The 107,571-nt window shown below is 42.6% G+C and overlaps 6 protein-coding genes and 1 long non-coding RNA gene across 11 annotated transcripts; 3 read left to right on the top strand and 4 right to left on the bottom strand.

Annotated features, from left to right (window-relative positions):
- Positions 1 to 11,372: 11,372 nt before the first annotated feature.
- On the bottom strand, positions 11,373 to 18,686 carry rhoub (ras homolog family member Ub). Its single transcript, XM_037075228.1, has 3 exons — positions 18,163 to 18,686; positions 16,365 to 16,423; positions 11,373 to 13,916 (listed from the first exon to the last, which is right to left on the bottom strand). Exons 1-3 carry the CDS (start codon positions 18,377 to 18,379, stop codon positions 13,461 to 13,463), a joined length of 732 nt encoding a protein of 243 aa, XP_036931123.1. The 5' UTR covers positions 18,380 to 18,686; the 3' UTR covers positions 11,373 to 13,460.
- Positions 18,687 to 21,987: 3,301 nt separating this feature from the next.
- Positions 21,988 to 38,212, bottom strand: rtn2a (reticulon 2a). 5 transcript variants are annotated; one of them, XM_037081369.1, is made up of 11 exons: positions 38,090 to 38,212; positions 36,237 to 36,419; positions 34,619 to 34,672; positions 33,419 to 33,982; positions 31,707 to 31,898; positions 27,139 to 27,346; positions 25,921 to 26,059; positions 23,570 to 23,639; positions 23,427 to 23,473; positions 23,278 to 23,336; positions 21,988 to 22,824 (listed from the first exon to the last, which is right to left on the bottom strand). In XM_037081369.1, the coding sequence occupies exons 2-11, from the start codon at positions 36,385 to 36,387 to the stop codon at positions 22,749 to 22,751; spliced, it is 1,560 nt and encodes a 519-aa protein (XP_036937264.1). In that variant the 5' UTR covers positions 36,388 to 36,419; positions 38,090 to 38,212; the 3' UTR covers positions 21,988 to 22,748. The 5 variants fall into 5 exon arrangements, with proteins under 5 accessions (XP_036937264.1, XP_036937273.1, XP_036937283.1 ...); XM_037081378.1 differs by having other exon boundaries at positions 31,707 to 31,895; XM_037081388.1 differs by lacking the exons at positions 36,237 to 36,419; positions 38,090 to 38,212 and adding an exon at positions 35,946 to 36,160.
- Positions 38,213 to 39,710: 1,498 nt separating this feature from the next.
- ppm1na (protein phosphatase, Mg2+/Mn2+ dependent, 1Na (putative)) lies at positions 39,711 to 45,916 on the top strand. Its single transcript, XM_037081432.1, has 6 exons — positions 39,711 to 40,755; positions 41,797 to 42,368; positions 45,183 to 45,300; positions 45,386 to 45,500; positions 45,594 to 45,657; positions 45,737 to 45,916. Exons 1-6 carry the CDS (start codon positions 40,350 to 40,352, stop codon positions 45,767 to 45,769), a joined length of 1,308 nt encoding a protein of 435 aa, XP_036937327.1. The 5' UTR covers positions 39,711 to 40,349; the 3' UTR covers positions 45,770 to 45,916.
- A 2,625-nt stretch (positions 45,917 to 48,541) lies between these two features.
- On the top strand, positions 48,542 to 53,445 carry LOC119009805 (4F2 cell-surface antigen heavy chain). The gene is made up of 10 exons (XM_037081418.1): positions 48,542 to 48,702; positions 48,794 to 49,166; positions 50,511 to 50,669; positions 50,743 to 50,813; positions 50,895 to 50,972; positions 51,041 to 51,099; positions 51,184 to 51,364; positions 51,817 to 51,924; positions 52,009 to 52,068; positions 52,187 to 53,445. The coding sequence occupies exons 1-10, from the start codon at positions 48,673 to 48,675 to the stop codon at positions 52,592 to 52,594; spliced, it is 1,527 nt and encodes a 508-aa protein (XP_036937313.1). The 5' UTR covers positions 48,542 to 48,672; the 3' UTR covers positions 52,595 to 53,445.
- A 2,264-nt stretch (positions 53,446 to 55,709) lies between these two features.
- On the bottom strand, positions 55,710 to 84,190 carry ptgir (prostaglandin I2 receptor). The gene is made up of 3 exons (XM_037117570.1): positions 83,794 to 84,190; positions 82,556 to 83,611; positions 55,710 to 58,533 (listed from the first exon to the last, which is right to left on the bottom strand). Exons 2-3 carry the CDS (start codon positions 83,399 to 83,401, stop codon positions 58,246 to 58,248), a joined length of 1,134 nt encoding a protein of 377 aa, XP_036973465.1. The 5' UTR covers positions 83,402 to 83,611; positions 83,794 to 84,190; the 3' UTR covers positions 55,710 to 58,245.
- Positions 84,191 to 93,797: 9,607 nt separating this feature from the next.
- LOC119011866 lies at positions 93,798 to 97,325 on the top strand. Its single transcript, XR_005072289.1, has 3 exons — positions 93,798 to 93,883; positions 96,628 to 96,690; positions 97,224 to 97,325. It is a non-coding gene; the product is annotated as an uncharacterized LOC119011866 (long non-coding RNA).
- Positions 97,326 to 98,200: 875 nt separating this feature from the next.
- calm3a (calmodulin 3a (phosphorylase kinase, delta)) lies at positions 98,201 to 107,179 on the bottom strand. Its single transcript, XM_037077057.1, has 6 exons — positions 106,963 to 107,179; positions 102,068 to 102,098; positions 101,431 to 101,574; positions 100,919 to 101,025; positions 100,175 to 100,310; positions 98,201 to 99,966 (listed from the first exon to the last, which is right to left on the bottom strand). The coding sequence occupies exons 1-6, from the start codon at positions 106,963 to 106,965 to the stop codon at positions 99,938 to 99,940; spliced, it is 450 nt and encodes a 149-aa protein (XP_036932952.1). The 5' UTR covers positions 106,966 to 107,179; the 3' UTR covers positions 98,201 to 99,937.
- Between the last annotated feature and the right edge of the window lie 392 nt (positions 107,180 to 107,571).

Below are 107,571 nucleotides of genomic sequence, written 5' to 3'. Positions count from 1 at the left end.
CTTTAGCGGCAGTGACTGGATACATTTATTATGTCGAGAGGTGAATGGGAAAGGATGGCTCGAGGAGGACACGGAAAAGATGAATGTGACTTTATGTTTTAGTACACAAAGAGGATGATGTGGGGGGAAAAAAGCCAAACTTAATCAATGCTGGATTAAGGGGAATAAAGTATGATTAAAACCACTTTTCCACATGACACAGTGTTTTAAATGGGTGCAGGGCAGTTAGTCATTAGTTTCCATTCATGTCAGTAAGTCGGGAAAATCAAGTTGCAGTTGCCCGAGCTTTGCTCGAGATCAACAATCCATCTTAGTTAACATCACGTCTGTCTGTTGTCAAAGATATGTTATCATTGCCTGGTAATACAGTGCAGCAGAGACCTCACATCCATCACCGTCAACCACTGAACTAATGATGACAGAACTACTAAATAAACGGACATATGAGGTTTCTTTGGGATAGGTTACCTAACCAACCTCACTCCAGCGATGTAATGTAACTAAGTACATTCATTCAAATACTGTATTTATGTAAAACAACAAGGGATTTGTACTTTACCTTAGTATTTCCATGTTCTTCCATTGCACTGCATTTTTGCACTTTAGAGGCACATATTGTACTTTTTACTTTTATTTGAAAACTTTAGCTATTTGTTACTTTGCAGACTGAATGTTGCATGAGACCCAGAGTAGCATGTTTTTAGCAGTCAATCAGATTAAAAATGAATAAATAAATAAAACAAAAAACACAATATCAACAAATGCTGAATATTGGCTCCAATAATCGGCCATGCCAATAATAGTACACAGAGTATGCACAGTATATACATATACTTTATATAGCTTACTTTTATCTGTACTTTGGATACTTAAAAATGCTTTTAACTTTCCTTAACATTGAGTGATAGGGAGTTTTCTGTTTTACTTTTTAATTGATGTGAGAGTAATGCATAGATATTGATAAATAAAAAAACAATCAGCTGTATTAATGTTGCTAAAATCAGTAACTGTAACAGGGCTATCAAGTTTGATTTTGGATAAGGTTTGATGAAGGGGAATGCTGGGCCTGAGTGGAGGTATGTGCTCTGCTGAGTGCCATACGAGTTAAACCTGATACCTTCACTTCTACTCAAGTATGATGTTTTACCCATGTGCTACTTGAGTTTTGTCTCACTCGAGTACCATAATGGAAATGAACTGTAACAAGTGGTTGCCTGAAAGATCAGAGAAACATGTTCAAAAAAAGCTTAGACACGACAAACTAAATATAACTATATAGTAAGTACAACAGGGCATGAACACAGATTGTTCCTTTAACACTTATCTTAACCTTTTGCATCTTGTTGTCAGGTCTTGCCAGCCTCAGATCAGTTTGGTCCAGACACTTAGTCTGGACAGTGTCTGGGGTCAAGGCCCTCCTACAGGGCTCCTCTCATAGGTCACATCCTGTCCGAAGGGGGAGAAATCGGGGGCTCTTCTTACCGTGGGAGGTGAGAGGCTGGAGGTCAGAGGTCAGGGCTGCTTTCTCAGGTTTCAAAGCTTGCTGGGGGCCGAGGTCGCCGGGTCGCAGCTCTAGTTAGGGCCGCTGTGTCTTTGTGAGATCGCAGTAATGGCTTCCGCAATTAAACACTAAAAATGGAAGCGTTTATATCCTCTGGTGAATGAAGGGGGACAGCGATGATCGTCAGGCTGTTTCGGCCAATCGTGTGATCCGTCTCTGGGTGCTCGTTACCTGCTGTGTGGCGGAGCTGCAACTGTGATTTTAGTGCGTGTTGTTACTGTGGGATTACTGAGCAATCAATCACTGGGGGCAGCTTTGCTTTTGACTTCAGTGGACAAACATAGCCTCAGTGTGAGCTCACTGTCGGGAATAAGACTGCCTTGTGCGTTGGTGGATTGGTAAATAATGTTGTAGTTTATAGAGGAGTTCGACTGGGAAGTGTAGGACAACAAAAAAAAAGAGTGGAAAAGAGTTGAAGAAACTTTGCAATGGAGAGGGAAAAAAGAGAAATAAAAGAAAGGGACTGGGAGGGCGGAGAGAGGGGAAGGTAAAGGTCATTCTGCTGGCTGGGGCCCGAAGAATAAGTCATTGTTTTTTTCTCATTTGATCGGGGAAAGTGAATGCTGATATTCAGAAGTGGGATAAAGGGCAACTCTAGAATGAGAGCAGAGTGGGGGTTGGAAAAATGGGAGTGAGTGTGGGTGTGGAGGAGACAAAAGAAGACAAGAGAAAGACTGCCAAGAGTGAGGAAGATGAAGAGGGTGAGAGAGAGTGCACAAGAGAGCACAAATCAAGGAACCTGTAACAAAATGTGCCGAATAAAAGGGCAGGGAAGAGCTACACTGACGTCAGAGGTACAAGTTGAACCCTGCTGTTTTCCACTGAGCTGTATAATCGCTCCGATGTACGGGGACGGGGAAGTGGAGCGCTTCTGCAGGTGTTATCTCAGTTACTGATAAAGAGCTTCATGTGCAGCGTGGCGTGAGGCAAAGTGCCGGGCTTCACAGGGAGAGAGGGACGCGCTTACATAACTGGCCCCCGTAACTGCCAACAGCTGGCTCTGTCCCGGCTTCCAGCACTAAAGCCTCTACGGGTCCAGATCCAGATTTCATGCGTTCATCAGTAAGCACATAAGAGCCAAGAGGAGAGCAGAGAGTCCCCTGGACACGAGAGGTTCTGTTTCCTGTCAAGATGCATCTCCTCAGTCCGAGCGCGAGAGCATATGTGTTGATCAAGTGCCATGAACCATAGACACTTCAATACGCTGACCCACTTGTTCATTTCAAACGGTTTGAGATGAACGATGAGGCACTGTAACACACCCCAGCTTCAGGCACTGACCGGTTATTAAAGCGTATCACCATGAGGTAAACTGTATATCTGCGATGAATCGCTGTGAGATGACGAAATGAGGATATGGGGAGGACTGGAACATTAAACCTGCCAGATTTACGGCAATAAGTGTTTGCACTTGATCTACAGTCTCTACTACAAACATTTCCAAAAAGTCCTCGAAATTAAATAACAAGATATGAGATTTATAGTTGTGTCCCGGAGGCATTTTATGACCTGATGTCTCCGATCATCTGCCTTCCAAAAGTGCAACAAATCACTGTTGCACATACAAGAGTGTTTTCTGATCTGCCTCTGCTGTGGTTAAAATGACTACTTACTGAAAAGGTAACAGAAGTTTTATCATCATGGTCAGAACAAGAATCGACAGCCTTGGGAGAGAATCTGTGAGGATGATGACATGCCTCAGTGACAATGCTAACATGCCAATGTGTTGTAATCAATTTGAACTGTCAAGTCGGAACTTCCCAGTCAGTAGTTTCAACTGGAATGTCCCCTGAAAGGCGAGGATCCAAATGCAGACACAACAGCAGGTAGCTTATAAAACAAAAGCGAGCTTTAATAACATTAGCCAAAACTGATGAATAAGGAAGCAGGAAGCAATAGCAATTCCCTATATGTTTAAAGGATCTGCAACGTGGAACATGGCAGTACACATCTGAGCCGCTCTGCTGGCGCTGGAGGAAATGTCATGGGATCGCTAAAGTCACTGGGCCTCATCCTCTGGGGACCATCAGTGTCACGACCACAGTTGTTGAGATATTTCAGTCTGGACCAAAGACACACAGAATGACCAACACGCTGACATCGCCCACTCATTGTCTAGAGCAGACAGCGTGGCTAAAAATACCTGCGTGCTTGAGGAACAATGGTGGCCACCATCAAAAACAAACAATGTTGATTGTCCTCCCATGTTAAATACAGACGTTTTGTTGACCCATCCCTCGACCTGACCTCCACCCTCTGCGGACTTCATGTGTCGATAATAATGTCACACTATTTCCTCTATTTTCTTAGACTTAGAGTCTTATTCCTACAGCCATGAGCTGACTTTATCACTTTCACATTTGCTGAAATGACAACGCTTTCCTTCTCGGAAGGGCAGCCTCAGCATTTCCTTGGAACTGATGACCAAAAACTAATTTCATCGAGCCTGTGTGCAGCAAAGTTATCTGTGTTTACTTTTGCGGCGAGGAACACTTTGGTCCATCGGTCGTGTTGAGCTGGTCAGGCCCCTAATGAGTCACAGGGCTGGGTAAATAATCAGCTTCCACCTCTGGCATTATCAGTGGCCACGAAAAAAAACCTGTGGACTGACTTCATGGGCATTTGTTTACTCTGGGAATAAAATCGCACTCTTGTTGATGATGTCAAATCTGCACGGATGTTTGGAAACACAGTGTCAGGGCATGAGATCAATATTAAAACCGGTGAGTCACCCGTACGTTATCTGAGGTGTCTTTGTCCCCATGTCATTCAGTCAAACCGAAGGCTGTTGGATATGCAGTCCAAACAGTGGTAAACCACAGAGGGACATCAAGGCCGGGGGGAGAACAGGGCATAAATGTGTGTGTACGCATATAGACACACACACACACACACACACACACACACACACACACACCCTGTATCCTTATCCGTCCCATATGAGGGATCAAAGCGCCACAAGCTGACAGTGATAAAACAGGGAATGAGGGAACGCCAACAAAACAAACTGATAAAGAGGGAGAGCAAGTGATAGGAGACACAGGGTGAGGAGACATAAACAAGTGCAGAGGAGAAAGAGACGGGGGAGAGAGAAGACATTCACATGTGTCCCAGAGTAAATGAGGTCACTACACCCATGAGCCATTTCAACACAGAGAACAACGTATGTCCCCGGAGGCCAATCAGATAACATCAGGCTGCAGCTGTGAGCCAATCGCAACCGCTGTCCGTGACATCAGACGTACAGTTGGATTCAAACCAGGGAATATGATCTACTGCGGAAACGTTACAAAGGTCTCTTGGAAATCAAGACCTTATTGAATTAAACCCTGAAGTCTTTGCTCATGTGCTCCAGTTTCTTCTGCAATATCACTTTCCGGAGTCAGGGAAGGACTACTTTTCATGCCCCAGATACAATTTGGCTCTGAACACCGAAACCAAGTACAGTGCAGGCAACTTGAGACGCTCTGCAAACAGCAGATGTTCTCCTTATCAAGAGGCACACAGCATCTGGCTAGTGTCTGAACTCTGCAGAATATAGATCCCAAACGTTTACAGCTGAGCCTCGGAGAGACAATGGGTGAAATTCTGACACAATTCAAGTCAATTATTAACTGCAATCCTCCGTGGAGAGGAATTTCCATTGTGTAGCAGAACTGCAGATAAGGAACAGATATGGAGTCGCTTCTGTCATCTCATTGTATCTGAAACAGCTTAATTACCTTTTCAGCTGTGTGCTCAGCCATAAACAAAGAAATCGAAAACAATCTTCCTGTGTGTTTATCTCTCTGAAAACAACATGCTGTAAAGGCAAACAAGACAAGGCCATGTGTGTGTGTGTGTGTGTGTGTGTGTGTTCGTGAATAAAGCAAGAAATTAATGCATCAAGCATATGATGTTTGTTTAATGCCCAACATTCACAAATGGAGGCATCATCGATCCATTTCAAACTAAAACGTACCTCAGATGTAAGACAGACGTGTCAGACAGGTGTCATGGCTTTACTGATTAACCTATCCCAGATGTCCAGTGGAACATACTGTACTGTATGAATAAGATATAGGACATGAAGAGCTCTGGCTAACTTGGATTAACCCTGGTGAGGAAGCTCTCCTGCTTACCTGAAATGTAATATCACACTTTTGAACAAGTGTATTTTTTTTCATTCATTCCAGACCATAAGCACTGCTTGGTCAAAACATGACAAACTATAAGATTTATCCTCTGAGATCATAAATATCTCAGAATAAAAAGAAACTTCCACTCAGTTGTTGAGATATTTCAGTGTGGAGGGCAGTGCTGCTAGCATGGCTAAAGATAACAATGGGAATTAACCATAAAAGCATGCAGACAGACCACAAAGCTGTCTTTATGCTTAGCCTACAAAGGCTCAATAGGACCAGTCACAGACTGGAGTGAAACAAGGACAGAGCACTACGTCAGGTTGAAAAATGGCTTAATTGCTTTGCAGAGAATATGCCTGAGCAGCGGGGTATCGTACTGAAAAAAACAAAAATAAAATGTGAACGAACCTGTAGGCTACAGTAACGACAACTATACATGAGCACACTGTATATGTGCAAGTGCAAACATACAAAAATGTGCAGGTCCAAAACTGTTTGCCTGAAGAAAAGACACATGCTCCCCAAACCACAGGACAGATGTTCTGGAGGCAGAGATGGGCCTCTTTAAAGCAAAACACTGAGCTGTTCAAAGAGGACCCGATGACCCCGAGACAGAGCGACTCAATTAGCTTCCCATAATGAGACCACGCTGTGGGGGGTGTTTATATAAGCTTATTAAAACATAATCCTGCTAGCAACGCCATACTGTAGCATGCCAGACCGGCCACTCCTGCAACCACAGTGTTAGTTAACAGCAGGCTGGTGGCTGTAGAGAGCTCAGACAAACTATTGTGATTCATACATATATAAACTTCAATACCAGCAGATTCAGCCTTTTTTTGGGACTAAACTATGATTTATATTCTCTTACCTTTCACGACTGTTTGACTTTTTCTGCTTTGCCTCTTACTGCGCATTGTTTAACACTACAGAAGTAGTGTTAAACAATCTCTATGTTAAATTCAGTCTTTTTGGCTTTTTGTAGCTCCGTCGTGTCTCTTTGTGTTAACAACAAAAGATAAAGAGTGACCTGCTGTTTCAGCCCCAACAGTGAATCTACAAAAAATATTGATGTCTCAGATTCAGAATCTCAGAACTTGAGAGGAAAACTCAATAAGATGTGTCCAGATATGTGAATGCAGCTCAGTCTGTAATATCCACTAAACTGTCTCAGACACCCAGTAGTACCTCTCTTCAATGTGCTCAATGAGTGGCGACAAGCCAAAAAGTGAGAAAAATGTAATAATATAGATAACGGCTAGTTTGGTTGTTTAAAAGAATTATTTTTCTATTTCTAATCTGCTACATAACGTGTCTAATCTTGTTGTGTCTTTAACTCTTGGACACATTGTTCATGTAAAACGTCAATGAGCGCAGCAGCTTCACTGAAGCTGTTCCACCACATAGGCCTCTGACTCTCTTCTACTGAAGGGGTTATTGTCCGGCTCTGATTTCCATGTGTTTCAAAATCTACAGCGGTGGGCAGACAAAAATGTGCGTCTGAGTGAACTCTTGACTTTAAAACCTCAGTGAACTGGCACTGCACTACCTACACTATGTGGAGCATTCGAGTCCCTCAGCAGCAACGTTTACTGGAGAGACTGATGCCGAGCCCAGCAGGAAGCTATCAGACAGATGATACAAATGTTTTCATCATATGTTTTTTGAGTCTGACAGTGTGGGTCACCCTTCAGAAATAATCAAGACAGCTGATTTTTTCAGTCTATATTTCTTTACATTAACATTTACAATGACACCATTAAAAGAATGCCAAATTAGCTATTAGCAGTTCCAGTTTGACCATTTCGGAGGATTCATACACGCACACTGAACCCTTCCCACCATCTTACCTCGCAGTATATTGACCCAGCACTTAACACAGTCCTGTGAACATATGACAACATGAGAATGAGTCACTAAAGTAACTTACAAGAGCGAGTCTGAGGTCTCTAACACACTTTTAAAGCAAATTTCTGTCAAGAATAATGAACTGTACTCAGTCGGTGGGAAAGTCTATGTGTGGGTGTCTTTTAATCGGTGCCCCAGACATATTGCATCGCATTACAAGAGCTTGGGCAACAGTTAATCCTAAAGACAATGTACAAAGTGGACCACAGTCTACGGGTTGGATCCCTTCCCACCTCTCAGACCTGATCGACATTGTTAATGTCCCTCAGTAATCCTGCCCCATGAGCTGAGCTCCAGTCATTACACTGGCAATTATCTGAGGGGTGCCGGAGAAATCCCTCGCCAACTTTAAGACATCAAAACTGATTACAGAGCTGCTCTTTCATGTGGAGTCAGAGTTCAGTTGTTACCTAAATGATTCCCAGAGGTTATGTAAGAAAGTGGGTTTATCAGGACTGAAAAGTTCAATGACCGTCGGTTTTTACAACTGAGGAAGTCTATAGCTGACTGGGCCACCCAGTTCACACATTTATCTCACCAAACATTAATTAAGAGATATGTAATAGTTTCCATCCAAGGCCGTAGATAACCGTTACACTTCAGAGATGTGACGGCTTTGATGACATGAACACGAGTTTACATTTTTCACACAAAAATATGCCTTTATTCAGGCTGATTCCAACATAGCTATATTATATCTTAAAGAAAGACACATTTCAGGGAATAGGTTTGTGGCATTTCTTCTTTTTAGCATAAAAGCTGGAAACAGGGGTAAACAGCTACCTTGGCTCTCCCCAAAAGTACCTAAATCCACAGACCATTGCCCTTAAAGATGGCCACTTGACATGACATGTATTTTTTGATCCACGCAAAATGTGTAAAAATGAGAATTGGCAGTTAACAGGGATTATGTGCTGTATAGAGTCGGGCTAGCTGCTCCCCCCCAGTTTGCAGTCTTTATGCTAAGCTAAGCTGACCGGCTGCTAGCTCATGTTGACGATAAGAATCTAAAACTGGTATCAATCTTCCTAACTTATTCAGGGAAGATGGGAAGCTCAAATGATGTAGGTAGATGCTGCGTTTTTAATTTCCCAACTTCCTGATTGATAGACAGCTAAGATTACAATGGAGAGATGGAAGATCTGGAGGAACATTAGGCAATGTTACCTTTAATGTTACACTATCAAATGGTGATGTTAGCTACAAACTGGTCAAATGCTAATGTTTGCTGTTGTCTAACAGAAGCTAATGGGATTGTTTTACTTGAACTATGTCCCGATATCCCTCACAGACTTTCACAATCCATTATTGGGAACTGGTGACTTGATAACATTATGTCAGCTTCTCTGTGTTTATGTGACTTGCAACCTGGAACACAGCAGCAAAATATTATCACAGAATTTGAGATTCCAACCTTGAGTGTGATGTCAGAGAAAAATGTCGGTCGTGTAAATACTGTATTTAGGGTACTTACCCAAGTGCTGAATTATTCAAACCCAGTAGTATTTCAGTACCCCTATTCGTCACCACAGTGATGTATATTTGGACAATATGTACAGAACATACATGGTTGAATAAATTATATGTTATTAAATACTCAGAAAATTCTTCAGAGTTTGGAGGGTGCAAGTTAAAGAATTTCTTAGGTTGGTTGGACTGTGGCAAAGGAATTTGGACTCATGACCTCATGTACTGGCAATTTGCGCCCCTCATCAGCTGTAGTTATCCTCTTTAAACCAACAATACTAGATACTGGACCTCCAGCTCTGTTTGGAGAGAAATTGAGCCGCTCTATTGAACCTATTGTCTCTCACAGTGGAAAATACAAAGGCCATTCAAGTGTTGCTTTTGCCTCCCTGAACCTGTGACCATGAAATGCTCCAGTGCATACATTAGACTACCACTGGATGATAATATTTGTACAGTTCCACAAGTGCCCTCGGTCTTGATGTTGGCACAGTGACGTGTTTTAAGTTTACATATGGTCACTCAAATACCCCCACGCATGTTTGCTTAACAATGAGCTCTGTGGAGTCTTTATTCACTCTTCCTCCCTCGGGTACAGTTTCTGTATTTGGATTCAGCAGAGCAGACTAAATTAGTGGAGCTCTTGCACATAGATACACAGTCTTACGATCTCACCGTGAAACTTTAGAGACATGTAGACCTCGACCCTGATGTGTTTCCTGTCTGATGGTCTCATGATTGACAGCTGAAGATTCCCCCCACAGACGATAACCTTTACTTCTAGCAGACAGGTAGGTATTACAGTCAAGCACGCAAGCCGCAAGGCTAAATCACAACACGTTTCGCAAGATGGCTGCCTCGTTGGGGCACAACAATGGGGTTTCCTGCTAAACTATTGGTGGAAAGTGGAGCCATCTTGACGATCATAATTAGACCACTAGGCACGACTCTTACCTTAGTTTCACCCACTCTGAGGCCGGACAACGTACTCATCTGCAGTCTGCCAGACGACACAAACTCACTTTTAGCTGCCTACCCTATCATTAGTGCTTCTAAACAAGTACGAGATACCTTGCTAACTGTCACTCTCTGCCTATTGTTGTATACTGTGGTGCAGACGTGCAGCTATGAATAAGAGGAAAAGTCTATTTCAGGCAATTATAATCATCTGATCCCGCATAGTTAGAAGTCTTGGTGCCGACAAAACCTCTGAGGCTAAATCTTTGAAGTCGTACTTAACCCTTTCACAACTGTGTAAAAATAAAGTGTTTGGTTTATTCTAGAGACTGCTTGTTCACAAATCACTGTGTGGGGGAATATGTTATGAAAAGTTATAAAACTATTTAGATTTCATTTAATTTCATAGAGCAGTTGTCTATATTTAGCTTAATGTAAACAAAACTAAGCTCAACAGTGAATTATTTTGGACAGTCAGTGTTTTTTATATTTAATAATGTAAGTTTTCAGGCCTCTAGAATAAAGGTGCAATGTGTAAGAATTGGCTTCCTGTCGAATTCATCCTCAAAACTAATAGGGGGGCAGCAGATCAGCAGAGAAACTGTTAACTGCTGCTATATGTAGATGTTAGCTAGTTAGCTCATTTAGCCATGCAGCTAGCAGGAGTGTTGGTGTATCCACTTCTAGAACAGGAGCATTTGACCTTTAGCATGCTAACTTCAGGTGATAGCTCTGCAACACAATATAGATATCCAAACTGTCATTTCTCCACAATATGTCGATGATTTTAGTAATTTTTGTTTTTGTTTTATGTTTTCAGATCCATTTCAAACATTGCACCTTTCAACACCACTCTCAATCTACTACTAGTGTAGTTTATTCACAAAGGTCAGTGTGTTTTTCCAGTTAAGGCATGTTAAAGTTTTGTAAGACAGCATGTTCACCTTTGGCAATAGACGACTAACCTACATTTTGGTTGAAACTTTATATTTAGACCAGGTGCCTCTTTTGTTCCTTTTTAATCCACTATAGTAAAGTCTTTTTAATATTTCCTCTCGTTTGACTCAGTTTCTCATATTTGGAGTGCCTGGATTATCTTCTGGTGAATGAAATATTTTTTTCCCTGATTTCCAAGAGCACCCAACTCAATTTTAGTCCAGGTGTGTCCGTCTTTTTGGCATATCTCCTTACTGTAGAACATACACGACATGTCAAATCTGTCAAGACACCTGTTCTTGACATCAGAGAGCGAGCTTGTAACAAACACTCCTCCACTCTTATCATCACATAATTGTCTCTACAGTGTGACAGTGGAGATAACGTATCTCCATGGAAGAGTCAACAGCAAAAACAAGTTAAATATTTCACATTTTATTGTGGTTCGCGCACACAGCTCAACAAACTGCTCTCAGACACCATCTGAAACACTCACACTGTTAAGTACCATTTAGAGTTGGACAGCCAATGACTGGAGTCACTTACATATGTACACAGAGATTTATCCTGATGACATTACAAACATCATAAATGATTACTATGTAACATACATAATGACACACAACAATTCATACATCTGCTCTATGTTGCTTTGCTGTTGATCAGTTATTGGCCCAGAAGGAACAGATAAATAGAGACAGAGCTGAAAGACAGGGCTTCTGAAAAATAAGAAGCAAACGTAGAATCAGTCTCTTCATTGATTTCACCTCATTTACGGTCATCGTTTCAGATGAGGAGAGAGCTCCAACGCACGGACAGACAAAGACGGACAATAATCTGTTCAAGGCCCTGACGACGATGACAAGGAAAGACTCAGGGATCATCTGAACCAGAGGGGAGTGCAGGGAACATGCAGATCGACCACTACATCTCACACCACTGGTCCAAAGGCCATTGCATGGCAAGACCTCGGTGATGAGTTTAGACTGTGTGTGATAAGTGCAATGTACAGTGGCACCACCCAACTTATTGCTGCAACCTTGTAACAGTATAAAAAACTAACAAACTGACTTAAGGTCACACTTTTCGGTCAACTGAAGCTTGGTCGGGTAACCATCAGCACCAAGAGGCATTCGGTGTACTCTGTAAATGATTTGTGGCATCAGTCTGATGTGGTAGGTGGGTAACACACAGAACCCTGACAGTGTGACAGCTGTGTCAGCGCTACAGAAAGTAGTACAGACACAAGCCGGCGTAGAGAAATCCCAACACGATCTCACAGAAGTGAACGGCTGGATTACAACATGTTCAAACCACAGCGTCACATCCCCAAAGAGCTCAGAGATTATTTAAAGAATACTTTCCCAGAGCTGCAATGATTAGTTGATTAATCGATTAGTCGATTTAAAGAAAAATTAACAGCCAACTATGTTGGTGATCGATTCATTGTTTCAGTCATTTTCCAAGCAAAACATTTACAAAAAGTCACAGGATTTTTTTGGTTTTCTTTGTCATTCATGATAGTAAATGAAAGTGTTTGGATTTTGGACTGTTGGCTGGACATAAGAAGTAATCTGAAGACAAAACCTCTCTCACAAATGTTTGACTTATGGCCTAAACGATTCATCGTCAAAAAAATGAATATAATTTTTAGTTGCAGCCCTAATTTATACTCATTTACATGTGATTGTAATCCAAAAGAGCATGAGTTAGTTCTGAGACAAGGTGCATGTCTGGCCTCGATTTTCAACAGCACAAATATTGCATTTTTAAAATTTGGGATTTAAGCTGAGCAGCTTGCATTAAAGTTCCTTAAACTTCCTGTTTCTAAGAAAATTGATTGCTGAGAGTCATTCCCAACGCAATGTACCAGATCTTGGTAGACCACCAACCCAACTCGTCACTATTCAACGAGAATGAGATTCAAAAATCAAGTATCTTACAAACTGGACCTTTAACTTCATGTTCTGATTTCAGTGAAATAAAAAAGGATCTATCAGAAGTGTTGAGGGACTGAATTACAGTGTATAACACATAAAATAATATACTTTGTAAAAGAAGGGAATCAGATTAGAGACACAGGAGGAGTATACTTTCAGTACATAACACCATCTGAACAACTCAGCTCACACTTCCTTTGGACGTGTCCAGCATGATACGCAGTCCATGTGCCATAAAACTTTATTAGCTCCATTACTTTTGGTTGAACGCTGGTCACAGTCTCGTTTAGGAGTTCAGAGGAGCACACGGAAGTTACAGTCTTATTACGCTCTCTGTCTTTTAGGCATCACCAAAGGTATCTTTTCTGGTCAAAAACATCCAAGCTCAGCCAGACACACTCCGCCTCTGTTGAGCTGCTGCTCCACTGAATCAAAGTCATTCTGGCCGCCATGTCTGGAGCCGTCCAGGTGAACGTAAAAACAGTCCTTACATCCAACTCAGTCCCCACCAATAAGTCAGCAGTTCCAGTTTATTTGTCGGTCACAGGACAATCCTCTCCTCCCTCTCTACTGGACACACACATACTTCTTCCACCAGGACTTGGAGAGCATCTTCATCTTATCAGCTGTGCTGCGGACCTTCCTCTCCCGCCTCACTCTCCTGTCAGAGTGACGCAGCCCCACGGCGATGGCTGCGTCAAACACCTCCTTCAGATTCTTTTGTGTCAGCGCCGAGCACTCGATGTACGTCACAGCCCCGATTTTTTCCGACAGCGCTCTGGCATCCTCCTCCGGCACGGGCCTCTCCCGCCGCCTCGCCAGCTCGATGAGCACTTTGACGTCCTGCCGCAGGTCGCACTGCGTGCCCACCAGGAGGACGGGCGTGAGAGGGCAGCGGCGGCGGATTTCCGGGACCCACTTCTCCCAGACGTTTTGAAAGGAGGCTGGGCTGACCACACTGAAGCAGAGCAGCAAGGCGTCGGTGCGGCTGTAGCAGAAGTGGCGGAGTTTGTCAAACTCATCCTGGTGATGTAGACAGAAACAGATGGTTAGCAGTGTGGTGATGACCATGATGTACAAATCTCAAGCGGACCTGTTACGCTTTTTTCTTTTTCTTCCTTTTCTTTAGCGTTTTATATTGGATCTTGCACATGTTAAGCATCTTGAAGGCTAAGAAAGTCGATAGCACCGACAGGAGTTCCTCTCTCGCACAGAAAACACAATCGCCTTTTCAGGAGTCCCGCCTTTAATCATGTGACTTTGTGACATCACACTATTTTATGCATGGCTGCTAGTTTGGCATATATCAATTAATTTAACAAAGCTGCTCTCTCGGTAGCCGTGCTGGCTCAGACGTGTGTGAGCTGACCAATCAGGAGACCAGTTGTTTGGGGGGAGGGGCCTTAAAGAGACAGGAGCTAAAATAGACAGAGTGGGAATAAAGAGCTGCAGCACTGGACAGTATGAGAAGTCTGATGTGGTTTTCGAGCATTAAAAGCACGTAAACCTATTCTAGTGCTAAGTTATGCACCTGAAAATGACCAAAACTTGTCTCGTTATCTTTACTTTTTGATTAATCATCACCCTCCACCTTTTACTCAGGACGACCACAGACTAATGCACTTTCAGTTACCTCTTCAGTGGTCAACACACTCGCAGGAAAGGAAATTGTGCGAAGTCTAAACAGTGTTTATATTCTGTTGATGTACAGTATACACAAGCCCTGCCCACTCACTTATATCACCTACAGTTAATCTTTTAAATTAACACTTTGGAGCCACGCAGCTGACTAACAAGGGCCTCCCACACCCTTGTGTACACAGATTAAGGTTGAAGCCAAACGCAAACCTCTCCGTCTTCCTCTTAACCGTCTCCTTTCCAGCACATACGGTATCTCCTAATCCGCGTCGGCTCCTTCAGACTTTAAAAGCTGCAGAAACCATCATACAGCAGTGGACACTTATCAAACTTTTCCCAGCACAAGCTTTGGCTGTGCTTTGCGATCTCATGACGTAGGTCCATCTGCAAAGTACACAGACATCAACATCTTGGCCTAAGGAGCAAACTCTGTTTATCGGCTCTGGCGGCAGCTGTTATCATTTTTTTTCTCCAGACCTTTTCTTTCTGTCTGTCTCGACTCTCTCCACCTCACTCACTCTCCCCCTCATCCCTATTTATTGGCACACCCCAACCTGCTTCTAGCACAAGCTCCCCTGTTATGAAATTGCATGAGTACAGTAAGTGTGTCCTGACTTTCATCTGCCCACATTTGCCCGAGCTTGTCTGCGTGTGTGTATAGTTTGAACGAATGTATGCCGCTTGCAACACGCTGTGGGGTGTAACACGTATTATGGGCTTGTTGAAATGCCTCGCTCCACTTTACAGCCAAGTTCTCTTTGATTCTGTGCAGAACTGGCAGTGCCCTCGCAGCGTTTGTGAATTTCAAATATGCTGCTCCCAGGGCAGGGTTCTATTGAGCGGGATTATGAAACAACCACACACGCTCCGGGGGAAAATAAAAACACTCTTTCACAACATGTTCCTTCTAAGATTGCCCTGCGGTGCCAACAGAATAATGAGTCAATAACTTTTGCAAGCTCCCTGTCTTTCTCCGTCTCTGTGCCAGGACCCATGTCCTTAAAAGCGGAGAGACAGGGAGGAGGAATTTAAGGCTTTGCACGATCACCTCCAGTTCACGTGTTTTCCCCTCTCCTTCAGCACCCTGTCACTGTTGCCCATCGTGTGAAGCAACACTATTATCATTGCAGATGGAGACTGACAGCTGAGCTCAGGAATTTTGCCATTTCTATACAAGTGAGCTACCTGTAATAGCAGATAAGGGGCCCGCAAAAAAACAGCATGGTTGTAACCAATTTTTTGGCAAGCAAAGAACTTTTGAGTTAAAAGCTAACACCAGAATGCTATCGTTCTCAGAAGGACAATGCTGACATGCTGATGTTTAGGGCTCACAATCATATATTAGCATGTTAACTTAAGTATATGTAGTACATTTCAAGTATCAACATATATGGCGGTCCTCTTAAACTAGTTTTTTTGAAGGGCCAAATTTGAGAAGAGTAAATAATAATGCCATAGATAAGCAAGTTGTGATAAATCATCAAATTTCATATTACGGTGAACCTTGAAAATTGCTGCCACTTGAATCGAATCACATGACAATCTGTCCAACAACCATAAACGTGAGCCTTGCATTGTCACTCTGTGAAAACTCAGAGCATCAGCAAAGTCAGTAGGCTTCAACCTCTGGGGATCATGAATGTCCGACATGAAATTCCCTGCCATTCCTTTCAACAGTTGTGGAGAAAGCTCAGTTTGCACAAAAAATCGGAGCGACTGACCAAGTGGCGTCGGCATCCACGGAGCCACGCCACTGACACGGCTATACGTATGTAGTGGAATGTTTCGGCTGAACGGTCGTGCAACATGCGTCTGAGAGCGAACACGACTCACCTGTCCCGCAGTGTCGCACAACTGTAGTCTGACCGGGCTTCCGTCCACCTGAACCACGGCTGCGGACACAGAAAAACAGACACACACAGAGAATAAGTCACAGCTGTCAACATTACTTTAAAGACTGCGTGCAATATACAGCCCACACCTCACGCTTCAGAGGTTAACACACACACACAGAATAAAGTGTGGCATAAACAAAAGCCTGCCAGTTGAAAACACAAAGACCCCCTGCTCTGCTCTCCCGGATCACAGACGGCCTGCTCCGTCTCGCCCACCCACTCTGCCAGTTACTGTTGAGACCACAACACTTTACTGTTGCTCCGACCACTCTGTGAGCTTTGTTCTCTCCCTTGTGTTTTGACAGAGGCCGTTCCAAGGTTGTCTAATAGGGGGCCGGGGTGGAGTGGGGTGGGGGGGTTAAAAACAGAGCAGATTTTGTTTGTTCAGTGACTCTCTTCCAATAGGCCTCACTTCAAGTATTGGGAAAAAAAAGTGGATGAGTCATCTTACAGCGAGCTACATTACAGGGCCATTTATTCTTTTCGGGAGAAGCGGACACAATGCAGAGCAGCAGGCACATGGAAACATTTACAATACGCCTGGAGTGTGTGTACCACCTGATCAAAGAGTTTGCCGGGACTATTCAAGTAGCGGGGCAAGGCATCGCAGCACCAGGCCCCGAGAAGAAAGAGCGGGACCAGAGAAAGAGCGGAGAGTGAATAAGAGAGCCGCCATTGTGTGATAATTTCCTAATCCCTGACATATGATACGCCTTTGATTTTCTGGCCCAAAACTCCCTCTTATCGTCCCTTCTCCCCCTGCGTCCTCTGCCACCTGTGGCATTGCGTAACTGCTCAGAAGTCAGCTCTTCAAACTCTGGGCACCGAGAAATGACATCACCATCGAGGGCCCCCTCGACTGCACAATCAGTCTCTGTCAGGACCGGGGCGAAAGACAATCTCTGCCTCTGAGCCACTTGCAACAGATGTGCCCATTCCACTATAGAGGAGAGGGCTCGTGGGTCAAGGCTGACAACAATAGGCAGAGTTGTGCAATCCAAAACCCCCTGAACCAGAGACGCTCTGTGCTCTGTGGCAACGTCCCCAGGGCGGGTGTGTGTTCTTCACTGCGAGCGTTTTATGGGTTTGTGTTGGCCCCGGGTTATTGACTGTGCTGCTCATGAGCGTAAGGCACGAAAATGCAAAAATGCAAGTCAGGTCAATGTTCTGCAGTCAGAATGAGGATACAAATGTTTTCATGTTCGATTACTCATTTATTTTTTATCAAGGAGAGCTAACAGGGGACTTGATCAACAGGTCACAGGTGCATTTTTTTTTCTGATCAGTCTAGTAAAAGTTCCCCCTTCTTTTGGGATTTCGTTTGTCTATGCTGATTTTCCAGGACACGAAGCTTGCTGGGACAAGCGAGACAGTTTGGAGAGTGGAACTGTGCCAAGTGGAAACATCAGGGAGGATAACTGGTGTGCATCAACACTGATGGGGCACAGATAAATAGGAAACACAAACTCATCCATCACAGCAGTGGGACAAGAAGACAGGGGGCTGCTTTGCAAACAAGCAAACTTGAAGAGGAGTTCAGAGAAATTGGAGAGATTAATTCATTTACACCCATTTAATCACACGCTCCACAATCTACACACTCATTTACACTGCATTTGTGCTGTTATACTATTATATCATCATCACTGCAAATGCAGAAGAGTCTGTGAGAAGCACTGATCTATAAAAATGAGGGGAAGTAACAAGTATAAGATCAATATTTGTCCTCTGCTCACCTGAGAAGTCGTCGAACGCAGTGGGAACATATTTGGTTGGGTAGCCGTTCGTTGTGTAGCTGACCACCAGGCTGGTCTTGCCCACCGCTCCGTCTCCGAGCAGGATGCACTTCAGCAGCCGCTCCTGCGCCTCGCCTGGCCGGGCGGGTTTGGGATTGTGTGGGGGCACCGGAGGGGCCATGGTCCGTCCGTAATCCATGGTGACTGGAGGTGACATTCAATCGGTCAGCACTTCACCGCGCTCTCCTCGACGGGCAGCTGAGGAAAGGACCCACCATGAGAACACAGGTTGCTCCTCTCTCTCGTCCAAACGCTCATAGACGCGAGCGGGGTGTGTTGGAGGGGAGGCCGTGCGTAAAGCGTCTCCTCCTGCCCTGCGCGCTGCCAGAATCCAACTGTGGCACGTTACCACGGGCGCTCCAGACTGGGAGCCTGCAGTTTCCAACGAGGGGGCGGGTCTAAGGCGTTATATCCTCGGATTGATTTGCTTGATCCCACCCACTCCCACCTCCCAGCAGCGCTGGGCTGAGCGCACACAGGTGGATGGAAAATGTTTCATCTGTGAGAAAATCAAAAGATTTCTTCTTTCTGGCCTCTCTAGGGTCATGAAATAGAACAGAAGAGTCCCCTGAATAAATTCTCCTCATTTATTTTTCATACATCTGTAATTAGAAGCACAGTGCGCCCAACTCTGTTATTATCTCCTGCGAAGGTGCAGACAAGTCCGGGCTTGTCCTCCTCGCCAGTAGCGAGGGGACAACCTTGATGTCCATTTTGAAACATGACGCATAAAGAGCTGAAATTTCAAACCCACTACTCAGACCCCCCTGACCTACTTTAAGAAGGAGCAGCCAGTGGCCACAGACGGTCTGTAGCTGCTGGAGAATGCACAGCTCCGACCAAAGGAGACAGTCAGTGGTCCAGATGTTTGTGCGAGGAAAACGCACAGAAATTCAAAAACCAACTTTGCTTCTGATTGGGTGTTTTTTTCAAACTGCCCAGTGGTTGAGGTGAGAAGTCTCCCCTCGTCTTATCACACAATGCTTGGGGGAAAATAGAAAGGAAGCGATGTCTGGACTGTTGTCGCCTCCTTGTGGTCGACACCGGAACACTCACAGGGCATGAAAGTATGAGCTGAAGGAGGTACAGTGTGTAGAGACAATCATTATAAACATTAATTTATCCCCAAATCAGTTAAACTTCTTAAAGGGAAACTTCCTTTAATCCAACACATGTTCCTGCCACGGGAGACATCAAGTAGCGTGAACGTGAAGAGATGCTTACCGAAGACCCAATTTACATGTTGGAGGGAATATTCAGACGCTTCAGACTGTAGAAATACTGAACGTGTTAATCTATATAGAAGTTTGCAAGTGGTGAGGAAAGAGAAATGTACTTAAGGTATTTAAAGTAAAAGAACTCAATAAAAAAAGTCCTGTTTTATATCATCAAATCATTCTGCTATTCTTACTCGTGCATTAATGCAAAAGCAAGTTTCTCAAGTAATCCATTCAGCTGATTGTTTTGTTTGCAAAATCTCAGAAATTAGTGACACTTTCACAGTGTTTGTTTTGTTTAACCTGCAAGTCCAAACATTATCAGAAAAAAAATTAAATGATTAAAATGAATGCAGGTAAAAGCAGCAAATCATCAAATCTGAAAAGCTTGAACCATGGAAATGTTTTTTACTTCAATGTCTGTGGCACAGGGGCAGAGAGTCAGGTCGCTTGTTCGATTCCCCTGGTCTGCATGTCGAAGTGTCCTTTGGCAAGATACTGAACCCCAAACTGCTCCTGATGTGCCGGTCGGCACCTTGCGTGGCAGCCACCACCATCAGTGTATGAATGTATGCATGAATTACTCTAACTTGCTTTGGACAAAAGCACCTGCTCAATGCACCTAAATGCAAATGTAAAGAAATTAATCAACTCATTATAAAATGAATCGTCTTGCTGCACTATCTGCAAAGTAGTGATATCATAAATGTAGTTAAGTATAAAGTTCAATATTTCCTTCTGATGTGTGTGCATGAAAATAAAACACCCAAGTAAGTTGCAAGAACCTAAAACTTGTGTACTTGAGTAAATATAAGTTACAGAAACACACTTAACCTGGAACACAACCTTAATTTCTGCAGAATATCCTTAAATCTAATGTAGACTATCAGTCTCCATCAACTTCAGACATCTCTGAGGGTCAAGGTTGAAGATCCGCTGTGTACAATTTGTATAAATTTGTATTTCATTCCCTTCAACAACACAAAAATCAGTCTGTGTCACGTCTGTCCAGACTCTAACACACTGTACATCCGTCTGAGAAAGCCACACTACGCTCGTTTTTATCTTTTCAGTGTGTTTTATTTTTCCAAGATTAAAACTCTAGTTATTTTCAAGAATACAAAATGATCAGTGTACTACTGTAATGCATGTAACGATCTAAACTAAAAGTTAACTTTCCTGTTTGGGATTTCATGTAGCTGTCATCCACGCAGCGAGTATATAAAAACCTAAGCATGTGGGGAGGCTAGACTTAGTGAGACAGTTCTACGAAAATGAACAGTTCGACTACAGATACAGTTCGACGGGACAGATCTCAGAGAATGAAACGTTTTCGTAGATGCCATGCCGTGTGGATGGGTAAGAAAATTAGCGCCTTTAATTTCACTGTCATCGCCATTTAGTCGTTACCCTCGGAAGAATCCCAGGACGAAAGAAAGAAAACTGCTACAGGAGGCCGGCGTGCGTCCGAGGCGAAGCGGCACATGATGTCTAAGGCTAACAGGTGTCATGGATGGTGTCTGTCAACATAACAAACCTCTCAGTGCAACACACACACACACACACTCGCACAGGTACATAATGCGGCGGTAAGGCATAGAAACAGACACGTTTTGGTGAGAGCTTTAAGAGCGAGCGCTAAAGGGAGCTGTGGACTTGCGAGCTGCAGAGAGCATCCTGAATGATTTTTATTATTCCTAAAGTTGTTCTACTTACAATTCTGTATAAGATACCTTGATCATGGCACACACGTACGATCACACGAGTACTGTACACGTACAAAAACTCTCCAACTCTCAGGAAGGCGATGGTCGTGGGGGGGAAATGACACGTGGTTTGTCAAGAGAGGAGAAGTGAGCTGTCGTCAGCATATGTGAGTACTGTGAATCAGATCATGCACTGTAACCTGCAGTTAGAAAAGGCACCTGCTGTATTTCACTCTCGCGTCCCCTCACATCACACTGAGAGGTGACGTCAGTCCGAAAGCGTCTTTTCGTATCATCAGTCCACCCAAAGCTGAAGCGAACACGGACACCTCCCGTCAGCTTCCTGTTGAGTGATTTCATTCGTTTTATGATACCTCGTAATTACTGAACTCCCAGCAGAAGAATCTATCGTAATCGTTCTCATTATGATGCTTCGCACTTGCATCAATGAATGACACCTAGTGGTGAAAGTACAGAGGACGATTAGGGCCACTGTCGAAAATAAAAACAAAAAGACAAAAATGTAAGTTTTGCCTTTCTCAAAGTCAGAACTGTGAATAAAAAAAAAAGTCGGAACCCAATCAATTCCCTTCTGAGTGTAAACAATTAAGTGATGTGAGAAAATATCTCTCAGGATTTTGACTTTTTTCTCAAAAATCAGAATCTTGACAAAAAAAGGCATAATTCTTTTTCTTCTGACTTTAATTAAAACCTTTTTTCCCCCAGTGGCCATAATCCTCGACCGCATGTAAGCGATGAAGTGGAATGAAAAAATGTGACCAGAAATGTAAAAATCAAATGAACGATCTGTGTGAATGAAAGTGTGCAGCCGGGTGGATGAGAAAAGAAACAGAACGTTGTAGAAAATAAAGAAGAAACGTGACTTTAATTGCTTTTAGTTTTTCGTTCCAGTGAGATGTATGTCAGCAATTACACACACACGCACACACACACACACACACACACACACACACACAAGCACACACACTCAGTCTCACACACTTGCATACACACAGATAAACCGTCATGAGAATGAATATGCATTCAGAGAAGAGCATGTGCTGACACATGCATCCTTAATTGCCAGTATTATGCTGCCATGAATCGATGATCAGCCCTGTTTTTTTGTCTCCTCACTTCAGTCACCTTAACACCTCGCTCCCCTGTCGGTGTGGGAACTTCTCCTGGCTGCAGCATCTCATCTCATTTGGACTACAGCTCTCAACCGCCAAAGACACTTCTTGAGTCATTTTTTACACAATAAAAACAGTGATTACTTCCAAAAATGGTCACACACGTGACGCCGCGTCGTCGAATCTTCCCATCCGTGACGTGAGCAGCGAGAGTCTCATCTGCGATTCATAAACCTCGATTACATTTGAACCCAAACCCCAACCTCCAACCCCGTAACCTAGATACAGTTAGAGTATAAAGTACCATGCGTGATCCTCGTCATTGTCCGTTTAAATAATCTCCCCTTCCCTTCCCCAGTCTCTGGGGCTCAACTTCTCTGGAGTTTTCGAGCACAGACTGCTGGGGTAAGACATCTGAGTGACAGCCTGTGACTCCGGGAGCTTCTCTACAAGTCCTTGTCCATCAGTGTTTACTGGTTTTTGGGTTTGGCGCCGCCGGGAGTTGGGTCAGGGGGAGGGCCACCACCCTGGGCAAGTCTTTTAAAGCTGTGGAGAGAGAAACAGAAGAATAGTTGATACCAGGAAGATGACATTTTAGATGATGATTAACTGTCAAAGAAACTTAAGATGAACAAATGCTCATTTAAAGTCTGATATGAGCCGGAAAACAAAAGCAGCTGTCCAACAGCACTAAGGACTAGAAATCCAAGCTCTTTTTTCCCACATTTTTTGCTCAGATAGATGTTTATTTTCCACAACTGGCACCTATTTGTTGCATCATCATCAATTTCACCAGTATATATGGTTTGTCTGCAAAATAATCACTATGATAAGGCAAATCTTAACTCTCCTTACTCTGCCTGTCTTTATTTCCGTGTGTTTTCTTCGGTTGCTGTACATTCAACTCGCAGGGCCGCCATACTTAACTGCGTCAGTAACAAAATACCAGTAAACCTGTGCCGATTGCAACATTATGCCAGAAGATGGCGCCATACTCACATGTCCTTGATGTTGTCAATTTTGGCCTGGATTTTCTCAACAAAGCTGTCCACCTCCTCCTGCAAAATGACAGGAATACAGGAAGAGTTACAGGATAAATGGAAGTGTTGAAGGCAGTGGCAGTACAAAGAACACATTTGGAGACTTACCTGGCGCCGTTGGTATAAAAGAGGCAGAGAAAAGACAGCGATCACACCTGGAGGAGAAAGAAACAAGGGAAGGCAGTTAACATGACAGCCGTACAGCATTTTAATAGATTTCCAACAGGAAACAGGAAATGTGTGTTTCTTACTTATGATGAGCAGAGTAAGGCCATTGCACAGTTGTCCCAGGTACGTCACAAGGTACATCAGAACCAGGAGCTAAGAGGAACAGCAGCAGAGAGAGAGTCAGTTTACCACCCGTCAATGATTTGTGCAGATGTCAAGCAAAATCCATCAGCAGTGCTCCGCGTGGTTTGAATTTCATTCTTGTACAAAGCAGTAGATCCCGCTGCAGTGCTGCACAATACCCTGCATGGATATCAATCACGTGACTCCATGAAACGACCCACACTGACGTCACTTCCTCCTCCAAGAGAAAAAGAAATAGCTCCAAGCGTGAGACTCCCAATATGGCCGTCGCCGCTTCCTCTTATATCTCACAGTGTCACATCCACAGCTGCCCTGATATGGGACACCCCTGTCTCGTACTGGAAAGAGAATCTCGGGGCGTCTCTGCGTACATACCTCCTCCTGTGTGTCATGTCACATACCGGCCAGGTCAGGGTTGAACCTTTGGAGGTCTCCGGGGCTCAGCTCACACTGACTCAACATTTACTGTAAACGTGTTAACTCTGTCTGCTCACAAACGGCTGCTGTTAATTAGTGAAATGCCAAAATTACATTAGGGATGAACCGCACGGAGTCCTGCCGGGGTCTGATCCACAACAGTTTACACTGACATCTGAGAGGATTACGTACCGCGCTGAAAAAGTGATGGTTGGTACCGACGCGTGGTCAGTGCTGCATCAGTACCACCTGTCCTAATATAGTAATGATCACACGGAGCAAGTATCTGTAGTCGCTGACAGAAATGTGCACGATTATTGATTAATTCAACTGAATTCTACAGTATCATGTCATATTTAGTAGTTTGTCATATTTATTTTTCATTTGTCATGGAATATGTATTGATTTTGCAGGTTTTCTGGCTCAAGTTAACTTGTAGGATCTTTTTTTATCACTTGTGTCGTCAGCTGAAAACTAGTTTTTATAATTAACAGAAAAAAAAAAGTTTTTTAAACACCTCCAAAGATTTTTTCTTTTTTTTTTTATAAAAAAGTTGTCAGTAATTGCTGCATTTACATTGATCACATTGTTAACAGGATATCTGACATGATGTAACAAAGAATGTAAAGTACACTGGTCATTTGATACTGGTCCTTACTTTTTTTGGTGACTACTGTTCGATATATTCTTTCTTTGGATGCTGGTATTGATAAGATGATATGACATTTCCATACACTTTGTATGAGGTTTGTTCATTTTTTGACCGTGCTTAACTTAATTGTATAAGCATCGCTTTGACCATTCATATTTCTGTGTAGTATATTAAAATGTGTTCAAAGTCCTATAATACTCCTTCTGTTCACTTTGTGTACTTAAACATGAGGAGTCAGAGACTGAACAACCAATCCTGTGATGGCACATGGATTTGTTTAGAAGCGATGAAAAAGAAAGACTCATATTTTTAACACTGTTTTCCTTTTTTAAGCACAGCTGTTTGTGGGATGCACGGTGATGAGGTGATGTATCTGTTTGTGGCTATGCATGATTAATAACTGTAATGTGATGATGGTGAAACAAATAAAACTTTGTCGCAGTCCTGTATCACCAAACTACAGAGCAGCGTCAGAGACCCCTCATTTAATCCTCAGCGCTCTGGAAACAGTTTTTTATGGCTTGCCCGACACAGTTAAGGATGCAGAATCTGACCCTGGGACAGGCATTAAGAATAACTATAATAACAATAATAAAAATAGCCAATCTTCTTACTGATGGTCTCATTTGGTCACACAGAGGTTTCAGTATTAAATCCAGACTGTTTCATAACAAGTCTGGGTTAAAAACTTCTGCATGTTAGCACCGTTTAAGTGAAAAGTGTGGGATGTCTATATGTCTGTATCACAGATAACATGATGCTCTGGATGTGTTAGCAAGCAAGGCGTACGCAGAGGCCGGATAAAAAGCATACATAAGAGGAGCGAGGCAGATTGCCTCATTTTTATGCTGTTAGTTTCAATTCAATTTATTTTTTTTTCCAAAGGGACTGATTCATCCCCACATTATTACCAAAAATATGTCACTGGGGCTGACAGTCGCCATCTGTGAGATTGCCTCTAATTTAGGGAGAAGGGACTTCAGCTCTGAGTTAGCATAATGAGATGAGATGGTTGGCATGGCGATGTCATCTCCAATGATGGATGGAGCGAGATGACGAATGACAAATGATGGAGCAAAATGTAAGAATGTAGGGAAAAGCAAAACCTTTCAGATAAGGTCATTAAGGGGATGAGAGACTGAAGACCACACACACACACACACACACACACACACACACACACACACACACTGTAAGACTTCATTAGCTAGCTTAGCTCACCTTAAGTGACTCGACAACGTTTTTGACAAAAAGGAGTTCCTTCAGTGTGTCAACAGCAGACAGAAACATGACGATGGCTCTCCGCATGTAGCGGTCGACCTCCTCTCCACTGAGACTGATATCCAGGTCCATGTACGACCTGAGAGGGAGTGACACAACAAACAGAGGACATGAGGTGCAGAGAATAGGAGGCTGAAACAGAAAGAAAAGATGGAGCCATTTAATCTCAATACTGCGTGGTGTTTCCGTGTTTAGTTCAATACAGAACATTTCAAAAGTCAAACCCTTATTATTAGCTTTGTATTTAGAAGTCAAACTTTAGTCAAGTTACAGGACTCAAATACGTCATTCAGTCAGTTTGGTCAATCTGCCATTGCACGACTTCTTGTCCAAAATGCAGCAGTGAGGCTGAGCACAGATCTCATGTCAGTCTTAATTTAGCCCCGCTGCATCTGCTGCCAGTGAACTTCAGGACTGATTTTAAGATTCTTTTAATCACCGTAAGAGCGCTACATGGCTTAGCACCTGCCTGTATTTCTGTACTCCCAAAGCCCGACGCTGCTGGACACCACCCAGACTTCGAAACGACCTCCATCCTCATTAGCTGAGTCCGTTGAGTGTTTGGAAAAACAAGTAGGCTTTTCTATGATTTCAAGGACTGCTCTGGGTGATGTATGTTTTCTGTGTTCATGTGCATTTGTTTGGACTTCTGATTTATTTAGTTTTCACATGCATCTTCCACTCAGTATTTGAATTTTCTTCTTCTGTATGGATGTTGATGTGATGCACTTGGTGACCAGTGTTCAAAAAAGATGCTGAATGAATCAAGTTTTATTTAGTTACTTACTTACTCTGTAGATCCACATTTTGATTTGATTTTTTAACTTTAAGGTCTTTGATTTAAACACTTTTTAAATCACTGTCATTTACATTTTACATCAGTGTCCAGAGGCTTACCATGACTCTTTTAATGTAACTGTCAACAGCATGTTAATGTTTCGACAGTCTACCTGCCTGAACCTCAATTTGACCCCCATTATGTTAACAGAGACAAATATTCTTGATGAAACAGAGAAAATTGAAATAGGACTGAAAAAGCCTCCGGCTGAATTCACTGCAGGTGTTTATACACTGTGACAGAATGGGGCGAATCGTCATCTCCCTGTTGTGGCCTTTCGCCTTTTTTCCCCCTGTCTCGCCCGCTGTCCTCGCTCTTACTTGAAGGGGTGCTCTCCGTCGCCCCAGCTGAGGACGTAGAGGAGTTGGTAGTAGATGCGCACTGAGATGGTGAAGCACATGACGGCGAGGGAGACCGTGGAGATCACGGTGATGATGCTGAGCTGGAACAGGGACAGCAGGCCGACCACTAACCCCGTCAGCACCATGCCCGTCCGCTCCGTCTCCTTCCAGTAGATCAGGTCCATCACTGAAATGCAAGGAGAAGAAAGTAGAAAGGATGGAGAAATAACAAGGTGCAGAATAGGAAACCAGCTGGAGAAATGTGCAGGGGACGGTTGAGACAATATAGACTGATTATCAGACATTTGAAATGGGATATGATTGAGGATTTAGAGACCTGAACTTATCTAGAGAATTATTTATGTACGGACAGTACCATATAAATCCCCAAATGCATATACAAGTATCAGAAACGCTGGCTGCAAGCTGGTTTATCATTTTCAGCTGACATCATTATGAGTTGCTGCGTCCCTCTGCTTTTCACACAGCAGCTGCAGCATCCTCACTCCACCTCCAGCCCCTCCAAAAGCCCTTTCAATTTTTCAAAGGGAACTGGAGAGAGGAAGAGTGGCAGGAAGAGACAGCAGTTCCGACATGGCGATAGGGAAAGGGAAGGGAGCCCAGAGGAGTGGAAAGGGGGCGACATGAGGCAGAGAAGAAGGACCTCCAGCCTCCAGCATGAGCGAGCACACATGCAGCAGCGACGAGGACACGTCAGACTCCGGCTCGGGCTAAATTTAGCCCCTCAGATGAAAGAGGGAGGCGAGCGGTCGGGCAGAATTTAAACGCAGCCCTTTCGCAACACCTGCCGGCACACGTCAGGCCGTCAGCAGCCCTTCGTCCACGCCCCGGTGGTGTCTCTCTCTGTCACCCAGCAACAGCTGCTGTGGAGACTGAGGCGTCCAAAGAGTCACAAGAGTGGACGACTTCCAATGTACAGTTTAATGTAAAACCTGTGGACAACCACATATCTAAAAACTACAGCAGACAGTCCATAGTGCTGTGTAATTACAGGGTTATGTTGTGCGGTGAGAGCACTGTCAGACGGGCTTTGTGCTTGTCATTCAGTGCTAAGCCGCAGCGTTAGAATAATGGAAAATCCTCTTTGAATAGAGTGCACTCACAGCAGGTGGGTTATTTATAAGCATTACTGCAAACAATTAATACCCATGATGCCCCTGGAACACACCTGTGCAAGGTGTTTGTTTGTGTTGCTGTCATCCTGGGACATGGTGTCAGGGTAAAAGGCTCATTTCACAGAACAACAGAAAGAAACCAACACTAGAGTATGGAAGGCATTTAATCTGGGAATACCCGTTTAGGATTTTCCAAACAGACTGAGGAGGAGCAAATATGCAGCAGCACCAAGCACTGCACTCTCTTATTATTAATGTGGAAGTTAGTTAGCTTAGCTTAGGTTAGCTTAGCTTACATACTTTAGAAGTGGGAACCAGCTAGCCTAGCGCTCTCCTTTAGGTAGTCAAATCTGTCAGCCGGCAGCTTTTAAGCTCATAAATTGAGACATTCTATCGCATTGAGGAATGTTTCTTGGCCGGGTGCAGTGACTTCCTGGAGTGCCCACTGGTTGTCAGGCATTTCTTGACATATTTACGGTGACATCAAATAAACATGATGAGAAAATAATGAGTGAGCTTCATCAGTGCTAGTAGGAGGACTTTGGTCACCGGCAGACAGAGCCAGGCAAGTAGTTTGCCCCTGTTTCCAGTCTTTATGCTAAGCTAAGCTAACTGGCAGCTCACTCCAGTTTTGCATTAAATGGAGACACATGAGTGTACGGTTGTAATAAGGCATTTGTTTAACTAACTAAACTAAACCCAACATATACGTATCATAAACTTCCGCTACCTGCAAAATGAGGGAGAAAACATGCTGTATGTTCTAACACTTTACACACTAACATTTTTTTATTGGATGTGGTAAATATTTCAGCCTTTAGGAGCCCTTGGGGGGAGGCTCTGATATTTATCTTTTAATTGCCATCAACTGTATTGACATAAACATACTTCAACAGCAATCAGTGAGTAATAATTGCCCTGAATTAGGAGGCAATCATTACTCAGTAGCATTTACTCTCCGCCATATGTTCGACTACAGCCAGTTACCTTTTTTATAAATTAGCAGCGAGTGAGCGATTGTATGAAGGTGACCATGATCCAATCAAGCAACCCGGCCAGTCAACCGATAAGAACATATATCACATGACTCATTCATGCTTTGGCTCAACGTCATCTCGTTTTACCATCAACATCCATTTCATGTGACTCGGGTCCTGTAAGCTTAATCACATGTGTCCAGGAAATCTCATCGCACTAAGTGTGAAATGTCTCTGCTGTTGGCAGCTGCGAAGAGGAAACCGTCAGAGGTAAGTGAAACCAACCGACAGAATTATTATCTGCAAAAAGCATCCCGCAACAGGACAGTAAATACTCATTTGAATGGCTGTCTCTAATTCAAACACAGACCACGGATACGGAGGCTACCCTGCTACATCTGAACAGCTCATCAGTTCAAAGACAGACACACCTCTAGCTGACAGGAGCTGCCGCCTCCGGAGGCTCCTCTTTTAAAATGATCAAAGAAAAATATTAGCAGAAAAATCTGCTAAATTCCCACCTTCAGTCCCTCGATAGTCCGCCTCTCTCACCAACACAACGAAGTCACAAAGCTCGTCAGTCAACTACTAGAGGCTACAAATGGTCTCCACCCATTCAGACTTGAATCTACAGCGTCTCTCCTCTCAGTGAAATCAAACATGACTCTATACATTCAGGTCACAGCTGTAAACGAATACCTAAACATTGTCTGCATAGATGGGCTGCCTGAATCATCCCCTTTTCTCTCTAAGCCGATGGTCTCACCTTTGCTGGCCATTTTGGTGTCTGCTCCAGTATTTGCCCTCACACCCTCTGTCACCCTGTCTCTGTCCCGCTGTGCTCCCCCTCGCCCCTCTGAGCTGTTTTTGGCCTCCCCCCTGCTCGCTCAGCAGTCCAAAGGCCTGACAGCCCAAAATAATCTCGTTCACAGCACCGCCCACCGCTCTTCAAGACTCCCGAGAGCTTCACACGTAAAGGGATGATTCACAAAACAATCACACAAAACTCTTAAAACGTCTTGATTTAAGCAACAGTTCATTGTGGCACATAATGAATTCATGGGATTCCTTGGTAAAGGTCAGGAAGAGTTTGCATTCGTGTGCAATCCAGCACCTGAAACAGGAGAGTCAGGGTTTGATTTCTGTTATGTAACCACGCCAAACCTTTCTGTGCAACCACGACTAATAATGAAGGGGTTAGGGCTTGATTTTCTCACTTTTTCGAGTGAAGCGGCGGAAAATAAATAGTATTTTATTGTAAAATCTTCAAAAAAGGGGTGTGTGTATGCTTGATAATAAAGCAATACAATGATAATCTGACAGAATGTTTGAAATGCCGCAAAACTTACGCGGGTAGTGATTGAAACGTCTGGAGTCCGGTTAAATAAAGTTTTTCATGTGCAGATTTGGACAAGACTCACTCGATCAGTTTACCTAAACAAGTTGCAATATGTGTGCATGTGTTAATCCCCTAAAAACACATAATCTAAAAAAAAATTTAAATCCTTTGCATGTCCAACAAATTAGTTTTGTTATCATGGTGCAGATATGATATATGAGTTACATTACCAATGGAAATAATACACTTCAGGATATCTTACATGTTGTTTTGCCAAACATTTGCATCACACTGGAAGGGTTTCAAATGTTAAATGCTGCTGAAACACAACCGGCTGTACAACACCTTGAAATATCCAGAAACAGTTTGATCAAAGTGTAAAATATAACCACAAATTTAATACAATTACATTTTTTTTTAATAGTTTTCGAGAGACACATTTCAGTTGCCAAAAAAAAAGGAATGGGGTTCGATGTGCGGCCCCTAAAACATGTAATAAAACCAGGAGAAACATGAAGCTCCAATTCATGCATGTGTGCTATTTATTCAGGACACCCTAAACTCTGTCATCAGCCCGACCAACCATTAATCAGTGGTTTCAGCACCCCCCCCCCGCCTACCACTAAAATAAGACTGAGCTCTACTCTGACTGGAGGTCCACTTAAAATGCCATCAAGTTGGAAGACAGGATGTTATCTTGTGCTCACTCTTTCTCTCTTTCGCTCCTTAAGTGCTAACAAACCGGCTTATAAAATAAACGGCACTCACACACGTGCACCTGTCTTTGCCTGTCTGTGTGTGTGTCAAACGGTGACACGTTCTGACATCAGCTGGTGATGGTGTCCAAAATCTGAGCGACTGCCAGGAATGCTCTCCCCACAATTAGCCAATCATTCCTGAAATCCCCAAGAGAGGGTAACAATGGGAGGGGGGGGGGGACTATCTTTGTCCGCCTGCTCGCGGACGTTCATGCTGAAATCTGATATTTTCTTCATTCAAAGCATCGATTAACGAGCTCATGGAAAGAATCTGGCTGAGCAGTGAGACAAAGACATAGAGACATGAGGGAGGCAGAAGGAGACTCGAGTCCTGTACCTGCGATGTGGGTGCAAACTGCCGGGTCCTCTGACAGGTTGAGTGCCGAAAACCAGTGATCGCTGACCAGCTGTTCCTGAGAGTTTAGACCGATGGCAGCCGGGCCTCTAGGTCGCACAGATGTGAGCAGCTTGACTGAAATGGTTTCCATGGCGACGGGAGACTCTGGCTCAGGGGTCGGTGAAGTTGCTGCTGGGAAAGAGAAGATGATGTCACTACCAAGGTGACATCACCGCTGACTTTGCTGGACAGACAGCAGAGAACATGTTTTAGCATGTTTAGCACTTCTCTTACAGAAACTCTCCAGGATGAAGCATCCTGGGAAATACAGCTATATATTGTAATGCTCTGTTTTTTTTTACTTTTCATTATTTTCATGAGTTGGATGTTGGTGTGGAGGAAATTGGTCGGGGAAGATATTAGGAGTATGTCAGCATTTTTGGCTGCATCATATTGGAGTATAATAATCTGTCAAAATTAAGTCTTCCACTCTGACGAGGCTGATAATTAGTAGGCTGGGCTCCTTCCATTATTCTAACGATGCAGCTGTAACTGCTCTAAAATTAGCAGACAGCATTATTTATCATATCTTTTCATAAGTATGGACTGTAGGAAAAGGCGGACTGCTTTTTATTTTCATGTTTCCAAAAAAAATCACACGTCTAGTTCAAATATGAACATTTGTTTAGGATTTAACAGCTCAATATTTATTACGTTGCTACACAGAAAGATCATAAACTGCCTCTGGGCCATTTTCAGAATAGAGGACCACTTACTTTTGGCCACCGATATGAAGTAATTTCTTGTCAAATCTGGTGAATGTTCTTTTTGAAACCACGGCAGAGAGGTCGTAACTCAAGCTGCCCTACTTCTCCTTCTGGAGCCACATTCCTCACATACATCTTAAACTTTACATGTATCAGAAATGTCATAGTAATCTGTATATTCTGCAGTTTTGTTGGCCTGTTGGATGCCGGATGACTCTACTGTTCCTGAGGTTTCTTCCTTTTTTGCAGGGGGCTTTTTCCTAATGTGATGGTTGAAGGACAGAGGGTGTGGTGAGATTCCAAAGACCCCTGAGGCATTGTGATACAAAAGATAACTGACCTTGGTTGACTCTGCCTCAAGAAAAAGACATTTCAGATCGTCATGAGTCAGACTAATTAACCAGCTGCTGGCACATCGCAGACAGGGAGGTGGAATGAGGAAGAGGTACAAGCGGTAAGAAGAAGGGCGGACACACGTTTTATAGTGATCAATCTTTAAGTATCGCCTGACTTAACTGAGCACAACCACACACCTCGGTGAACTATCAAATGTGTTCAAATGTGTAAACCTCACAGTAACAATGAAGACTGCAAACAGCCATGTGAGCACATAAGATGAAGGACAATCCTACAAGTACACAGCCTATTATTTCAAATTTAAGCAGGTGACAGCCGACAGCCAGAATCGATGGCAGCTCAGCTAAGAGGTTCATCCAAGTAGTTAATAGTAAGAAAGGTTCATGCTGATGTCTGAGGGAAGTACAGAGCTGTAAATCATCTACTGAACTTTGTAGCCTTCTTGAGATTTGCGTGCCTCTTGAGCAAATGGCCAAGTGAGATTTAATTTGCTGTGAGCTATCACTAGGTCAATAAGTAGTCTTTGTGTTGGGGCATCTTTCTCTATGAAATAAATCAATCTCTTCACACATTCCTCCAGTTTCTCACCCTGAAGTATCTGTGAGGGGCTCTGATGCTGGGAAGATGGGGACGGAGAGGGAGGCTGGACAGCCAGACTGCTCGGCGTCTCCTCTCTTTGGGTTCCTGCGTCGCTCTCCTGAGTGTCCGGGTCCAGATTTTGGGGAGAGGGCTGGATCGTGATAGTCTCAGTTTGTCTGTGCTGCTCCCTCCTCACCGCTGCACTCGCCATCCTCTCCTGCTCACTCCTCTCCGATTCCTCCTCTCGACTGAGAAAGGCTTGAGGGTCCCAGTCCACATCGGGGGAGTCCAACAGTGTCTCCAGGGTGTCCGTGCGGATCAGAGGAGTGCGGCTTCCCCGAGAGCCGGCCCTGCGTCGGTCACGGAGGTGACGCGAGGCTCCCACCGCCTCGGGCTCGGCGATGGCGATGTAAGAGAAAGTCAGCTCAAAGGAGTTCTGACGCGGCGTGCCCCAGATGGACGGGGACGACGCCAGTCCCTCGTCATCATCTGGATCCCCGTCTCCCCCCTCCTCGTCGTCAGACCATTCCCTGGCGGTTTGCAGCTCGCACATCTCGGACTCCTCGTTTCCGCCTGAATGGAGGCAAAAACAAACAAGTGTGGTCACCAGAACGCAGAGAGCGACGTGCAGACATCAGACAAAGATAGAAAATAGCAGAGGAGCAATTTTTACAAAACTCATCAGTTTATTCATCTATAGAGCAGCTAACAGTGTGTTTATTAGCTCAGTGTCAAACAGGGACAGTGATTTTGTCGTATGCAAGCAGCCAGGTGTGTCACTTGATGTCTGGGAGAAAAAAAGGTGTGACTTCTAAAAAGAATGAAATCCTCTTTGATAAATACATAAATGTCTCTGCTTCCAAAACGTGGCTGTGATCAAAATCAAAACCTTCCGGTGTGTTTGCCCGTGGATCCTCAGCGCTTGTGTTTTTTTAGGTGAGGGAGGCGCACAGCTGTATTCTTCTAATGTTGGGTTCAAAAGAAAGGCTGACAGGAAGCAGGAATCTCTGTAACTATTATATAATCTCTATCATTGCTTATCCTTTGGAGGGTTGTAGGCCATTCATCAACCATTCAGGTTAATATTCAAATGCAATCTAAAGCCCACAGTTAACCTAACTCATCTGTCTCCGGACATACAAGTAATGCTAATTGTGTGACAGAATCTCTCAGTGGATGGATTTCAAGTGGAAGTGTCGGCTTCGTTACCATCGGTGCATGGAGGCGTTGAGTCTGGAGTGGACGCCACAGAGCCATATTCCTCTGGAAGAAAACAGTCACAAGTTTAGTTTATTCTACCAGTGAACATGCGGTTAGAATTTATTGTTATTGTTGCTTTAAAACCATGCAGTAGCAAAACATGTTCAGAGACATAAACATGTAGTTTTTACATGCTGTTGAAGGGGCCCTATGTAGTTTTGTAAAAGAAATTCAAACTCAGGTTTTTAATAATAATCACCAAGGTCACCAGAACACTGTTTGAAGATAGAAAGGTGGCAGGGTCCGCCACATATAAACAAGGTAAAACAGCAGGAAGTTCTGTCGTCCTGCAAGTTCAGTTTGTTTATTACATTTATTCAGGCACAGAAAATCAGTCAGCAAAGATCTTTTCTCTTCTGATTCAAATGTCTTCCCCTAAAACTACATACTGCACGTTTAAACCATCTCTTCCACCATTTCACATGTGCATCTCCAAACACTGAATGCCAGTGTACCGATGTGAAATGACTAAGAGCATGAAAAGCCCCACACAAATACCCTGCAGTACCTTGTTATGATTCATTCTTAAAGCAGCAACAGCCACACACTCCTCCATTATATCTCACACTGAAGTATTTGTCGCGAAAGCTAATCAATACATACCGACTGCTACGCAAAAGGACACAAGACTAGGTTTACATCAATTCCAGATCGAGGAGCGTGACAGTTTTAGTTGCGTTCTATAGGTCAGTGAATACAGACTCATCTCCCCACAGAGCTAAACTGGTAGCAGTGAAAGGCCTTCACTACATTAGATAGCCAGCATGACATTAGCCAATAAATCAACCCCCAGGCTGAGCACAGAACGCATCATATCATCCCTCCTGTGCCGGTATGAACGCATGCAAATCACCACAAACCACTTTAATTTAACTGCAGAGGATATCTTGTGAGAGAGACGTGACATCACAACAGAAGCTTTTCAGGGAGAAATAACTTGTATCCCTGCCTGCAGAGCCCTCCTCGCACACAACCACATAAACACCCACAAATCAAAGGGAGGCAACAACAACAACAACAACAACAACAACAATAACACAAACGGCTCTCCCTCTGCATCCGGCCGTTCGGCCATGTGTTTATAGAGGGTGTGCACAGCAGAGAGGAATGGAGAGTGAGGGGAGGAAGAGGAGTGGAGCCGATGCATATGATGCTCACAGCAGTTAGCAGGGAGGAGAAAAAGATGCTGAGCTGGAATACGTGACGATGGTATAGTGAGAGGAACACATGCACGCCTCCCACACAGACGGAAAGAGCAGAACAAAAGCAGACTCACGGCAGTGGGAGAATCCTAAAACCTGGCCCATACTCCATCAAGGCATTGCTGGGCCCATCCAGTCTGGAAGCCCCCCTCCTCCTCCTCCTCAGCTGCCGGCACTCACGTCCTGTGGATACACTCCCTCTCTTCCTCCTCCTCCTCCCTCTGTTTCTTGGTCGTCTGTTGAGCAGCCTCCTTTCGCCCTCTCTCTCTCTCTCTCTCTCTCTCTTGCTCAGCCCCGCCCTGCCTGCCTCACACCACCATCCTCCCTCCTCCTCTTCCTCCTCCTCCTCGTCCTCCTCCCCTCACCTCCTCTCGCATCGTTATGACCGCAGCGGGAGCAACGCACACTACAGCAGAGGGAGAGAAGCACGAGTGTGTCCCTGCGTCTGTCTGAGCTCGCTCTCATCTCCCATTCATTGATGATGATCTGACGCTCCCTCTCTCTCTCCCTCGCCATGTGATTTCATCTGAGGATCTCATAGGAGCAGCCTGTAAGAGAAGGAGTAATGAGTGATTAATAATGCACAACATGAGCCTATACGGCACATGCACATAGAAGGATGCATTTGAGGATGTGCAGGACGGTCAGGAGCGTAGCTTAACAGCATGAACTGTAAGGTTTGTCAGCTTTGCTGCGTCTTGATAATATATATCACATCCCTGTTTCACATTTAAGATGTGTGACTGTTTTAAAAATCATACCCGTAAAAACAAACCACACCTAAATCGTCCTTAAAGCTGGAGTATAAATAATGTACAGGCTCAACTAAAAGCTTTTTTCTATAAAGGGAATTGAGGCCTGTGCAGCTGTGAAAAGCAGGGGGCAGCATTGTGTAGCTGATGCCTCGGCACACTGGCCTCTTTGCTTTGATTTATACTATACTGTGAAACACACTTCATCTTCAACAAGGCCTTAAAGGCATCAGTAACAAATACAGCATAAGACATTTAAAGCGATAAGCGATAAAGCGATGTAACTTTTGATAGATGGGATAAAAAAGATATTTCTTTTATAAAGAGAGAGAGTGGGATATAACTGAATGCTGAGCGATGGTGTAAGTCAGTTGTATGCATGAAGTTTTCAGTTTTAATTTTAGATGAAAAACATCTAGCTAAATAATGTGGTTTGGCCTATTTAACCAGAGAAGAGTATCAGTGTTTACATTCAAATATAAAGTGGATTCACGAGAGAACTCGCACAAATCACCACAACTGCAACAACAACTTTTTTCTCAAACTAATGTGAGGCTATGCGAGTGTAAATACACGCACATCATTGAAATAATTACACTAATTTGGCTGTTCTAGATGCAAACTTAACTCAAATAAAACCGTTGTCCTTACAAACATGCAGTTTTTCACAACAACTATTTTTTTTTAGCTTTGATATTTGTACATGATAAAAGCCCAGATGAGAGGATGAGAATGAGGCATCACAACCATATCCTGACATTATTCTCGTATTGGAAATATGTCCAGATAGTGGTTGCTCTTGCAGATTTTTGCACATCACATGGGTGGACTATTGGCCTTGAAGGAGGTGGGTGTTGTTCCAACTCTTAACTAAAACAACACAATGTTTCTCTGTTTACAATATTAAAGTTTAAAACTTGATTCAAAGGTCGCTGGCGTTGGAGTGAGTTAGATACGTTGAAGACATATGTTGTCCCAGTTTATCATAATAACTCAACTCGTACCTCGACATGTTTAATTTGGGAATAACATACATGAGACTGGAGCGGCTAGTTCAAATCCCGGCTCAGACAAGGCTGAGCTGCATGTCGAAGTGTCTTTGAGCAAGATACTGAACCCCACATTGCTCATCAGTGAGGGCCCTGCGATGAGCTGGCGACTTATCCAGGGAGTACCCTGCCCTTGCCCTGAGACAAGGCTGGGATTGGCTCCAGCAGCAACACCCCGTGACCCCATGGAAAGGGATAAGCAGTGACATGACATGACATGACATACATGAGACTGACAAATGACTTGACAGGCTGACAGGTAAATGATAAATGGTGTTGTGGTCCTGAACCTTTAAGAAATGGCATCATCAGCATCATCAATTGATGCCAAATTGAGAGGATTTGAAAATAACAGCCACAGGAGGATAAACTTCCCGAATTATCTTTTCTGGATAGTAAAGGTGGACACACGCTTACCTGAAACACTGCCATCACAGACCAACATCAGCTGACAGCGAGGTTTAGCTGGATAATCACACATATAGAGTCTTTAACGTCACTGAACGTCAGAGGGTCAAACATGGAAAACGGGGTCAGGATCTGTAAATACAGCGCAGGTAATGAGATTAAGGCACACAGCAGTCATGCAGGGACAACAAGGAATCAGCAAGTCACACACAGAGCAGGTGTGTCATCATACATTTTACCTTGTTTCAGTCCTCTAGTTTATTTAATTTGTTACATGTTTATTACAGAGTGCTTCTTAATTAAAAAAACAAAAAACAAAAAAAAACATTGGAAAACGACAGAAACTCAAATAAGTTGAGGTGCTATTTGACCCTCCAACAGAGAGCACACGGTGGAAGAAAACCTGACAAACAAATAAACTGTGACACGTTGGCGAACTTTTGTCTCTTTAACAAACTATATGAATATGAATTCATTTTATAATCACAATCGTAGGTGCTGTTTCTTTAGGTTGATCAGTTTAGGCAGGTTAAAGTGAAGATGCAATGCTAACCCTTGTTTACATGGTTACTCATCACGTTTCACACTTTTGTGAGCAGGCTCTGGGTGTCTGGACGTACAGATGAGATTAGCCTTGAAGTCTCCAGACAACCTTAATAATACTGAGCCGGAGACGACACGGACCTTCCTGTCGGGTGACGCGATGGCACAAGAATCTGCATGACGTAGGACAGAGTGTGTAACGCTAATTGAGCGTAATGTTACTTTAAGCTTTCAGAGAGACAATATCCACGTATAAATGACGTACTATGATTTTCTTTGGTGACAGATCTGTGTTTGAATTAAACTCATAAATCCCTGTAAGAACAACTGAGACTCATCAAGTTTATTCTGTATACTCATCGAGGAAAAATTCACTTCAGGTTTTTCCCACATCAGTTTGGCGGTTTCTCCCATAAATGATCGCCATTGCTTTTGATTAGCTCTCAATTTATTGTAAACTGTCTCCATGTCAGGAACTTTCAGTCTCCAGAGCTGCGTAGCAACACAGCATGAGTAATCATGGTGATGCAATGCCAAGCTTTCAGTGAAATTGGGTCTTCAACAGTGGTGTGCGCAGACTTTTTGAAGGGCAGGGGCAAAAAGAAGGGCACTTTAGTGCACGTTTTGGCTCCCAAGAGGGCACTTTAGCGTGTGTTTTGGCTCCCAAGAGGGCACTTTAGTGCACATTTTTCAACAATTGGGCCACAAGGGGGGGCTTCAATGATCTTCAAACTTTAACTTAAGGATTCTCATCCACACTGACTTAAAAGCTGTTGCTCAAAATTGCTCATCGAGAAGAAAACTGACACAAAGTTCAAGCTTTAAACATCAATTTGGTTTCTACTTTCTTTATTGCTCATTAAAATTTCTCAGTTCATGTGAGCTCTGAGTCCATGTCTGGATCCTTTAGGCTCTGGAGCAGATTACCATGGTGATAGTAATACAGAGGTTATACAAAGCTTTACGATAGCGTAAAAGCCATGTAAAGTGTGCTCATGAAGACCGTGTGATATGATGGAGAGCTTCAGAACAGACATTATACTGACAGAGGTGTGCAGTGTTTTTGACTTCACTACTGTGATCACCCCAAACTAAAAAGCTCAATTAAACATTTGGATTTCACAACAATTTGGATTCACAATTCCTTGTTTCAGACATAAAATCCTGACTGATTATGAGAGCACTCCGTGTTGTGTAAAGTGTTTGTACTTGTAAATCCACGCATGTGCGCAGACACAGGCCAGGTGATTATCCCACAGTGTAACACGGACAGAGGAAGAGAGGCAGTAGGTGGGGTCAGAGCAGAGGGATAAATCAACAGAATTAAAATAGACTGGCCAATCGAGGCGCAGCGCTGATACAGGACGGGTAAACAGGAGGAGGAGGGTGATGTAGAAACAGAAAACAGAGAGGCGTGGGGAGGAAAACATCCTGTGGTCTTATTGTCAAAGTAAAAAGGACAGAAGAAGGATTTACAGACTCAACCTGCAGGCTGAAGAATGCAAAAATGGCCCTAAATTTTTTCAACAGAAAAACAATTTTGTTTTCCATTTAAAGGGATCATTCTTTTATCTAACGTCACTTTTTGTTTACCTGCTTGGTCTGCCACGACTTAACTGTTGCGCTGGACCTGTTGCGGAAAACACAGGGTCGGAGGAGGGCCACCAGGAGGAGACGAGCCGCTGCCAGGTCGAGCAAGAAGCTTGAGCGCAGGCTCCGCGGGGTCATGAGGACGGCCAGGCGGGCCAGTAATGTGGAGGTGCCCTCTTTTCTCCGGCAGCTTGTCAGAGAGACAGAGAAGATGGTCACCTTCTTTTTCAAAGGGGGGACCAGGGAAGCAGGGCCCGACGAGGATGACAGTTTGGACGAGGACGACTCGATGCCGAGCCCGTACCTGGACCGTCCCATCCTGGAGAAGCAGGTGTCGGAGGGGAGTTCTGATTTGGGGTTGAACTATGCTGTGGCGAGCATGCAGGGCTGGAGGGCTCAGATGGAGGACGCCCACACCTGCATGCCCCAGCTGAAAGGAGAGCTGAGAGAGTGGGGATACTTTGCAGTGTTTGATGGACACGCAGGGACCACGGTGGCACAGTACTGCTCCAAAAACCTGCTGGATCATATCCTGGCAACAGGTACAGAACAAGCAGAGGCTAATACGATTAATCTAGGAATCCAGGATGGTTAAAAATAAAGGCCGATCCGTGTCTCTAAGCACTTGCACTATGGCATCGAACACACTTTCAGTTGATAATTGGATCATTGGATGTCTATGCAATTATATATAAGGACATCTAGCTCTTCAAACAGAGTTTAAATACACTCACTGTAAATTAGGTTGTAATATTTTAACAATTCCTTGTCAAACTTAATGTTTCAGGTATATTTTAAATAGGTAAAGATATTGTGAACAAAGAATTTCATTGCAGTTCTAATTTGTTTATCTCCGCATGTGACAATAAAGCCTTTGGATGTTGCTAAATCAGAATATTCTAACAATCGGTTAAAGGGTGAGATTGCCTTGGAAATATAACATACTACGGATTAGAACAGTCATGAAAGTTTATGAAACGCACTTGATAGACATTTTTCAAAACATGAATTCTGGATATTGTGGAGTTTTTCTTCACTGGTCTGAAATACATTTTGGTGATCAAAACAAAACATAGCTGCTGACATTCATGCAGATATAAATTTTTATACTTAACATTATGATTGATAATTACACGTTACATAGTTAGTCTGTTAGTCTTTAGTCTGTAACTCTGCGACCTATCAAGGCCAGATTGCTCTTCAACAAAACAGGTGTTATAAGCATACCAGTGCCTTGGTCTGCATTACACTCCTGTAACAGTGTTGGACCTAGTATGGTTCCCATAGCCTTTATTATTTCACTTATTCTTCTTCCTTTTCAAAACTTGGTGCCTACATTACCCACAATGCAACTTGCCCGCAGCGATGACATCAATTGATGCAATCTATCAGATTACATGCAGCTTCCCCTGGAGCCATTGAACACTTTTTACTACTGATTTTCACATATGCTTCAATGTTACCCTTCAGTATGGCATCAAGTTTCATGTGTGTTGGCCTCTGAACAAATATGGCAGCGTCAGAAAATAAACAGTATGGTTTACGTCTTAAAAATCACAATGTTTCCCCCTCATTTCGCACAGGTGGAGTTAAAGCAAACGAGGACCCCGAGCAGGTAAAGGAAGGCATACGTAAAGGCTTCCTGGACATTGATACCCACATGCACAAACTGACTCGCCAGCACAACTGGGACCGTAGTGGCTCCACCGCGGCAGCTGTCATGATCTCACCTCGCTACATTTACTTTATTAACTGTGGGGACTCCCGCACCCTGCTCTGCCACAAAGGCCAGGTGGTCTTCTACACGGAGGACCACAAGCCGTTCAACCCTAGAGAAAAAGAGCGCATCCAGAACGCTGGAGGCTCGGTGACCCTGCAGAGGGTCAATGGCTCGCTGGCCGTTTCCAGAGCTCTGGGGGACTTTGACTTCAAGGAGGTGGACTGGAGGCCGCAGACGGAGCAGCTAGTGTCGCCAGAGCCCGAGGTGTACGAGCTGGAGAGGACGCCCGAAGATGAGTTCCTGATTCTAGCGTGTGATGGTGTGTGGGACGCCATCGGTAACGAGGAACTGTGTGCCTTTGTGCGCAGTCGGCTGCAGGTGTGCGATGACCTGAGAGAGATTTGCGCCCAGGTCATAGACCTCTGTCTCTATAAGGTGAGAAATCAACAGCACAATAATACAGTTTGACTTTAATAAAAGATTCTGACACCCACAGACGCATTTTTCAACCCTTGCAAGGTTGATCTTTTAGATTTGGCATTCAAATATTACACCAGGGAGCAACGGCAAGCAGACTGGAATACTACAGCTTACTCACTATTACTCCCTATATAGTGCACTACGTAGTGACTACGCCATGTTGTGGTGCTGTCCGAATGTCTAGTGGGAATTATTATACCCTATATAGTGGACACAAAGTATCCCACAATGCATCGCAAGAGTAGTGTACAACCGATGGTCACTGACCAAGCAATATTTACCATGACGCACTGCACTGCGGACGAACGCATGGAGGTCAAGGAGAGGGGGCTAATCTCTGGGATTTAACGTTTCAACTGACCAACGACAGTAATGAGTAGTGTCTGAAAGTGCAAAGTTGTGGTGAGATTGTTTTCTCCTGTGTACAAGGTCAAGAATGACATTTTAAATCTCAGTTTTTAACGGATGAGAATTAACGCTTTCAAAATAATGCTCCAAAAATTGAAAATACAAACATCTGAAAATGTCACCAAACTGCACGAAACTCTACCTGCAGAGGAAGATCACACTGTAAAATGAGAGGCTTCAAGAAAAGTTCTCAATGTTAAAACACAAACAGGAACTTTGTAAATATTGGCCACCTGTCAAAGTCATTCTCAAAAAAGAAAATACCGGGCAGAGTAACAGCTAACTGCTGCTAGCTGTAGCTGCCCTTAGCTAGATTATCTTAGTTAGCCATGCAGCAAGCGGTCCAGGCTGGCAGCTCGGAGCCCCATGGCAGTGTTGGTGTTAACACATCTAGCGTGGGAGCTTTACAACCAGATGGGCTGGGGCTAGCTGGTTAGCATGCTAACCTCAGTGGATATCTCTCCAACACAATAAGTAGCAGTCATAATGTCAAAACTGTTATTTCTTCAGATTATTTAGAAAATTCTTGTTAGTTTTTTTTTAAACTAAATTCCTTACATATTGCACCTTGTAAATTCCAGCATACGGTTGAGGTTCACTATTTGGCAGTGAGGGCAATAAAGTCAAAACATACAACTTGTGTTTTATTAATTATTCGTCAGAGCAGTCATTCCATATTTTCAAGAATTGTTCTAATCTCCGTGATCACTAAAACCACAGATTAGAGTGCGGCAAGTAAAATAAAATGTATGGAAAAAAGTAATTAATCTACTTTAGTAGCAGTGAACCTCTATGCATTTCTGCAAAATCAATTCACTGTTTTTGACTTCGACACGCGGCGTCGCAGCGGGGGGGGTTTATGAATGGGAAGCTTTACATTATAAGATCCTGACAGGTGTTCCATCCTGACAGTGGGGAGGGTCTCTGCGAGGACGAATTACATAAGGGGATTTCTCCTGCAGGTCTTCTTAGCGCTTGTTAGTAGCTGCCAGTCTGAACACTGACGAGTCCTCAGCTCGCCCTATAAATAGCTGTATTAGAGCATCCCGGGGACACGGGATAGGAGGGGAGGAATGCTACACACGGCTCAGATTAAGACTGAATGTGCATCTGTCAGGCTCAGAGTCTTTATCCTGGCTGGACGGGCTGCTATTTATTTCACCTGAAAAGGCTTATTACTGTCCTGCACTGTTGTAGACTACTATGTTCTGGGACGCACTGAGTCTCGCACCTCTGACGTCATAACCAGCGCAGCTGATGGTTGGAAAAAAACTGCAGTGACTTCACAGTATAGCCCAGCCAACAGCGGATATTAAAAATAATCTGATAACTATTCATTAGCTGTTTTTAAGATGAATACACAACATAAACAAGCAGTCATGTTACAGATTGTCTGTAATGACCTCAAACTTTCAAGAAGTTTGGCATTTCTGCAATTTTGTGTCAGTTATGAGCCAACACTAACACTGATATCAATATATTTGTAACAGCTGATATCAGCTGATTTTTCTGTCAAGCTCTAATCATCAGGTGCATTTCTCCAAAGCCTACACTAAAGTAATGATAAAAAAATCAACTTCTTTAGGCACTTAACTGTGACATAATAAGGGGATTAATATTATGTACAAACCAAAATATATCTCCATCCAACCTGACCCAGACCTCAGTGTTATTTTCCTAGTAGACGGGTCTATTTCAAGGGTCTGAAGAGGTTTAAGTTCCTTAATTTAAGTTAAAGTACTGGTACTGACTACTCAGAGCTGCAATGATTAAACAGTTGTCAACTATTAAATCGGTCACCAACTATTATAATAATCAATGAATTGGTTTGAGCAATGTTGTAAGGAAAGAAAAATCTAAATTATCTGATTCCAGCTTCTTAAATGTGATTGTTTTCTGGTTTCTTTCTCCATGATAATAAACTGAATATGTTTGGGCTTGGACAAAAGAGGACATTTGTGGATTCATCTTGGGAAACACTGACATTTGATAAACCAAATAACTAAGTGATAATCCAGAAAACAATTTTTAAAAAAAAGTATTAGCAAAAATGTACTCAAAGTATCTAAAGTAAAAGCAGTTTTAATGCAGGCAAATGTAGCTAAATGTACTGTATAACATTTCATTACAGATCACTTACTGTGTGTGTTCAGTGGTTTACCAAATATTAATCTTCAAAGTAACTAATCAGTTACTATATATGTCAAATAAATTAATTAAAAGCAAGAAATAATGAAATAAACATAATTACAATACATGATACATAAGTACATAATTTCCCTCTGAAATGTAATAGAGTAAAAGTCAGTTTGAGTAAATACGTCAAACTCTGACCTGTCTGTGCTCTGTCTCCCTCTGCAGGGCAGCCTGGATAACATCAGCATCATCATCGTCTGCTTCCCCGGCGCCCCCCAGGTGACTCCAGAGGCCCTGCAGAAGGAGGCAGAGCTGGAACAACTGATCGATACGAAAGTGGAAGGTAAAGAGTCGCTCCAGACAACACTCTCCACTCTTGTCTCCTGTTTACTTCTTCATTTACAACCATTTTGATTCTCACCTCACAGAAATCATCCAGATGATGAGGTCCAGAGAGGAGGACCCCGATCTTTTGTACGTCATCAAATTCCTGGCTGCGGAGGAGATGCCAGGACTTCCACCAGGAGGAGGCATCACCAGCAAGTGAGTCCAAGCACAAGCAAACAAACAAAAAAGCAAGAAAGAAAACATTTTCAACTCCTTTTGACAATGCCACTGTTTTTTCTCTCTTTTCAGACGAGACTGTATCATTTCTGCATACCAGAAACACGTCTCCACTATCAAATCTCAGGAGCCAATGGTAAGACATATGAGTCACGTGACGTCACGTCAGGTGTGGCTGTCAACACATCAAGGAAATAATCACATTTGCATTTCAGGACATCGAAGGATCGGAGGAGGACTCAAACTAAAAGAGAGGGGGACTCATCACCGGCTCCACTGAGACCAGCTCAAAGGGAAACTTTACATTTTAGATGAGCACCAAGCGAAGGAAGAGTTTGTGTGACATATTCTCCATGTTTGTTTTCAGGTGCATTAAAGCGACATTTCAAATCAAACACCCGCTGTGTCATTTCTTTTGCAATACTGATGCTACAGTGCATTCTCTGTTTACGTTACTTGTTATCGACAGACTGGAGTATTTAATAACACTTAACAGTAAAGTGTCTGAAAGATGAATTATCTGCACATGCTGGAGGCTTCTGTGTAGGGCTGCTCATTTTTCTTCACTGTGTAGCCGATACTATATACAAACTGTACGTGTGGAAACAAATGATCTGACATTCTTTATTATAAAGCAATTAATCACACAAACCCCCCCCAAAAAATAGCACTGCGCTGGACAAAAAAAACAACAGCTTCGGCTTCTTCTATGTGCTCCACACGTGAGCTGCATGTGTGTCCGGGCGTCTCGTGAGGATACGCAGCGACTCTCACTAAATAAGCAGTTTGCACAATGCTGTCAGGTAGCAGAGGTGACATTGGATAGCGAGATGGGGGGACACACAAAGGGATAAGGAAACACCGGGGAGAGACGGAGGGAGGGTGGAGGGCCAATACGAGGGTAAGAGGATGAGATGTTCCCAGGAATTAGCACACATACCTCATTAAACATGGACGCCTGCAGCACTTTAGAGGGGACGTGTCATGTGTTTCGTCACAGTGTGATTCAAAAGTCGTCCTGTTGTTCTCCAGGAAGCAGATTGAGCAGAAAAAGACTGAGCTGACTGATAGTATAGTGTGTTGTTATTCTACAAAGATACTATAAAATCATGAGTTTAGTTACAGTCTACAGTGAAAATAAGTTATTAGACCATATCAAATAAGACAAGCAATACATTTTCAAGTTTTTGGGAGCTGAAATACTCGCAAAATGGTTACTGAAATAGGGCATTTTATTTCACGTAAAACCACCATGTCTGAACTGCTTTATCTGTGTAGGAAAACAGGAAATCTACTGAACAACAACCAACTAATTATTGACAGAAAAAGTGTCAAGTGTAAGTGGAAATTAATCTGATAAAAGATGAATCATCTGAGTCTATTTTCAAGTGAAAAATGTCAAACATTTGTTTGTTTTAGCTTCCAAAAACTTGAAAATTTACATCAAGTTTCCCTTTTTCACTATATTTGACATCTTTAATCGACAATGCTATTAACAGAGAAATTCATCATGCAACTAATTGATAACTGTGTTGTTAGAGCCCTAAGTTACTGTAAATCTCAATGACATCAGAAGATCTAGATGTCAAAAACACAAGTGCAAGCATAGTAGTGACTGTATGACAATGTCTCCCAACCAAAATAAAGGTATGTAAGACGTTCAGCGCACAGACTAAGAAGTTATAAAAAGAACTGTCCTGACTCTGACAAGAGGGTCTTCAGGGGGCTCTCCCTCTCCCTCGCTCTCTCCCTGGCAGTCATGGGTTCTCCAGAATGTGTTGAGAGGGTGTGGTGAGGCTCAGCACCTCTGTATTAATTGACGGAGCAGCGCTTATATTGGACAGAGCGTCCTTCTCACCTCCTCACTCCTGACAAGTCTGATCACTCCAGTATTCCACTCAGGTCGGTGCTGCTCAGCTGGGAAACACTTGTCGACACAAAGATAAAGAGGAGAGAGGAGAATAGAAGGACAAGAAGAAACAACCTGGGAAGAAAGGCAAGAAACCTCAGCGAGAAAATGTGAGTAGTCATTGTGTTTGGATATGTAGCGCGATGGCAAAGCGGCCTCACAGCAGGATGGTCCTGGGTTTGAACCTGACCTGGGCAGCTTGAGTCTCAGTATGATCCGGGCCTACTGGTGAACTAAGCAGCGCTTTAGATCCTAATGGCCACCAGAGGGCCCCTGAACCAGCCACTGCTGTCAGGTGAAGCTTGTATCATCTTCAATGAATATTTGTCATTATTGTCTAAAGGGTTTTTCTGGGTTTTATGGTCCTTAGCGATCTGAAAATATCTCAATCCAGACTTTAACTTTATTTGACCAGGACTGAATGATTATCACACGAGTGTCCAGGCCAAGATATCTGCAGCCTTTAGCACACAGAGGTTACAATCATAGATGCTAACCGTAAAATGTATTAAATAAAGAGATCATAGGGGCTGAACGATGTAGTGAAAAAAATCATAAATAGTATAGATATTGTTATAAAAGTCACAGGTTTGGAAGCGAGTGGTATCTTATTTTGTCTGTACCAAACAGGCAGGTTCTTTTATGTCTGAAAAAAAAAATATGATTTACAGGCGGGAGCATTTCTGTAGCACCACAAGGCTTTATTCATAACGGCATGTTGTGACACACTTTTCCACTTTGCCAAATGCCAAATTGTTTTCCACTGTTAAAAGTTTTTCGCCAGTCAAAGTGGGGGTCTAAGGCAAGAGGATGTCAGACACTGTACAGATAGTAAAGCCCGATATAAATATAAATGGATCTGCTTTGAACTTTAAAACATTGTTATATTACATTTTACTTTACATTATAGTTGGTTTATGGAGGGATCGCAGGAGAAACGTGGGATCGTTAATTCTTCCAGTGTGCACATGAACATGCAGATCTAGAGCTCATATTCTCATATATTAGATAACACAACAGGTCATTAAGGCCCTCTCAGGTTTTAGAGACTCACAGTAACTTGTATTACTCCTCCTCTTCTTCGGTGTTAAACACCAATCAGATGCCAGAGATGGCCTGCAGTAGATGAAATGAGTTAAAACACCTGTGTGAGACAGGAAGTAGCAGGGGTCAGGTGGGTGCTGCAGGTCATGGTGGAGCTGCACGCTGAGTGTGAACACCTGTAGCGTCCCTGTGGTTTACATGGAACGAACTGAGGAGAGAGGCAGCACGGTATGAAGACCGAGCGGACAAACACACAAACAAAAACCTTTTTCTATGTTTATCTTAATGAAAGCTGTTCTCTGTGCCCCCACACCTGCAGCCGGGCAGGATGCCTCTGAACGCGGGAGACACCGGGTACGGCAGCGTGCGAGGCTCAGTGCTGTCGAGCAGCGTGGCGGCCTCCGAGTCCTCCCCGCTGCTCATCCCGGAGGGGGAGCCGGAGCCCGGGGCGGTCCACCGCTGGAAGCCCCTGTCCAGGGAGCAGCTGGAGGCCGCCGCGGGGGGTCCGGGGTGGAGGAAGGTGCGCTGCTACCTGGTGCTGCTCTTCTGGCTGGCCTGGCTGGCCATGCTCGCCATCTCCATCGCCATCGTGGTGATGAGCCCCCGGCCGGACGTGACCCCGCTCCGGTGGTGGCAGAAGACGCAGTTCTACCAGCTGCAGCCCGACAGTGAGGGGCCAGGAGGGGTCCAAGGTGAGGACACACTGCCGTCATTAAAGAAAAGACGACGTTTTTATATGAGAGCTGTGTCTAGGTCTCTTATAAAACCATCTCTTTTAGTTGAAGTTCATGTGCAACTGCATTTCTTTAGAAGTGTGTCTGTCTGCCTCCTGGTGGTCCGAGCACACCTGTTCAACAGGTGGTCAGGGGGCCAGATGTGGCCCTCTGACAAGCTCATCCCGGCCCTCTGATCATTTCCTTTGTAGGCAAATAAGCACATTTATTAGTTATGTCTGTTGCTGAACCAAAAACAATACCATAATGATTTATGGTCCACAGATCATTTCCGGAGCTTCACAGCTAAAACAGCATTGTTGCTGTTCTCCCAAACAACTGAAGTAGATGGAGACTTTGTGTTAAAACATTAAACAACTGAGTAAAAAAAAAAAAAAAGTAAAATGGATCCATACAGCGTGTCCTGCCTGCTACAAGTCTACAAGCCCTGGGATCCTGAAGTGATTTGGAAAGATGTTATTTACACTTCTGAAGTGGGTGCACAAGCTCGAAATAACAAGCTGTAAATAACATTTCTTCAAATGAATTTCCGATCTTGGAGCTTCCAGAGACTTGGATTATGCTGGATGAGTTTTATGGAGCCATTTTAGTTTTGTCCCCATTTACTTCAGATGTTGAGGAGAATGCTACAAAGCTGAAATGTTTTGTGGACTTTGAAACTTCACCAGACTTCCATCAACAAGAGGGGGAGTAGACTGTGACTGAATTTTCATTGTTTAGTGAATCTGTTCTGTAACGCAGAGTCTTTATTTCTCTAAAAAATTCCAGTTAAACCCGCACAAACATGTCGACGTACAGTGACCTTTTGTCAGTCTTGTCTCTGTTTATTGCCTGGTTGGTAGCGAAGCCCCGCTCAGAGGCTGTTCATTGCAGGTTTTTTTTTTTTTTTTTTTTTTTTTGAGCTGCAAAACCACACGGCTGATGTAAAAACTGATTAGTCGTGTTCACAATGTATGGGAACGTTTCATTCGACCACAACCTTTGACGATGCTCAATTAGGCTCTTTGATGACCATGAGAATATCAATCTGAGGTTAATATTTTTTTTTTAATTTTTTTTGTACTCTCACGAAAGAGCTGCACATGGCAGGGCGGAAAAATACTTCATATCTCATCACAATGCCTCTGTGTCAGCAGCACACGGATCGTGTTGCGGGCTGCCACATGATTGCAACAAACTATGAAGAACGCTGCCCAAGAAAATAAACTGTTCCTTGATGTCATGCATGAAAAATTGAGTCACTACAGGAAAAAAAAAAATGAGTCATGTTACTGGCCTAGTCTAATGTTTTAATCTCTGCAGCTCTGTGTGAGCAGCTTCCATACTTCAGGTCTCTGGGTTTCGGGGCCCTAATCCTGGCGGGTCTGTTTGACAAAGAGGCGTCTCCTTTAAACGTCACTGGCGAAAGGTTGAAGACTGTGGCTGAGATCCAGCATCTGCTAGCAGAGAGCAACAGAGCAGGTGAGTGAAGGCCTGAGTAAACTCTTTCTGCTGCGTGATCTGATGATTAATGAGTGCTCCGTTGGTCCTGCAGGTCTCAAAGTGGTGTTGGACTTCTGTGAACAGGAAGTCGCAGGAAACCGGCGTTCGAACCTCTCAGCCACAGTACGCATATAAACCTGCTTCTCTGCTCGTGCTACTGAACCTGAGCTCTCAGTGACGCTGGATTTCTGATTTCTTCCACAGCATACACTGCGGTTCTGGTTGGAGCAGGGGGTGGCAGGGTTTGCCATCTGTGACACAGACGCAGCGTATTCAGAAAAGGTAAAATGATACCCAACAATGCAAGCCGCTTCCACAGACCCATGTCTAAAGATGTATTTATATTTCAGACTCTGGTGGAGTGGAGAGGTGTCTTCAAAGAATTCAGCACTGAGGAGGACAAGGAAAGGTACCGTAGGCAATTGTGGACAGACATTTCTGTTCATTTTGAAATGAAGTTCAGAGGTGGTTGTGAATCTGTGTGTGTCTGCAGGATACTGGTGGTGAAACAGACAAGAGAAGTTCTGCGTCCTCTGAACAACATCACGCTGGTGGATGTGGTCATGAGGTCGATTCTGCCGTCTTCACGACACCTCCTGTCTGCCAACGAAGTCGCAGATGCCATAGAGACGCACCTGCAAACAAGAGAAGACGTCATATGGCCCAGCTGGACAGTAAGACCCTGAACACCATGAACTTGGTCTGATGATTAAAGTGCGTCTGATTAATTCCTCATTGGCATACCCAAATAAAAAACAGCTTGTAACAGACGGGGCCAAAATAAAAGTGCCATGACTCATTGGAAACACAATATGCTCTTGTTTGTCAGAATGTGGAATGGAAAGGCAAAGTGTTTCCTCATCCGATTAGTTTTGTGACATTTTGCACCCATTAGTTGAATAATAATGAATGTGGGTAACAAGTAACAACTTATTCTGAGGATGGGATGAACAGTTGGGGACAAATGGTGACTATTGAGATATCTAGTTGACTAACGGACCACATGACGGTTTACAGTGATGTGACCTCACGCTGGAGGAACCTGAATCGGAAAACGGTTGCAGTTTTATCGCGCTTTGTTTTAGACGAGTTTGTCCTCATCCAACTGCAACATGCTCTTTTACAGGTTGGAGGACAAGTATCACGCGACTTGAAGAAATTACTCCTTGTGCTGATGATGACGCTGCCAGGATCACCTGCAGTCCGATATGACGAAGACCTCGACCAAACACAGGTGAAGTCCTGCCTGAGGCCTTGGAGTTTATTAGCCGCCTGTTTCAATTGACATGTTGCCAAATGAAACCTGTCTTCCACACAGAACGTGTCTATGAAGGTCGGCTGGTCACATGGAGAGGCCACAGAACCAGACACTAGTACAGTGAGTAATGGATGCCCTACAGATAAGATGAATGACTATTCTCTATTCATGTAAATCTACAAAAAAAGTAAAAGTACATGAGTCTGGTCTGACACTTGTCCCACCATCCCTCCCTCAGGACAGGGAGAAGACGAAGCGTTTAGCTGTCGCCCTCTTCACCTCCCTCAGTCGCTCCAGAGGCAGAGAAGAAGCTCTCCTGTACGGCAGCTTCACTTTCCTCCCCTTCAACTCCTCCACCAACTCCTCTTCCTCGTCCTCCTCGAACTCCACTCTGGCCTCTCCTTCATCCCCGCCGATCCTGGCCTTCCTGCGCTCCTGGGGTTGCGTCCACTTCCTCATCCTTCTCAACGTTGGCCCAGAGATGAACAGACTGGACCCTGCCTGGGCCCCGAGCCTGCCCGTGGCTGGAGTGTTTGTCACCAGCACAGAGATGGACCGACTGGGGTCCATGACTCTGGACAAACTGGAGCTACGGCCCCACGAAGCCATCGTCATCAAACTGTTTAAGGCGGGAAGCTACTCGTAGAGCTTCTTCTGTTAGCGGTTGTGTGGACATTAAGATTAAGATAACATTGAGATTTGAGTTTTCCTCTCACAGGTTGACAAATGTCTAAAACTTTTTTTTTTAAAGTTGTGATTGGTATGTGCTCAGAGGTCACAGAAAATAAAATGATGGTAATGTCTGGCATCATTTGTTGTCACTAAGCATGTTTTAGTTGGAGTGACATAACTTCAGATATGTAGAATTTTGAAAGAAACGCAAATGAATCCGCTGTGATTGTTGTCATTTGAGATAACTGTCAGCAATCCCCTCCATCTGCTCTACATCACCACACTTGAATGACTTCTCTCTTTTTTTCTTCATACATAATACTGAGAGTTTATTTAAAGGTGCACAATGTTACTTTTTCTGGGCCTCTAAACAGATGGTTTTGCAAACTGTCTCTAACATCAGTTTTTATTTTCTTAAATATTTTGAGTTTGCAAACAATTGAGTAAAACAGTCTTGTATTTGATTTATGGCAGGGTGAGAACAAAGAGGGCATCGCTGAGTTACTAGAACTGTTAAGAAAGCTCCACAGTGCACCTTTTTAATATTTTTGGTGATTTACAGGAATGCATAAATCTTCAGAGAAAAGCTGGAATAATAGATGACAGACATTGCATTGCACTTTTATAGCTGAAATTTCTCTGCAGTACTTGTATATCACCTTGCGGGGCAGCTGGATTCACTAGAAAATGTTTGATTATTACCGACCTCTCTTCAATGATGTCAAAGCGGTCATATAACAAAAGAAGCATTCGAAATGTCACGGTTCTTTTCCAGTAATTCTTCCAAACATGTGGCCTCTGTTATGAACAAAATGAAGCCTCTCTGCAGTGGTGTTGCAATTAATCAGGTTGTCTGAGCATGTGAAATAACAAACCACACTGTGAGCCACATCCTAATTGGTCTTGTATGAGTAATCATGCACTCTCAAAGCCTTTTGTTGAGCAACTGATGTCTGGAAAGCACATTCAAGTTTGCGACTGCTTTGATTTATAGCATATTGCCGTAATCCCTTTTGCCACTATGCTGTCGCTGAAGAGTGGCGGCCTGATGAGAAACTGTGACAGCTCTGGAAGCTTACGTTTGTTAACCACATGGTGGTGCCGCAGTGCCATCACTGCTTTGCTGCTCTTCAGAATGTAAATCCAGGATTCTCAAAGTGCAAGGTGGTGTTAATTGTTTCAAAAGATAGTTAAGCAGGTTTGTAACATTTATACAACTTGTTCCCACATTTCCATAGTCAGAAACTAATAAATGCCTGAGAACAGACCCTTTTTAAATGTATTTTTTGTAGTCTAAATATCTCTCAAATTGCAACATTAGACTATTTATCTATTACTATTTATTTATATTTAGAGTATTTATCCATCAGATAACATGCAGTAAAGACCCTGAATGTATCTGGGAATCAAGAAAAACTAAGAAAGTGAACTGGTGGGTGTGGGGGCTCCTCCTTCACGCTTTGGCAAATCCTGTACCTCATGTTTTTAGATGTTTTCCTGCTCCAACGCGCCTGATGCAAATGAACGAGACGTCATCAGGCTTCAGCAGATCTTCGTGAGGAGCTGTTCATTTGAATCGTGTGTTGGCGGGGGGAGACCCACGACCTCAGGCTTTGGCAACTCCAATATAAGAGACGGGAAACTGATATCAATACACATAAATGAGATTGTTTACAAGCTTCCATCATTCACCTCTTGAATTCAGTGTTGTTTATGTTAAATGTCATTGTGGTTTGCTTGAGCCTCTTTTGTGCCCAAATACGCCAGCACGTTCAGCTGTAAATATTTATCTGTCAGTAGGAACACGTTGGCTTTCAATCACTCTGAATCACACATCTGTGACACATCTTTGAAGCGATCACAAGTTAGAAATAGTTAGAAATATCTCTCTCTCTCTTTCTCACACATGCGATTTACAGTTTTGTGCTGTCAGGTCAAAGTCTGCATCATTACTTCTAATTGTGAGGTTGCAAATGGATAGTTAATTCATTGCAAAAAAAAAAAAAAAAGGCTATAGAACATATTCACATGGCGGCCATTTTCACGGACGTCACGGTCAAATACTGCTCTGCTGTGTTCCTGGTTGTAAGTCCATTATCATACTTGTATCGTTGATTGATCAGCAGCTCAAGTGACAATTGGTAGTGAAATTCTGGAGGGAGATCAGGCCAAATTTCAAGGAAAAACAAAAAAAAAATGACAACCATAAGCTACCCTAACAACAACTAACGCTACCATTGAGAACTTCTGATATAACACTACTGTTTCATCACACCCAGCGAGATTTTCACTGTCAGGCTTAAATAAATGTTAATATCAATATAATGTGGATGAAATCATGCTGGATAGTGAAGTTCTGGAGGGACATTACTTACAATACAATACAATTACAATACTTCATTCCTAGCTGACCTTACTGTTTGATAAAGCTACATGACATGTTAAAAGTGTAGATGAATTCTGAAATATGAACATTTATTTTCAGCTCGTAAGTAATGTTAGCTAGGAAGCGTTTGAATGCTAACGTTAGTTGTTGTTTGACAGTCGCTAATGGTTTCCAAATGTGTTGCGTAACCTTGAAGTATGGCCTGATGTCCCTCCAGAACTTCCCCATCCACCATGGCAGAATAGCATTTTCCCAACTTCCCACCCTGAGCATGACATCAGAGGAAAATGGCTGCTGTGTGAATGTGGCCTAAGCCCTCTTAAATGACATGCAACACAGAGTTTGAGCTCTAAATCTCAATGTTGCTGTTCCTCTTTTTCCTCCAACGTAACTGAAAATACCAGAACATATTTTATAATTTGTAACTTGATGACGTTTTCCAGCATCTCTAAGGGGGCTACAGTAATACTGCATGTGAAGCAGATGTTCCGCCTGCAGTCAGCACTGACATTATGGCTGTAACAAGACAAAAACACATGATTATCTAACTTAAACACAATCGTCTTCTGTTTATCTTGTCTCTGCTTCCAGTGCATACACTGTAAATGTACACCGGGTCTCATGGCACTCAAGAACCTCACATAGGCTGAGATGGAGCGCAGAGTTTTTAAACATCATACACAGACACACATCGTGAGAGATCGTTGCATTTATTAATACTTTAACTCACATGAACAAAATGTGTGCCATATAATGAATACCATCTTTTTAGTCTAAAAATGTACTCTTTCATTCATTTTACTGAACAACTCAAATACTTTGAACACCAAAAAAAAGACCAAATGTGCGAGTCGTAATGTGACTTACCTCGGGTCACGCATGACTGAGCGTTTAAGGACAGTAAAGCGAATCAACGTGAATGTGCAAAACAAGAAAAACTGAACTCAAATCCCCGTCTCTGTTAAAACCCTTTAACATCGGCACGACACAGCATGAACCAAACTAACTCGAGTGTAAGGATACACAACATTACAGTGCAGTTTAAAAGGCATAAATACACTATATTTAAAACGCAGTTACAGCATTAAAAAGTCACAGCAACAACAGCAAAAGACTATTTCTCACAGTGCATTATGCAGCAGCAGAGTTTTTTCGAATAGAAAGACACATTCACAGACAATCATCATCATAGGTAGCTTAGAAATCAGTGAGAAGGAGAAGGAGGGGAGGGGAACACATTCATGCAATACATTGAGAGTTTTAATTTTACAACAGGTCGTTCCTGCTTGAACACCCAGAAAGATGAGATTCTAATCGATTAGTGTCTATACAATATGTTCATATTCATATTTCATTCTACCAGCAGTCTGTGCTGCAGGTAAACCGTGCTGTGTGCAGGGAACACGCCTCAAATATTTGAGCTATGTCAACATACAGCACTGCAGTATGAGTCCGATGATTATCACAGGTACAATGTAAATACAATGCATCCGGACACCAGACTTGCACTTTATAATAGAGAAGTAAATAATAAATTCAAGACTTGTCTTTAAAAAAAAAAAAAAAACAAAAAAAAAAACATTGTTTCAATAACGCTACTGGTGCTGTTCTAGAGAAGCCAATTCTGGTCTGTCAGTCCACCACTCTGGTCCCGACTGAAATGTCTCAACATGAACTGGATGGACCAAAAAACGAATATTCAAGCAAGTTTTATGACCAACATTAAAAACAGCAGTGGAGGAGTGGAGGAGTGGAGGAGCGCAGTACATGTTGCGTAAGGTAATCCCAATGAAGCAACATGCCAAACATGTAGATCCACTTATACAACTTAAGTGTCCATAAAATACTGTCAATAATGTGCGTGATAGAATATTAATTCTCTGGTCCTCACAGGATATCTTCAATTGTTTAAGAGCAGGAGAGGATAGATTTCCACGTGTCATAGTTATCTATGGTGCCAAGAGGGATGATTAGTATCAACTTTCACTTTTTTCTTTCATCGACATCCCGAAGTCAACATTTGAATCGGTCCAAAACTTTAATTCATGACTAAACATCCGCAAAACCGATGACATTCACCTCAGCTGTACTTTGTGTTTTATCTGATGGTGAATATGGTAAACATTGTATCTGCTTAATATCCTCATGTCAGCATTGGCATTAGAGCTGCAACTAATGATGATGTCATTGTTGATCACGCTATATATTATGCTCTCAATTAATCAACTCGTTGTTTGGTCTATAAAATGTCAAATAATTTATGCAAAATGAAAAAATGCTGATCATTGTTTCCTAAAACAAAAGAGGACGTACTCAAGTGTCTTGTTTTGTTTCCCCAACCCAAAGATATTCAGTTATCGAGAAGTAAAGAAACCAGAAAATATTCACATTTAAGAAGCTGGAATCAAAGAAATCAAATCAAATACACAGAATCATTATATGATTAGCAAAATGTTTGGTTGAGTAAACAGTGGACAACTGATCTACTAATCTTTGGTGCTGCTTGTCATTGTGAGCACATGACTTTGGCCTGTAGCTCAAAGCACCTCTGTGCCAGAGTTAAGCCTTAGAAGGAAGGTTAGCGTGACATCGTGTTCAGACGTGATCGACTATTCTAAATCGTGACCTGCGAGTGGTTTATATTTAGATTCATGCTGCACCTTGTTACCTTATTCAAGTGACAACCTGTCCCTGAATAAAATGTGTCTCAGATGTATTATTATCATGGACAAGGGAAATAGTTTAACAACGAAATAAACCGTCATCTTCATGTTGAACGTGAACTTCATCGCTGTAGCTGTGGACAATCTATAAATCAACAGATACCTGGCAGTGTCTTAGAGAAACAGACAGTATACATTGATGCGTATAGCTTTACCCGAGTGCATATATTCTGATTTGACAGGATATGAATCATAGGCATGATATGGTTTGATGCGTTTCTTAGTGCTACGTTACAGTGCTGTTTGCTTTATGGCACAACTCTCCTGGTAACTTTGAAACAGTTTCCATCAGTCGATGAAGTTTAAAGACTTAGTGCAATCATTTTCCCCCCAAAGCGAGCTCATAGGGAAACTGTAACGGCAACGATTTCCACTGTGACACTTTGTTGTCAAAGTCTTGGTGAGTGGAGAGATCCGGTATGCAAATGTTCAAGTTTCATTTGACAGCTTTCCTCCACCGTTTTATCCGACGCGAAAGTCTCCCAGCTCTCTGCACAGCTGAGGGTGTCTGCTGGGTCACAGAGGTAAACTGGCGTACATGCTGCTCTGCTGAACCGTCACAACCGGGGGGTTGCGCTGTATGTGATTGTCAAGCGGTAAAGACAGAGCACAGTGTGCCGTCGTCTTCACCGCTCCTCGGCTGAAGCGGCAGCTCAGCAGGGAGCAGAGGTGGCGAAACACGGACTTGCGGCAGATGATGAAGACCCAAGGATCCACGATGGGGTTGAGGGCGTAGAAGCGGAAGGCTGTCAGGTTCTCTTTGTCGCCACAAAACGGGTGGATGGCGTTGATGAAACCTGCAATCTAAAGAAACAGAAGTGAAGGTTAGACACAAGGTCCTTGGTTATGAATGTAAAGAAGCCTATAAATGGTTAAGGGCTGTGTCTTCTGCAGGCAGGACAGTCTGACGATCATGTTGCAGACACATTCGTGGCCTTCATTGACCTCTTCTTAGCCAGAGCAGGTCTGGTAACATAAATTACCTGCTTCACACGCACACATCCTGTGAAGCTTTGTCTCAACATCCATCCTCTCTCGTCACCATCTGACCTCAGCCTTTGCGACTCATCTAGAATAATGCCGTCATGTCTTCAACTTCTCTACCCACCTTGTTTTTCCACATTTCTTTCTTTCCTCAGCTTAAGCTTTGCTGGAGTGTTGTCGTAAAGTATGGTACCTTTAGAGTGCAGTGTAGTAAACGTTTTGTGCTATATGCTATCTGACTCTCGTCTGACACCGATACATATGGAAAGCCTCTCAGCATAATGTTATTCAACACATTAAAGCCCATAGGGAATCTGATTATTTACTTTACAGCACTTAAAGTCAAAGCTATTAGGCAAAGCAAGGCATTGTACACCCACAGGGAACCCAAAGTGTTGCAGCCGAAAGCACAAGGAAGACATTATTAAAAAATCATAACATGCATATAGGACCAAACAATGAAACCAAACAGCAGAAGCAGGCAGAGTAACACGGCTAGGCGGCAGGTTTTAGCTCTTCTGGCAATTTGTTTAATGTTTGAGTAGCAATGAAGCCAAAAGCAGCTTCACTTTGTTTAATGTTGACTCTGAAATGTCAAAGTTTGAGGTTGCTGTTCACATGTTGCAACATCCTTGGTTAGTTACATGACATTAAAGGAACTATGTGTGTTTTTGGGGATCGATAACAAAATGAGTAACCCCATGTGACTCACACCCAAACAGATAAATGGACACAGATTGAAATGTTACGTGGACTTAAATGAAACGGCCAGTCATCAGCTCATCAGCTCCAAAATAAGAAACACTTATAGATGACATTTGACTTTTCAGACAACTGGCAGTCTCTGGTAAATGGTAAATGATTCTTGATATTATTTTTGTCCTTTTATAGACAAAATGATCAATGAAAGAATCAATGTATTAATCAAATCTTCAAAAGGTAGCTTGTTTACTGGACAGGGTTTTGGTAACCGGTCGTCCGACAAGATGAAACATCTCATCTGCTGGACAGAGTCACATCAAACCCGATTCAAGCCTCTGAAACATCGTGATGGAGTTGTCGGCACTTTGGTGTTAAAACCAGATGAGAACACATGACTGTGTGTTTAGTATCAGTGTCAGTTGAGACTGTGGTTCATCATGTTATGCTTGGCTCTAACGAGAGTCAACATCCGTCTCTTTGTACCAGTAAGACACGCTCTGGGGGAAGCACGCCTTTGATATTGCAGAAGAATCCTGAATACAGATGCAGACGAAGCTACGCGACAAAACCACAGCCTTCTCCTGCATCGACCTATAAGGTATGACAGGCCGCAGACAGGCGGTCGAGACAGCCACAGCTGGCGACTCATCCGTCCTGTGCAGAGAGAGAGAGCGAGAGAGAGGCAGCAGCTGGCCCAGGAAGCCTCTCTGTCACCTCGCTCCTCTTCTCTATCAACAATTCTCCATTTCCTCCATGAAATATCCAACAAACAGTGGACTAATTAATGGCTCGTGCTGATTGAAAGCTTTAGTGCATTGGTGTAAATGTTTCCTTGTTGCTAGGGTCTGGACTGAAAACTAATAAGCAGGAGAAGGAGCGAGCTGTGGCCAGAGGGAGCGCGACCAGAGCCAGGCCAAACTAGACTGCCGCTGGGGAGCAGACACGGGGCTGGCTACGTCCGCTCCACGCTCATTAACGGGCTACACTCACACGGATGTGGTCGCTCACGTATTGATCTGCAGATACGCCCACGAGGGAGACAGAGACAATCCCAAAATGACAACTACAACAACTTGTTCCTAGGACACATTGAGCTCACTGGCACAGTAACAGTGAAACCCCGGAACAGTGTTGTCATCTGTGATGTGTCACAAACTGTCAGAGAGCTCGAACATAACTCTGCCCAGATGTTCTTGGCTTTTTAGGGAAGTAATCACGTTATTTGAGGCTGTGTGAAATGTCTTGGATTACACAACCGATGTCAGAATGAAACATGACTAATTCTCGCTGCTTCCAGAGGCTTGATCCGCAAAGTATTTATGCATCGTAAAAAATGTTTTCTCACACACAAACACACGCAGGGACACTCATAATGAACACGTACCCAGATCGGGACAGCGTGGCCTCAGTTTCCCCCAAACACACTGTCCCCCAAGAAACTGTTGACTGCGATGAGAAACCAATGACACGTTTCACAATCTGACTGGACCCACTTCTTTGTCAAACTGTCAGTCAACCTTCTCCATCATCAGTTATTATGTGTATCTGTATGACTGGCACTGAACTAAAAATATCTCAGGGTTAGGGTTATGGTTATGGTGAGTCTTAAAGGAATGACTCATTAGATCCAGTTAAGACTTAAAGGTCCTGTGTGTAGAAGTTGGAAAGGATCCATGAGCAGAAACAGAATAAAATATTCATAATTAAGTTTTTATTCATGTATATAATTAGATCAAGCAGGTCCTCCTCTTACGAGCTTGTCATGTTTCTACAGAAGCCCAGAGCGGTCCAACCAAACGCTGGCACTAGAGAGGACCTTTCAAGTTTTCGGTGGCCATTGTGGCCTTACCAAAATGTTGTACACAATGTATGGTACATTACCACACAGCCTGAGGTACAATCACTGCGGTAAACACCCCAAAATACCGTACAAGCCTCTTATTACCACAGGAATTCACTAAATGTAGTACAGTACAACAGGAACATGAAGTACAAGTACTGCAGACATTTGATGGTATTTTTCACCATAGGAAATATTTGGAAGAGGCATTTGCAGCTTTAAGAAGTGACCAAGCTTTTTTGTTAGCAACGTGCTGATAATCTGTAAATTTGTGGCACTGTCCAATAAAAACTTAACCATCTATATAAACAGGAAGTCACTGTAGCATCAGGCTAGCGGGCTGTAACATAACATCTGAAAATGACAGTTTTTAGGCTGTCAATCTACTAATCTTTTGTAAATATGTATTACTTTGTATTATTTATATATGCACACATGGGGGGAAAGTGTCAGTTGGAAGTGTTGATGCAGTTTAGAAAGTGTAGGAAAAATCACATCATGCTAACCTAGCCTTTGCCAAACTCAGTTGGTGTGATGTTTGTTACTGCAGGTAAATCATGTTGAAATGCAACTAAAATCTTCCCAATTTACCTCATGCAAGATGCTTATCATCAAATGTACCTTTTTCATACCACCTCTGCTATGCCTCGATCTAAGCGGCTCAGTCTAGGATACAATATTAGCTAACATTAGCTTTGTCAGAAGCTTCTGGTGGCTGTGCAGCAGCTGCATCTGGTAAATACTGGGTGTAGGGCTGCACGGTTATACAGTTATATTATCAAAATTGCAATGTGGTTGAAGATAACATCCAAACCACAGAAGGTGATAAAGGTAAAGATGCCCTGACCTAAAAAATATTTTTCTCATGATGTAAGAAAACATGTTTGTTTGGTTCAGACCCCAACGAATGTCAAAATTTTATAGCTTTTTCAGTGAAAATGAAAGCTGTTATGCAAATAAATGATCATTCCTCAATGGATTGCAGCCTGTTTTACTTAAGTGATGCATAAATCTTCACTTTAATTATGACAGGACTAAGTTCCAACTAAAATGAAATTGGAGTTTTTGCCAGATATTTGCACACTGATGTTAAAAGCCTCAAAAACAACGACAGATGTCCTTTTTTGACCGCAGCCTCTCTCACGACAAGACTTCACGGCACTATCAACTGTCTCGGCTTCTGACCAAGAAAAAGAACTTAGCCTGGCACAAATCTGTTATTTGAATTAATACTCGAGTCAGAAATTAAACTGAGGCCTACTGGCATTAAAAGCACTTACAAGCACGGCAACAAATGTCTCCTGTGCTCGGCCTGCCGCGATCTTACACTTTATTCATCTTGCGGTGTTGCCAGAAACATTTCAAACAGACGCACATCCTCAGACACACTGCCATCACCCGCATTCTCTTTGTCCTGCTCCACATTACCACCCCTCGCCCTTGCTTCTGTTCCTGCATGCCACCCTGCCTCTTATGGTCCTCTCAGCAGACCTCGAGCCCCGCAGAGAGGGACACTAATCACAGGCTGTCGTCCACAAGCACCGCAGGCTGTGGGGCCAAAACTGATGGGATGTCAGGCTCTCCTTAAACAGGAGCATATTAATGTATCAGCGTGTGGATGAAGAGCAGGCCAGAAAGGGTTCACAGCAGGCGAGGATCGGCGCAATCGTTTAGGAGGACAGAGATATTACTCCGTTGCGGAAAGCTCTGAAAGAACATATCGTGAGATTGCTTGTAGAACGAAGAGAGCAGAGGCCGATCTGTTCACACCTGCACAGTATAAACAGATGCACACAGTGCGCTCACAGACAGATGGATACACTGCTGCGTCTCATGCAAACACATTCATCCATCGCTGTCTACTCCTCCGTCTGTACCCGCCTCGCATCTGAAACTGAATGTCAAACGGAACTGTGTTTTAGTTGCGGAGACATTTCGCCTTTCATCATTTATCACTCATCACAAAACATCTACAAAAAAGCAAAATGTGCCGTCTGATTTGCTCTAAAAATGCTAGGAAATCGCGAAAAATAGATATTCAGTTTGTTATCACACAACTCTCTAATCTTGTTTCACATCTCAAAGCATTTTCGCTTCATATTTAACATCACGTCCTGGTGCCTGACTCTCCTCATGTACCTGGACTCAGCTGGTGTAAATGGGTACATCCTGGCAGAGACACATAAGATGCTATTTAGGGCTGATGACTGCCGTGTCTTTCAGGAAACAGACCACATAATGGATGTCTACACTCTACCAGCCATTATTTTCCATCTTGTTGGTCCTTAAGGACTCTCCCAACTTCCCTTCTTCCTGATCCTGTTTCACTTTGGGATCATTACACGGGGATGAGAGGAGGCAGCGCAAAGGACTGCCGACAGCCGTGAGTAACAAGGGAGAGAGAGAGAAATGCTGCAGTGTTGCGCGAGTGTGTAAAAGGAGTAGTTCAAAGTTTTACGCTTAAGTGCAATTCCTCCACGAGTAACACTAGGAAGACTGATATCTACATCTTGTGTGTTAAACCTGTGATAATGGATTTATTGTCAATTTGTTCACAAACGGTTCCTTATTTACACACGCTGCATTTGTTTAGAGTCCAGTGTTCAACCCTTCAGCTGTCCTGTCAAATTAAGTCTGAAAAAAAGCTGAGCCGAGGAGAAAGGAAGTGCAGCATGAGGCGGTAATTCTGTGTGGGATAGTAAGAGCAAACACCACATTACACATTAATATGATGTATTACTAACACAAAAATTGGTTATGTCAGCTTTAAGTCAGGGGATGGTGTCAGGAGGTTTTTTTTTTCGCAATAAACTCTGGTTTTAGAGGGAGTTGCTGGTTCTTGAGGGACAAAATTCTTCATCCATCCTTGATTCCACCCGATACTCCTGTCACTGCTAACAGCTCGGGTTTCCAGACACTGTTGGTTGGTAAAGGGTTTGGTTTTGTTCTCCGTAAAGCCAGGATGATATCAAACCTGGCATCTGCACTGTGATGCAATGTCGCAGTTTCCGCCGTGGGTGAAGAATCGTGAATTTGGCCCCCCACAACCCACCCCACCCATTTTTACTGTTTCACGATGATTCATTGACCAAAAAACCTTCACCATTCAGTGTGGTCTAATGGTTCAGATGATAAAAATGTTAATTTACTCTGGCTTCAATATGTCATAATGTGCTCACAGCTATTAAGTTTTACAAGCAATAGCACCTCATTTTGCAATTTGTGTTGCCTGTTGTGCTCCCTCCCAGGCAACCCATGAGACCTGCTGACACTAATCAGGGATAAAAAGTCCTTTACCGCCTCTGCATAGTGTATTTGTTTTAGTTTACAGGTAATCCTCATGAGGAAACACTTGAAAGAGAGAACAGTGCTCTTTGTAGTATATGGGGAAATTATCCATTGAACTTAATGGTTCTCTGTTTATGTTGGATTAGTTTTATGATATCATGTATTACAGCCAAATATCAGGGATAAGGGCATTAATAATGCAGGAATTTACTTTGGAATTTTTTTGTTTGACTTCATTGTGGACCTCCCTTAACCAAATCTACGCCCTTCTTCAACAGGACTGCAGGAGGTGTCTTACAGTACATTCAGAGGCTGTTCAGTTTGGTTTTACCATCCGGCCTGAGTGCTCCGATCTCAGGTGGACAGCCCCGGGCCCGTCAGTTCACCCCTGGCATTATAAACGTCTCCAGTGACCGCTTGTGATCAGATCTTGCTTCCCAAGATACAACATTTTCTACGCGAAGAAAGACACATCTTCATGTTTAACACTGTGCCGAATTAACAAGAAGGCCCAAACAGTTAAGAATTTGTTGTAGACAGCGTTTCACAATGTTTTAAATTTTTCTCCACGACAAAATCTCAAAAGCCATTTTCCTCTCCTCATTTTTTGCAACTCAGTCTGAAGGTACAGTTCAGAGAAAGTGAAGCCTCTTTACATTCACTTCATGTCTGTGCAGCATTGTTGCTGCTTGTGACAAGGAGCTGTCCAATTTAGCACATTGATCCAGAATTCACTGAAATTGACTGGATTTGTGAGAAATGAACAATTTGAACCTTTTCTCCCACAAGCTCCATCAACGGGTGCAGCATTGGGTGCCGAGTGGAAGCACAAAATCAGATACGTTTGTCCTCGGGCGGTCTGACCACGCTAACCTCCACCCCACGCTCAGTCCTCGACGGACCGATAGAAACGCTTGCGGTGAGTCATACCGTGCAGACATTAATGTAAAGGTCAGAGCGTTTCTAAGCTGGGGGAAAATTTTACTGATCCATAATCTGCAGTTTGAAAAGTTGATGAGGAGGAGGTTTGTTTCATCTGAGATACAGAACAAGATACAGAAAGGAAGAATGAGTGGGTGTCAAGAGCGTTTACATGCATCTGGTGCATTTGATCAATTTGTTCATTTATGGTAATTCCTCCTCAGGAATCTAATGTATCCTGAAGACATTTAAGTCAACCACTGTTAAGCTGTTGATCTAGAAAGCGTCGCAGACCTCATATAAATGTAAATGTGTTCTGTTTCAGGAGCAAGAAAGCATCAAATGTTGATGAGGGAGTAAAGACGATCTGTCTGTCTAAAGACAAGTTCCATCAGGGGAGTTACCCTGTCTGGACGTCCATTAGTGACTTTCCTTTTTAAGAAGTTCCCCCCGAGGCTGCGGGTGAGTTACCTGGAGCTATTAGAGCTTTATCAGCAGTGTGCACAATGGACTGTGAGAAAAGCAGAGAACAGTCATTATTCCTCCAATCTGGGAGGAAACATGACCACAGAGCACGCAGAGAACAAATTGTTTCACATGCACACAAACAAACACACACGCACACACACACACACACACACACACACACACACACACACACACACACACACACACACACACACACAAACACAATTCATTCCATTCTGCTATAAATCAAGCATGTTGTTTTGCACTTAATTTCTCATGGTTTTGGGTTTAGTTGATTTATCCTGCATTCCAGATAACTTGGAACTTGAAAATGTTCGATCACCTCCTTAAAAAAGCTTCAGCGGAGCGGCACTTGAAGTTGTAATTCCTACTTGCAAACTTAGGGCAGATCCGTCTACCTCGACTTCATGGGGAAGCAGCTGTCTGACTGGCGGCAGTATTTGCATTAGGCTGATGAAATAGAATATTTACATACGTTTACAATGTTGTAATGATTTTCCTCCTCTGTTTTGCTGCGCACACAGGCTGCACTGCTAAGGGTTCAATTGCGTGTGTGAGACATTATTTTGTTACAGTCGTCCATGTTTTTTGTTAACTTTTGCTGTCATGCACCTGGAACGCTTGGAGCAGTAGGAAGTTGGAAATTTCAACAAGGAAATTCCGACCTCTGACGTTACCTGAACTCATCATTAATCCACGTGTGTTCCTTCATGTGTTGTCAGTTTGTTCCCGATCCTGTTTTGCTCTTTTCTTCACTGTCTTTGCTGCTTCTGTTCCTCGTCTAATCCTGGTTTGTGCTGAATTTTATTATTTTCCTTTGGTTTCTTGCTTTTGTTGCCCGCCTTTTGTTTGCTTTTTTTGGATTCAGTTTGTTATTGGGGCTCACATCGTCAGTTTGTGAAAAAAATAACATAATACAGTACAGCACGTACAGATACAGTCTTTATTTTTACGCAATTTTTCTCACAAGTAGTGTGAATCTACAGCTGTCACTGCACTTTTGCATGACAGTGCATGCATGACAGTAAAGAAGAAGTGGAAATCAACTGTGAAAACTTGCCATCTTAGAAATAGGGCAAAATACACGCGGTGGGCTGATATGTGTCAGTATAAGATAAGAATAGCTTTACTTAGTCTGTGCTGCAAAACCGTGTAGCTCTTGCAACAGACACTCCAGAGGCGTTAACCACAGTTCCTCCTCAACAGAGATAAACATGCCCGAGCCCTGTGCTGTACTGTACCTACTCAATGTTGCTGATGTCTGGTGATGCATGGCAGCGTCAGCGCTTTGAGATCAGTGGCAGGACCAATGAACGCGAGGACCAACGAAAATCATCGGGCGAAGTCACGTCCTTTGCCCTGTTCCTTCGCGGGAAAAGGAAGTCGCAATCTCAAATTGAACCCAACAGCTTGAATTTATGTGATTATTGTTGACTCACACTTGTGTTTAATTTCACTCTTGGAGCCGATCAGTTATCTTAATGTCAAGTTTGCGGTGCACTTCCTGACACGGAGAGCCACCTGGACGGCAGCCACGTCCCTTTTTTTTTTTTTGAATTCCTGTGCACACTTCATCATCTCATTTGCCAAGAGTTGAGCAAAACTCAGCATTATAGCGTTTATTTTATTTTTTATTTTTTTTTTTGTTGGCAGTGAGCGACATCCGCTTGAAAGCTTTCTGTTGTTTTGAAATCTGGGTTCTATTTCTGTGGGTTTATTCATCATTTTTATCCGTTAGGACAACAACTTCATTACGGAGGTCTTGAGTTGTGATAACATCTGCAATAACATTATTGCGAGGGCAAAGGCATCAGACAACTATTGCTTTAAACCACTTTTTTTGGAGGTGAAAACAAAAGTGGATGTACACAAAATGTCCATCATCCCTGTCCACTGCATAGGAATACCAAGGTTTTCTTTTCAACTCTAGAAAGATAGTTTGTGTACAGGGCTGAACTGGTGATCCAGCCATACTAAATGGTCTAGCTTAATGTCTGACTGCTAGTATTTGTCATCCAGGACTGTATGGATATGATCATAACACACAGCTGAGGTTTTCAAAGCCGGCCTCCCCGAGGGGGCTCCGAACAGTTTCAGTGGAGGTTTGGTGAATGGAAGTGGAAAAAATTACTTAAAAAAAAACCAAAACAAAACAACATCCCAGAGAGATCACGAGTTCAGAGACATTGAAGTTTTGGGGACTTGTAGTATTCTTCTGACTGATCTTTTCTGGATTTGGTTTCATCTGAAGTTATGCCAAACTGCAGTATTTGCCTATCTCAATTTCTGCTCTTCCTTCAATCAAATAACGTATTCCGATCAAAGAGGCATTTGGGAATTGTGTGAAACTAAGAAAGCAAACCATGCTCGGATGAGGGGGCGCCTTTTCCCAAGCTTTGCCGGAGGGGGGTCCACATCTCGGACTTTGAAAATCGTGGACACAAAGTGATTATAGCCAAAAACAACAAGCAACGTAAATACGAGCTGAGTTTTTTTGTTTTTTTTTTACTCTTTTCCTGTCATTCTCCTTCCAGTCACTATTCAGGGTACATAATCTGTGAGCTTAGATTTCTGTTTTGGCTGCTTAGAGCTAAAGATATCCTAACAATAGTGTAGTGTTGTAACAAGATAAGACTGGGACTTTTACTGTGGCTCTACCTGCTGTCTATGTGCTGCTATTCAGTGTTACTGCTCTGGTTAGCGGCTCGCTGCTTTACTGAGTAACACTGTAACAGGACAGGACAGTCAGCATCAGACACAAAGAGGAATCGCTGGTTTCGGCCTGCAGATTTATGACTTACTCAGACTGAATCTGACAGTGGTGCTGTCAGAGTCGTTTCAACACGCAGTCTATCCGTGTTTTTGTTTCGGGGCTTGAACACCAAACATCACATAATGCACTTCATTGAACTCAAATGCACTAATATAATGGAAAAGAAATCACACTGTTGTTTTTGGTTAAACAAAAGAAGATTGATTCATAATCCACCTGGCAGGCACTTCGGTTAGACCACCTGTTGCGTCATGGGTTTAAATGTTAGAACACGATGAAAAGAAACAAATTCATCCTGCAGTCACTGTGCAGCTCAGCAGAATTCAGAAAGTGCTCGTCAAACGTCCTCTTGATCGTCCGGGTAAGTGATGCGGACAAATAAACACACGTGCAGCTGTGCTTCCATGTTTATTCTGATCTTCAGTTGTCCTGGGAAAGTTGGCAAGCTCATTTCTCTCGTAAAAACGATCTCTCTGTCAGAACAGCATCCAGAATTCCTTTCTGTCAACATCAAGTTTTTTTTATTTTTCCTTCTGGGCTTCTGGGAGCATTAATCTGTGTGCCGGGGGCCGCTGGTCTGGGGAGGGTGTCGGCTGGGCAGCAGCACTGAAAAGGGCATCTGAGGCAAACTCTTAAACAGTAGATAATCACAAGGAGAGGCTGTGTGAAGACTTCCTCAGCACCCTGATATACAATTACACCTGACACAGATTGAAGCCATCTGGGGCAAATGTGTGGCCCTGGGCTTTAATTAAAAATCTTGTTTGAGTTCAGCCCATTCAGACACCACAGCACTGTCAGGCAAACAACCTTTAAACAAAAAAAACACCTGACAGTGACATTGTGACAGTGAGCTAGTGTGAAACCGAAAGAATAAAACATGAAAGGTAACATAACGCATGCTTCTATATACTTTCGATTACCGCATGGTATGTGCATGAATCGTGCCCTGGATAGCACAGGAAATGCAACAACCCTGAAGTTTATCTTGATTAAGCAACTGGCTTAAAGGAAAAAAAAAAACTTAAAGGGACAGCTAAAGGTTTTGAGAAATGGGCTCATTTGCCTTTCTGGTCCGCTCGTAGATTGATTCCACTATCATGTGTATGATTTAGCTTCGCTTAGCAGAAAAAGCAGGGGGGAAAACAACAAGCCTGGCTCTGTAAAAAAAGGACTGTGAGTGAACTTAATGTCAAACTGTTTTCTTCTCAGTGTTTTGTATGAGAGTTAGGGCTACAACTGCTGATTACTGCCGTAGTCGAATAACAAGTTTGATTTCTTTTCTCGATAAATCAATAATTTGATTGGTCAATATCATACCAGAATCTTCCCAAGCAAAGTAAAACAGAAAAGAAGGATGATAAGAACTCAAGCGAAACCAGCAAATCTGCATTTCACAGATGATCTGTCCAGTTGCAACACTGACTGTTTTATAGAAGAGCTCTTCACATAAACATTCTTTGTCTTTATAAATAGGGATCTTTTCTGAGCTGCACATTTCAAACAATATAAAGCGTCTCAAAACTGATCCGAGGATCAACCGTTTGTCAGCATCATAGTACAAAGCCCGTCGCGGAGTAATTGTTCTGTGACATTGACAGTGTTTTACTGAATGTATTTTTAGGACTGGGAGGAAGTCTCTGGGAGCAGCAGAGAGTGAGGGGGAACTTATTCCCATCACATATTTTTTCAGGTTCTGTGCACCAGTAAACATCAGCGAGGGATCAGTGGGCCCTAAAATCCCAAACCACAGAATCTGCACTGGCTGCCTGGTTGCAATTATCTTGTTGAATTTGTTTAGTCCCTGTTGTCTGCATAGTCTGGCTCAGACACTCCTTGAAGGCAGAACTTGTTCCGTATGCAGCAGAAAAAAAAAAAAAAAAAATGTTTGGAAAGTTCACAAAGACAAACGTAATGAGGCCTGCTCCCAAAAATTAAAAAAGAAATGTATTCAACTGGGAAACTCATTGTTTTCTGCTGTTTTGACACGCATGAATAATCAGTTATTGAAATCAGAGTGATTCATGCACACGCAGGCATCATAATCAGTTTTTGATCACCGACTGGTTGTGAGAGAAAAGGGAACACCCAGGCCAGGCAACAGCACAGCGTGGATCTGTTTTTGGAGGTGAATGCTGTGAATCACAGCCGATCTGATGCCAGCTGATGTCAAGGACAGAAAACAAAACCACAATAACATCAATACTTCCCTTCCTCAGCGATTCCGTCAGGCCAAAAGAATTATTTTCTGAATGGAATCACGCAGCTGAATTGTTATTTGACTTTGTCTTCTTCTGATGAAGGACCTGGGATGAACTGGAACGTGTCCATCTCATCTCATCTCATTGTGTGTAAAGTAATATCAGGCTTTTGTTTAATTATGTGCGCGGTTTCCCTTTTTCACACCTCCCTCCGCACGACAACAGATGATCGCCACATGGGTTTGTTTGATGTGAGGGTGTTTTATTTCACCGCAGTGTGTTTTAATAGATCATATGTCCCCTGAGAATGCTGCCGATGTGGAGAGTGAAACAAGAATCCCATTGTTCTCTGTGCAAATACATTTCCGTGATGATTTAATTATTAAGTTAGCACCTGGGATGGGTTTGGATGGCAGCACCATTTTGGATCCGGTTGCCTGTCAGGCCTGCCCATCATTGATTGCACATTAAATCATTAACGCCATTGCTTTGCTAATAGTAACTGAGTGTATTTGTTGTTTTTTTCACACTGACAGTAATCATTACAGAGCCTACCTCCGGCTCCCTACACTTGTATTTTTAGGGAAATGTATTTGCTACACAGTAAACAAAGTTAGTTGCTAACTTTTTTTTTTTTTTTTCAAATTTCAACAGATATCTCAATAATTGTGTTGTTTTGTTGTAAATCATTTTTCACAGCCCTGCCAGTGGACATAGGGGAGCACGTAGCAGCTGAAGAGGCAGAGACCAAAGATAGATCAAAAAGAGAACAAATATTCAAAGAAGACAGAATTAAGGCTCCACATTACTGATAATGTTGTTCATAACGACTACATGTGTAAATAAGCAACTGCTTGTAAACGAGTTTGCGATAAATGTTTTTTTCGGCAATGGCAAAAAGTTATCGCTGATTTAAAAATCTCCACAGGCGATGTTAACGCTAATCTCTGTTAATCCACTCCATAGTTTTGAATGTGGAATAGGTAGCTCATGAAGTACATGAGGATACATCTTTTATATTGTCTGATTTAATTCACATGATGCTACTCATCTAGGTTTCAGGTTGCGATTACCTGTTTGTGAACATTAATTATGTGCCAAATAAAAAACATTGTGTTTCTGCTCTCTCAGCTTACAAAAGGTCATGAGACAACAACAACCTGTTGATATCTTTGTTTTTGGTCACTTGCTAATGTTGATAGTTAAACACAGTAGGATAAATAAGTGGATTTTGTCATTTGAATGTGAAATACACACAGAAAAAAAGGTATCAAACTCCTCCCCTTGTTAACATCAACATACAAGTCATTGATAATTCTTCAGAATAAAAGTTATCAAGCCATTAAAAGTGTCTAATAAAAGTGTCTCTTCATCCTGAAATATATATGAGGAGTTGTCACGTTCCGCTTTAATTTGATATAGTTTTTAAAGTAAGTTTACAGAAACAAGGAATGGAGCTTAAAATAGCTAGATACACAAAACTGAGATAAAAATGCTGAATAAATACGCCGGCAACATGAATATCAATATATCAGCCTGCGGCATATCAAGTGTTCCCGCGAGGTGTCCCGCCCCTGAGGCTGAGACACTCTACACTTGGGCGTGGAGCACATTTCACACAATAATTGTGAACAATAGAGGAGCTGATGGATAGATAAATAACTGTGCACACACCACAAGAGGCCAAACAGACACTCATGGAGATATGAATAATGTGTGTACCCTTAATGACTGTGTGAGAAAGATTTACTGATATTTTTGTGTGTCTTGGCATCAGCTGGGAAGTCTTTCAAACAACCTCTCTGACAACACATGAACACAACCTGCAACCACAACCAATGACCTTGCACGCCAACGTATCAGCGGGACATCTTTGTCCTTTTCGCTTCAGAGCGCAGATCAGCGGGAAAACATGTTTACAGCTCGGGTGGTCTTCCTCAGCGCATACGAGCGGAAAAAAGAAGGAAGAGCCAAAATTTCAGAAAACACAATGTGGAAAACATAAGAGCAGATCCCCTGGTGGGAGGCAAATGCAATGATGCGAGAGGAATCGAAAAGCGGTGTTTATGGGTGATGAAGAAGCCTAACCGATCAGATAACAAAATCAAATTGCAGAAACATGAGATGAAACTCATTGTTGGTGGATTCACTACCCAGAACTAAAGTCTGTTGATCTCTTCTCACTATTTGTAGTTGTGATCATTTGTAACGCTGAGCTTGATTCTAATATACACTGTGCGTTACTGCTTAATCCATTATCCATTAATTCATGTTCCAGGATGTGGTTTTCAAGTGAAGGTGAAGAACTTCCCCTGTTGATGCCCCTCTACTTTTGACACAAGTAACAAGCATCCTCAGTGTTCGTGTTTGTTTTCACCTCCTACAATAAAGCTTCTTTCATTCATCATTACTGTCTGTAGCTTGTCTCGCTGTTCTTTACGCTGCGATATTGATGGCAATCATCAAACCACGTCTATCACTTCATCAGCCGGGTGATGTTTTCTGAAAAGAGATACTCAAAGTGAAAGTGTGTGTCACTTCACACACAGCTGAACACACTGGAGGTAGATCAGCTCAGGTTACATTCTTCCTTCTGATTGATTAGAAAAATACAGGATGATGGGTTAAGAATTTTCAGTAGTTTGCCTGGAACAAAAAGCTCAGTCAAGATATCTGTATTTTTAGAATAGCAGCAACTTGCAGGAGGACAACATACACGTCTCTGAAATAACACCGACAAACGACGGCTGCTGTCAGGAGGCCCTCTGCTCAATTAGAGCGTGAGCAACTAAACAAATGAGTCTGGAGGCAGCGATCGATAAGAGGAGACTGCTTTAATCTGGGCTGACGCCTCTGCAGCTCCTGAAGACGTCAGCTAGGCCCACAACTAATACCATTCACCCAGATCAATAACCTCTTTATTATTTAGTCAATGTCATAAACTGTAAGACATGCGTGGGCCTTGTGGCGATTCTACAGGGAGAGGTAGAATGTGAGCATGGATATCACACTCCAGTGTAAACTTTAATTATCTGTTGAAATGACATGTGAGCCACAAAACCACCGCAAAGCAAACCTCATTAAAAAAACGCGAAAAACAACTGTAATTAATGACACGTTTCCACAGGCGTTTCCTACTACTAATTGTAACAATGACGCACCTCAGCCAGTGTGCAGAATCTCCTTTTGTCTTATCCAGATGTGTTTACCTCTGTACTCTTCAATTTCCTCTCAGCGAAAATGTGACACTGATGTTTTACAGTGTTGTTTTTACTACAGCGACATCTTTCCGTTTTAAAGGGTTACGCCCAGTTTGACACATTAAAAGTGTGTTTACTGATCTTACATAGTTCTAATGCATATGTGAAAAAAGTAGATGCATGCATTCAGTGGCTAAGGAATATTTTTATTCCACGCATACTTCTTCTTTTTCCAAACCTGGCGCCTACATTACCCACAATGCACCATAGCCACACATAGCTTCCTCTGGGGCCACAAAAGGCTTCTAACGACTTTTTCCACAGGACCTCTGAACACACTTTAATGTGTAAAAATGGTGGTTTAACGGTTTAATGGTTTAACTTTAACTTTAAGTCTATCCCAGTTGACACCATAACAGTACAACATGGGAATTCAAATGACAAACCACTCACTTAAACATTTAAATGTCAGCCCATTGTTAAAAAGTCTACTAATGACACGGTCATGACTGGTGGAAAATGGGTACTTACTAATATACACTAAGATATGTGTTTACATGCGTCACCACATTAATCAAAACCCTAAATGCAGAACATGTGAACACTTCTAACATCTCACAAATAATAACACATTTTGACACATCCTCTGTTGCAAACTACACGTGTTGCCAACACTCAATTGCTCAAAATGTCTTTGTCAAGGAACACGTCATACTTTTCAACCTGACATATTATCGCTGAGAGTTCAGCAGTACGGGGGAGCAACTGTATCTGATGGTATTGATTCAGACCAGATTTACCAACGTAGTTATGTCTTCAATATGCCTGCAGAGAAAAGTGTGTGGTAACCAGTCTGTCTGGAAGTAGATGGAGATCGTTCAAGGGATAAATAACAAGAACACATGAAACACATGAACACCCAAACAGGACATTGTTCATTGTTGCTGTTTCACCATTCGAATTAACATTGTACTGACTTCAAATCCACAACGGTTTCACCGCAGGCTGAATGCTTTGATGCTGTGACACATTCTGACTAATCCAAAAAAAGGCAAGTTTGACCATTTCCACTTCCACAGAAAAATGTGGCAACTCAAGCATTTACAAAAACATGAAAAAATGGGCCACTGTAGTATACTGTAGTGATGAACTCACAGAGGATTATCACCCTCAGCTACTGAGATGTTTTAGCATTTTTAAGCTGTTTTTTTCAGCCCACAAGTTCATTGTTTTTAAATCACTCTTACAGCTCTCATCAGCTTACAGTATGTCTTCATATTTTGAAATCTTCTCAAAGACACTTCAGGACTAGGTAACAAAACCAAATACCTCAATATTGATATTGTGACAATACTGCACAGATGACTAAGTGAGATAATATAAGATGTTCTTTTAGTGATCCCCCCCTGGGAGAAATTCTCAGGGTAACACAACAGCGGAGAGGGAAATAAGCGTGGGTATAATGACTAAGTAGTCTTAAGTAGATAAACGCAAGCATTAGAACAAGTAGTAACAACTGTCTGGTAAGTTTACTTTACTGTAATGCAGCCGTTAAAACCAGGAGGAGACGACACTTGAGCCATGAGACATTATATAACGACACCCAAAATCTGAGACGATGTTTTTTTTTGTTGTCCTTGTGTCATCACAAATGCACCAGAGAAACAGGGAACAGTAGAAAATCAGCAAATCATGAACCCCACTGAACTACATCCAGAAGTCTTAATCAATAACATTTTTTCTGGACCGACCTGGTAAAAGAAGCTGCTAAGGAGTGAGACATCTCACTTCTTTTCTCATCTCAGTTGAGAGATGCGCATGCGCAAGCTTTGCCACTAACAGTGGTTCCATTTTTTAAAATATCTTTAACTTCTGATTCTGTTTCAAACTCAACACCCACTGTTTGAATGCCTCTTAAACAGAGAAGGATACAAAAAGTATTAAAGTAAGAAAGCCAGCGTTCTTAACTTCAACATGCATCACAGCATTGTGTCTAAAAAAGGGGTGAAAATGGGCGTGTCCCCCCAGTGAGGCGTTTCCATCACAGCCCATCAGCGCTTGAGCTGATAAACACCTGTGACTACCGCAGACTACTGTCATTTACTGTACACATTCAGGTTGAAGATAAAAGCCAGATGTAACTGGGTAAAATGGTAAAAGCTCAGAGACAACAGAAGACGATCTGTTTGGCTTATAAAAATTCATGCAAACTGCTTGAAGGCTCAGGTTAACATATAACATCACTGGGCCACTGACTCATGAATATTTTATTCATTCCCACAAGTGAAAACACACCGTGAAATAGCACGCCATGCAATAACCATGACTTCCACTGTTCCTTTTTATCTCACATCTGCTCTCCACATCTGTCTTTAGCCTCTGTTCGTCATTCTGTGCCTCAACCCTTTAAAATGTCTGGCACCTGCTCACCTCTTATTGCACTGTGACTGAAGCCCGAGGCCATAGTTTCGATCATCCAGGCACTTTAATGACACATTAAAGGGGCTCAATATCTACGCCTTACAGCCTTGAGGATCGACATCGCTATCATTCGTTGTACCAGATTTTTCCAAACATGACGGAAACATGACGGCGTGCAACAAACCAGGGAAGGACTAGCAAGCCTGCGGCCCTCTGGTAACTGTAATAGAGTATATTTGTGCTATATATGTCAATGTCCCAGTGTGTGTGTGTGTTCTGTATATGTTGAACGTGGGATTAAGCGTCCATCCACCAAGGAAAAGAACTCCCATTGTTTATTTTACTGAGCCTGCTGCTGATTGCAGAGCATCATCTTTCCTTTATAGAAACCCGGACGAAGCCCACAATGGCATTATCTCCCAGCAGCACCTCGAGCCTCTCGAGCATAATAACAGGTCGGGAGACAAAGCTGTCTGTGTTCTTAACTCTGTCACAGCACGTATGCCTTTACACGCCCAGCGCCATGTGCATGCATCCGACACCTCAAACATCATGCTATACCACACTGTCGTCACAGAGACTTCCAGCATTTTTTCCCGTTTTGTGCTGTTGCAAAACTAGACTAATCCGATACCACCTCTGGGACAGGAGGACATTTCAGCTTTGAGTCATCTTGGAATCGTCTGGATTCTGGGACTTCCCGTCTTCCTCCACGCTGATTAACTCAATCATATCCAGTTGGAGGAGGAGGAGGAGAGTGTCTGGCAATAACTACGATCCTGTCATTCCGCATATTTCTGATGGCATACGAGTCCGGCCTTTGACTGGGCATGTTGAGGGATGTAAGAGCTGCTGGCTGTTGATTTAGTTGAATGCTTAAGGTTAAAGTCCTACGGGTGGGAGTACAATTTCTCATTTATCCAAAGTTTTTGTTGTTTTAAAGCAGCATCTCATCTGTAATTGGCCTTCAGTTGGCCCTTTTAGCTGGTTACTCAATCTTTCTCAAGAGTCGGAGCTCCTGAACAGGTGAACAATGAAGCTTTTGCATCTTAACACAAAAGAGTCTTTTGCTCCACACCGTCACAAACTTTACTCCACACGTGCTTTTGTTTCAGAGCGCTTCTCTTTTGGCTTACTGTGAGATGCAGCCCCGGATTTATGAGGTGCTGTACTGATTCCCGGAGGCACGATGCCCTGTGACCGTAAATGTGTGAGAGCAGTTGTTTATCTTCTTCCTGACACATCGCTTAGAGTTATTGGAAAGAGTTTGGTATTTCCATTTTTCTTTTGTTTTCTTTCCAAATCACATGATGTTCTGTGCTCATGTGAACCACTGAGACTTTTTTTTTTTTTTTCAAATTTGCATGAAACGTTTTATTTGGTAGCCACAGGGGGCGAGACGGAGGGATTGCCTATGCTTGTGCACATCGTGACACAACACACAGTCACGCCAATGTTTTCAGGCTATTCGAGCGAGCTACAGGTGAGGGTAATGCGCTGAGAAATGTAGAGGTGTGCCAACGGCAGAAATGAGGCAGAAAGGCTCCTGGCAAGCAGATATGGATGTGCACCTGGCAGGTTTTAAATTATTACAAAACTCTGCAAGGAAGGAAATGCATTCAGGCTTTCACAGTGTGCTCTGGTTAGCAACTCTGAACGTAAACAAAACTCTCTGTTAGGAAAATGCAATTCTTCACTTCTTTCCCAACTTCCTGACCTCTACTCTATCATTTAGGACTTTAATGAGCACAGCAGTGAGGCATAATTCAGTTTCTGGACCTTTGTCGCACTCCCCGTCGTCTAACGTGGACAATATTAGTCTGCTGACAAAGACTCAGAACACAAATGGAAACTCTCATCAGAGATTCAAACAGCGAGTTGCACCTCAAAACGAAAGCTAACATTTTTTGTTCCAAACCATTGATTGCTATGATAAAAGGTGACATTTAGAGCTGAAAGCACTTAGAGTCGTGCGTACAGCTTGTGATATGAGTGCGCCACTTTATTGATCCGGATATTGACTGGAAACACATAACTCACCTGGCAGCCTCTGTGGTTCCCATGGGAATATTAAGGACGGGGTCACAGCGGTCACGACAAGGCTATCAGTCTGTACCTGTCGCTTCCAGCAGGAGACAGCTACTGTCATTTATAAACTGAAGATGCCTGGACAAAGACAGGTCAAAGTGCTGATTTCCCTTTCAGAGGGAAGCCCTTCTGTCAATACTCCTGAAATACTGACTTTAAATACTCGCAGGAGAATGATGACATCGTACGGACTGAGAGGGAAGTAATGAGGCCGCAATTGAGGGTGATCAGCTTTAACGCACCATTAACATTTTGATCTTTGATCGTGAGCCAGTGATCTTGAAAAAAAAAATGTGACTACAGTGATTACTTTAACTTTCTCAACTATATTATTATTACTAAGCAACATTACAGTTGCAGCTGCAGACTAAATGTAACCTGACCGAGGTGTTTGAATGGCACTAAAACAAAAAGTTCATCACGTTACAGTTATTAGTCTTACAATTCCATGAATTTCTATGTTCAAGATCTTTATTACAGCCGGAGGTGGTGCTTGTACCGTGTTTTTCCACAGGAGCCGCCGGAATCAACATGAGAGTTCCTAAGCTCCTTTAACATATGTTAGCTCTAGTGTAAACTTACACAATGCAGCACTACCCGTGTTTTATGTGTTTTATTATCCTGGGAGGGGAGACTTTGCATCAATGGCATTTTGTAGCTGTATTTAAACATGTTTAACAAGCAGTGACCATGTACTCCATATGGCGGAACGTCTGACGATATGTCAACAGTCTCTCCTAGAACAAACCGAGAAGAGCTCGTGTTTCACGCTTCATCAAACAAATCCAACGTGCTTTCACACAGCAGCTGCAGTGATAACACTCAGCACATCAAGTTCAGCTGGTTAATGACACCTTATCTTTTTTGCGGAGCTGCCTGCTGTAATTGGACAGTATGTTCTGTAGGTTTAAATGCGTGGGAGGTGATATATATCATCCAGGGTCAGGGCTGTGGAGTGACAAGCCTGGGAAGCCTGTGTGATTCAGGTAAACGCGAACAAGACAAACATTCAGAGACAATGGGTTAGCTTTAGAGCATCTCTGACAGCTCACCGCACACCCCCCGTACTTCCAAAGAGACTGCGCTTTTCTGAGAAATTCCCATGCACCTTTTATCACTTCCCTGATCACCGCACCAAAATCATGTAAACCTCTGCCGTCTGAAAGTGAACAACCTTGCTGGGGTGAAGAGACAATCACAGCTCCGAAATATGCAGAGCGATTGCCACCTCGTTTGTTTTTGTCCAAAGTGACAGGATGACGCAATTCTTACCAGCTGGTCTGCAACATTATTCATGCATGTGACGCAATGGACACTAGTAATAATAAAATCTTTCTGAACCTATAATCTTTCATCTCTTCTGCTTAACTTGTATTTAAAAAAAGGAAGCATTCATTCTTCCAGCACCTGATTTCCATCTCAGCCACCAGCGTGCAGTCGCTGCTTATGAAGTCCAGCTGCAGACGGAGATTGAGAGCAATCGTCCTCCAAGGTATAGTCAGTTCCATCAAAATGCTTGGAGTCAAGAAATACTGACTGGAAACACATGCCGGAGCAGGAACACATGGTTTGTGTTGGCATGTTGTTGTTTCGATGCAAGACTAATGACTGAATGCAGCTTGTGTAGGTGGAGGAGCACACTTGTACTGGACCGTGTCAGTCTGAGGTGAGTCATATAAAAACATGTGCTTTACAATATTTTCATTGCAGTAAACGGAGTCAAAGAGTTTCTCGCCAACATCTGTTGCGCTTCGGGCAAAATAACTGGTATTAATCATGAGGACGCAGAGGTCTGGAAGCACACTTCATCACCGCCGTCTCACTTCTTTCGGTTACAACCACAAGGATGCATACACACACACACACACACACACACACACACGAGCAAACAGGCCAAAATAAATATACACACACGTCTGCGCAGATGACGCGGACAGTCCTGAATTGTTCGGAATGATGTACTGCTGATCAGTCTTTGTTAGTCTAGATTGTTTGACATGTTAAAATCTAAATTTAGAGCTGTAATGTAATCAAATCAATTATGTATTTGGGCAAAGCAAAGCTGCCGTTCCATTTACAGTTAATCTTACTGAACCGCGGAGGCAACACAGATCTTGATGAATGAGCAAGTTCTCCGATGTTGTTTGACAACTGAAACAAACACGACCCAATTACTCTACGGAACAGAAGGCGAGCTTTGCCAGTGGTGAAGCTGGGGGTTTCAGTTTCCTGAAGTCTCAGTCACAAGGTCTTGACAAGCGTTCACCGCCATCGTCACGGTTCACTCCTCAGCCACAGCTCTGGGTAAATACTTCTGGAAGCCTGCGGGTTCGTTAAACATTTGTGCCAACCGTGACCACAAACCCTTCGAATGCAGACGATGAGTAGACGGCACTTCTTACCGCTTCCTGTACACCACTCAATCATCACACCGGTGCTGTTACAAAAGAAAATGCGGACATATAAAAAGATGCCTTTTATATCACGACTCACATCCTCCAGCTGTTTTTATTTTACACCCCAGCCTTGACTTTCCTCAGGACCTCTTGCCTATATCAAAGAGGCTGCTCCACCACAGACTCCTGCCAGGAGGAGCTTTGCCCCGTGGGAAAGGCAGGGCCCGGACCAGTCCTCCAGGGTTGTCAGGTTTGGCGCTCTCGAACAGGGGCCGATATGGGGCCGTGTAGACAAAATGCACCAGCACACGAACACGCACAGTGCTTTGTGTGGCGAGGGCTGCGCTCTCAGGCACACCTTTTTTATGAGTGGAGCCAGCCGAGCTAGGCGCAACCGTGAAGGAGACAAACACATACCACAGCAACAAAAACATCAACGGTCGCCATGCCAGCTGAGCTTTCAATGTACACGATGATCACAGAGAGAGTGGAAGGAATTATTTTATTAAGACGGACGCATAGGAGGCCGGGAAGTCTATACTGCTAATGTAAACCTACTCCATGCTGGAGAACCCCCTCTGTTGTCAGTGTGCAGACATACATCCAGCTGGACACATGGTCCAGGAGCTTGATGTAGTTATGGGGACGAAATTTCAATCAGAAGACGGCTGAAAAACGGAGTAAACCTTCAAACAGTTTTCTGGACCATATTTTCCTCTGATAATAAGCTCCTTTACTCAGTTATGGTAGACAAATTATCAGCATGTTTCTGTTATTACCTCATATATATTGTAAAAGCTAAAATGAGTTTCACTTTCCCGACCACAGTTAATAAATAAAACAGCAACAGCCTGTGCAAGACTCACTGTTCTGCTCCCTTTTCAGTGCAAAACTTCTTTGAACCTCTTTTAATTCCGATGGAGCGGTTTGGTTCATGTCTCGACAACTGAACAAATGACACATGAGAGCATCAGCAGCTCTCTCCTCCTTTTTTCCAGTCCAATAAATCCATCAGATTCAGATTTACGATTCAGAGGCCGAAAACCTGAACAAAATGATCATGACGCTGAAACCACAACATGTGTCACCGAAGTCACACAGAGGGGAAATTTAAAGGGGCACTATGTTATTTTGGAGGGGAAATTAAAACTCTGATTTTCTTTGGGCAATCACACTTTTTTTTTTTTTATAACTGACTAAACCAGCTGCTCTCAAGAGGAAAATAAAGTCCCCAGAACACTGTTTAAAGCTGGAAAAGTGGCAGGGTCTGCCACAGAATAAACAAACTTAAACAGTTTGAAACTGTGTTGGTTTGTTTATTCAGTTTATTGTTTATTTAAAAAAAAAAAAAATCAGTCAATGAAGATCTTCCTCTTGTGATTAGAAATTGAAGGGAAAAAACGACATAGTGCACCTTTAATAGACCTGCTATCAATCTGTGGTTCACACACACACACACACACACACACACACACACACACACACACACACACACACTGATGGAAGGTCAGAGGTGAACTCACAGTGAGCGGCAGGGAGCAGACCACGAAGATGACAGTGATGAGCGCCAGCAGCACCAGGTGGTCCATCTCCTCCTCCCCCTGTCCGAACCAGGCCAGGCTCAGCTTCTTCCTCCTCCCCGTCGACCCGACCGAGCCGCGCCGCATCATCTGGCTCCGGTGCATCTTGCACAGGCTGACGATGACCGAGCCGTTGCACACGAACACCGCCAAGATGAGCAGCGCCATGAGGGACGAGTAGGACAGAGAGAAGGCCCGCACCAGGCTGGGGTGGTCGTCATGTGTGGCGTCCATGTCGATGAAGCACCACGTCCCGGGGCAGTACTGCCTGAACTTGCCGTAGCCGGTGTACGGCAGGAGGCAGAAGACCAGAGAAAAGAGGTAAATGAAGAAAAGGGTGAATTTGGCGAAGCTGCGGCGGATGTTGACGGAGTAAAAGTACGGGTGGCTGATGGCCAGGCAGCGCTCCACGGCCATGGCGCACAGGATGAGCGTGGGCGCCAGGCCGAAGAAACTCATGGCGAAGCCGAAGAGGTTGCACAGGCCGTCACCGCCCAGACTGATCAGGGACATGTTGCGGGCGTAGCAGATGAACACGGACGGGCTGAGGAGGCAGGTGCCCAGCAGGTCGGTGAGCGCCAGGCCGGTCACCAGGATGCAGAAGACGGACGACCTGGAGCGATGCTCCTTCTGGTGCACCCCGAGGATGAAGAGGGCCAGCAGGTTCCCCACCACGCCGGCCAGGAACATGACGATGCTCGTTACCGGCTTGCCTTCCCAGTTGACGGTGGGAGTTTCGTTGCAGGAGACGTTGAAGCACGACTGACGCGAGAACTCGCTGTCGTTCATGGTGAAGCTGCCGAGGAGAGGTGTGCCTGCTCAGAGGGGGGTTGGTGAGGAGCTCCCGGACAGCAGACACAGACCCTGACCTCTTGACACCATCGCCTGGAAGCAGAGACGGCGGGGATGTACGGAGAGACCCATCAGCCCCGAGCTGACTCAGAGCGCCACTCGTCGACTTTCCCCTTCCTCCGTCTTGCGCAGAGTTTAGAAATCTCTCTGTGGAAGAAGAGATGACACAATCACAAACTGAGTGCTGAAACTTCACACTGCAACATCAACAACTCTCCATCCGCTGAAGCGTTTTCCTCTCACACACTTTGTTAAAGTCTCCCTGCTGCTGCCGCTGCTGTGATCTCACTCTGAACCTCCTCTGATCGTGGTGATTAATGATCACTCACCTTTCACTGACTCAGCCGGGAAACAGCAACACTTGAGCGACTGTTAAATACTTCCTTCTTCTGTTTCTTCTGCTTTCTCCGCGATATCAGACTCCAGGTTTTCGTTAAATATTTATGAGGCGTCTCTTGAGCCGGCGCGCAGTTCAAAAGTGGCGCTGTGTGGTGAGACGGAGAGAGACAGAGACAGACTGCACCAGCTCCGACTCTCCTCCGCTTTTTTCTCTCTGTGACTCTCTCTGTACCTCCCAGTCTCTCGGTCGGATCTATGAAGTCCCTCCCACTGTGCTGGTGCAGCACTGTGCTGCTGGTACTGACGCTGACAGGTCATTCTCTGGAGCACAAGTAAAGGAGCAATATGTAGTTTTAGGAAGCAGAAGAGAAAGCTCTCCACTGATTTTTTTTTTTTTTTTAAACAAACCAAATAAACAATCTCTCTTTGCTTTCATAACTTGATAAACAAACTAACATTAAAGGACAGCACAAGCTCATATTGTTTTACTTTGTATATATGTGGCGGACCCTGCCACCTTTCTGTTGCTTCAAACAGTGTTCTGGGGACCCTGTTTTCCTCTGAGAGCAGCGTGTTTATTCAGTTATGGAAATAACTTTTGTATACATTTGTATTATCACATCATTAATACTGTAAATGTTAAAGTTCAGAGTTTGAATTTCTTCCCCCAACACTACACAGCGCCCCTTCAAAGCATCTACAAGGAACTTTCGGTTTTCGCTGAAAAAAAAAAAAAGCATTTTTTTTTTCCCGTGAGCGGGTGACAGAGGGACCGCAGGATGGATGACCGTGAGCTAATGTGTTTATATGTGATTTTGCACGTGAGAAATGTGATCATGGAACCGCTTGAGTCTGTGCTTCTTGATGAACGAGGCTTTTTGAGAGTGTCAGAGACAAGAAAGTTACGCATGTTTGGGGTTTCCGCAGTGCTTGTTGTCTATTAACCACACATCAAGTTTACAAAGCCTGGTTGCACGTCTACTGTGTTGCCATAGGCGGGCAAAACAGAAGTCCCAAAAACCCTGAGTTGAAAGGCGGATGAAGACAGGAGCTTGTTTACTGGTATGTGCTCAAGGATAAACAAGGCGGCCTCTAGTGACATATCTCTTAAAGGTACATTCCACAATTTCAATTTCTTTACCACAGGCATTGATAATATCTATATAAGAATTGCAGTCTTTTCACTGACGGTCTTGTTTGCTGTGAAAGGCAATTTCATAAACACTAAAAAGGTCCCTGTAGTCACTTTGAATTTAAATTTAAATGGTAGGTAAAATGTCATTTGCCCTTTTCCTCCCTGTTTCAAGATGTTATGTACGTTTCTATCCAGAGACAGAAGCAGGTAGAGCTGCACTGTGAGCACCATGGTTATAAATATCTTAACCCACAAGTTTATACGTAGCCTCAAAACCTAATACACGAGACTGACCTGTAGTTGACTGGTACTGCTGTATACACTTAAATCAACAATGAAAACACAGACAGATTGAAATGATTAAGTCCCAAGGACCCAGTTGCACTGATGCAGAACATCTCGTCATTATTGGATTGTTCCCCATGTGAGCTGTTATCCAGTCAGTCTTTGTGTAAGCATTTGCTTTGGCAGTGCCACTAAAAAGGTGTCTTGAATAGCCTCACTCTCGGCTAGTTTACATTTCATTTGGCGCGTCTCAGCTGAGAACAGGGTGAAACCGGTGTAGTGGTTCTCACAGCTTGTTTTTGCTTCTTGTTTCCCCCTCTGGTTCATTCTTCATCTCAGGGTCCTTTGCTGTGCTGCCGCCTTCAGTGAAATACCTGAGGGGAGTCAGAGGTAAATCCTCTGACAGCATGTAAGTGTTTTGAGAAAGACAGCAGGCTGCGATTGACAGCCCCGAGGGCTGAGATCACTCTCTTTACTCTGAGCATGCTTTCATGTTTTTGAAAAGTGTTTGACAGAAGTGGAACCACGGCGAGCGCTGTCCAGAAAACAGTTAGTGCTAGACAGATATCCTGGGATCCCTTCATCTTTGATAAATGAAAAGCCCTGAGAAAAATATAAAATGACTCATTTACAAGTAAAACAATTACAAACAAACAAACAAATGTCGTCGCTGTTTCTCTCTGCAGTCTTGCAGACAAGCATGAAATCTCTCTGTGGAAGAAAAAAATGACACAAGAACAAACTGCACAAGTGCTTACAGGTAACAACGCCAACTGCGTAACTCAACGCATAGGGAAGTGTTTTACGGGAAGAAAAAACAGTTGATAATAACAGCATCTGTCTTGAGAAGCCTATTCATCGGTCCTGGAAAAAGGCATTGTTGAGTTGTTCACATTTATGTTTTCTTTTTGTGCTTGCCAGGTGCCTTCTAGTTCCAGTATGTTCGACAGAAGGCAGACATCGGTACAACTCACACCAAAACAATTCTGATGGACAAAAAGACCTACAGGCAAACTGTGTCTGAACCTTCTCTTTAGATACTTTCGACTACACATTGTTTGGAGATCTTACAAGAACGCCTCACATTGTGCAGATCATCATACATGTTGCAGGACATTTTGAAGTAAGAAGTCAGTTTCCCTCTGAAATCAGGTGTGGTAAAAAGAAAAAAAAAGTTGCCTAAATGGAATTAATCAAGCAAAGTACAGTACTTTGTGATTTTCCATCACTACGACTGTCTTCTCGAGAAGGCTCCTTGTACCATTATCCAGATTAAAGTCTCGGGTCTCAAGAGAGTGTGACCTCATTCATTTGCCCGCTCATTGTTCGATGTCTGAATCCCTGCTGATTGATCTTCCTGAAGCTTGTTTTAATAGATCTGATTAACGCAGGAAGAATGCCACAGTCGCTTTGTTCGTTTTTAAAAAGCCTGCAGTACACATGTGTTTTAACTCAGTGTTCCCGATAAGACCTCGTCAGGCTGTACAGTCCCCCCAGTTTCAACTTACACCTTTATAATCACTCTTAATATTAATCTCACCTTTTATTGTCCTTTTGTAGTTTAACATGCCACCTGATTTCCAAGAGCGTATCGGCCAGCCTCGATCAGAGCCGCAGTCTAAACATACAGAGAAAGCAAAAACCCTTCTGCGTGTGTTTGCAGAGCTTTCAAGGACAAATTGAATCAATTGCGGGCCAAACTGTAAGAAGCCAAGTCAGCGCTGGAGGTCAAATTACCGAGCAACACGGAACGAATCAACAGCTAAAGCAAACTGCCGCATTGATGCGTCGGTCGGTGGACACGATGTGACACAAACGCAGATAATGAATACATCACCATTTCCGCGGACGCAGGATGTAATAATGACGCCGTTCCCGAGGAGCCATCGCTGTGCTCCTTAATGGTTTTATGTTCACGACACCTAAAATAAGCACCAATAAAATCATCGCAACCAAAGAAATACAAACTGCTCCATAGTAATTTCATTTCAGCTCTCGGTACACTCTCGATAATTACACTTGCTTGCTTCCTGTTGCTGTTCCTTTAATTGACTGAACATGATGATAACAGCGTAGTGCCAGTGTTCAGGAATAGAGATCAGGTTTCTCCTTGTTTTGCACTGTAAATGAAAGTGTCGATGCACATTTGCGCAGCTGGTGGTGGGCGGTAGTTTGCTGGCATGGACCACTGTGATATTTGTTTTTAATCTTCTTCTTCTTCTTCCTCTTCTTCTTCTTCCTCTTCTTCTTCTTCTCCATATCTCCAAGCCTCACTCCCTCCAGGACAAACAAAAGCTCTAATTTACTTTTAACGACCGCAGGCCGCCTCAAGACCTGGATGGCACGCAGGGTGTTTACAGCTGCATCGCAGATAAAACAAACCATGGTGGCACCTTTAAATAAACAGAGGACATTGATGGAGAACAAATGTAGATGTATCGGTACACTTTTTCCCAAACAGGCTGGTGACTCTGTGAACATACCAGCTGAGACACAGAGATCATAACACTTGTGCAAAGGTCATCCATTTACACAAGCTCTTATTATAGCACAGAAGCAGTTTAAGGTGAGTGCAGTGAAGCATCCATTTGCTATAGAAGCTGCCGGTGTCGGGCTGCATGTGTGTTTGTTATTCAAAGAGTTGGAAGGTGCGGCAACTCTCAGGTTTCACACCGATGGATGGATGAAAAGACAAATAGAAGGATGGAAGGTACGCTGATGAATGGATGGACGTGGATGTGGTGACTCTCAGATTTCACACAGATCAAAGAAGCAGTCCAGGTGAAATTGATGGATAGATGGATGGATGGGATGGTGGGTTGATGGGTTGATGGATGAATAGATGGATGGATGGATGGATGGATGGATGGATGGATGGAAGGATGGATAGATGGATGGATGAGATGGATGAATAAATTGATGGATGGATGGATGGATGGATGAGATGGATGAATAAATTGATGGATGGATGGATGGATGGATGGATGGATAGATGGATGGATGAGATGGATGAATAAATGGATGGATGGATGGATGGATGGATGGATGAAAAACACAAAAACATGTTACATAATGCTAAAAAAACCCTTGAATCTGTCTTACATCTGTCTGCACACTGTCATAAAAGACAAATTAAGGAGTAAAATCTCATTATTGTGGCTGTTTTTCTTAGACGACTGAATATGAATAAAAAAGGTCAGCTAAAAAAGACAAAACATACATATTCTGTACAAAATAAGTGTGGCCAGTAACATGAGGCACAGACAAGTGCGTATTACGTGTGTTCTGTCTGGCACTCTAAAAGATGGATATGCTTGGTCTGCTTAGCATCATTTTCGCCTTCGCTGAAAGAAAACCGGCCGTCTGTCCACAAACTATCAAATGAACGAGGCGTCACATGTTAACCTCTGTTAGCATAAGCAACATCAGGGTTCGCTTTTATAGTGAGAAAATGAACAATGGAGGTCACAGTTTTCAGGAAAAAGAACCAGTATCAGTAAAAGAAGCATTTATCATAACTCATGTGTCTCTAGATGACGGTGAGACATTGCATTTATTTTGTCTTGACCACAATTACGAGGCATGTGGAGCCCAGGGAGTTTTGGTCTTGGCCATTGTTTTGTCCGACCCTTTCATCCATAATTGAAAGCAGAGCATTCAGAAAACATTGAAGCATATGTGCGTGTATAACATCGTGTGTGAGTGTGTAATGCCGACAGCACTATACTGTCACAGGTCCAACATCAGGAAGTGAACGAGAGAAAACGTAAGAAAGATCAAAAAGATTTCAATATGTATGTAAGGTTTCTTTTTTGTAATAATGCAGTCTGATCTGCTGTATTACGGTGTGATTGATAAGTATCAAGTCTGTGTGTCATGGAAATGTTAATCACCAGATCGCTGAATTAGCCAGCACATGTTTTCAGCTGTGCATGACATGATGTCTGAGAGTTCGTTTCGTGTTCTTGGCCCTCCAGGACTTTAAGTCCGTCTTTGTGTTTGCTTTCACGTTCAGGAAACCAGCGATTCAAATCAGGTTTGAGGATCCGTAACAGTAAACACGGTCTAGTGAACCGGAACCGACTCCGAGGAGCTGGAGGCAGTGACGGAGATGCTGCTGATGCGAACATCGAGACCACACTAGGGCAGTTAACACATCGCTTCATTTAATCTCTCTCTATTTATTTGCAATGTCACTACGATTAGGCTCGCTCTGGATGACCTCTCTAGAGCACCTGCATTTAATTAAGCATGAAATTAAGAGTTCCACCAGAATATGAGCGCATGCTAGAAGAGATTCAAAGATCTGCACTGAGCAACGGAACGAGTATTTCCATTTTCTGCTACTTTATCCTTCCACTCCATACCACCTTTTTTTTTCTTGTGGTCATCTATTTGATAACTTTAGCTTTAGTAGCTCTTGCAGATTGCATGCTTCGTCAGAGCCATGGAGCATATTTGAGTTAATGCACTCTATCGGCAATCAGATTTTAAAAAACAAGCAACAACAGCAACAAAACAGATTTCAAGGAACTGAAAATTATAGAATATCTAATCCTATAAAGAGCTAGGCCAATGATAAGTCAACCCACCGTATACGGGAATATACGGTGTATGATAACATATATTGTGTATGATTTAATTTTACCTGTACTTTTGATACCTGAATACGTTTAATACGAGATACATAAAGAGTTTACCATTCAGATGGCTGTGAATATTTTTCTCAAGTGATGACTAAAGACAGAAAGATGATGCTGCATCAGAGCCAAAGTAAATCATTTTTTAATGTTTTATTGTAAAACAATGATAACTATAAATGCAGAAAATGGCTCTTTATAATCATCCAGGCCAATAATTTGTCTATCTCTGGTTTCCACAGTACATTAAGTCGTGTATTACCGCACACTGGTTGTGCAATTGTAACACTGAAATGAGGTGATGGTAGTGGTGGATTTTGTGTGTCTGTAGCAGCTGTCCCAACATGTTTGAAACCACCAACTGATGGTAAAACAGGTAAAAACCTGAAAATGAGTGCTCTACTGTGACAAGATTGCAACATTTGGTATAATCTATTTAGTCATCTCTAGTGGAAATTTGACTTTGATCACATTTCTGCGTATGATAAAAAAAACAAAAACATTTACACAGATAAAAAATAAGACACTGAAGCCACATATTAAAAGCTATTTTTTATTGGTACACATGGTCTCATAGATGCTTCTGTACATATTATGTAATTTCATTAAGATGCATATTAATGTTTTGAATGCACAGTATATAATGACAAAAGACATAGCATGGGATTATGGGAGCTGTTTCTCTACATTGTCAAACAACCAATGCCAATGATAGCTCACGGAGGAGGTCATTTATTAAAGTTCCTTGCTCACTCATGCCATATCATCTGGTGTTTCAGACGAAGTTCTAGTTAATGGAAGCAAACAAGATGAGACGCCATTGACAGGAATAAACAAAACACATTGTTACCATAAGCTTAAGGATTTCTCTTCAGAATAAGGTATGTTTACACTTCAATCAAATACAATCATGTAAGAGACAGTAGGACTAGGCGTTTTTAGACATTTTAACATGGAAACGTTACATAATATATCTTTAGACTCTGTAAACTGAATTTGTTGGTTTGACTGAAACAAAATTAGCTATTGTTTTTATTTATTTACATTTTATTTGATTTAAAATAATTTTAAAGTAAAATGAAATAACTTCTCAGTGCTATTGCTGGAGCGTTTTTTTTTTTTGTCAAATGTATAATGCTGAAAAACATTTCACAGGTCACAGGTTAAGCAACACACACACACACACACACACACACATGCACGCACGCACACACACACACACGCACGCACACGCACGCACGCACACACACACACACACACACACACACACACACACACACACACACATGGTACAGTGGAAAGTTACACAGAAACAGAGACAGGGCTTTCCCAATCCTGCAGACAATACACAGGCACCTATAATACAGAAGTAATGGGCCAGGCCTGTGTTGGCTTACCTTGTTTGATGTAATTCAAACCATAATGGAGTATGAAGATGCCTTCTGTGTTAACAGAGGTTTTTGTTCAGGAGCTTCTCTGGTTGCAGCCTATGTTAGAACAGGCCTCAGCTGGCACGGACGTCGCCTCAGACGGCTCTGACTGAGCTTTTCCACATACCACCCGAAAGTGATGATGCCAAACTCAGTCAACAACATATTCAGTAATGTACGAACTCTCCTTCATCAGAGCACACGTCCAAACAGAACACTCATGGATGAACAAAAAATACTATTATCAAAATCATATTTTAGATTTAAATACTGAGGAGCACAGCCAAGCCTTTATTTTGCTCTGTGCTTAAGATCCATACTTTGAAGCTCATTTGGCAGGTGTAAAGCCTCAGGATGCCTCAGTCAAAATGCTCGACAAATCAGCTGACAGCATCTCACCCAAACCCTCTGCAAGGGATATCTGATGGTTTTTGTAACATTCCTTAACCAGCACTAAGCCAAGCAAGGCAACTTCACTGCAGCGCCTGTCCAGATGTTTAGAGGTGGGATAGAAGGGCAGAGACATCTTTCACCATTTTCTCTTCTTCATCTCTCACACAACCACTTCCATCAGCTTGTCTGAGGTACATTAATGTTATGACAAATAGGAAAAATGAAACACCACAGAGGATACCCAGAAAAAAATCCAGAGTGGTTCTGCTGAACTGTTGAGCTGATGTACATTACCGAAAATGCTTCAGCTGGGTTGAGTGGTGAATGACACACTTCATGAAAGTAACATATCGCTCCAGCCCTCTCTTGCTATTTAACACGAGAAGAAGAAAATTACAAAAGTTGTAGTTCCCCTTTCTAGTTGCATTTCAGGAAAGAACATTTTTACTTCTCTTTCCATTCCGTTTCACTTTACCCAAACACAGATGGAGTGAGGTTCAGGAGATGATCAGCTTGTCATCAAGCTCTGCAGAACTCTGATAATGACACACTCATTTGGATCAGGTGTGTTCTTCTAAGACATCTAACACATGCAGTACATGGGGCCCAGAGAAGCAGGACTGACAAAACACTGTTCTGAACTGTTTCCAGTGACTCATTCCCAGATGGTTCTGTGCAACAAATCATCATCAAGTGATCAGGTCAGGATCTTTGAAGAAAAACTGGGAGGCATACCTTTAAGTTCAAGCACAACCAGACTGGAATGATCTGCCTGCTTCACCCAGATGAATCGCTTCTTTTCATGACTTCTACCACCTAAAATGTACTCGTTCTTGTTATTGATCTAATTTATATTCTTTTTTTGTGGTTTGTATTTTGACGCAGTACTTTGACATGTTGTTATTTTTCTCTGGCAGTGTTATTTTTCTCATTCATTTAGTGCAGATGCTGCTTGTTGCTTTGTTGATTTGGTCATTTCCATGTTTCGGTGCCTGAGGACCCCTGAGGATCTATCTCAAGGGGTTCAGTACTGAGCATCAAATTCTATTTCAGCAGTTTTCATAAGCCATTACAATATTTTGGTTTTAAGTTTGCATCTCAGTTCAGTTTAGTCAAGAAAAGGGAAGCATGAAGCCCTGTGGTCTATAATTAGTGAAGGATCCTGGTGGGAATATCCCAGCAAAAAACACTTCACTAATGTATTGAAGGATGAATTATGTTCTGAGAATTAATCATTTAAAATCGAAGTACGGTTTTCCCAATAATAACACTTTTGTCCATCATTGTCTTTTATTGATCCACGCTCACAGCCTTCCAGAGATGAATCATCCATAATCTCATTTGAAATGCCATTGTCTTTTTTTCTAAACAGTGGCTATCGTCATTTTAATGAACCACAGCCATTTCAGTTTTGAAAGCTGAAGGGAGATTACTTCGTCAGATTGTTGTTTATTAAAAATGTTCTTTGAGCATTTGTCTGCATGGTGGTGATCTACAGTCACACACCACAGTCAGGCTGTGATAGCACAACAATGACTGAAACGATGTGTAAGAGACAGTGTATGTAATGTAAGCAGGCAACACAAAATAAGAGACTTAATGTTGATATTACACATCGTCTCAGTCAAGTTGTAACACGGATACTTTCTCAAGAACGAGATAATCATGAAGAGCACAGACTGATCGTTTACCTTGTATTCTGTAGTCACTGTATGTTATGTGCAGTAGGATGAAAACTGTAAACCTCTATGATCTGACTCAAAAGGTAGAATATGCTTGAAAGTAAAAAAAAGGAAAGAAAAAAGGGAAATGACATGACATGACTATACTGTCATACTGGCCATTGGCCATTTTAACCTTCAAGACTTTTGACATGCACAAGAATAAAACACTATAGGAAAATGAATATTAGGTCTCCTTTGATACTGTATATTTTGAATCTTGTACTTGATCAGGTGGGTTGGAACACTTATCAGTAAAAACATGTACTTTCATAGTATATAATTATATGCAATGAAAACATGTGTGCCAATTACATGCAGAATTGTTTCTAAGTTTCTTAAAGATTGGTCCCCCCCTCCATGTGCCTCACAGTGGTTTGGTCCACTGCCAATCAACCTGCACCTCACAGCCCTGTGTCTGGAGTGGAGCGGTCTCTGAAGATGGTGCTGGTGGTGCAGGCGCCAGGCGGGCCATAGTAAGTAGATATTTAGCAAAAGTTAACTTAAGAGAAAGTTGCTATTTTTTCCTTGTCACAAAGTTTCAGGTTTATGCAGAAAAAAAAACACCTGGTTTGGGTTAGAAGCACAGTGTGTTGGCTTAAAATAGCTCCGGGTTTTGCTGAATGACATCCTGAGGTCTGAACAGAAACACCTGGTTTTGGCGCCACAAGCACGGCAGGAACATTTCAGAAGCTGTCCTTAAAAATATCCGTGATGAAACACCATGGCCCCTCTCAGAAATTTCCAATTCCAAATTCAGTTCCTGAACGTGTATTGCGAACATGGTATGACACGTTTTGTGGAAGTGTAAACACAATATGTAGCCTTAGACCGGAAGAGAATATAACTGCAGGCCTTCAGGAATCTCTCTTGAGAATATTTTCTGTTATCTTCCCCCACAACAATGACGTGTAGTTGATGCTGTAAACTCTCATCTTTCTCACCAACTCATAAAATCACTTGACCACATTGTAGATTACAGATATTCCTGTGTATATTTGCTAGAAACATGTGTCCTGTAAATGCATCAGGCCAACATCTGGTTTAGATGCAGTGGTAAATGTGGTAAATGAATTCAACTTTGTGAGTCCTTCTCGAGAAATTTCCAGAGACACTTAAAAGCCTCAATTGTCAGGATGGATACCACGTCACCGCAGTATTCCCGATTTAATCCCAGCCATCTCTTTTCGTCATCAACAGACAAAGACGGAAACGTTAAAAAAAATAAATAAATAAAAATGTTTTAAAAAGGAAAGGAAAGGAAGAAATTATTGAAAGCCGTCACAGTCTTGGGTTACGTAGACTGTAGAGAGAATTGTATCAACCTCAGGGTCAGGATGTTACTTTAATACCCTCTTAACAATGTGATAATCATTACAAGAACATACAGAACAATTCCAATGTATTCTGTGGAGAAGCTGTTACTGTATGTCATGTTCTGTAGTACAGAAACTGTAAACCACTGGATGTGTGTTTTATCTCTGTTAGACTCAAAAGGTTAAATTAGCTTGAGCCTCAAACATTTGAAAACATTTAGACCACTGTAGAGAGAACTTTATCAACCTTCGGGGTATCAAAGAGGTACTTTTACTGCGTCTCTTCAGACATGAGTCACCGGGTGGTCCACCAGTAACAAAAATAAATAAAACAAAAGGGTTTAGGTATGCTCTCACAATGGATATGTTGTTTTTTACCTCTGACACATCTATCAACTGGGAATAAAGCAGTAGCGGTTTACATTTCTGCAAACCACAGATACATCAAAGGTTGACATTTGTACCAAACGTGGCATGTCACTGTGTCTTTCAGGAGACATGGGGACATGGTCAGCTGACTTTGTTTGAACCACAATCTGCAGTTTTTTTCCAAAAAGTCGGACCATCTCCATCTGTGATCTCTTTAGTGTCTAAGCCTAAGCAGAGCATGACGAGAGAGGAAGACAGACATAAAGTTGCAACATAAAGAAACATCCAGTTTTTACTTATCTGTGGCTTTGCTAACATTTTTGCCAACATTTATTCTAGCGATTGAGTTGTGTACACATAGAACCAGAAAAAAGGGCTTCAAAGAGTTACAAGCTCTTGCAGCCGCCCTTAATACGCTGGAGCGGTAATCAACAGTCTCTAAACAAAAAGTCTTATCGAGTAGTGGCTCCTAAACTTGGGTTCAGGATACCACTGCGTCTCAAGATGAAACAGACGAGTTACGAGAGGATCAACAGGACATATTTCTTATCTTTGCATTTTCCAGCCTCTCAAATATTCAAATAAAAGGGAAATAAAATGGTGGAACAAGATTTGAGTAGTATAGCTTTGTTTAAAGTGGTTATGAGACAAACAAGATGGAAATCGTTTTGTAGGACATTAGTTTTCTGTTTTTTTTTTAAGAACAGCTCCGTTTTGGTGTACGAAGGTATACGTGAGATCAAGTTATAGATGTTAAAAGAATCGTGTTCTTATCTATAGCAGCTGGTGAGTACTTCACCACAACATCTGGCCTGATGAGCCGAGGCAATGCTGTGTCTGTCTTCTATTTGGGTGTGCTGACAGCATTTCAAGCTGTGCATTCAAAATGTGCTTCCTGTTTTCACTGTCTGAACAGTTGCGGCCAGAGAGCATGTGAAAAAGGAACAGCAGTTGTAGAAGGTCATCTGAGACAAGAGTGTGCAGGAGAAAGTCATGTGGGTTGGTTTGTTCACAGGCTAAGTGAGAAGGAGTAGGAAGAAGCATGTGATGATGAATCACAACAAAACTCATGTGGGATGATGACGAAGAGGGAGATTCTGATGTATGTAGTATATGTTCCTGGAAGGGGAGGGATTGTTTGTATACATTAAATAAACACAGCAACAAGTATTATTCCTAAAATAGTAACAGTGTTCAGGAGTCTGCATTGTTCAGTACAGTTGACATAATACTACATAATTCTATATCCCAGGCTGAATGGAAAAAGGAGAATAAATACACAGCCATGAGTGGTGGGCGTGGTGCAGCCGAGCAAACACACAATAACACCGCGCACACACACGTGTGCACACACACACACACACACACACGTTCATGCACACAAACACATTTCTGCATCTTGAAGGGAAACAAGCTGCATTCAATCACCGTTCACTGAAAACTGGTTTGAAATCATCAGTTCCTACAGCTGGTTTCAGTTGTGTCTCTTTTCTCCTTCCTGTCTTGGCCACACTGCATGCGCTGCACTTGTTCAGAGTTGGAGGCTGGGAGTCTGGTTAGAAGATGTTTCAACAGCACCACCTTGTGTTGAAGTTCAGGTGAAATCCACTGCCACTACACCACGTTCATGGTGGGAAATTGACCTTCATTCATGGAATGAGTCAGGCACTACCTTGATCAACTACAACAGTAAAATGCTACTTGCAGTCCATCAAGTCCATCAAGTCAAGTAGATTAGAAAAAAAATTGTAATTAGATTACAGACACCCTCAGTAAAAAGGGGATTACTGACAGGATTACAATTTGATATACAAGTTTGATATACTAAGTCTCACACAGGGTCACTCTGGTCTTGAGTGAAATCCACCCATTATTAGGACTAAAATGATTTTATTTATTTGACTGTTTTGTTAGACAGCTTCTTATCTGTACCAGCTTTATCTAAAAGCTCATTTACATCTTAGCTTATTGGCATTTATTTTCTGTAGTTGTTATTTGCATGTTTGGAATAGGCATAATCCAAAAGCAGGGTTGGAGGTTTACATCAAACATGTATTCTAATACACTGCTACTAATTACCTGTTAAAAAGTAATTGTTAATAAGAGTAATGAAAATTGATTGCTTTCATAGGGTCAACTCTCAGCTGGGTCAGGGCCCGTCATGTTCTTCCTATGTCTGCTTGGGCTTCCTCTGGGTATTCCGGATTCCTCCCACAGAACAAAGACATACAGGTAAGGTATGATGACACTAAATATTGGTCGTATGTGTGTCAATGTCTCTGTATGTCGACAGACCTGCTCGCCCCAATGTCAGCTGCTCCAACAAAATACAAAAACCTCAAATATTCAACATATTGAACATATTCAATATATGTACTCCGATAATGCTGTATATATGACGATTTATGAATATGATGTCCACTTTAACACCCCAATTATGGTGGAATTGCAGTTGATGAATCCAGCCCATCATTTAAATTAAGTCTGATTCTCACTGTGCTCTGTGAGAACTATATTATTGCACAACAGTGTGAGCAGCACCAGTGAGCCTCTCCAGTCTGCCATTACACAACCAGAGAGGGATAATCACACCTGCCTGTGCCCGTGATGTTGCAGTTCTTATTGTCCTGCTGAGGTTGCTCCTGTTTTCCTAATTCATTTATCTACTTAACAACACGATTAGCATGCGGACAGCACGCATCCAATCGCCTCTACCTGCTCCAGATAAAGCCTCGCCCCATTGGCTCTGGATTTTGCCTGTCAGCGGGAAGGCGAGCGCTCCTTGTTTGCATTTAGAGTGCGAGGGTGAGAGGTCGCGACCCCAGCTGACCTGGATTACCACAGGCTCCTGTAGCAATCTCATGAGCCACTAAATATAGCCTGTGCCTGGGATAGTTGCTCCAGTGAAGGGCTAGGGTGACCTGCTCTCACCCAATCTGAGACTGTCTGGGATTAGAGCTCCTTTCTGGCACAGGGACGCTGGCACGGAGAAGAAATAGTGCAATATGAAGAGAGGCATTTGTGAACAGTATCAGTCACACTTCTTTCTCTTTAGTCAACAAGATCTAGAGATTTGTGTCGGATTAAATATGACAAAAGGACAGCAGGTGAAGTAAAGCTCAGTCAATTTATTGATTTATGGAAAATATATCACATCTTTACATTTTTGAGATACCTTCAGAAGTTAACAGTCCATTTACCATTTACTTCCCAACATCTGCGTCAAAGCTAGCCAAATAAAACGCCTCTAGCAGAGCAGTTTTTTTTTTAGTTTTTTTTTAACATTTCGTGCTTTGAGGAAATCATAGGACACCTCAGCTAACCTGCTTCTTAAATTTAGCTTGCTCTTCATAAACCTAACACCAAAACTGACCTCAAATCTAAAGCTGAACTCTTTGCTACAACCCCGTTTCATCCCATCTGAAAGTCCCATTCTAGTAGCCCAAATTAAACACATGACCCCCACCACGAGAAGTTTGTGAATATACAGTATATGTAAATCTGTTCAGTAAAACGGCAAGCAGATTGAAGTTTGAATCACTGGACTACAAATCGAAGCTCAGACGACAACAAGGACAAGAAATGAGTGTAACATATGAGTTGTTATAGCAGCAGCAACAGTGACATTTGGTTTATTTTTCTTCTTTTTAGAACAAAACCTTGTAAATATCCATATGGTTTATACCAAAGTGCAAATATGTTCAACTGCATGTATTTTTATAGTATATTATGTAGTAGATTTATTATATTCTAATGAACTACAAGTCTTGCAAGAAGGTTGAGGCGTCTTTAGAGTATTATGGCACATTTCAAAACCGAAGAGAAAACATGTCACAGGTCATTTACTACAACAATAGGCAATGCAAACTTTACGACACACTAATATATAATCGATATATTTGGTGACCAAAGTTTGTCATCAATACATTAATATTTGAGAACACATTTATAAAGCATTACATCAATATTGTATCATCAGGATATCTGTTTGCAGAACAAATGTATCAACTGCATACCTCAAGTGTGTTTTTACAATAATCATCCTGAAACAATACAACATACTACTGTCTCCAGTCAGTGCTGCAGGCAATGTAAAGCCCACAATTCAAAACAAGACAATATAACAACCCCAACGGGAGAAAACCATCAGCACTTTCAGTCTCTCGCTCTTGTCCGAACTCTTCAAGGTAAAAGAATGCTCATCTCCAACCGAGCACCAATGAACACCCTACATTGCAACTATTTGCTCTTGCAATAATCAATAGTGACACAAATTTTACAGATATATAGCTATATAGTTATGTATATACCTCCAGTGTGTACACAATCTGACCACTACCTCTTTTGGGATCAGAGCCTCCTTGTTGTGACAAGAGACCGCCACAGAAAGGGTGCATGCAAGAAGAGTACTCAATTCAGTATTTAGGGGATCACCACTGGTGCAAGACAGCCAATTTTCTTTGTCGAATAGCGGAAAGAATTAAATAGCCAACTTCTCTATACCAACTGTGGCATCGGTTCCTATCCCTCTGCCTTTTCAGTGTTGCTCTTTCCTCTTAATTAATCAGGAGCTGGGTGACTCAGCAGAATCTTGGTCTGAAGTTCAGGGCGTCGGCCCACTTAAAGCTTGGTCCATTAACTTCTCTAGGGATTATTCTGTTGGTGGTCGCTAAACAGATACCTTAGAAGTAGTTGGATACACTAAAGCGCAAATTGCTAAATTTTACAGATAAGTAATTTTAGGGGGCAAGTTTGTTCATCATTTGATTATTGTTCCTTTTTTGGTTCTTAAAGACAGTGATCTTAGGAGGACAAGCAACATTGAGAGAAATTTCAGTCTTCTCTTCACTTGGCAGTCATCATCTGGACAAACTCTGTAAACAAGAACAGAAAGCAACGCTTTAATGATGGAGCAAATGGTAAATGTTGGCAGCTATTAAGGCTTTTGTGACAAAACGTTAAGGCCTATTTCAAAGGTTGTGTTAAATAAATGTGATCCTTGTTCTATAAAGAATTTAGTAAAAAGACAATGATTGGGTTGTAGTGCTAAGTGGCAAACACAGCAAGCAAACATCATCTTACCCTCATAGTTGACCTGACCATCACCATCAATGTCAGCCTCGCGGATCATTTCGTCCACCTCTTCATCAGTGAGCTTCTCTCCTAAGTTGGTCATGACGTGCCGTAGCTCTGCTGCACTGATGTAGCCGTTACCATCCTGCAAACAGCAGCAGAACAACTAGTGTTATTGTATATATTCAGGATTTTTCAAAGTAGCTAAACATTGAATATCATTGAAGTTAGTTTCAGTATCTCTACTGCGATGTCCGAGCACAGCGAGGTGTAATACTTGCTAATCTCAGTGGATGTGTTGGTGCCTAAAACAAGACTTTCTTATTCTCTTAAGGTCAATTACATTTACAATTTGTCTGAAATGTACTTTACTTTTAGCCTCGCCTGTTCTTGAAACTGAATGCTAAGTGTTGGCCTGCTAAAGATTAGGGTGGGGTAATATGACAGCAGATACTGTGAATGGTAGAAATAATTCCATTTCCACCATTGGAGCTTATCTAAATTTATCTGCTAAGTAGAACATGAGGGCTGCATTCTCGTGTGAGCGTGATATTGTTGCTGATCTTACAAATCCAGCTGCCTTGCAAGAGCAACACGATTTAGTCATATGGTGGCTGCAATGCATCGCTAATTTGATCATCAGCAATATCATTTCTAAACTACATCTCTCTCAAGGTTTGAAAGTATATTTGTATTTAGCCGTACATGCTGTGTTGCTAGTTATTATTCTCAGTATACGTGATCCTAACATACCTTGTCAAAGACTCTAAAGGCTTCTCTGATCTCCTCCTCACTGTCGGTGTCTTTCATCTTCCTGGCCATCATGGTCAGGAACTCAGGAAAGTCAATTGTACCGTTACCTACACAGTCATACAAACAGAGAGAGGTTGGGGCAATTGCTTTGCTTTGGTCACCAAATCATTTTACAGAAAAAACTGAGCAGTCAATCCAAGACAATACCGCTGGCAGGTTTCAGCTTATCTCAGATATTATCCAAATATAGGCTAGCCATTCCCTATATATATTTGAAGTACACAGCATTTAAATCAAGAACATACATATTACACATCTTGTCCACCACAGAGGACTGACAAGTTTACAGGCAGACAAAAATGGCCTGATGGTAAAGCCATATGTTTGCACTGATGCCCTATATATCTCCACACTGCATGTACTGATGAAACTTTACAGTAACTGTATTTGAGATGAAAGGAAAACAGCTTTAATTGTAAGTTTAATAAATACAATTATATTGCCGTCCTCACCATCAGCATCCACCTCATTGATCATGTCCTGCAGTTCAGCCTCAGTGGGGTTCTGTCCCAGCGAACGCATGACAGTGCCGAGCTCCTTGGTAGTGATTGTACCGTCGCCATCCTTGTCAAACAGCGAGAATGCCTCCTTGAACTCTGTGCATTTACAGAAAAAACACTGTTAGTTTGCCATGATCATTCATGTTGATACAGGCACTTCACTTTCAGTTTTTAAAGTGGTCTGAGAAGAAGACAAATTCTCAGCATTAACAGGGTCTGTGCATGACTAATTCAATGCGCCGAAGGAACGAAACATGTGGGACACTGGCATTGAGAGTACAATCTAAATAAAAGCACCGATGCATCTGTTGCAGAATTTCTAAAATAAATGTGCATATTTGAACTTTTCATTTTGGGACTTCTGACTCAAAACCTGCTGATTTTCTTTATAGCCTGCTCATAAGGGTCTGATTCACGCTTACGAAAGCCACATGAATGCAATTAATGAGTTAGTAGGACCATAATCAGGACCTGAACCTCCACCTCCTATCCTCACAGACCTCTGCTTCCTCTTAGACACTTTGATTTCTTAGGTTTGGTTGGGAATGAAGGAGCTACTGAACCAAACATGGTTAAGGTATGCACTCACCAGCAATCTGCTCCTCAGTCAGCTGATCAGCCTGTTGAAGACACAAAAATCATAAAACATTAATAGTGTGTGATAAAATAATATTTTGGGCAATCCAGTTAATGGTAGTCATTTCTTCTCTGATTTAAATGTATTTAAGACAGACTATTGTATACAGATTGCATTCTTCATATATAAAAATGCATTTGATTTAATTTCACATAATGATGGGATACACACAAAGAGATGGCACAAAGAGTCATAGACCTAATTTTACTGGGGTCGTTGATGTAAATAAAATGAAGGAGGTGCAAGTCTGGGAACATTATACAGTCAACAAACTAAAAATGCCACACTGACAACAATTAAACTGCAATAAATAAATGTAGCAGAGTACAATATAGTCTTTTTTACTGCATTTGTTCTGAAGCAGCAACCCACAACTGCCCATTGTTGGAATAAGCCCAACTACCAGCAACCCAATGCCTGAAGTACTGAAAATGACTGAGGCATTTTTTCAACACATATTACATAAATGTATGTAGACCATTGCTCTCAGGGTACCCAAATCTGTGTTTTTAAAAACTGGCCTAACATTACCAATCTTAGACAAAAAAATCAACAGCTTCCATCCAATCTAGCCCTCGACTCGTCCAGTCTAGCCATTACTTTCCTGAGAGCTCCCAAACAAGAGATGATGTTAGAGCGTGTTCAAGACCTGGGGCCAGCTGTATCAACAATGTATCAACGATGTGTACAGTCTTTCCCCGCACATTAAGTGTGCAATCTTAGAGTGAAACATTGTTTGCTTATTTCATCGATTTTGTCATTATTTTGCAAGTTATGCAGCGTTCAGTAAAATGTCAGAGGAGCATTTACAATCTTACATTTTAATTATTCATAAGTGATGAATTTTATTGTTCTATGAATATACAGTGGAGCCATTAATTCACCATTAATGATGTTTATATTTGATCCCAAATTACAAAGCACTTTGTAAAGTGTGTTTTATTATGAGCTCCAATAGAATGATGATTTACGGGTACATGTGTGGGTGCCCTAAATAGCCACAGCTGTGCATAGCAGTCCACGTAATGAAAACTGTCTGTGTTGGAGAACCTCGTGGATGAAACACAATCAGTTAAATTGAATTAAGCTTCTTATTTTCCATCTTCTATGTCTTAAGAATGAAGGAAAAGGGCACATGTATCAATTCGCAAACACATTATTACTCTTTTTTTTTTTTACACCAATTTATGGATATTTGTGGGAGGGAAAATGAAGCTTGCGCACAGGCAACTGGGATTTATAAAACAGAATTGTATGCACAGGTTTATAAACCTGAGGAAAATAAAGTGTGTGCATCTTTCTGTCTTTGTGTACACTGATTCACAAATAAAACTCTGACACAGTTTTTATGTCTCTGGTCCCTGTGCTTTCATTTGAATTCTCCAAAACCACGACAACAGTAGCTACATATGTTGGAATAACCTTGCTGCAGTCTTTGAACAGACAACAGCTGACTGACTGGCAAAGCTTCACAACTCACCTTTTAAATTGTAGTTATATAGATACTTTAGTTAGACATATTTTAGTTATCCATGAAACCCTGCTCGGCAGCAGACCATAGCATAAGCAGCCAGCATCACATATAAAAAATAACCCATACAAAATGATGTGCATAGTATGTTACACATGATCCAGAATTTTCAGTTGTATTTTTTAAACTGTCTTTATGAAATCAACTCAACACATTAGAGGACAACTCACAGTTCTAGCATAGTCTGTACAAGCTGTGCAATCACTGTTGTGATTAAAAAGCAAAATCCTAAACTCGAATAGACTTGATTTGTTCCAAATAATAAGGACAATTGGTGCAGGAATAATTTGATAAAACGTCTGCCACAGATGATTTAATCATTTTTGACCGTTGTAATCGCAGATCAACATGTCATAGCTGCTGTTCTTGTCGAAGAAGAAACCCACAAACTTTCAACAGCCACCTTTCATCCCCACAGAGGACGAGTGTTTGACACAGAGTCATTTGGTGAATGTGACTCTAGCACAATGATGACAGAGATGAAGGCTTTGGGTGGGTCTAATGAGGAGCACCTGCAGCAGGCTCCACTATGTAAACAACCTGCACAGATCTATGCTGATGCAAATGCACTCTAAACAAACTAATTCAAAACAGAGTGTGATATTATCTGAGAGCTGGACCCAAACAGTGCCTATGACCTAGCAAAAGGCTATTTGTACAGATGCAAAGCAACAGCTAAAGTAATGTTTAACCTCAGTGTCCTTTTTTTGGTGGACACATAAACGATAAATTAATAGCTTGGCCTTGTATATTATATTACTGAGAATTGGCCTCTTGTAGTCTAATAAAACCTTGTTGCGTTACTTGACTATTGCCATTTTTCTCAAACCACAATACTAAGATCAGTGTGCCACACTGATCTTAGTTTTCCCCACCTGCTGCCTTAAAACAGATTTTTAACCACTTAGTAAGTTTGCACTCATACACCCAATTCATTTTTCAACTCTGTCTGAAACGTCACCCTGTCATCCTCATGAGGTCTTACCAGGCCTGTCTAAGTCAGTCAACATGCCCACTTCAGGCTGAGAAAGTGTGATGAGGGACGGGTATAAATACTCCACAGCCCGAAATACACACGCCTGCTATAATTAGTGAGACACGAACAGGGTCGCCAATGTAGCACACTGAATATCACCGCAACTAACCACCTCGTTGTGTCTTTTTTACTGAACAGATGTTAGGCTTGAATTATTACCATAGACCAACCCCTGTGTGCCAACTGTTGCCTGACCGTGCTTGCTGCTGTGTGTCTATGTGCAATCCTTCATACTGTCAGGATATGACTTTCAGAAACAACTGGGATGATCGGCACAACAAGAACTTAACTGCTGTACAGAATAAAACTTATAAATCTAAAGTAACACAGTACTGAAGTCTGTGAAGAGATTAAGATAAGCTGATAATGCTATATTGTCTCACGGCCTTTACATTACACACAAGTTGTAATTGATTAATTTAATCAATTAAACTATTGGTGGGGATTTAATGTATATAAGGGACAAAATCTTCTTTCCTTGCACTGCAGATGAATGGTAACAAACCCTTGCCTTTTCAAACCCAGAGAGATTAGAGCCAACATGTCTGTATCTGGAGGTGGTGGTAACGCCATGTGTTCTTCGAGTCAATTTCAATGAGTCACCATGTTGGTTGGGGGAGGTGGTGGAGGGAGGGAGGGAGGGAGGGGTAAAAAAAGAGGGGAACAAGACAGACTGCAGAGTATCCATTCTGCCCATTGCCAAGCGATTCGGTGGTGCTGAAGCAAGCAGTGTCTGGATCAGAGCACAGCACAATACAGGCGATTGTTAGAGGATTTGTACGGCACTGCAAAACAGCACCGCATATCACATATTCTCATGTCGAGTACAATAAAACTACAAGGGGTGCAGTCAAGACACGCATATTGTGTTTGGTGACTGATACTGTGGCATGATCCAAGTTTCCTTACTTGGCAGTCCACAATATCTATCACAGACCATGTGTTTGTTCTTTCACAGTGCAGAGAACAACAGCAGTGACAGAGAGACTGACACACAAAGGCAAGGATTCATTTGTAGATCCACAATAAGGCTGTTTATATATATATATATATATATATATATATATATATATATATATATATATATATATATATATATATATATATATATATATCTATATCTATATAGACACACACACACATACACACACTTAGTTCCCATTTTGGAGGGTGCACTGCGGGTCCTGACAGTCTTACTGCACCAAGCATGGTTTGGTTCAATGCGGGGGGAAGGGAGGCGAGGAAGGAGGGGTGGCAAAGAGGATCATTCAGCAGGAGCAGAATGCGGTTCAACGCTATGGCGCAATACGTATCAGAGGAGATGCTGTCATGGTGGCTCTGCGAGAACACACAGTACAAGACGTTGCACCATCGCCCTCGTAGCCTCCACGCCATTAAAACAAACAATTGTTGCTAACAGGGAGCATCATGCTACTACTACCTGTGAGCTATGTTCTTATGTAATCACAATCGGGGGCGATTACAACCTTTTTTTTTTTTCCTCGCTTGTTGCGCATGTCACACTACACTCACATCCTCCCTTGCTGAAGAGAGAGGTGCTACCCATGTTACAGCAACGTGTCGTGTGCGGATGTCGAAATGGTTGTTAGCAGCATGCTGAGCCGGAGTTTTGATAACTGACTTGCAAGATTAACGAGATGGGATCTATTTTTAAACAGCACCCTCTCCTCTCCTCTTCTCTTCTCCTCCACCACCACCACCACGCCCACTCTCGACTCAAAGCAAACTACTAAAAAACGCTGCAAAGCCTCGATAAGCGCGAGCAGGAAGGTTAAACCACAACATTTGCAAATACTTGAGCGAACGATTACGGAGATAAAATTAAAACAGGAAGCAGACCGCCTGCTTCACCCTCAACCCACGACGTGTGTAACGCTATGCTGCGCAGTTCACACATATAAAATGATTTCTTCTCATCAAAACCTGAACAGCCTGACTGTAAAAAAACAACAACCGCCATAAACATTGTAAAAAATTGACGACTGTTTATTTATTATTATTATTATTATTATTAACGTACCATTGCAGGTTTTTCCCAGCATTAACGTTACTATAGCTGCTGAAATCATTTAGAAAGCCACCATCGGCTGCTATGACCCTTTAATCTTTGTTATTAGCTAAACCGCGGGTATAAACATTACTTGGATGGATTTTATGTCAAAACCACCGCAAAGCAATTCAATCGATGTTAACGACCCTAGCTAAAGCTAGCTAACGCTACACCGCTCCGCACGTTAACGTTAGCAAGCCCGCTCTCACCATTGTCCCGTAGACTTCTCAAGCTCCGTGAAGATGACAAAACAACCGCTGGAAGGTGTTGTATTCACAGTACTCAGGAGGCAGTAACCCCAAAATGAAGTACTTAAATACTTGATTTAAAATGTATGTTTCGTCAAATCTGTGCGGTCTGTGTCCCAGCGGTGCTGCAGTGGAGTAGTCCGGTAAAAATCTCAATCCAAATCCAGACGCGTGCGTGCTGTGCCTGTTTAGAGTGCCATATCCCTCCGCCGGGTGCACCTTCGGTCCTCCTCCTCAGAGCGCTGAGTATTGAACACATGTGAGAAGAGTACTGAACGTATGTACTCCAGTAAGAGTACAGTTACATTACAAGAATATTACTCAATCACAAATAAAACTACTGGCATTATAAGATAATTCCACCTGTTGTACACATTAAAGTGTGATTACAGGTCTTGAAGAGTACTAGATTGTATGTCAAAACAAACAAACAAAAAAAATGTATATGGCTTTTTGTGGCTCCAGAGGAAGCTACATGTAATCTGATAAATTGTCTCCAATGATGTCATAGATATATTAAGATATTAATTAATGCGCATTTTGACGTAATTAAACAGTGCAGTCGGTTAA

The sequence above is a fragment of the Acanthopagrus latus genome, chromosome 2 (assembly GCF_904848185.1).
Source record: "Acanthopagrus latus isolate v.2019 chromosome 2, fAcaLat1.1, whole genome shotgun sequence".
Lineage (NCBI taxonomy): Eukaryota > Metazoa > Chordata > Actinopteri > Spariformes > Sparidae > Acanthopagrus > Acanthopagrus latus.
This window is presented reverse-complemented; position numbering and strand designations above follow the sequence as displayed.

Coding starts and splice junctions, on each gene's coding strand:
- LOC119009805 (XM_037081418.1), top strand. CDS start 48,673: ATGGAACGAACTGAGGAGAGAGGCAGCACG. Junction 49,167..50,510: donor GGGGCCAGGAGGGGTCCAAG/GTGAGGACACAC, acceptor TAATCTCTGCAG/CTCTGTGTGAGCAGCTTCCA. Junction 51,925..52,008: donor AAGACCTCGACCAAACACAG/GTGAAGTCCTGC, acceptor TCTTCCACACAG/AACGTGTCTATGAAGGTCGG.
- calm3a (XM_037077057.1), bottom strand. Junction 101,026..101,430: donor CAATGAGGTGGATGCTGATG/GTGAGGACGGCA, acceptor ATGACTGTGTAG/GTAACGGTACAATTGACTTT. Junction 100,311..100,918: donor CCTTTAGAGTCTTTGACAAG/GTATGTTAGGAT, acceptor TGCTGTTTGCAG/GATGGTAACGGCTACATCAG.
- ppm1na (XM_037081432.1), top strand. CDS start 40,350: ATGAGGACGGCCAGGCGGGCCAGTAATGTGGAGGTGCCCTCTTTTCTC. Junction 40,756..41,796: donor GGATCATATCCTGGCAACAG/GTACAGAACAAG, acceptor CATTTCGCACAG/GTGGAGTTAAAGCAAACGAG. Junction 45,301..45,385: donor GATCGATACGAAAGTGGAAG/GTAAAGAGTCGC, acceptor CTCACCTCACAG/AAATCATCCAGATGATGAGG.
- ptgir (XM_037117570.1), bottom strand. CDS start 83,401: ATGAACGACAGCGAGTTCTCGCGTCAGTCGTGCTTCAACGTCTCCTGC. Junction 58,534..82,555: donor TCTGCTCCCTGCCGCTCACT/GTGAGTTCACCT, acceptor CTGTTTCTTTAG/ATTGCAGGTTTCATCAACGC.
- rtn2a (XM_037081369.1), bottom strand. CDS start 36,387: ATGGCGAGGGAGAGAGAGAGGGAGCGTCAGATCATCATCAATGAATGG. Junction 31,899..33,418: donor CCCCTCACAGATACTTCAGG/GTGAGAAACTGG, acceptor TCTCTTTCCCAG/CAGCAACTTCACCGACCCCT. Junction 26,060..27,138: donor GACGGAGAGCACCCCTTCAA/GTAAGAGCGAGG, acceptor ACTCCCTCTCAG/GTCGTACATGGACCTGGATA.
- rhoub (XM_037075228.1), bottom strand. CDS start 18,379: ATGTCACCTCCAGTCACCATGGATTACGGACGGACCATGGCCCCTCCG. Junction 16,424..18,162: donor TGCGTTCGACGACTTCTCAG/GTGAGCAGAGGA, acceptor CTGTGTCCGCAG/CCGTGGTTCAGGTGGACGGA. Junction 13,917..16,364: donor TGTGCGACACTGCGGGACAG/GTGAGTCGTGTT, acceptor CTACATCACCAG/GATGAGTTTGACAAACTCCG.